We start from the raw sequence: 137951 nt of genomic DNA on the forward strand, positions 1-137951 counted from the left end.
GCTGGAGGCACGGGCAGAGGCCGAGGGCACGGGCTCTGCTCGGCCTGGAGAAGAGGGAGCACAGGGTCTCTCCAGCTCTGCCTGTGGGCACAGGCCTTGCCTGCATCCGTCTTTCTCCCAAGATGGAGCAGGCACAGACGAGCACCGGGGGAAAGTGGTGAGCTTTTATTGGGCTCAGAAAGTGTCCGCGACCGAGCGGTGGCTGGCAGCATCGTGTCCTCAGGGCGGCTGAGTGCCTGGGGTGCCGTCCATGCCCCCATCCCTCGCGAGCCTCCCCGTGCCGCTCCCTCTGGACGCTATGCAGGCTCAGGGCCAGCTGCCTTCTCCGGGGACCCGTCTGGCGCTGCCAGCGGGGCACTACTGCTCTTGCTGTCCCGCCACACAGGCAGAGCGGAACGCCCTGCGCAGAGCCCTGAGCGCCCTCCTGAAGAGGGAGGGCCGTCGCCGTCGAGCTGGGGCGTGCAGGAGGGCGGCCATGCCTGCGGGGAAAGGAAAGGAGAACTGTAGGCGAGAGGCTGGGGAGACTGGGCTGCCGACAGCCCCGTGTGCATAGTGCTGCCCTGGCCGGGGCGGCACTCGACTCGGGAACGTACCCGAGTCATCCTCGGGCACGTCGCTGCGGCCGGAGGATTGCTGCGTGTCGCCTCTGTGCTCGGAGGCCGCCTGCATGGGGAGAGCAAGCACACGGGTGAGGGAGGGAGGAGGTGGCGCTGGGGTGACACGGAGAGCACCAGCCATCTCCCCGCGGCACACAGCCCGGGCACTGCCTCCCGTGCCTTGGGATGCCCGGTGCCGGCCACGCGCGCCTGGCTCACCTGGTGCTGAGGGTCCCGAGCCAAGGGAGAAGAAGCCGCTGCCTCTCCTTCCTCGTCCACTGCTGGGGCAAGGTGGGGCGCGCCAGCATCTGCCAGAGGGTTTGGCGGCGATGAAGAAGCCACTTCGTCCTGCTGCGCTGCCTGGGAGACAACAGTGCTGCTGGCCTCTTCTTGCTGCTCTCCAGACATGGGAGAAGCCGTGTCTTCTCCATCCTCGCATGCTGCTGGCACAAGCGGGGCTGTGACGGCCTCTGCCTGAGGCTCTCGAGCCAAGGGCGACTCGAAGTCCTGAGGTGCTGCGGGTGTTCTCGGTGCCATCACCGCATCCACGCTGTGTGCCCGGTCCCACTGTTCCGCGGGCTGCTGGCTGGGTCGCTGTTTTGCATCCAAAGCCTCCATCAGGACCTCCCTCACAATGCGGTCGGCAATGTTCCACGGAGTCGCGGCGAAGGCTGTGGAGGTGTGCAGGCCCGGTGCCCGGGTCTCCGCCGCCGCTGCTGTGGCTGGTGACTTCGCTTCGTCCTGCACTGCGGGACTGAGAGGCGCGTGGTGCCCCTCTTCCTCAGGAGCACTGGGCAGAGCAGGACCTGATGGCTCAGCATCTGTGAGCCCTGCTGGAGCCGGAGAGGCCCTCTGCAGCTCGCCAGCTGCCTCTGCTGCCGCCTCTCTACCCTTGCTGCTGGGCCCCGTGTGGGGGTCCTGGAAGAGCTCTGGGACCAAGGGGTTGACCCAGATGGTGACGGTGATGGTTGACGCAGGGGTCTCAAGGCTGTCGGTTGCCTGGAGCTCGGGTGCTGTTTCTGTCGCTGCCACATCCGTGCTGCGTGCCTGGTCCCACTGCTCCACCAGCTGCTGGCTGGGTATCTTCAGTGCAGCCAGAGCCTCCATCAGGACTTCCCTCACAACATGGTCGGCAATGTCCTGCGGAGATGCGGCGTAGCCTGTGGAGCTGTGCGGGGCCGGTGCCTGGCTCTCTGCCGCCGCTGCTCTGTCCTGCTCGCCAAAGACAGGAGAAGCTGGTGACTCCTTCGCTTCGTCCTGCACTGCGGGACAGAGAGGCGCGTGGTGCCCCTCTTCCTCATGAGCACTGGGCACAGCAGAACCTGCTGGCCCAGCATCTGTGAGCCCCGCTGGAGCAGGAGATGCGTTCTGCAGCTCGCCAGCTGCCTCTGCTGCTGCCTCTGCACTCTGGCTGATGCTCCCCTCCTGGGGACCACTGTGAGGGTCCTGGAAGACCTCGGGGACCAAGGGGTTGACCCAGATGGTGTTGATGGTGCAGTCTTCCCCTTGGGACAGCTCTTTGTCAGTGTCCTCTCCCCACTCCTCCTCCTCCTCAGCCAAGGCGGGCTGAGCCGTACAGGCCTCGCCGCTGTCGGTTGCCCGGACCTCGTGTGCTGTTTCTGTTGTTGCCACAGCCATGCTGTGTGCCAGGTCCCACTGCTCCATCGGCTGCTGGCTGGGTACCTTCAGTGCAGCCAGAGCCTCAATCAGGACCTCCCTCACAATGCGGTTGGCAATGTCCTGCAGATCCGCAGTGAAGGCCATGGAGCTGTGCGGGGCAGGTGCCTGGCTCTCTGCCACTTCTGCTGTGTCCTGCCCGCCAAAGACAGGAGAAGCTGGTGACTTCGCTTCATCCTGTGCTGCAGGAGCGAGAAGTGCGTGGTGTCCCTCTTCCTCAGGAGCACCATCCAGAGCAGGACCTGCTGGCTCAGCATCCCTGAGCCCCGCTGGAGCAGGAGAGGCACTCTGCAGCTCGCCAGCCGCCTCTGCTGCCGCCTCGGCGCCCTCGCTGCTGGGTCCCTCCTGGGGACCAGTGTGGGGGTCCTGGAAGACCTCCGGGACCAAGGGGTTGACCCAGATGGTCTTGGTGCTGAAGTCTTCCCCTTGGGACAGCTCTTTGTCGCTGTCCTCTTCCCACTCCTCCTCCTCGGCCAAGGCGGGCTGAGCTGTAGGGGCCTCGTCCTCGCCGCTGTCGGTTGCCTGGACCTCATGTGTTGTTTCTGTCATTGCCACAGCCATGCTGTGTGCCCGGTCCTGCTGTTCCACTGGCTGCTGGCTGGGTATCTTCAGTGCAGCCAGAGCCTCCATCAGGACTTCCCTCACAACACGGGCGGCAATGTCCCGCGGAGTTGCGGCGTAGCCTGTGGAGCTGTGCGGGGCAGGTGCCTGGCTCTCTGCCACTTCTGCTGTGTCCTGCTCGCCAGAGACAGAAGCTGGTGACTCATTCGCTTCGTCCTGCACTGCGGGACAGAGAGGCGCGTGGTGCCCCTCTTCCTCACGAGCACTGGGCAGAGCAGAACCTGTTGGCTCAGCATCCGTGAGCCCCGCTGGAGCAGCAGATCTGTTCTGCAGCTCGCCAGCCGCCTCTGCTGCTGCCTCTGCACCCTGGCTGCTGGGTCCCTCCTGGGGACCAGTGTGAGGGTCCTGGAAGAGCTCCAGGACCAAGGGGTTGACCCAGATGGTGTTGATGGTGCAGGCTTCCCCTTGGGACAGCTCTTTGTCACTGTCCTCTCCCCACTCCTCCTCCTCAGCCAAGGCGGGCTGAGCCGTACGGGCCTCGCCGCTGTCGGTTGCCCGGACCTCGTGTGCTGTTTCTGTCGTTGCCACATCCATGCTCTGTGCCAGGTCCCGCTGCTCCACTGGCTGCTGGCTGGGTACCTTCAGTGCAGCCAGAGCCTCCATCAGGACTTCCCTCACAACGTGGTTGGCAATGTCCCGCGGAGTTGCGGCGTAGCCTGTGGAGCTGTGCGGGGCCGGTGCCTGGCTCTCTGCCGCCGCTGCTCTGTCCTGCTCGCCAAAGACAGGAGAAGCTGGTGACTCCTTCGCTTCGTCCTGCACTGCGGGACAGAGAGGCGCGTGGTGCCCCTCTTCCTCCTGAGCAGCGGGCAGAGCAGAACCTGCTGGCTCAGCATCCCTGAGCCCCGCTGGAGCAGGAGAGGCACTCTGCAGCTTGCCAGCCTCCTCTGCTGCCGCCTGTGTGCCCTCGCTGCTGGGCCCTGCGTGGGGACCAGTGTGCGGGTCCTGGAAGAGCTCCAGGACTAAGGGGTTGACCCAGATGGTCTTGGTGGTGAAGTCTTCCCCTTGGGACGGCCCTTTGTCGCTGTCCTCTTCCCACTCCTCCTCTTCGGCCAAGGCGGGCCGAGCTGGAGGGGCCGCGCTGCCGTCGGCTGCCCCAACCTCCTCCGTTCTTGCGGTCGTTGCGACAGCCGTGCCGTGCGCCCCGTCTCGCCGTGCCTCCGGCTGCCGGCTGGGTCTCCGCCCTGCAGCTGCAACCTTGCCCGGGACCTCGCTCCTGAGGCACTGGGCTGTCCCCTTCGCAGCTGCGGCACGGGCTGTGGGGCTGAGCGGGGCAGGCCTCTGGACCTGCACCCTCGCGGCTGTGCCCTGGTCACCGCGGACGCCCCGAGCAGATGGGACGATTCGTCGGTGGCCCCTGGCTGCCGTGCTGGCCTCGGTTTCCCTGCCCCTGGCAGAAGACGTAGCGGGTGCTGCCGGCAGAGGCGGCAGCTTGCAGCGGGTGCTGGCAGCGCCCTGCGGCCGAGCCGCGGGTGCGTGCCTGGCTGCCGCCGCCGGCCTGGGGAGAGGCGTCAAGGCTGGCAGACGGGTTGTCTCCTCCCGCGCCGCCCTGCTGCGGGGCAGTGCCACCCTGCGCGCCAGACTGTCCGTCTGCAAGAGAAGCCAAGGAGAGAGGCTGCGTGCCTGCGGCCCTTGCCCCCTTGCCTCGCCCCCGCGTCCCGGCTGGAAGAGGGGCTCCGCTTGCTCCCGGGGCCGGACCCGCCTGTGCCCTCCCGCACCTCCCGCTCGCCCCTCGGCAGCTCCTGGGGTCGGGAAGACGTTCGGCCCCGTCTCCCTCGGGGCTCCCTACCTGCGTGTGGCGGCTCCCCGTGGCCTGCGAGCTCTCTAGCCGTGGCAGCCTGTCCCCACGGAGGGACGAGGCCTGGCTCCGTCCGCCCTGCGGCGCTGCCTCCGGCTGCTGGCGTCCCACCTGCGGGCAGGAGGAGGAGGAAGATGAGGAACGCGACGGAGGCGGCCGCCTTGGCGCAGCGGTCCCCACGGTGCCGGCAAGCCCGGCACCGAGGCAGCCCCGTGTGGCCCCGTCCCTCACCTGGCTCCTCTTCTGCAGGCTCGGCAGCCCGTCAGCGGGCTGGGAGCGGGCGTTCGCCTCCTCGTCCATGGGCATCTTCGGCGTCCTCTGCCGCAGACCTGCCATGGGCACCCAGGGGAGATGCTGCCTCCTGAAGGAGCTGGTCTCCTGAAGGAGCTGCTCTCCTGGGAGTGGGAGCCCCAGGGCTGTCGCTCCTTATATACCCCCGAGGGGACCCGTGTCACAATGGCCTCTGGGCACGACGAGGTCCCCGCATCACAAAGCCCTGGCGGTCACTGTGCAGGAGACCGGGACCTGGACCTGGACCGGGACCGGGCTCAGCTGTGCCAGCAAGTGTCCGGGCAGCACCGCAGGGAAGGGGTTCCTCTGGGCCCAGGGGAGGCCGTGCCTGGGCACCGGCTGCCCAGGCCCAGGCAGACATGGGCAGCATGGAGCGAGGCCGGTGGGGGCCCCAGCTGGGCGGGGGCTGGAGCACAGGAGGCACGGGCAGAGGCCGAGGGCACGGGCGCTTTTTCTTCTGATGCCTGCAGGTGTCCACAGGACAGGGAGGCTGGGGAGAGGATGGTGCCAGACCCTTGACAAAGGTATCTGTAACATTAAGAAGCAATTTCTGTTAGCATTTAAGGGGAATATCTTCCTCGTGGCAGTGGCTCAAGCACTGCTAGAGGGGCCTAGGCAGGCTGTGTGATCACCATGTTTGCATTTACTCAGACTCTGATTGGAGACATCTGTAAGTCTGGTCAAAGGGTTTTGTTGAACTCCATATGAAACGGGCAGTTTAGATCCCTCTTTCATGTGCCTCCTGATGTGAGAGCCCTGCAGTAAACCCTGTCACATCCTTTCCACCCAGGGCTGACAAGGTTCTCTGCCTTTGCAGCCATGGACCCCAACCTAGGAAGTAGCTGGGCCCATGGGGACCAGGAGGGAAGCCAAGGCTGTGTTTGGCGCATGCTACACTACAGCTTCAGAGAGCTGGTTTCTAGCAAGATTAAGTTGTTCTCCCTTTGCTCCATTTTCACTCATAAGCTTCGCATGCCAGCTGTACACAGGATAGACAGGAGCACAAGGTGATTTCCCATCCCCAAAGACGAATCAAGAGCTCTGTCCATATTCCAGCTCAACTAGATGTTCCAAACCCCAGGCCCACCTCCCTGTCCTTCCTCTGCTGCAGCTCTGGGGACATGAGGCCGTCACTTGGGTCAGCTGTAAGAACCCCAGCGCTCAGTGGCTCGGAGGCTGCAGGATGGGTAGGGGAGCATTAAGCAGCATCACTTACTTTCCACTTCCAATTCTGCTTCTGGAAACTCTTGTCAGCTTCTCACTCGATTCCTCCAGTGCCTACATATATGCAAGAGGAGCAGAAGCATCAGAATCTCTTGCACATGACCACTGCCACTGGGGTCAGTGTTTTCCCCACAACAGGGTATGTTCCTTAAGAGAGATGAGAAATTTTTGTAGCAGCCAGGGGACAGTCAACTCCCTGGCTCCAGGGAGATGGCTCACCTAGTACAGCCCTCAGCAGCCTTTTATACTATAAAGACCATGACCTGCTACAGCACCAGCTGGGCTTTGGCACAGTGCAGCTGGGATTAAGACTGCCACTGAGGCAAGATCCCAGGCTCACCTCCCAACGCATCCAATAGAAGCACACACTCCCACAAGCTCCGAACCTTGATCGCGATTCCTGGGGTCCAAGCTCAGTCGTGATTCTCTAACGGATTCTCCCTCCCTGCAGCAGCAATCCTGGACCCCTTCTCACATTTACACTTGCAGCTCATCCTGAAACAGAGCAAGGCTGGAGGCTGGCGTCCTCTCACGTGTGAATGTCCAGGCCCTGCAAGGACGTGAGCTGGACCTCTTGGTCTGTGGCACTCACCTTCCCTGCAGTTGACATACCAGTTTCTCAGGTTGAGGAACAGCTCCAGCCTAAGCAGAAACAGTCGCAGACCACGGGATGAGCTTTCTGGTAATGCTGGAGCACTCCTAGTGGCAGGGCAAGCAGGGCAGCCTACAAATCCTCAACTGCACACCCTTGCCGTCGCATGCCAAAGGGATCAACCTGTCTCCAAGAGCACAGTGAAATGCTATGTCTCCCTCTGACTCCCACCCTACTGTGAGCATTGTGGCCCGTTCCTGCATCCCTTTTACCTCGCATGGACAGCTGAGAGCTGTGTTAAGAGAAAGCACCCAAATTCCCACATGGTGGCTGTAGACCTGATAACATGCTCCTGACATCATCACACACCCTGGGTCCAGCATCACCAGTGACTGCTTCTCTCTACCCACTTCAGCCTGTACTCTCCAAATCTGCATTAGTGCACCTCCTCCACTGCTCTCATATTTAGTCCCTTATCTCTTGCCTTAGCAACTCTTAAGCCTCTCATTCTTCCTATCCCTTCTATACCCCACCTTATACCAGTCACCAGGCTGGAGCATGCACCTGGCTTCAGATGCAAGATTACACGGGAGCCACTGCATCACATGCTATTTTCATCCCATCTGGATGTACTTTTCCTGCACAGGCAGCACTTGCTGCCAAGAGCACAGCTCTCCATGCAGCTAGCCAGCGGGACTGCAGCTCACCAGCTGGGAGGCGCTGCAAGAAAAGAGGTAGTTCTGCAGGCTTCTCCGTTGTTGATACAAGGGAAAAACTCACAACAGCAGGAAGTGTACTCCCCTTTCAAAACTAGCAACACACAGGCGCAGGAAGAAGGCATTTAACTTAGAACAATCTGATTTTATTGGTGCAAACATTAGAACTCTAGATGACTGGAAATATTCACAAGTACTTAGAGGAAGTTGTCTGAGATGAAGGGATGCAAACAGCCAACAGCCCCCACTGCCTTACTCGCTCCTACTGCAGTGTTCCCATTCTGGAGTTTACTCTTCGTGGATGTTGAAAAGCTTTGCTACTTCATTGAGATCATCATGCTCCTCCCCATCTTTGATGATCTGAAGGAAGGAAGAACGCACGCATTAAAACCTGCACATATTACAAACAACCAGTGCTGCAAGACTGTACATGGTCACCAGCCAATGTGATGAATTTCTTAAATCCTCTCTGCAGCTCTGCTGATGACAACTCACCAATTTAGGCAGTCCACGACATGACAACAGTACTTACTACAGCCAAATTTATATGGGAGTCTCAAATGTAGCATTATCTGCCTACAGGAATGGCTGGAGTTAAAATCAGCCTCCCTGTCCCTGTAGGATTTGTTTCTGACGTCTGGGTTTCCCTTTACAGCTGGGGAGAATGAGTATGTTGAAAAAGTGATTCATCTCAACTCTGAGAAGATGAGCCAGTCTCTCTGCACTGACTTAGAGGAGCCAGTATAAGTGGCTTAAACTTGCAAACGTATCTTTTAGACAATGAGACTAAGAGGCCAAGGATCCTGTACACACTTGGCGCTCTGATTTAGAGGAAGGGTTGCTAAAAGAAGGAAGGAAAGGATCTCTCATGGGGATGGGAGGAGTTACAGGTTTAAACTGCATCATGAAAGTTTCAGATTAGATACCAGGAAACTTCCAACATTAAGAATAGTTCAATTTGGGACAGATCACCTGGGGATAGTGTGGAATCACTTTCATAGTTTAAACTACTGAAATTCTCCAAAGATACTAAAAAATAACCTAAGTATAGCTGATTTACCTTGGAGAATGGAGACAGGCTATGGGGGATGGAGACAGACTAAGCACCTACTCAAGGCTGCTTCTAACCCTGACTTTTTGTGGCTGTGTATCTAGGATGATAGATGTTTAAGACTGTTTTAGATTCTTGTACATTAGACAAAGTAGCACAAAAATAGGACATTTCACTCTGATGCTCAGTCGCATGTGCCTGTATTTATTACAGACCTGAAATTTCAGCCATGCAAAGGCAAGGCTTGAAGCATAAATCTGATTCAAGTTGTTTCTGTAAGAACTTTGAACAAACATGCAAAAAAGCACAAGGACATCTCCCATAATTCACCCAAGACAGGGCTACCATGGGATATTGCACAGTTCTGCTCCAGACAGAACATCTGCATTTATTTATCCTCATTGTAAATTGGTAGATTGATTTTTCCACAAGAAAATCCCCAATCTAAGCAAGCCTCACTGTTCAGCATACTAGTCCTGTACTGACCTTTCGAGCAATAGGCATCCTGTTGAAGATGTTCCATAACACAATTCCTACCACAACTTTATCCCTGAGGTAGAAAATGACACCTTTGCCATAATCTTCTCCTTGCTTTGGAACTTGAGGCATTGGTGAAAAGCTTGGAGAAATGTGAACTTCTGAGGCTTCTGCTTCTGTTTCGCTCTCTGATCGAATACCTGTCCCTAATGCAAAGATATGAGATATCAAACATCCAGTGCAGAAAAAAGCAGCAGCTGTTTTCCGTGATGGTGAAAGCAGACTACACAGCAGGGTTCTGCAAGAGACTGAGGTGTTTTTCTTGAAGTTGCGTCCAGCAAAAGTTAAGTTTCAATAACACGAGAACGAAGCAATCCTAACGTGAAGCACAACACTGACAATTCCCAATTTCCATCACCAAATGCAAAGGACAGAGCAGTCTACTTCTTCCAGGCAGCATATACAAGATACGCTTAGATCCACACAAGCTCTTTTGTGCAAAAACTGATCACTTTATTGCTATGGAGGAAATTAAGCTTCACTGGCAAAAAGTTTTAATTTTGGTAAATGAGTTACATGATGTCTTCTTGGAGGAACGTTATGTTTTAATCACATTTTAATATCAAAACCAGCCTTTAAAGCTTTGTCTAGAAAAAGCAGCAGATTGATGTCTCCCAGTGCTCTACAGTGAGATCAGACTGATTCTGTGGCCACTACACAGAGAGAGACACAAAAACCTTCATGCACAGACAGCTCCCAAGCATGACTACAGCCCTACCTGATTGCTCCGTTGCACTTTTCGGTGTATCTTTTGCTGTTGCTTTAGCAAAGACTCCTACTGTTGGCAAACTACTGTCAACAAGGCCAATGGCTTCATACCCCACATTAGGACCTAGATCGCTCCTAGGAATGAAGTGGGGGGGGGGAAATAATTTGTAGCATTAGTGAGACAAATACAAGACAATTCCATCCAGCCCCAAATCCCTTAATGACAGTGTTGTGTGAGAGAGAGGTCATGGTACGCAGGCTGACTGACACACTTCAGTCTTCTCTGCATATGTTAGGGTGGAACAAGGAGTCAAGACACAGCAAATCTAAGGCCATCCACCTGTTTCAGAAGAAACCAGTTCAATGAACAAAAAATATTTAAGGCCTTCTCCCTTGAAGGAAGCTGGGTGGCTTCCACGAGCTGCACATATCTCAACTCTTTATAAAGTCACACATCTGACCTCAGCATTCAAATGTGAGCATCGGGACGCGCTTAGTAGGTACTTGCAAAAATCTTCTATGTTGCTTGCTCAGTACAAATGTGACTAGGAGACAGAGTTGGGGTAGAAGCAAGTGTTCTGCCAGGTCCTAATAAGACCATTTGACCCAACTTCTGGCAATGCTGAGTTATAAGCACTACACTGTGCAGCACAGACAATTATTTAGTGTGTATTTCAGAGAGAGCATTTAAAGAAGATTAAAGAGAAGAACACACTGCTGTAACACCTCCTTGAACTGGGCACCTGCTGAATTTGAAGTGGGGTGCTTACAGGAGACAAAGCAGCTGGGGTTTGGGGCCCAGTAGTACAATGTGTCAAAAGTGTTCCCAACTATGCTGCAGAAATAGATGCATCACAAAAAACAGTTTGGATATCTCTGTATGTACATCGCTACCTTCCTGTCCAGAATCCTCCAGCATGGACTGGGGTTACTGAAAGGAATACCAACAACATGCCAGTTAACATGAGTAGGCACCCAGCCATGGGTAAGTCAGAGCTCAGGAGGTGACCTGAACACCCTGAAAAAAAATATATGAGGAGTTCCTGACATTTCCCAGCTTTTTAGCACAGGAGAAGGAAGTCTCACTCAGTGAGGGCTGGCAAATCCTCAGAGTTAACAACTGTCAACAAAACACAAGACTGCAACTCACAGTCCCCCAATTGCCTGTGTCTGTGTCATGGCCAGAGTTTCCTGAAGAAATACACACAATTGAAATGGATGCTTCTGTGCCCTTGTTTAAAAGTGAAGTGAGAAACTCTTCTGAGTCCAGAGTCCATGCAGTATAGACCCAGTGTTCAGGGAAATGACAGCAAACCATAAATAGCTATTTTTGAGGGGATTTATCTAACAAAAGTAAAACTCTCTTCCCTGTATTTAAATTCCCACTAACTTTAACTTTCTTATCTTGAGCTAACAGGCTTTGGGATTTTTTTTTGTGGATTGTTTTTTGTCTGTTTGGTTTGTTTTTAAAAGATCATAAAAAAGATACAGCAGAACTGCTCTTTTTCTCAATACCTCTCTCTGGAAAACAACAAACTTTCACATACACTCCTGGATGGAGTGATGCGTTGCTACTGAAGCATCAATTCAGCTGAATTCAGCTGATCAGCAAAGGTGCAACACAACAGAAACCAACAGATTGTGCTGTGGAACTTCAGATAGCAGCAGCTTTTCTGTTACAGTTAAGTTCAACCTGTAAACTAGCCTGCTCTGAGGAAAGGGGCTGGTCTTTATTACTACTTGCTTTGCTGAATGGGACTTATTCAGGGAGAAACTGGGATCTGCAGGAAGGAAAAACATTTCAGAGAGGTCAGGTCAGGGCAGAGCAGCAATTGCTCAAATGCCTTCCCATCACCTGAGCTTCTGGGAACAAGAAACTGTACAAGGTATTTGCTGAAGTAGTTTCACTACATTTGGGAAACAGAAGCCTTTGAGATATATCTTGTCATAGCTCCTGCAACGTGCCACATAAGAAATACCAAAAGAAATCAACGTTACCAGAACATGGACTGATGCCAGTAGGGTTTTGCAGCTCCTGTCATGTTTTCTCCAGCTAGTCTTCCACTCACAACAGCATGATCATGGTGCTCTACACGTCTCCTACCTAGTTTGATATCATAGAAGCAGGCAGCATCCCCTGCCTTAAAAGGAATCATTCAGTGAGGACTGAACATTGACATCAAAAGCTTAAATTAATGCACAAACAAAAAAAGCACTGGGAAGCGAACAAAGTGAAACTATGACCCGAGTTCTTCTGACAAACCCCAAACACCACCACTTCCTCATACCACTCCCCAGGCTACACAAGTGCCAATTTCTTGGCATTTTTTACCAATCTTCAGAAAAATAAGACAGCATCAGGTACGTTTTCCCAGAGGAATCAGTCTCGACTCCCACTAAAGGGACTCTTACACAATAGAGTAATCCGTGCTATCTTTAGGTTACCCCAGCTCCTCTTACACAGCATAAATATTCAAAAACTCGCACAGTTGTTACCACAGCAACAAAGTGTGCTGTGGTGCATGAACAGACTCCATGGCTGCCGACAGGATCTGCACTACGATTGGTCTCATTACTTGCTATTTTTTGCCCCATTCATCTAATGGAGGTACACCAGCCCCCATAACTGTGTATTCTGATTGCATCAGCATAACCAGCAGACAGAACATTCCTCTGCACAGACTCACCACCCAGATATTGGAGCGTGCCTGCAGCTCTGCATTCACCCTGAACCCTCCAAAGTCAGAGTCCACCTCCAGCCCAGCTGACTTTGCTAATTCCACATTAGGCTCCAGCCCTACTGCAGCCACAATATGATCAGTCTCCACCTGTTTGGGAATTCATAATTATTATCTTAATTCTCTCAATGCCCCTGCAAACTTTACCCTCTCCCTGCTTTTAAATTTACCTTTCGGCCATCTTTCAGTTTAATCATCAGCCGATTGCCACAGACAGAGACAGACTTGACCACAGCGTTAGGCATGACATTAACACCCTCTGGAAACAAACATAGGAAACATAACTGCTTGCTCACAGGTAGACAGATTTCAGCTGAAGCAGGCATCTTTGATGCAAACAGATGCAGGCAGAGCAGGGGCCAGGTAAGGAACCGAGGGAGAGACCACCTTAACTTTGCTGCACGTGCCGGTACAGTTTTGAGTGAAGCATGAGGAGAAAGAAACCCCGCTAAAAAAATTTGAAAGAGCTACTGAAATGACAATCAGAAGTACATGTCTTGTATGATGACAAGGTCATATCCAAAAGAACTTCCCAAGACAGGTTTTCAGGCACTAAGGACATTCAATTACCTATTGCTCTGTCACAGCCAGACCCAGAGGTCCACCAAGGCAGCTTCCATAAACAAACTCAGACCTGTGGGTTATCAGGCCCTGCCATCTGCAGCGCCAACTATATCCCTCCTCCCTCTATCCCCACTTCACCAATGCACCGGAATATATTCTGCACTTAATATAGCAAATGGAAAACAGGTATCTTGGATCTTACCAACTTTATCAGCTAAACACTACAGCAGCTGGCCTTACAAAGGTATATGCATAAGGCACAGGGCTACACAACCCTTCTCTCAAAGTGACTCTAGGATGACTGCATTAGGCTGTAAGAAGTAAAATTACTCAAGGCTAGAGCAATTCAGAAGAGAACAGGCAGTTATTGTAAGACAACATTGGTTCCAGATTACAGAGGCCGTTAAAGTAACTCGCAAGTATGGTAGCAGGGATCATTCTGTGCAGGAACAGCCAGAGGGAAAATCTCACAGGCATCAGCATGCATATTTGCTTGGCTTTCCCAGAGGAACTGCTAAGAAGCCACGGCAGCTCTGTGTTACCCAAGCTGCCTGAACTGCAACTTGTTCTGTTCTGCACCTGGGCCACCCTGCAAGGGACCAAGTCTTCCTGAGGCTCCACTGACAAAACAAGGAGAGCGCTGTATTTCACAAGAAAGAGCTACACAACAGCCACTGGCCTCAACACCACAGCTCTGCCACTCGCAGAGGAAGAACAATGAAGTGCAGCCTCACCTCTTCTGACTTTCTCTGTGGTCCAGTTGCTCAGATATTCAGGCAAGACTTTGCCCATATTGCCATTCTCTGGAAACAGCTGAATCACCTCCAGGCCTCTGGTTCGTGCTGAAAGGAAAGCAAAGAGCAGGCTTCTTACAACCCATGGATAAAGAGCAGCAGCACAGACTTTAGGACACAAGCCTATGCTTTACTTTACGCAAGGAGCTTGATAGGAGTTTCCAGAACCAGGAGTTCTGGCTCCCAGGTTTTCCACAGGAGTCGCAAAGTGACTGACCGCTGTTTCACATACACCTGCAAACTCTAGGATAACAGACAGCAGACTTCTAAGTAAAATGCTTAGTATTTTGGAGAAAACTTCCATTATTAGAAAAACTACCATAAAGACACTGTTCAAAAAGCTGCACGCACTTGACAGTAAGAATCCAGTTGTTCACAACCTCTTTGAAATAATAGGTTTAGGGTGGCTTTTAGCATTGAGAGAGCAAATGTAACTTTTTACAGGGTGGAATGACTTTACAACATGCACTGGCCTGCAGAGCTTCCAGGAAGCCCAACTTACAAAAATCTTTGTGGTCAGGGGCTGGTTAACAGCTAGCGAGAAAGAAAATGGAAAACTAGGTCAGGCCGTATAGCCAACAAAGTATACGCACATTAAGGTTATTTCAGGCAAGCCACAAATCTGTGCAAAAACAAAGCCATCAGAGAATGAAAAAGAAGTTTATAATGTCAAGCTGCTTACATTCAATGTCTGTCACTTCTGTCAAGGTGCACACTGAAGACAAGCTGTCTGCAGAAGCACACTTACCTCTTCTTCCCAGAGCACAGGCCAGCTCACTGCCAAGAAAACCACCACCAATAATTGTGATGGACTTGACTTCTCTTGAAATCTTCTCCAGACTTTTGAAGTCCTCAATCTGTAAGAAGATTTATTCTCATCTCAAATAGCCTCAAACAGGAATGGCAGCAGAAGATATTTTTCTCCAGTTTCTCCCTTTGAAATAAGAGCAATTCTCTCCCCAACTTAGAAAGGGAAACAGGTTTCCCCTTCCTCCTGTTTGTCTATTGCACAGAAAAAACTCTCTGGCTTCCTAATGTTTGTGCAAGCTTTTCCCTGTCCAGGCAATCTCGGATTCCTGCACTTTCCCCTAACTTTGAAGAGCAATTACAATAAAGCTTCAAGACACAAATGCACTACAGCACATACAGTACTGTAAGGATGCCACAGCTCACATCATCTGTCTTTCCTCTCCCACAGTTGAGCAGAGCAGACCTTATGGGAAGTCCAGCACAGAGCAGAAAGTTCCCACATGGCTTCTTATTCCTGATTCATTCCCTGAACTAGACTAAGGAGAAGGTTGCATGCCTGTTCTAAATCCCATGTTTTCAAGAAAAGTGGAGCTTGTCAACAAAAACCAGCTCTACAGCAAAAACCAGAAGACCACTGACCAACTTCCATGTCTTTTATTCACTTTGTCCCAAGGCACAGGATGAAGGTGAAGTGCCACAAAGAAGGCATAGATATCAGTTTATTAGTTCATCAGAAGATGATCTAAGCTGACCCAAGAGCTAACAAGAACACTCAACTTCATATACAGCTAAAGTTTCAGAGCATAAGAGCAGTCTCTGTCCTGTCTCGGACCAAAGAGAGACCAAAGGCCAACCTCTCGCCTGTGTGCTGCAGAACTGTGGCACACACTTATTTGAGAGGGGTGTCAGGCTGGAGTACTAAGCTAGCTTCCTGTGTCTACTCATGGTCCTGAAGGCACACACCGCTTACAGTCCAAACTGACTTGCAGAGCTTACATTGCTCGTGTTTTAAAAAGGCCTGGAAGGTGCAGCAAAGTAATACAGGAGGGAAACTAAAAAAAAAAAAAACCCAAGCCAAAAACCCAAAACAAAACAGAAAACACAAACAAACAAAAAACCCAATCAAAAGAAAATTTTAAACCCCACACATTATTACTGCTTTCAGGCCTCAGGCAAGCAGATGAGTGGTCTAGTAGACTCTACCCTGTTTACCTGCCTGGGGAAAAGGAATAAATAGTAAATGCACTCCTGGTTACCAGCTGAGGGAAGTAGCTGCCATGGTAAGGCTGTCCTGGATCCAAACCAGAAGAGTTAAAAAGCTGAAAATAGTGGTAGTGACTCTGTTTTTTTCAGCCTCACTCCAGGACTAGCAGCACTTGGAGATTACCTTTCGGAACAGTGTCAGCCTTTGTTGTACATCTTTTCCTGCTCTTTCAATGGCGGGTAGGTTCCTTGGGGAACCACCTGAGAACAAGGGTGGGGGGAGAGAGAGAGAGAAAGAGACTAATGAGACTGTGGCCACGTCACTGGCTATCCAGACAACGCAAAGCTATCTTTAATCTGGACTGTGCTTTCCAGACTGTTACAGTATGCTCTATTCCCTGTTGCTGTCTGGGTTTTTAACATGAATGACCTCCTGTGTGGGCAGTAGGTGACCTAGCAGTCACCCAGGGGAAGAAGATCTAATGCTATCTATACACCTCGCTCCACTGACTGGAGACAGCCAGTTCCACTTTCACGATAGATGGCTATAGGGTTAGATGCTGGAGCAGTGCTCTGCCCAAGCAAAAGCTGGTTGTTCTGCCTGCTACTGCTACAGGCAGGATTTGAAGAGGCTGGCCTGTACAGAAGTTCCTTTACTGAGCTGCTAGGGCAGTCACCTTTTCCTCCTTCCCTGCTGATTTTCACAGGGCAAAACCTTGAACATCCCAAAGAAGCTGGCTGACACGACGCAAGTGAAAAACCCAATGGCATGGTTGTCTGTATGACTGTCCTTCATGTGACTGCTCTGCCAAGTGTTTGACACATACTGCAGAAACTTTATCAGATAAATGCCACTGAAATAAAAAGCCTGGCACAAGACAAAGAACAAAGAGAAAAAAAATCAACAACATACCAGTGGCAATTAGACATTTGTCATAGGATATCTGGGTACCATCACTGAGTTTCACTATGTTGCCTCTAACATCCATATGCACAACCTGCAAAATTAAACAAGCAGGAGAGCTCAAGTTTCCATGCACTGTAGGCTATTCAAGTTAAACTGCACAGACTATTGATCAGAGAAGCAAACTTGGATGTAACATTCTCCCACCTTCAAGTTTAGGGAGGTGGGAGGGGGGAAGGGAGAAGACTGACAGTAGGAATTGAAACAACTTCTTTGGCAGCCATCATAGATCAGGCTGATCTTCCCAGGATCTGAGTCTAAGAAATGGACTCAGACACCTAGTGTAGCTCAGCAGTAAGAGGAGTCACTGAAATCTTGTTTTAGCAACATATAAAAAAACTGAGGAAGCAAATATATTAGAAGCCTCACCATAAACTTTTCCACCTTCCTGCTGCCTCTCCACAACGCTCTTCCTCACATTATAACCCACTACTCAGATGACTCTACTCTCCTTACCTCACCCTCTGATCAATATATAGCCATTTTGTCACACCCTGTCTCTAAGATCTACATATTCTTGTCCCATGTCCAAACTCTGGGTTTATCCTCCCCTCTTCATCTTCCCTCAGCTCACTACTATTCTTCGTACCTTCTCCTGTTTTCAGACTTCACTCATGCTGTCCTTAAGATTAGCATAGTCCCTGCATCATCGTACACACTTTTCCCAAACTTGTACACATTCTCTGCCTCACCCAACCCTCCACACCACCATCTACAGTTGTTTAGTTTCAGCTTAGAGCACAGGCTTTGCTTGGGAAGAACTGTATGATGCTAGAACAAGAGCTAGTGCTGTACCTACCTTCTTGCCACAGAGAACTGCTACTCCACCATTTTCTACAAAAGGCAGATCACGAACAGGCACATAGAATGACGGTGGCTGGAAATATATACTGAAAAAAGCTCCATTATCAAATGGGTTCCGCTTTCTCTGTGATACCAACTATTCAGCAATTACCAATGATACAAAGACAACTCTATGCATCCATAACAAGCTCCAGAATTCTTATTTATCTATTTTTAAAAATTAGGGTCTTCACACCGTTGAAGTTCAAGGTTTTAGATCAGTAAGGCTTTATCACAAAAGTCACAAGAATCAAATGTGAGCCAGGGTCCTTGAAGCTCTGCTCTAAACTGTGAAGCTACACTCTCACCTTTACTATTAACTTATTTCACAGGATTTCTGCCAGTGGTGGTGTATGTCTAAGAGAATCACAGCGAAATTCAAGAGGTATTAAGTACCGAGCTAACCCTCATGTGTGAAGCAGCACTCCTCTTGATAACTGCCAGCACTGCCACACCTTTCAATCTGCTCCTTAGCACTCCACTGACTTGCTTGTAACATCTCGGCATCTCTGGGAAGCTGCGCTCCATGAGTCTGCAGCCTACATCCTAGAGTCTCGTAGACTCCACAGGGCAGTCAGTCAGCTACTCCAGTGCAAAACAACACACAAGCTCTGCACACAACATGCAATGCTCTGTCCCTTCTTCCATCAGCCTAGTGACAATGCACACAGACACATGCACACCCCAGGACCCTCTTCATAGCAGACACAAATACAGAAATCTACCCAGTGATTTGTCCACACAGCACTCTGGGGTCCTTCAGAGCTCTGCAGTGGCGCTCTCACAAGAACAGTTTAATCACTGTCAGCTTTTCATTAAACACTCTCCTTTGCCCTTGTGTCCTGGTTTCAGCTGCAATAGAGTTAATTGTTTTCCTAGCAGTTGGTATAGTGTTATGGTTTGGGTTCAGTATGAGAAGAATGTTGATAATACACTGATGTTTTCAGTTGTTGCTCAGTAGTGTTTAGACTAAGTCAAGGATTTTTCAGCTCCTCATGCCCAGCCAGCAAGAAGGCTGGAGGGGCACAAGAAGTTGGCAGGGGACACAGCCAGGGCAGCTGACGCAAACTGGCCAAAGGTGTATTCCATACCATGTGATGTCATGCCCAGTATATAAACTGGGGGGAGATGGCCTGGGGGGAGGATCACCATGCGGGAACTAACTGGATATCAGTCAGCAGGTGGTGAGCATTGTGCATCACTAGTATATTCCAATTCTTTTATTATCATTACTGTCATTTTATTATTGTTATCACTATTAGTTTCTTCCCTTCTGTTCTGTTATACTGTTCTTATCTCAACCCACAAGTTTTACTTTTATTTTTTTTCCCCAATTCTCTCCCCCATCCCACTGGGTGTGGGGGGAGCGAGTGAGAGGCTGCGTGGTGCTTAGTTACTGGCTGGGGTTAAACCACGACACCTTGCTACCCGTGAACAACACATACCTCCTCTCCTTGCCATTCCACTGTTTGAATCGCAGAGTCTCTGTCACATTTGGATCATCTGAAAACCATAGTTCTTTGGAAAGAGGTGGACGCATATAGGGCAGGGTAGGATCTTCAGACACAATCAGCACCTTTAATTGGTCATTAAACATATCAGCTGTACCGATGCCAGGCAAATGCCAACACACACTACAGAGGCTCTGAAGCAAGCACAGTATTCAGTCATCCCCACAAGTCTCCTCTAGAACAGGGCATCCCTTACCCGGGCACCAGGGTCACGAGCCCGAATGGATCTGGCAGCAGCAAAAGCAGCAGTTCCTCCACCGATCAGCAGGAAAGGAACATGAGATGGGACCTCAGGGCGAGCTCCCGGAGCTGCAGGTGACAGATTGGACAGCTTATTGCAAACACAGCAGGGAAGATGGCCCAGCCCCAATGAATAGAGTACGTCACCAGATGCCTTTCACATAGAGACTTCCTTTGGCAAACTGCCCTTCAAATACCTTCTCCTCCCCTTCCCTTCCACCCCAATATACTTCCCAAGAACAATGCTGCTGCTTCACTCAAAGCTGGCTCCCTGCATAAATCAAACTGTCAGATTTCAGCAAATTATTTTTTTTAAGATACATCTGCATAGCTGAGCTTAATGGCAACCTTAGAGTTTTGGAATAGGCCAGCAGCACAGCTTTTATCACATGGCTTTAGCTCCTCTATTACAGACCTGCTTTTCTATGGTTTAAGATGTTAAGAACAAGAATGATCTACATAACAAGCTTGAAATACCACTATTTGGACAGGCTGTTAACAGGTTTCAAGCCTTACTCTGAACAGGTGCTACTTGTCCAGTAGACTCTCAAAGAGCTTAATTTTATAAATTGATCTATTTAAGAATGCTGCTTACATTTGCACAGCTGGGTGAAGTGGTTGCGAAGTCAAAGACCCACAAAGTTAATTTCCAGCATTAAATACGCAATTTCAGAAGCTTCATACAAGTTCAGGACATTCTCTGTACAGTAGATTCAGGATGGTGAAAACATGCTTGGCCTCTGCTCTGGCCAAACAACACACTAGAGATCCAACTAGAGATCCAAGTGACAGTCTGCCAAGTTAGCAAGAGGGACATACCCAAAAGATTCAAAACACCAGAAGAGATATGGCCTGGGCATCATTCAAATCAGAAAACAATTTTCAAAATTATTTGGAAAATACGAACAGCAAATTGTTTGATCTAGCTGCACGTCTTCTTTATGAACACAAATCAACTTGTGAACAAGACCAAAACTCTGGACTGGTCATTCAGTGAACAGTTTATAAGAAAAGTAAAGTTCCCTAAAATAGCAAGGCATATTTTTCTGTAATTGTATTCTGAAAGGAGACCAACTTTTGAGTTCCTACCAGAATGTACTTCTTCCCACATGCAGGTCCTGTTTCTAAGCAACATGCAGTTAAACCATATGTAGGAATAAAACAGTCAGTTAAATATTACTATCAAGACTCACCTCCTGTGCCCTGAGAAGCAGCATCTGTATCTGAAAGAGAAGACACCAACTCAATTCAGTGAAGCACAGGCTATCAAGGATACTGCAGTTAGGAAGCTGTTCCGTTCAGGGCTGACTCAAGGAGACCATAGGATTAACAGGCTCTCCACTACAAAGGGACAGAGTCTCCAGAAATGTAGACTTTGTAATACCTCTGTTTTCAGCATTTAGGCTCTCGCTCTCTGTCCTCCAGCCTCAACCCTGATAAATGTGTTTTATCCTCTCCCTCAAAACAAAGCAATCAGTTTTCTGTCCTGTCTGCAGGATATTCTTTCTGTTGGTTTCCTAGTAAAGTGACGCAACACACCCCACCTTCTATGAACTAAAGCCACTGTTATTACAAAATATATCATCCTTTGGCTTAGTAGTTCAGACGCTGCAGTTTGAGGTCTCATAAATTAAGAGAGACCTTCAACGAGCAACCTGTGGTCCACATACAGCCTGCAAGGCATCATCAAGAGCCTCACTAGTTGTCCTGATTTCTCCCTCTACACGTGGCCCAAGCACAATACTTCTCACGTGCCGAGCCCACTACGTACAGGACAGGCACGTGGCACAGCACAGAGGATTCTGTGCTGGCAGACCACATTATGCCTTTGGAATCACGGTGTCTTTGCCAGACTGCATAAGTGTAAAAGCCAAAAGCAGGGCTAACTTTTTTCTCTTTTTATCACAGAAGGCATAAACAGTAGAAAGGAGCCCCGAGAGACAACCTAATTTATCCTCATGATTATCTGTAAAACAGAGCCTTGTTCTGGGTCATGGAAAGCTAGCACCATCTTCTATGCTAGGAAGACATGGGAATTCATAAACAACAGAACGCACTGAGAAGTGACAATGCTGTGAAAGCTCAGCTTATGCTAATCTGTGATTTCAGAAGGGCTCTGTTCCATTTGTTTTAGAGGTCTCAAGTTAGCAGCTTATGAAAAACAGACCCAAACCTAGAACTAGCAGGCTAGTACCCACCAGAAGGAGACAATTCTTTTTCTTGAGATCGCGTAGTTATCGTTGTGACACGGCTGGTGAAACGCTCTTTGTTTTCTTTCAATGTTCTGTATACCTGGAGACAGACAAGGAGGTATTTACCTTGTATATCTTTCAGCATCAAGGCACCATTCTGCTTCTACCCCCTGACAGGCTTTTGTCTATCCTGTTTGCTCAGAAAAGCCATCTGCTTTCAATTAAAGCACACGAATCAAAATATACCTCACTGAAAAAAGTGCCCATAAAGGTATGTATATATAGCTACAAGAGGAATGCACTCAGAAAACGATCTGCTCCACACACGATGTGATGAATCTCAGTTGTCTGGTTGCTTTCCATAAGCAAGCAATCAACCTTTCTGCAGATGTTTGGCCTTTGGGCTGCAGACCTGTTTCAAAAGGAACCAGATACAACAAAGGAAATGTAGTCAAACAGACCCCAAGGCTATCTGCAAGCTAGGCCATGGCACACAGCACAACACAAGACCGCAGAAAAGGAAGACAAATTCAAGGCAAAAAGCAACTCCCAGCTTCAAACGCCAAGAGCAGCTGCACAGAACAAGCCAACAACCTTACTGGCTTTCTTTAGGCCAGATGTTACAGGCACAATGTTAGCAGTGGTAACATCGCTGACGTTAGCAGCGCTCTTCAGACACAAGAGCGTGGCTGTTCTAGGTAACAGCCTTCAGTGGGAAGACGCTCTTGTGTTTGAATGCTGACCTTCTGTTTATTTGTCTGTTAAACTCAGGATACAGTACGAGTATAGCCTGCATGTTCTAGGGATACAATTTAGTGGTACAGACAAAGAGGGAACATCACTTAAGACACCATGTTAACTTCCAAGAAAAACTTGGTAATGTAGAGAAGCAAAAGACAATGAGACTGCTGGAAGCAGGTCACAATATGACATCTGCCCCCACAGTTAACAAATTAGAGGGAAGCAAACAATTTTTTTAAGGCAAAACCTAGCCTTGCTCATAATCCATATCACATGTGCAAGACATTAGCTTTCATTTTGCATTGCTCATAAAAGAGAATAAAAACTATGAAGAGAGTCTGAAACACAACCATCTATCCAATTACTGTATTTTGAATTGTGAAAGAATATTAAAACTGGAACATTTCCAGCAAGAAATAAAAGCCTCCTAAATGTGAAGGCATGACAGCTGCAGCTGATGCCAAACCACTTACTGTTTGTTAGCTAACCAAGTGTTATGACATCCAAACTATGAACAAAAGTTAATTCCTTTGGGGAATTGGAATCTCTTTTACTCCCTAGACATTTTGCATTTTACCAATCTCCACAATTAGGTGTTTTATAACACAGCAAATAGTCTCAAACAAGAACTGAGGAATTTAATGACAGGCAGACAAAAGCATATCCAGGGAACTGAAACAATGTCAAAAATACCAGAAAACAAGAACTTGTCAGTGTTTAAAAGAATTAAGATAAAGATATTTTAAAAGCCTTTTGCTTAAACGTATAAAAGTCAAGATTAACAAAGCTACCTCTGCTTTTGCAAGCAGAACCATGAAGTTTTTAAGCAAGTCTGAAGGGCAGCATACAGCAAATTAAATCTGATCCCTGAGGAGAAAAATTACTATTATATACAAGCAAAATATCAAATCAGGTCTTCAGGATAAATTTTTCCAAAGGGACAATGCCAAGTTCTTTCTAGTCAGAAACATAGCTGTGTACTTTGCCAGCTAACAGAGTGGTATTTCAGTGCTCTTCTCTGAAGAAATCACAAAGGTAGACAAGCTTTCTTTTCTTTCCTCTAGCATACTTATATTTAGTTATTTCCTTTTTTTTGCATGCCAACATTACTGATATCAGAATAGATGCATTAATTAATTTGCGTCTTTCTGATGGTTACAAATCAAAGATGGCCAGTTTTGGGTTTAGATTTATTTAACGTGGGAAAGTTAATACTGAGGCAATTTTCCCCACTAAGAACTATACTGAGAGTATCAAATCTGTAAACTTAAATTATTTGACAATGTCCCTTGAAATTAAATATCTGAGGCCAGGGAGCACAAAGACAGTTTAGTTAAAGTAAATGGCTAACTTGGTATGACACACAGAAAGGTACCCTCCCTCCACCCTCTCACCCAATTAAAACACATTTATTTAAGCATCTTACATAATAAGCTCCTGTCCCAGTGACTGTTCCTCCTACAATTAAGTATAACAATAGGTTGCTGCCAGCTTTGCCAGGAACACCTGAAGACGTCAGTGATCTAGAAGGGCATCTTAGATGATGACATTGCAAAACTGTAGGTGAGGACAGGCAATGAAAGAGAAGAGAGGGAAAGAGCCAAATATTAAGAAGGACTCTTGATTAAACAGATCTTGGGAAGAGCAGAATGTGCTTTGTGATTTCAGTTACCTTGTTTGCCAAAAAAAGTACAGGAGGGCACAGTAAAGAATATTTAAAGGGAATAGGAAATGACTTCTCCTCCGTGCACTGTTTTGAATTTTCTTTATTTCTCGGGAGCCTTCTGCATGTCAAGTTTCATTAGGAGAAAATCAGGACTCGGAACTTTTAAGGACTATGATCCTCTAATAGAAAGAATTTTGAAACAAAACTTCGGACCCATCCACTCCTAGGTAATGCTGCTGGGATTCAGCTGTCTGGGAATGTGATTTACTCTCTAAGTCAGGCTGAAAAGCTTTATCCTTTTGAATCTTTTGAGTAGGAGATAAATGTATGCTCACCAATTTGGGGTTGATCTGGTATACTTACACAAGCTAAACATCGATGTTCTGAATCGAGATTTGGCAAAGAATGGTTTACTTTGGTATTAAAAGCATGTACCACCCAACTGTCCTTGAACTATATGCTACTAACACATACAACACAACAGGCAGAGCTGTGGTTGGTCATAGTATATAAAAAGCAGAGTGCTTTTATAGTAAAAAAACCTAAAAGGTAACTGAAATTACAGTTAAAAAAATAATTATCATAAGTAGTTAATTTCCAGCCAGCTCAGTTAGCTCCCCTTGAAGTTTTCTGAAGGAGGAAATAGCTACAGAGATAAAAAGCTAAGTAAAGTTAGCTGAAATACAGCAAATGGTTGACAGGAGAGACGTATTGCAGCTTCTTTCCGTGAACTACCTTTCTACTTACATAGGCACCTGCTCCTAATGTTGATAAGCCCACAATAAGGACAAAACCAGAACTATCGCCTTTGCCCCCAGGCACACCAGAGCTAGCCACTTGTCTGCTCATCTGCAGTTTTATGGGAACATTCCAGCGCTGCAACAAGTTGCCTGAGGAATACAATTTATTAGAGAAAAACACAAAAAGACTGTCAATACAAAGTTATGGGTTTAAATTTAGAGATCAAGTAATTTCTGAAACCAAGTAAACAAGCTACTTGTTTGAAAAGCCCAGTACCACATCTGAGTGACTGTAGTGAATTATTCTCTGCTACAACAAACAGCGCCAGGCAGTTGTGGATACCGAAACCATCTGTAAGATCAAAGGGTAACTGAACAAATTAATAGCAGGAACATCTACTAGGAAGCTAGAAAGACTATCTTCAGCTGCAGGAGCCTTCAAGCCACATATTGCTGGGAAAGTACATCAGAGATGCACGTGTTTGCTGCATGTTTGCTGTTCTTACGCCCTTCTCCAGGCCTCTCCTGTCCGAGGCAGGCGTCGGTCTACAGATGTGTTTTGCTCCACCACGTGCGAGCAGAGGTTAACGTAACCTCATTAGGACAAGCAGCAGGCATGGTTATACCAGCAAAAAATCCCTTTGCCAACACAGCTTATTCCCCTGAGGCAAACTACCAGCAGAAAGAGGCTTCTGCTGGCAAAAAGGGCATCCCAAATGAAAAGGAGTAGCAAGGCTCACCAATCCAGACGAATGCACCTACCAGTGTGCTACGCAAGCAAGACAAAGAGCCCAGCTAGCTGAACAGCTATATAACATTTTATTTTACTGTAGTTTAACCGCAGACTCCCACCTGTCCCAATTAGGTCTCTAAACGGAGCAACCACAGCAATGGCTCCGAGCACTGTGTGTTTATAACGCAGCCGGCCAGCTGAAGCCTGCAGAAGTGGTTGGGCTTTTCTGCCGAATGGATTCCCCCCTGACGAAGAAAACACCCTCCTCTTCCTCCTCCTCCGCTAAGGCGGCACGCAGGCTGCTATACCCCTTTGATCTCTTTGCCTAAAGGCACGCTGTTGCGATGCAAACCCGCAGCAACATCACACGCATCCAAGTGGATAAAAAATACGCTAAACAGCTCCACCTAACTTAGAGTTTCCCAAAACACACAAGTTTTCCCTCCCGTTCCCGGGAGCCGAGCATCTGCACTTCCACCCCCCAGCACCCCGGTCCGTTCCGCCACCACGCCGTTTTCCACCCCCAAACCTCCTCCGACGGGGCTGCCGGCGGAGCCGAGCACTCCGTCCTGCCGCTGCACCGAGGGCGGACCGCTGCCCGGCGCCGATTTCGCCGCCAAAAGCGGCGTTTTGTCAAATTACCTCCTAATTCGGCAGCGCCCAACGCCGCCGCCGGAACGGCAGTCCGGGTGCCCTCTGCCCGGCTAACGGGAACCGAGAGCCCCCGAGCAAGCTGCAGCTTTAGAAAAACGCGGTTCCCGACCGCGACCGGCTCCCCCGGGCAGTGGCCCAGCGGGGAGGGAGAGAGCACCGGGCCGGGCCGGGCCGCCGCTCCGCGGGAAAGGACGCCCGGACCCGCGTATGGGGAAGAAGCCAGCGGCAGGAACGACGGCCGCCACCCTCACCCAGCCCCGGACCCGCCGCCGCCCCACACGAGACGCCCGGATCCGGGCCTGCCTCACCGGCAGGGGCCCTCCGCTCCGCCCGCCCGCGTACCGGGGGAGACCGGCCCCGGCCCCGGCCCCGGCCCCGGCCCCGGCCCACCTGCGGCGGCGCGTCCCCGCGGCGCGGGGCTGAGGGGTCTCAGGGCTCGCGCCAGGCCCCCCGCGGCGGCGGCGGCGGCCACGCGGCAGCGGAACATGTCGCCGGTCTCTTCACGCCGCTCCCGGCCCCGCCGGCCCGACCCCGCCGACAGCACGGCGCACGCGCCGCCCGCCCGCCCGTTCCCCCCTCCCATTGGCTGCCGCTGCCGCGCCTCCGCCGACCTTTCCGGGCGGTCTTTCTGCCCCGCTGTCTCTGTGGTGGTGCCGCCGCCGCCATGTTGCGGCCGCCCCGCCGCCTTCCCCGGCTGCCCCGCCGCGCCGCTGCTGCCACCGCCACCGGGCCCGGCCGTCGCCTCCTGCTCTCCACGCCCATCTTCTACGCTAACGGGCCGCCGCACATCGGGCACCTCTACTCCGCCCTGCTGGCCGACGCCTTGCACCGCCACCGCGGCCTCCGCGGCGCTGGCCCGGGCCGCCTCTCCACGGGTGAGCGTGGGCCCGCCGCGGCCCCGCGCCTGACACGCACCCTCCGGCTCATCCCCGGGGCTGACCCGCCTCCCCCGGGGGCTGTCCCCTTTCCCCGTGTCCCCAGGCTCGTCCCGAGGCCCCCGAGTCCCCGCGGGGTTGGGGGGGGAGGCCGGTCCCCGCGCCCCCTCCCCACGTCCCCCCGGTCTCTCTGCCGTTTCAGGGACCGACGAGCACGGGCTGAAGATCCAGCAGGCCGCGGCCGCGGCGGGGATGTCACCCCCGGAGCTCTGCCAGCGGGTTTCGGGCCTCTTCCGCCAGGCCTTGACCCAGGCCGCCGTCTCCTTCACTGACTTCACCCGCACCAGCGAGCCCCACCATCAGCGAGCCGTGGTTCATTTTTGGGGTGCCCTCCGGGATGGCGGGTCACTCTACAAAGGGTCTTACGAGGGCTGGTACTGCACTCCCGAGGAGTGCTTCCTGCCTGAGAGCCAGCTCGCAGAGCACAGGGATGCCCAGGGACGCCTGTGCAAGGTGTCGTTGGAGAGCGGCCATCAGGTAACGGTACTGGCCTGGTCAAGGGTGGCCACTCCTGCGGAAGCACTGCACACTCATCTGTGGCTCTGGTCTGGCCGAATTTGGGGGTGTTTAATGCTTCCTGTAGCCGTTTGTAATTCATGTCAGCTGAGACTCGCCTGTGTTTCATAGGACGTCTCTTCTGTGTTTGTAGTGGTGTGTGGCTACGCAAGGGAGAGCAGCCAAAATCCCAACCAGCAGATGCAAATTTCAGCCATATGCCATGGGAAGGATTCAGCTGCTGCTGGGTTCTGCAGGCTGCTGGCCTGGAAACAGTGTTTTAAAGCAGTGATGAAAGAAGTTCGCTGCGCGGAAGGATAAAGGTGTTTGTAACTGAGGTGTTCATTGGGTGTCCAGAGTTTCAGACCTATTTTGTGAGGCAATTCAGTTTGGCCTCTGGATGCTTTTCATCAATCTTGTTACATGGATTTTGGCCCTACGTAGAACGCCGTGATGTCATCTGCCTGTGGTCTAGTCTGATGACTGAATCGCAGTGCAACCAGGAGTGTGGTACCTGACTGAGAGTCTCTCTGCCACTGCGTTTTCTGTAAGGTGTCAGGAGTTACATGATTTAATCCAGCAGTTGCAGATAATCGTGCTTCAGAGCTAAGCAGAGGTTATGTTCTTGTGATATTTGTACGAGGCTGGGGCATAGGAGTGTTGGTTCACACAGAAAGGGGTATGTTAGTAAATAATATCTCATGATAAGGCACCTAATGTAGCTGGGGAAAAGATAAGTTTCCAGGCAAAGAAATCATTCTTTATATCTAGGGTCAGCAGGCTTCAAAGTCAAATATACCCTGAGAACAATTACTTGCCTTAGCTGCCTATCAAACCGTCCAAGAGAAACAGTAGCGTGCATGGTGCAGAGATGATCTTGCAAGGTGGTGGAAAGAGATGGTAGGTGTTTGTCTCCAACCAGAAAGAGACAGTTGGGTAGTTTGTTGGTTGGTTTTGTGAAGGAAAAGGGGGAGTTTACAACATGCCATAAAACCCGTACTTCTGGTGAGTCTCTGATTTTTGGTATCCAGTAGAGCCTGGGGGTGAAAATGTATAGCTCATCTTTGAATGATGATCTTCAGGTCTTCCTTGAACGCTGAGAGATCAGAGTCTGTTCTGTAGCAAATGATCCTCCTTCTTCACTCTGTTCCTGTGCTTTTGTGTCATTTAATGTGCAGAGAAGCTGGACAGGAGCCACCAGAGGCTCCCAGTGTGGTCCGGATATGGAGCACAGGCCTACAGGAGGTAGAGGGAACTGGGCCAGTTTAGTTTGGCAAACAGGATGTGAAGGGACAAGCTAACAGCAGCCTACACCTACTTGCAGGGCAGTTACAAAGAGCACAAAGCCATATGCTTCCCAGGCATGCCGAGTGCTAGACCAAGGGATAATGATGCCACAAGTTGTGCCGTGGCATCAGGCTGGGCATTAGGATAAGCTCTTTCCCCAGGAGGGTGGTGCAATCCTGGGGCAGGTCCCCAGTGAGGTGGGGGAGCCCCATGCTTGGGGTGTTCCAGCCTTGGCCGGGTAAAGCTCCAGTCACACTTGGCTGGTGCCAGCTCTGCACAAATATTTTTGTGTAACTGGTTTATGATTTGTGTAGGGAAGAATATTTCTTTTGGGGTGACCTTATAATCAAATAAGCAAAGGTAGTATTTGCTACTGGCTGCTACTGAAATTAGATAAATTCAACTACATCATAAAGAATTTAGGGTATGTCAGCTTGAGGTGTGGTAGGCTCTTTACTGCTTGTATTGAGAGTGAGGCACTTTCTGGCTCGGTCAGAAGTCGTCAGGTTCAGTGCTAGAAACTGAAACTCTCCTGCATGATGCCAAACCCTATAATTTCTTATCTTGGAGCCTTATTTAGCTGTAAAAGAATTCTTGACCTAGCCATAGATCTCTTGAGTGCCTTTACACAGCTCACTCATAGCGTATCTACCCACAAAGTTTTCATTGATTTAGCTAAATGTGTCATTTAAATGTGTGGGAGAAGTGCCGTCAGTACTTTAACATGATCATAGACTAAGAAAGTTAGCAACTAAGATGCACTAATGGTTAAACCGGGGAAAAAAGAGGAACATAGCACCTAGGAGAAAAGCATAGGCACACATCAGGATTGTTATTAAGGCAGTAATTAACAACCTCATTGTGTCTTTTCATAATTTTCTTCTATTATTGCAAAACTACGTTTTTAAGAAAGTGTATTCTGATCTCCCTAATTATTGCCTGATGACACATCAATCTGGCAGGTAGAAAGGTATTCCTTCCCTGGGGGCATGAACATCTTTAAAAGCAGAGTGTTGAGCCGTCCCAAGTGCCTAAGTCCTTACTTGTTGCCCTGGGGAACCCAGGGAGGTGGTGTCTTAGGAGAGGAGATTCCCACCACTCATAGAAAGATACCAGGGGCTTCACACTCGATGGGGAGCACACCCAAAGGCAGAGGGAGTGTGCGACAAGCTCCATGCTGAGAATGCTGTGTGCAGATTGTCAAACTGATTGCAGAGCGTTTGGGCCGTAATTCTTTTCTCTCCTGCCTTCTCAGGTGCACTGGACCAAAGAGGAGAATTACATGTTCAGGCTCTCGGCGTTCCGGGATCCGTTGCAGAAGTGGCTCCGGGACAACCCACACGCCATTTCCCCTGACCCTTTCTACCAGTGTGTGCTCCGCTGGCTGGAAGAGGACTTGCCAGACTTGTCCGTCTCTCGTGAGAGAAGTCGGCTGCCGTGGGGTATCCCTGTCCCCTGTGACTCAACACAAACTATTTATGTATGGGTAGATGCCTTGGTGAACTATCTGAGCGTGGTGGGCTACCCTGAGACACACGGTGAGTGGTGGCCTGCTGCGCACCATGTTGTGGGCAAGGACATCCTCAAGTTTCATGCTGTCTACTGGCCAGCTCTGCTGATGGCAGCAGGGCTGTCCCCCCCCGAGCGAATCTTTGTGCACTCCCACTGGACTGTCCATGGGCAGAAGATGTCCAAAAGCCTGGGCAATGTGATTGACCCCTTTGCTTGTATTGGACAGTACACATTAGATGGATTTCGGTACTTCCTGCTAAGACAGGGTGTACCTGAGCGGGATTGTGACTATTATGATGAGAAGGTTGTTAAGCTAGTGAATTCAGAACTGGCAGATGCGCTTGGAGGGCTTCTGAATCGGTCGACAGCCCTCAGCATTAACCCCAGCAACACTTACCCTTGTTTCTCAGAGTCTTGTTTTCCAAAGGTCTTGGATTACAGGGGGACAAAAGGCATGGGTAGGGCTTCTGCTGAAGACTATGAGTTTGTGGCATCTGTGGCTTCTCTGCCTCTGCAGGTGGCTAGTTACTTTGAAGGTTTCCAGATCTACAAGGCTTTAGAGTGCATTGCTCTGTGTGTAAGGCAGACCAATGGTTTCTTCCAGAGACACAGGCCTTGGAAACTTGACCGAAAGGACCCCGCAGAGCAGCTCTGGCTTGACACCATCATCCACGTTACGCTGGAATGCCTGCGTGTCTATGGGACTCTCCTGCAGCCCGTGATCCCACACACTGCAGACAAGTTGCTTTCCAGGCTGGCTGTTGAGCCAGAAGAGAGAGGTCTCTCAAGTTTGACCTTTCTGCCACGCTACCATGGGAAGCCATGTCCCTTTGAAGGGAGACAGCTTGGGCCTGACACTGGCATCTTATTTCACAGACTAGAGAAGTCAAGACAGCATCAGATAGAAACGAAGAAGCTCTAGTCTCTGATAAAGAGCTTCTGTAAATAAAAGCCTCCGGGAACTCCCGGAAAATGTCGTCTTTGTTAAAAGCATGTTCCCCCTGTCTCTTGGTGGTGGTATAAAGTGGATGAGTGGAAAACTGGACTGAGCAGGGCTATGCTGTCCTGCCTAGGTGGCTGGCATAGGTCTCTGCCCGATGGAAGCAGACACACTCAGGCAGATTGGTTGCGTGAGCGGGGCCAAGAGCTAGGAAAGCTTCTTGGGTAACACCCTTGAAGGAACACCTAATCAGCTAAGTTGGTAACAGAATGAACTGAAGATAGAGCCTAGGGTTTGAATGTTGCTGCTTTTTTTCCCCTGATGTATTTTATGGGACATAAAAAGCGCCTGAGGCAAATATTTATCCCCTTACAATAGGGAACTCTTCCTATACAGTCTTGGGGCTCCACGAGAGGGCCCTCTTGCCTATGTTGCATATCTTTACTTCCTGGCCCCTTTACCTTTTCTTTTCTGATGTGAGGACTGGGTCAGGTGCTCTGCTGAGGACATTTTAAAGATGAATGTGGCAGCTGATCTGCTCAGGAATCTTTTCCAGAGACATCAACTCCCCAGTTTGCTCACTCCAGGAACCCCTCCTCAGGCTAGCATTCAGGCTCACTCTCCAGGAGGATCGAACTGCGCCTGAGGAAAGAAAGGGTCTTTCCTGGGGCCTTCTCGGTGTTGTCTCTACTCACACAGGGAGAGGGCTGAGCAGCAGTTGTGCAGCTAAGCGTCCTCATCTCGACTTTGCTGCTCAGGTTTTTGGCCAGGCCAGAAGTAGCTGGGGGTAGTCAGAAATGGTTTCCTGGTAACATCTCTGGGATGTAAGTCCAAGTGGGTCTCTTGGGTCCATCACCTGAGCTTCCTTTATGGGCCAAAACCTCAGTTCAGCTGATGTCTATGTGAGCCTTAATGGGGAGGATCTCTTCTGTGTGACTGCTCTTTATAAAGCAGGCAGTCCAGTGAGACGGGATGGTTCAGTGGTCAAATGGGTGGTCTTGCTCAGCTGCATAGACCTGCAGACATCCTTCTAAAGTTGGAAAGGAGGGATGTATCAGCCCCAGTCTCAACTTTATGAGGATTTTCTGCCTGCTGTGTTGTTTATTGCACCTTCTTCATTTCATTTCAGTGTTGCTGGAAGCAGGCAGCTGAGTGCTGATGCCCTGGGCAGTTGTGACCACTTGGGGACCTCTGGTAAATCCTTCCCAGCCTTTGGCTCCTCCAGTTCCCACCAACTGCCTGCGCTGCAGGAGTCTTCTTGTATCGGGGGCCAATCTTAGGAGGCCTTCTGGAGCTGCTGGGCTGTTAGCCGTGAGAAGAAAGCAAGGTCCCCTCAGCCCCCTCCTGTGGCGGTAATCCTCTTCCCCTGTGCAGTTTTGCCTGGTGCCCCTCGCTCCTGCCATCCCTGCGTGCACACTTCGGGCTGCTGCCCTCCATGCCCTCGCGCTGTGAGTGCTGGCTCCTGGCGCAGGCAGAGATGCCTGCTGCCCCACTCCACCCACGAAGGATGGGGGCAAGAGAGACCCCATCCCGTTCCCCATCATCTCTGGTCCTGACAGCGGCCGGTGGGAGTGCCATCGCAGCCCTAGGAAGCCAGGGAGAAGGGCCAGAGGCCTGACTCGTCTCTAGCAGGAGCTGCCGTGTGTCCCCCTGCCGGTGTGGGCAGCTCCATCCACGCCGGAGCATCCGTGTGCTGCCTGCGTGGGGCTCTTCTGCACCTCTCAAACCCGAGGGTGGCAGCCCCTATGGCTGTGGCTACAGGCTTTTTCTGGTATCGCCGGCCGTGGTGGGAGCGAGTGCCTTGGCATCTCTCGGCTTTTGAAGCGTGTGGGGGCTTCTGTCCCCCCGTTCCTGGTCCTGCCCCCACCCTCTTCCCACCACTGGCCTTGTACTGGTCTCCCTCCCTCCCAGGAGGTGACCTGTGTTGCTGCCTGGTGCCCTGCCGGTCCCCCAGCCTGCCCGGGAAGGCAGCCGGTGGGGTTCCCGGGATGCCGAGGCAGTTTGTCCCCGCCTCCGTCGCTTGAGCCCGGCGCCAGTCGCCCTCACCCGCCGAGGGGACGCCGGCCAGGTCCCCGAGCCCAGGCGAGTCCCCGCAGCCTCGGGCCTGGCGGGGACAGCAGGCAGCTCGGTGCCGGTACCGGTGCGTGGGGCGGGGCCGTGCTGTGCCGGTACGCGGGGCCGTGCCGGTGCGTGGGGCGGGGCCGTGCAGTGCCGGTACGCGGGGCGGGGCCGTGCCGTAGCCGGTGCGTGGGGCGGCGCGGCCCCATGAGACGGTGAGGCGGCGGCGGCGGCGCGGGATGGCGGCGGGCGGCGGCGGGCGGCCGCCGGGCCCCGACTCCTCGCTGGAGCCCTACGTGCAGACCCGCATCTTTAAGATCATCGTGATCGGAGACTCTAACGTGGGCAAGACGTGCCTGACCTTCCGCTTCTGCGGGGGCACCTTCCCCGACAAGACCGAGGCCACCATCGGCGTGGACTTTCGCGAGAAGACGGTGGAGATCGAAGGGGAGCGCATCAAGGTGGGCCACGGCGGCACCGGCACCGAGCCCGGGGCTGGCCGGCAGCGGCCCGGGTGGCAAAGGCAGCCCGTCCCTGCCCCAACCCCTGCCCCGGGTCCTTGCCCCCCAAACGCCCCTCGGGGGCTTTTCTGTTCTCGGTCCGACTCGAGGGAGGGGAAGAGGGGGAGGTTTCTCATCCCCGTGTTGCAGAGATGCCTTCTGAAGCCGTCACCGCGCTGCGTTGTCGCTATTGATGCGGTTTGCTTGAGGCTGCAGGCGGTCTGAAACCGTAGCTTGAGCTGAAACGCTGCTGTCCTGCTCTCCCGACACCCAGCGTAACCGGGTCCTCGAAGCGTCAGGGTGGCCCTCGGCTTCAGCAGCTGGACCAAAAGAGAGGCGAAGCTGCGGGGAGCTGGGGGAAGGAGCTGTGTGCAGAAACCGATGCGTTTTCGGGGGAGCAGATGGTTGTAGGCTGGCAGTGGCTGCGCTGGAAGGCCAGGAGCTTGCACGAGCTGGTTGCAGTGGGCTTGGCAGCTGTGCGAGTAATGCTGAGGACTGCTGTCAGCGAGCACTGGGAGGGTGCAATTTCAGCAGAACTAGAATAGGACAGATTTGCTGTACGAAGGCCAGGGTGACACCTGGAAGAAACGTATCAGCCCAAACCTGAAGAGCTCTGGCTGATGTGCCGGAGCAGATCTGTAGATCTACAGCAACTGGTAGGAGACGGACTGGGGAGCACAGCTTGCAGCTGAGCTTGGCCTGCCTGGTTAGGTGGATGAGCACCGACAGCCGTCTGTGTGTAAGACTGACTGCCGGAAGAAGCAAATCTTGCTATTTTGCTGACAGATGGGTGATCAAAAGTTGAGGGACTAATCACAACGAAATCAGAGCTACTATTGTTGGGTAAGAACTTTAGCCATCCTTTTAATGTCCATGAACATTTTTGTCTGTCCTTTAAGAGGAGAGGTGCTCATTTTTCCCCCCACCTTCCCTAGCTCTATCCAACACCACATAGCTGTGCTGTTGTAAGCTGTAGTGCAGGCTGGCATGAAGCCTGTCTTACTGCCACTAGTCAGAAAACATTGCCAGTCTTTCTACCTTTGGATATTATTTGTGCTCCAGCAGGCAGGAGTGGGAGGCAGTGCAGCAAATTGGCCCTTTCCTGGGACCATGCATCCACGAGGGGAGGTGAGAGAACTACCTTCCCTCTTCTGCTCTGCCCAGATGGGAGAGACTGGCAGGGAAATGCATGAGCAGCAGCTCTTCTTTGCCAGCATTTTTCCACTCTGAAAGACTCTGGGGCAGGCACTGTCTCAGTGGGGTACAGGGTGATTTGGATTAACCCCAGACGCTTGTTTGGAAATTGCCAGTTCCAGGCCTCAGGACATTACCTATAACGGCCAGGAGAACTCAGAGAGTCACAGTCTAACAGCAAAGTGTGGGTTGGAAGGGACCTCTGGAAGTCATCTGCTCCAGCTCCCCTGCTGAAGCCAGGCAACCCAGAGCCGATTGCCCAGGACCACGGCCAGATGGCTTTTGAGTATCTCTAAGGATGGAGGCTCCACAACCACCCTGGGCAACCTGTGCCAGTGCTCAGGCTCCCTCATGGTGAAAGGTGTTTTCTGATGTTCAGAGGGAACCTCCTGTGTTTCAGTGTGTGCCCACTGCCTCTGCTCTTGGTGCTGGGCACCAGTGAAAAGAGCTGGGCTCTGTCCTCTTTGTAGTCTCCCTTCAGGTATCTATACACATTGGTAAGATTCCCCCCTGAGCCTTCTCTTCTCCAGGCTAAACAGTCCCGGCTCTCTCAGACTTTCCTCGTAGGAGAAACACTCCAGTCCCTTCAACATCTTTGTGGCCCTTTGCTGGACTCTCAGTCCATGCCTCTCCTCTACTGGGGAGCCCAGAACTGAACACAGCACTCCAGCACGGAATAAAGGGGATGAATCACCTCCTTCAGCCTGCTGGCAATACTTTGTTTAATGCAGCCCAGAATACCATTCACTGCCTTTGCTGCAAGGGCACACTGTTGGCTCATGCCAGCTTGGTGTCCCTCAGGACCCTAAGTCCTGTTCTGTACAGCTGCTTTCCAGCTGAGTGGTCCCCAGCAGGTACTGGTGCCTGGAGTTGTTCCTCCCTAGGGGCAGGAATTGGCACTTCTCTTTTTTGAACTTCATGAAGTTCCTGTTAGTGCATTTCTCCAGCCTGTTGAGGTCCCTCTGGATGGCAGCACAACCATCTCACATCCTAGCCATGCTCTTCCCAGTTTGGTATCATCTGCACACTTGCTGAGGGTGCTGAGGGCAATCTGGATGGTGATGCAGGTCATTAATGAAGATGTTGAACAGGGCTGGGCCCAGTATCGACCCCTGGGGTACACTGCTAGTTACCAGTGTTCAACTAGACTTTGTGTCACTGATCACTACTTTCTAGGCCCAGATGTTCAGCCAGTTTCCAATCCATCTCACTGCTCAACCAGCCCACGAGCTTGTTGGCTTCTGTCACTTGGGCCAGGAAGTTGTCATCAGTGCTGTCCAGGAACCTCCTGGATTGCTCATGCCCTGCTGTGTTTCCTTCCAGCAGCTATTGGGGTGGTTGAAGTCCTCCGTGAGACCAGGGCCTGCCAACATGAGGCTGCTCCTATCTGTCTCTAGAGCGCCTCAGCCTGCTGGTCAGGTGGCCTATAGCAGACACCCCTTACAATGTTGCCTGTGCCAGTCTGCTTTTTAATCCTCACCCACAAGCTCTTGGTTGGCTCCTCACCCATCCCCACGCAGAGTTCCATGCTGTCCTGCTGCTCTGTCACACAAAGGGTGGCTCTCCCTCCTCATTTTCTCCTTGCCCTGACTCCTCTGTACCTACCACCATGTAATTGTTGGGGTTCTCTTTTATGGCATAGGATTAGGTAGACAAATGTCCTGATCTGGTGCGAGAATGTCTGTGAAATGAGAAGTGCTTTGTGTGCTTCGTTCCTGTGGTGGGGATGGTGGTCAAGGTGGCATTGGGAAGAGGTTGAGAAAAAGGGAGCAGTGCTCCCTGAATGAAAGTGTTAATGTGATCTCTCTTATTAGATGAGCTGGGCTTGCCTGGTTGAATTACACAAGCACGTGCGCTGTTGCATGCAGCCTTGGGCACTGTCAGTGTAGGCCCAAAAGCTTGTGTAACTCATCCATCAATCCTGGTTCGTCTAATAAGAGGTTGCCTCTCCCTGCGAGGCTCGCCTGGCCTGCCTCCTGCCTCAGGGCTGTCAAAGATGGACCCACAGGAAGCCCTCCTGCATCTTCCTGCAGGGAGTTCAACGAGCCGGCTGCACCCGAAGCAGCAGGCCTTGGCTCGGGGCAGGCGCTCGACGCTCCTGTAGTCTTCTTTCTTGTCTGCTTTGCTTCCCAGGTGCAAGTGTGGGACACAGCTGGCCAGGAGAGGTTTCGGAAGAGCATGGTAGAGCATTACTACCGCAACGTGCATGCCGTCGTCTTTGTTTACGACGTCACGAAGATGACCTCCTTCACCAACCTCAAGACGTGGATCGAGGAGTGCAACGGGCACGCAGTGCCCCCCCTCGTCCCCAGGGTGCTCGTGGGGAACAAGTGTGACTTGAAAGACCTGATCCAAGTGCCATCCAGCATGGCTCTGAAGTTCGCCGACGCTCACAACATGCTTTTGTTTGAGACCTCGGCCAAGGACCCTAAGGAGAGCCAGAACGTGGACGCCATTTTCATGTGCCTGGCCTGCCGGCTGAAGGCGCAGCGGTCGCTTCTCTGCCGGGACCTGGAGGGGCGGCCGGGCCAGGCTCGCAGGCTGGAGCCGACACACGATGCCAACGGTAAAAACTCCTGCCCGTGCTGAGCACGGCTCCCGCCGCCATCTGTCACGGTCACCCCAATAAAGTCTCTGCGGCTCCAGTCAGCTCTGGGTGTTGCTTTGCGCGGCTCGGCTCCGCTCGGCTCGATTCGGCTCGGTCCGGCTCCGCTCGGCTCGATTCGGCTCGGTCCGCCCCGGCTCGGCTCGGCTCGGGCGGAGGGTGGCGCGCATGCGCGGCGCCGGCAAGGCGCATGCGCAGTGTGCAGCGGCGCTACCATGAAGTAGGTCGGCGGGGCGCGGAGCGGAGGGAGGGAGGGAAGGTCTGGGTCTGCTCCTGGTGCTGACGGTGCCCTCGCCCTCAGCCCCCTGACGAAGGTGAAGCTGATCAACGAGCTGAACGCGCGGGAGGCGGAGCTGGGCGTGCAGGAGGCGGTCTCGTGGCACGCGGAGTACAAGGACAGCGCCTGGATCTTCGTCGGTATGGGCCGGGGACCGGGGAGGGGTGGTGGGCCTGGGCCCGTCCGGGCCTGCGCCGTACCGGTGCCCCCTTCCGTCCTCTCCCTCTCCCCGCAGGCGGGCTGCACTACGAGCTGACGGAGGGGGATGTCATCTGCGTGTTCTCGCAGTAAGTGCCGCAGCCCCCCCCCCCCCCCCCCCCCCCCCTCCGCCCCGGGCCCCCACCGTGCCCCTGCCGCTTCCTGGGGTGCTGAGAGTGTGTTGCAGGTACGGGGAGGTAGTCAATATTAACCTGGTGCGGGACAAGAAGACCGGCAAGTCGAAAGGCTTTTGCTTTCTGTGCTATGAGGACCAGAGGAGCACCATTCTCGCTGTTGACAACTTCAATGGGATCAAGGTGAGTGAAGGAGCCTGGGATGCCATCCTGCCTGCCTGCCGTGGCTCCCAAGGTGCTGCTTCACATCAAACGGGAGCCCTGACAGCACAGGTCACTGGTGACCTGCAGCGCGTGGGGAGCTGGTCTGTGCCCTCGCCAACAGCGTGATTCCTCTCGTAGATCAAAGGAAGGACGATTCGAGTGGACCACGTGGCCAACTATCGGCCCCCCAAAGACTCCGATGACTTAGATGAGGTGACAAAAGCCCTCCATGCAAAGGGTTGTGGAGTTAAAACGCCACCTCATACGTCATCCGATTCCCTGTCGGAAGATGATGATGTGCCCATAAAAAAGCAAAAAGGTGAGGTGTGTTCCTGCCAGTCTTGACCCCAGGTGGGAGTCTCTGCACAGAGACCTCAGACTCGCAAGGGCCCTTTCCTTGGGGGAACACCAAGGACAGGTGTGCTCCTGAAAAGAGCCACAGCCCTAATGTCCAGGCTTTGCGTTGTGATCCCCCGAGGGGTATCAGAGTGCCTGTATTTAGCCCTTATCTGTGAGTGTTCTCCCCCTGCCTCTGAAGAGCTGTATCTTGCAAACAATAACAGTGCTTTTCCTGGAAAAAAGCCTGCCAGGCTGCAGGGTTACTGCATGGGGGAGCAGTGCTGTGGGGGAAAGGGAGAGGGAAGGCTTAGGAAAAGCACCGCTTAATCTTAAAATCTAGGCGCTGCTACTGTAGGACTGGAGTGCTGTAGATGTGTGGAATGACCACTGTGTAGCCTATGCAAGATAACTGGATTGAATAGAACATAAAACCAGCAGATGTAGGTGAGATTCTGTGGCTGGAAACAAGCCAAAGAAAGTAGGGGGGCAGTTGGACTAGGTGACCTTTAAAGGTCCCTTCCAACTCCAACTATTCTATGATTCTATGAAAGTAGACCTAAAAATGCAGTGTAAGTTAAACCATCTGAGTGCTTGTATACCTCCTGTTCTCAGTGGTTGCAGCAGGACTTGTTGTTCTATGTCTTTCAGAAGAAAAGGGAAAGGTGTAAAGTACATCCAAATTGAACTTGAACGAATGTGCCTCATAAAGGACCAGCCTGCGCAACTATACTGATGGATTTTTTAAGCAGCCGTTAGGGTTTTTTCCATCTGTGCGGCAGAGATCTTGAAAAGTTATGCTTGTCAGAGCCAGTGGAGTCCTAGAAGCAGTGACTTGCAGTAGGAGCTGCTTACTGTGGCTTGCCAACCACTTCCAGGCAGCATCCACCCGTGCTGGGTTGTAGCTCCCAGGACAAGCCAATTGGGTGCGGTGGACTGTGGGGTGGGGGTGTCTGTTGTTCTGAAATTGGCTTGGAGCTCACAGCATGGCGTGCAGAGGATCCTTCTCTCCCACAGACGGGCTTTGCCGCCCCCCCATCAAGAGAGGAGCTCAGCGCTGTGTTGCATGGAGGAGGATGCAGGATGGATGGGGCCTAAGCGTGGGGTGGAGGGGCATGTCGGTCAGGCGAGAGTCCTAGTTTGAGAGAAGGCTTGGAGGAAAGAAAATAGGCAACAAAACTAAGGGTGGGGATAAGATGTTGCTCCAGAGTGTTGAGGAGATGTACAAAAGTGAGAGGGGCAAAGGACAGCGAAGAGGGAAAAGAATCATTGGGTGGGGAGAAGAGAATTTCCACAGAGCGGATCACGATGTTCTTATTGCATGGATGTTACTGGGGAAAGAGAATGAAAGGAAGGTGCTTGATACCCCAAGCTGTGTTGAAGTACCTGAGGGCAGCCTTGCTGGGGGGAACACAACGTGGCAAGTGTTAAAGAAGGAAGCAGGATGGCTCAGGCTGGAGGAGAAAAGTGTCAGTGTTGAAAGTGGAATAGGATCTCTCTGAGGGGGGGAAACAGGCTGTGAAGCTTGGGTGGAGGGGGACAGAGCCTAAAACGGGAGGGGAGTTGGAAAGGTGGTAGGCAGAGCCTGGTGAGCTGAGGTGATGCTTGCAGGACCGCCCATCCCAAAAGGTGAACCTTTTATTTCAGAAAAGGAGAAAAGTAGACAGGAGCGGCAAAAGCAGAGCTCGCAGCCTGTGAAGAGGGCAGCAGCCGCAGAGGAGGCACACCCCAGGATCAAGATTAAGAAGGAGAAGGAGGACCCGGCCTATGACCGCTACGCCAGCGGGAGCCAGCAGCCCTGGAAGGGCTCCGAGGGGAAGCCTGTGAGCAGGATGCAGCGAGACGAGGAAGAGCGGAGGCACCAGAGGCCTTTGGAGAGAAGAGGGGAAAAGAGCTGCCAGGACCAGAGGGGAAAAAGCGGTTTGTGGGAAGAGAGGGAGAAGAGAGAGGAGGTTGGCAGGAAGGGTGATGGGCACAGCAGCCGGCGAGAAGAGTGTCCTGAGGGAGGCAGATCCCGGGAGCGCTGGGAGCCCCATCCCAGGCACAGGGAGCGGGGCTCCATGAGAGGCTCCAGCCACTGCTGAGCCCTGGGGCCAGCGCTCAGGAGGACCAAAAGCCTGCCCAAAAACCTGCTCTGAGCCTCCTCGGGGCAGAGCTGGGGGGCACTGTGGCTGGGCTGTTCACCTCCAACAGCTTCCACTTGGTTTCTCATTCCATCCTCGGATGAAGCTCTCCTTGCTGCCCGTGCCGCGGACTGGGATGCAAGGGTTTTTTTGCCTCCTTCAGTCCTTTTTGCGGCGTTGGACTTGCGCTGCCGCGTGAAGATGGTTGCTGGGAGTGGCAGGATGCTCTCCTTCCCAAAATTGCCCAGCGCTGTCAGTCCTGGCAGAGGGTTTCCCCACTCTTGGGCTGCAGGCAGAGCGGTGGGTGTTTTGTCAGCTCCACATGCTGGCTTTGGGCCCTGAGCCCACCCAGCGCTTCTCCGGGCTGCTGGGCTGGATCCCTAGAGCCGTGCTGCTGCCTGGGGGCCACTTACTGTTGAAACGCCTCTGAATAAAAGTTACCTGTGATCCAGAAGGCAGCCCTTGGAGCAGTGTTCCTCTTTCCCAGTGACCGGTGAAGGCGTGTGTTTTTCTGATTTGACCTGAAAATTGCGAGTGAGGGATAAGGAGCAGGTGGGAGGGTGTGGGGTGTGGAGGGGTGTTTTTTGGCCGGATCTCCTTGCTAGGAGAAATAGCGGATCCTGTCGCGGGGGGGGGTGGGGGTGGTTATTACGGTTTGGGATAGTTGTCCAGCTCCGGGAGCAGGGGCATTTTTGCCGCTGCCCCGAGCAGCCGGGACTGGACCCTGGAGGCTGAAAACGGGTCGGCGGGGGCTGTGTGTGCGCTCTGTGCCGGTGTCTGTCCGCTGTCCCCAGGACCCGGGCGCAGCGACCGTCCCGCTGCGGGGCTGGCGGCGATCGGCGCCCGCTTGCGGCGGGTTACCGGGTTGAGGTGGTTCCGGCGGGGCGGGGCCGATAGGGGGCGCTCGTCACCGCCCTACGTTTCCGGTTCCGGGTAGTTGCGCGGCGGCGAGGCAGGTGTCCGGCCCGGTCCGCCGCCGGCCCCGTTCCGCCATGCCATGTCCGCGCTGAACTGGAAACCCTTCGTGTACGGCGGGCTCGCCTCCATCGTGGCCGAGTTCGGTGAGGCGGCGGGAGGGAAGGAGGGAAGAAGGGGCGGAGCGGGGCCGGCGGGGCGCTGACGGCCGCTCTCCCCGCAGGCACCTTCCCCGTGGACCTCACCAAGACGCGCCTGCAGGTGCAGGGCCAGAGCGCCGATGCCCGGTTCCGCGAGGTCCGGTACCGCGGCATGTTCCACGCCCTCTTCCGTATCTGCCGTGAGGAGGGCGGCCGCGCTCTCTACTCGGGGTAAGCACCGGGAGGGACCGACACCCCCCACCCCCTCCGCCTCTGCCCGCCGAACCAGTCCGCCGACCTCCCCCCCGGGAGCCCAGCCGGCCCCCGAGCCGAGCAGGGTGCTGGGGCAGCCGTGCTGCTTTGCAGCCTTGGAGATTCCCGGTTTTCCCGAGGTGGGGAGCGAGGAGTTGCGTGGGTGCCGGCCTCCCGCACTGGAGGGTGCGTGGGGGCGATTCCCAGGTGCTTCTTGGGCGGCCGGGGTTGTTATCGTGGGCGCCTGATAAGAGCTGTGCTTCTCGGCAGCGTCTGAGCCGCGGCAGGAGCATGCCTGGCCCGGGCTCTGCCCCTTGGAGTTTGGGGGCTGCTGGGGAGTGACTGAGAGGAGGACCACCGCGCTGGTGGGGCTCAAGGGGGTTTTTTTGTTCCCCCGCTCAGGATCGCTCCTGCGCTGCTGAGACAGGCATCTTACGGCACTATAAAGATCGGCATTTACCAGAGTTTGAAGCGGCTGTTTGTAGATCGCATGGAAGGTCAGTGTCATTTAACATGTCAGTACGAGCACCTCTCATCTTGCCAGAGGTGAGGTGCAAAATCTTGTGCTCTCTGTGCTGTGCGGTTTTGCTCCTTCCTTTCCCTGTCCTTCCCGGCTATAGATTCCCACAGAAATGGAGTTCTTGTTACTTTGCGCTGTGGTTTTGTTTGTGCAGTAACAGCAAAGATGGGTTTCAACACAGATGTGACTCTCACTGTGCCTGGCGCTGCCCACAGTCCCTAGCCAGACACCTCCCTCCAGCCAGGCCTTTCCTTTCCCCAGCCTTTATCTCTGTCTGACTTAGAGATGGGATACCGCGAATGTTTTTGACCTCTGCGCTCTGGTAATGAGGGCCTCTGCAGCTTCTGCCTAGAGAGCTGAGCAGCAGAAGTCTGGTACGTGTTCGCTGAAGGAGCACCAAGATCTGCGAGAGCGGTTTTAAACCCGGGTGTGACATGAGTGTATATTGTAATGCCAGTGCTAGCTGGGAAAGTGAGATGGGCAGTGTGGGCTGGTCAGCAGGCCAGCAAGAGGACCAGGAAGCACAGCGCGCTAGAGCTTCTTTCCAGGGGCTGCTCTGTTCTCCAGTAACACCTCTCCCTGCGTGTGGTTCTATGCGAGTACACTGGGCCGCACGTCTCTCCTCGCTTGCTGTTTGCAGCATTTCCAGTTGTGAGTACCGTTGTCTGAATGTTTGTCTCCCTACAGGCCTGGGGCAGCCAGTGGCCTGGTCTCCTCTGGGAAGTGCTGTGGTCAGTACCAGCAAAGGGCTGTGCCTTTTCCCAACATAACCATTACCCTAATACTGGGCCTGGAAGTCTTGGATTATTCCACCCCCCCGGAACTAATTGCATCTAACTTTCTCTGCCTGGGTTGCCTATTCTCTGTTTTCTCAAGGTGGCTGCCTATTCTGAGTGTGGCCAGCTGGGGCTCCAGATCAAAACAAATTGGTATCAGGTTGCCTTGAGAAGTGTTGCCTTGTCCCTCTCTGTCTCCCTCTGTCTCCATCAAGAGAAGTGCATCACTGGACACTGAAATCTCAGATAATTGTTCAAAACTTTCACGTATCACAGTCTTTTCCTTGTCTGATCAGCTAGACTCATCAGTAAGACCCGCTTCTCTCTGAGAGCGTGTTTGCTGAGTGTTTCAGCTGCTGCTTTCTGTCTCTGGCAGGTGTGGGGACAGATCTGCCATGAGCTGATGGTAGCTGGCCAGCCTCTGTGCTCGTGCACCTTCACCATGTGATTTGCAAAATGAGCTTCCCTGCTCTTCCCAGAGCTTCTCGCTTGTTCAGTACAACCTCTGCACCTTCTCTTTTGATCTTTAGGATCTGACTTTCTCTTCTTGATTGCAGATGAAACGTTGCTAATCAATGTAATCTGCGGAGTGGTTTCAGGAGTGATCTCCTCTGCAATTGCCAATCCGACAGATGTGCTGAAGGTAAGAAGTGTGTGTGGCCAGAGAGAGCTCCTGACTGGCTGTGGTTTGACATGTAGAAGCTGCTGCTTTCCAGTGAAGATGCATCTCTCCCAGCTGGAGTGAGGTGCTCTCTGAGCCACTGCTGGCATTGGTTCTGCTAATCTGGGTTTTTAATAAATGGGAACAGAAGCCCGGAGCAATAAACAGATTTATTTTTTTTTTTCAAAGTGCAGCTCTTAAAGATCATGAAATCTGTTATGGCAAGGGGTGGAGGCTGTGTTATCTTAAGTGGGTGAGTGGGGTGGTAGCCAGCTATTTATCAGACCTTCTCAGCTCCTTTCCCTGTGGTCACTGTGCTGTGCTATGCTGATGGTGCCACAAAGTCCTGCCTGTTACGTGGAGTGACCAGAGTCCAGTGGGGACTGACTGGTCCCCTCCATTCCCTACTGTGGGGTTACTGGCGTCAAGGTAGCTCTGCTCTGAGCAAAGAGAGCCTTGGGAACTTTCCCACGCTTCTCCCTGTGTAGATCAACCTTTCTCGGACTGCTTTCAGAGTGGGAAGGCCTTCCCCACCACTTCTCTGTCTCATCTGAGTTGCACTGTGCTTCCACCCTGTTGCTGTCCCTGCTCCTTGCCTGCCGTCATCGTTTCCTGCGTGGTTTGCAGGGAGAGGGCATGTGGATAGCAGTGTCTGCTCCAAGTTGCTCTTGTCCTTTCTACCAGGAGGTCCACTGAGCTGGTATCTCTGCCCTCCTGGGCAGGCGCTGATGGCATTCCACTGACTCTTGCATTTCCTTCAGATTCGAATGCAGGCTCAAGGCAGTTTATTCCAGGGTGGCATGATTGGCAGCTTCATCGACATCTACCAGCAGGAAGGTACCAGAGGCCTCTGGAGGGTAAGCACCAGCTGTTGGAACTTGCCTGACTAGCCGCAGAGCTAACAGCTTCCTCAACTTATTTGCTACACCCAGGTGCAACCCTTGAAGAGAACTGTGAACGAAGGGTAGTAGCAAAGTTCTGGTTTTAGTTACTGGACAAACAGAAGCATGTCTGTGGTGGAGATTGGGTCTGTGCTATGGCAGCATCAGTGCTGGGCCAGGCAGACCTGGCTTCCAGGACTGAAGCTGCTGAGCATAAAGTTTCAGGTACATGAGTGTCCCTTGCACAGACAAGCATTTGGGGCTGGATCCTCTCCAGGGTCTGCCTTAGGAAGGATGTGCAGCCTGGTGTATCTTGGAGTCAGTGGGAAGTAACCCTGCACGCAGTGAGCAGGGCAATTTACCTGCCTCTGGATATGAGCAGCTCAGCACCTCCTCATGTAGAGGAAGAGGAATTCTTCCAAGTAACCTGAGAGGCACTAATGACATATGGTAACTTTCTCAAGTTCCAAAGGGATAAATCTGCCCCGTGTCCCCGCCTACCCAGTCTTAGACCCCTTGAAACTTGCCCTCTGAGCATGCAAAGAGTAGGAGAGAGTGGTGGCTTTTGGGGAAGCTGGTGATGTAAGGCTCTTGGCCTTGAAGACAGATGAGAGTTACCAGTGCTCAAGCTCTACTGCTTGGATTTTAGCAGTGGTTCTTTGGCTTTTGTTAGAGAACCTCACTTTGTCCTCTATTACAAGTCTTCCATATGCTCAGTTATCCAGCAGTCTGCCAAGTCACGAAGTCAGGTATGGTAACTACAAAATCGCAATGCCTTTTTCCAGGCAACAGTCCGCTTTCTCACTGTGATGGTCACTGAAGCCTTTTACAGAAAGATAGCTGTTGCAGTGTCCTGTGTGGGAAGGGGAGGAGGAGTCAATCAGCTGCCAGTGTTGACACAATATTTACTTTGAGATTATTTCTGCTCTCTGGAAAAAGACACACAAGAGACTGAAGAGAGACTAGAAAAGAAATTAAGCCCTCTGTGTTGCTGATGTGTGCTGCAAAGAGAGATCAGTCTCGAGGTGGATTCCAGTGATCAAGCTAGTCTTGCTGCTCTCTGGTCTGGGACAACCACTGTCTCCTCCCTCCAGTCTTCCCTCACATTGAGGCAAAGATGTTTGTGCTTACCAGTCTCACCAGTTCTGGAATTCATCTTGTGGGGATTTGAGCTGACCGTGCCAGGACTGGATTAGGCAGGAACCCAAGAGGAGACTGTCAGGCGCTGCATTAGCGCAGCAGGGTGGGGACAGCAGGAACCATAAACCTGAAAAGTACTTCTACTTCTCAGAATTGCTTTGCTTTTGTGTGGTGAGAAAGCTGGCTGTCCTGATGGTCTGGCTCATAATGTGGCCACACTGAAGAGTTGCTCCCAGTCCTGGTGATTGGGGGCTCTCTCATGACACCGTGGGTCTCCCTGAATTACTTGGATGGCGTTACAGTTCCTGTGAAATGGCCCAACTCCGCATTGCTGCCAAGTTCTCCTTGTTCTGCAAGCCAATAGAAATTTGCATGTATTTTTATCTGGTTCCTGATGAGGAGTTTGCTGGGATATTTCTCAGACAGAAGGTAGCTGGTTCCTCTTACCTAAGCTCATAGTTTTTCCAGTAATTGTCTTGCTGGTTCCCAGATCAATGTTCTGTCAGCAGCAACTCTTGTAATACATGAAAATCTCCAAAGTCAAAAAACCTTAACAAAGCAGACTCTCACTGCTGTTATGTAGCAAGGAGGACCTGGAGCCCCACCTGGCTCCTTAAGCAGCTGCTTTTCTTGTGGTACAAAATCTTTTCTGGTGTTGAAATTGGTGGGTACTGTTTAGTGAGGGAAGATGAATGGATTATAGCCCAATTCCTGCACGCTAGTGGCTGGGAGGAGGCAAGCAGCATGTGGTTAATCTAGCTGGAGTAACGCTGCCAGGGTGGAGGAATCCTCCTTAGCTTTGGCGTAAAGTTGGAAGATGGTGAGCTAGTCTGCTTGAAGATATACAGCTGCAAGATATGGCAAGGAAGATACAAGGTAGATTGTCAGCAAAAGGCCCCTGAGAGGAAGCTGGGGGGAGATGTAATACTAGCTGCAGTCCCCAGACAGCAGTTTGCACTTGTGACTGATGTTTGTGCTCTGCAGGGTGTTGTGCCGACAGCTCAGAGAGCTGCCATTGTGGTTGGGGTGGAACTGCCAGTCTACGACATCACCAAGAAGCACTTAATTCTGTCAGGCCTGATGGGTGACACCATCTTTGCCCACTTTGTGTGAGTATTTGCTGCAGCTGCTGCACTCTCCAGGCTTGGCAGGGGGGTGTGAAGCAGAGGAGTAAGGTGGGATGTGGGGTGAGACCTCTTTATAGAGCAAGTGCTCTGGAGCTGCAGAGAACAGGTTTGGTACTCCTGAGGGATCTGCTATGTCGACTGGAGCAGCTCAGAATGATCACGTATACCCAGAGACACCTCCCTGGAGAAGGAGCCAGGCAGAAATCCTTTGGTGATGTGAAATGTCAGCTTGATTTCAGCTCGCTGATGACCAGAAATGCTGTTGCTCCATGTCTGTGCCCTGGTATGAACAAGGCAGGACTTCAGTTGTGTGACTACCTGTAGCAATCAGTTGAAAGAGCTGCTCCAGTCCTAGGTCCTCATCTGTACAGGCATTGTCAGCTTGCAGCCATTGCTGTAAGAGCTTTGTGAGATGAACAGAGACTTGCAAAGCTGACAAGACCCTGAGCAATCTGACCAAGTTTTGAAGTCAGCCTGCTCTGAGCAGGGGGTGGGTTAGAGACCTCCCAAAGTCTTTTTTCACCTACATTTTCCTATTCTTCTGGCAGACACTTTAGCTGGAGGTGCTGCAGTGCTTCTGTTGGGTTTGCCTGCTGGGGGCTGAAGGTGACAAGCACTAGACCATACGTGGAGGGAGGAGACTAGCAGCTGCATGCTCCCTCTTGCTGCCTTTGGTCTTCCTCCCTCCTTCCCTGCCCCGAAGAAATGTTTGCTCTGGTGAGAAGGATGTGCGCTTCCAAGAGGCTGCCTTCAGGTCTGTGTCACCTTGACAGCACCCAGAGACCCTTGCTGGACTGCAGGCTGCCCCTGTGGAGACCCAGCAGTGGGCTCTGACAAGGGTCTTGATTAGACAAAGCTGAGCGTTTCCCTTCCCCTAGCTCTCTGGGGTCCTGAGGTGGTATGGTTCCTGCCTCTGCCTGTTTGCTGGGTGGGGACAGGTAGTGCAGCTAATGTTTATGGCTAAATGCCTTTCATAAAATCCAGTGAACGATATTCTCTTGTGCTTATGTCAAGGCCTGTCTGAGCCGGAATGGCCGTGTTCAGAGCTGTTCTTCTCTCCTGTTTTGGTGTGTGTATAGTTCCAGCTTTACATGTGGGCTGGCTGGGGCCATTGCCTCCAACCCTGTGGATGTGGTGCGGACACGGATGATGAACCAGCGGGCAATAGTGGGCAGCACAGAGCTCTATAAGGGCACTCTGGATGGCCTTGTGAAGGTAAGGAGGTTAGAGAGGTGGGCAAATCCCTGTCTTTAGGAAGCTGGCTGGAGTCCAGCACTGCACGCCACTGATATGAGCAGTTAAATTTTACAGCAACAGGATGTGCTTGTCAGTGAGTGTTTCAGACAAACCAGAGAAGGGCCTAGAGTCACTTTCCTGAGGTCACCATCAGCTTGAGCACCCTCCCAACCTCCTGGGACAAAGCTTTGTCAGTGATGCAGTTCGATTAGGTTCATGTACTGTAAGTGACACTTCACACAACTTAACTGCATCTCCACTGGCCTGTCCACTTACTGCAGCAGCTGTAAAGGTCCATTATATCACACATGTTACTAGGGAGATGGGCATGGGCCTGGTGTGTCTCATAATTGATCTGTGTCTTCTCTCCTCCCAGACATGGAAGAGCGAGGGCTTCTTTGCACTCTATAAAGGTTTCTGGCCCAATTGGCTTCGGCTCGGTCCCTGGAACATCATCGTATCCTTCACTGTGCTGCTGGGAGGTCATGGGTATGGACAGGCAGGGGAGAACCAAGCTGTAAAGGGAAGCACAGAGTAGACACCTTGATGGGACACCTCTTTGTCTTCCCTGTGGCAGCCCAAAGCTGACTCCCTGTCCTACTTGGACAGACATAAAGCTGTGATGTGGCTGCTGCTGGTTTAAGTGCCAAAAAATGCCACTGGTTGTGACTGCTCCTTCTAACAGCTCTGTAGGTGGCCAGTGCAGGGACTTCCAGTGCAGCAGCACAGGTGGTTTTCTGTAGAGTGAGTGCTCAAGTGCTTGGTGTGAGACTTTCCCTTTGGCCTGAGCTCCTAGAGGTGCTGCGGTTTCTGGATCGGCTCCTGTTTTGTGAGGGAAGCCTGGGGAATGTTCTGCTGCTCTGTGATGGGTGCTGACCTACTCTGCAGAACCAGTGCTGCTGTGTTGCTGGGCTAGAGCCCTCTTGCCCTCTGAAATTGTGCGCATAACTTCTTTAAAATAAGTCCCATTCTGGGGTTAGAGCCACCTCTCTTTCTCAATGGTCTAGGCAAGCCTGGGTCACTTTGCTTCTGGGTCAATCTTTTCCCTCTCCTGGTAGCTCTTGTCCCACAGCTCTGTCTTCTGCCTGTGCAGATCTGTTTATGCTGCCTGGAAGAGGGTCTTCAGCTGTACTGTGCTGTTGCTGTACCTGCCTTGCCTTGCCAGGCATGGCCTCATCCTGCCGGGAGGCCAGGTGCAGCTGCCTTATGTATTTGGCCCAATTCCTTGACGTTCCCTTCAGTTTTTTATCACATACGAGCAGTTGAAGCGACTTCCATTCTGACAGCCGGCTTCATTTCACGAGAGTCATCTTCAAGACTTGCAGCAGAGAGCTTTGCTGCAGCCTTCCTCTTCATTACGCCATCTCCATGTTTTGATGTTTTGGTACATGTGGGTGTGGGCTTTCCTCCTCCCCCAAATGCATGGTCCCTGGAGCATGATCTGGCTGAAGTGTAACTGGAAGGCTGATGGCAGGTGCTGCATGTTTTTTCACACGGAGGCAAGTATTAATGGTGTATAAGTGTCTGGGCCTGAAGCAATATCTTCTGTGAAGATCTGTGCATTCCAGTGGCCTTTTGGTGCAGCTGTGGTTTGTTGTTTGGCTTTGTGTGCATTATTCTGCCATGCCTGGGGGGTGAGGCTGGAGGCTGGGAAGGGGTGCTGTCATGTTTTCTTGCAGAACTGTAACCTCATTAAATTATTTATTGACTGGATGGCTTGAGTTTGTGTTTGTGCAGATTTACTGAAAGTATATTGCAGAGCAGATGGTGTGTCTGCCCGCAGAGAGAACAGAAGCTATTTTTTCAGCACACTATACATATCTTTTTTTTCCCCAGACTTATATATAGATATAAAACAATCCTTAGGATTCATTACAATAGAAACGTTTCTAAAACAAAGTTTGTTAGTGTCAGAGAATTATGGTGTTGCATAGCTCATAGCTCAGTTTTGCAAAACCTCATTCTCTTCACCTTATTGCTTGTATTATTTTTGCTTATATAATTTTTAAAGCAAGGTAATGTGATTTAAAGCTGAACTCGGATGTCTCACTACTTTGAAATGGTGGCTCTAACATTGCTAGTGCTAAGCAGAACATCAAGCAAGATATTTTGGTCATCCTCTTCTGTTTTGTTTTTTTTTTTTTCTTTAATGTTTATGGCTACAAAAACAAACAACTCTTACGTTCCTACTCCCTTTCCTCTTTATGGGGTGACTTTAGTTTGAATGAAGGTCCCTTGTGACAGCCTGTCTGGGAGCATCGGAAGTTGAAATTCTCTGTCTGTGCAAATTGCACAAGGGACGTTCAGCCAAATCCAACCCGGACCAATGAGAGAGAATTGTTTGCTGTGGTTTTGCAAAGGCATAGCTGCCTTGTACTAGCTGCGTAGATAAGGAAGGTGACTCCAATAATCTCTTGGACTTAAATCATGCCTTGAACAGAGGCCGCAGCTCAGTAGTCTGGGAGGATCGTTTTCAGAGTTAAACTACACTTACAAGCTACCAGAAACGGGGAGCGGTGGATTGAAAGTGGACAAGGTTGGTATGCCTCACCTGGCTTTACTCTTGAAGAGGATTTCTAAATACTACAAAGTAAATAAATACTTATGTAGTCTATGAATACAAGTCTATTTGAGAGATGTATTTTAACTGCAGTTCATTACATTCTTTTGGTTTTCTTCAGTGTTTCTGTAAGTTCAGTTCTGGAGCCATTTCTTCTGTGCAGCTCCATGGAATGTTGCTGCTGCTGTTGATTTTTGGACTGATCCTCTGACAGTTCTTTGGTATTTGCAGTTGCTGTCCTGCCCATGTTCTTCAGGCTGCTACAAGGAGCTCCTCAGCAATGCCAGAAGAGTGTCCCCATGGCTACTTTGCTGTTTGCGTTTCTCAGCTGTAAGGTGCTGGCGAGAGGCTCTTCTTTCCCCTCTTCCTCCCATTGGATCAGCTCCCCTGGATGGCTTTGGAGATACTCCTTCTAGTTTGCCTGTCCCCAGCCCCTGGAGGTGTCCCTTATCTGAGCTCTGATTGCACCAGCTGTCGTAAATGTGCGACATGTCACTCTGCCTCACTTTGTCAATAGTAACTGCAGGTAAACGTACGGCAGTGGCGATCTCTGCGAATGTGACGGTGAGGTGGTGGCTGGTTGTGAGCACACCTCAGCACCATGCCAGGTGTTTCCTGAAGGTGGTCATAAAGCCCTTTGTCCCTAAAGTATCTTGCCTTTGCAGCCAACAGGGAGGAAAAGCTGAGTTGCTTCAGGTTTCTCGGTAGATTAGTATTTTGCTAGGTGTTTTGAAAACAAAAATCCCAACCCATAAATGGTATTGTAACCACTTGTGCAAGGGGGTAGTGCTGCTGGAGACCTGGCACTTTCTAAGGTTCATTGCCTCAGGATGTCCTTCCTAGAAGCACTCCCTAAACATCTGGTTGTCTTATGTGCTCAAGCTTATGTGTTTCTCTTTCTAACCTTTTCTGTGGCATGCCAAGTAACGTGCGAGAGTGTAGCTGAGCAGTCTGTGTACCTACTTATGTCAAGCACATGTTGATTCAGATCCTGCTACCACCCAGGAGGCAGCAGTACCTGAGCTTCTGCAGCCAGTGCTGTCCCACAGTCAGTGGTGTGGGCTGTGTTTGTGCCCTGAAGCCCTTAACATCTTCCTACCTTCAGTGGCTGAAGAATGATTGCAAGCACTGTGAAGACAGTGTAGGCATTAGTGTTAGTCTGCAGTACATAGGGCATGTGTATATATATCCCAGCAAAGATGGATGCTGGAAGGGACCTTCCCCATGCACCCACAGAAAGGTCCAGGTGGTTTAACTCTGACATGGAGGTGGTATTCAAGGCACCCTGGAAAGCAAAATCCTACCCAAATGTGGAAAGTAGAAATATTGCATGGTCCCTGCTATGTTAAATATAAAAATGGCAGTAAACCTGGTCAAAACCAAAAGAGGGACCCATAGGCATCCACTTACCAAGGTAAAACCCCAAATCTGAGGGCGTTTCCTCTTTCAGATAGAAGGCAGAAGCATTTCAGGGAGTCCCTGGGGCTCGTGGGCAATTGAGGAATGAAAGGACCACTCAAAAAAGCAAAGACTAGTAGACAAGCTGAAGGTTGTCTGGTTTTACTTGGAGGAGCTTAAAGGGATTTCTCTGTTGGAGACTTCTGATGGGGAAGCTTGGGGGTAGGTCTCAAGCTGAAACGTTGGCAGAGGAGGTGATAGGACAGGGTGTTCAGTGAACGTGAGCAGGGGGCTGGGCCCGCACCCCAAATTGTCAGGGTATCTGGAGGATAAAAAGGCTCTCATTTAAAGTTCTCACATTAGGGAAGTGTCAAAAGCGTGGATGGGGTTCGAAAGAAGTTTTGTTTTCAGAGAACTACCAGCCAGTGACTACGATGTCTTTGCCACACTGGTAGAAACTCTAATGAAGACTTACAACATAAATGACCAGGGTGTGCTGGCAGTGCCAAGGGCTGGTGGATGAGGAAGAGGAGGAATCCAGACCTCAAATCTGCTGGGAGGTTTCTGAAGGAGTCAGCAAGTGTGTGGACCAGGACACTGGAGTTAATCTGGTCTGTCTGGGTTTCCAAAAGGCTTTTGATTAAGTCCTTTATGAAAGCCATCAAAGCAGCTAGACTGATGCAGGATGAAAGGGAAATGCCTGTTGGGGTCTAATATAGGTCACGATTTGAAGTATTCAGGGTTGTAACTGGGAAAGCAGGCAGTGTTGAGCTGCAGAGGAGCATGGTGAACTAGAAATACAAAGCGGCATGGCGGAGAGGAGGAATCGCTGACAGTGATGGCTGCTGAACCAGCTGCAGTCTCACAACTTGGACATCCTTGCTGCTGAGTGACGGTCCTGTGAAAATACCTGTTCTGTCCTGGTGAGGTGGGATGGAGGAGCCCCTGCAGAGCAGGACTGTCCTGTCACGGTGAGCTACCGCAGTGCTACGTATGGACAGGGCAAGGATGTGCTCACGGGGAGGCAACGGCTCCAGTTTGTATTTGTGTTTTCTCCCCAGCTGTCCTGCCACTTCTCCTCTGTCTGTCTAACCTCCCCTCCACCTTGATTTCATGCTGTGGGGTTTGGACCCTCTCCCCCATCAGGGCTAAGGATCCCCAAATGTCTCCCTGGGCAAACAAAAGAGGAGGAGGTGTGAGGGTATAAGGACACCAGAGCCCTTCCTGCGGCCACCTGTGGTGCAGACCCAGGGTGTTCCCAAGGGGCTTCCCTGCTCCACAGCTCCATCCATAGTGGCCATAATTCGTACACCTGCTGCATCTTTCCTCCCCACCACAGCACCCATGTCCTGCCCCTTGGCCACGTCCTGCCCCGGACCCCGCTCTCAGCCTCTCCCTGTCCGCCTGCGCTCCTCAGGTTACTGTTTGACAGAGGAAGGCTTGAACCTGCCCTGTTTCCTGGCAGCTCGGATTTTTTCCAGTTCATGAGGCAGGAGAGGTGGCTTGTGGCACTTTGTTTAAAGGGATGGAGCAGTCCTGGTCACAGCCTGTGAGGGTTACCTACCCAGCGGGAGTGTAAAGGATGTGACAGTGGGTTCGTAGGATTCAGTAATACAGAAGGACGCAGAGGCTTTGTTTCTGTTTCTGAATTTCTTTGTTACAAGTTACTCTTAGTAAGGTAAATACACTTATGATAAGTAAAGCAAGTGTGTGTATGTATGATTTTTTTCTTTTTATTAGTAGCAAGTATATTTAATTCAAATTATTATGGTACAGTTAATTAAGCTGCTCCCAGGAGTGATGCCAATCAATGATGGATGAAGTCTCTCTCTGGAGATGATCTGTGTCATAGAGCCTGTAGTCAGCCAGGCATCCCCGGTGGGTCTGAAGGGTCACGCAGAGGGAGGTCTCAGAGAGAAAGGGGCTCATTTTTGGTAGGTAGCCAGTTACTTTTATGTGGATCCGTAAGTGGGCAGAGGACACCAGCTCCTGGAAGAGCTGTTGCTGACTTCTGCTTGCTTAGAAGGCCCCTTTGTAGGTTATGGCAGTTTCTTTACCCTGCCGGTTATTGCAGTTTGTTTTGGGCTTATCAAGGATGCCCTGGGCTCCTAGTTGCACTTATCGAGGGTGTTGCAATCTTGCACCTGCCCAAGGATGCGCCAGGTTCCCAGGCTGGCAGACATTTTCTCCACCTGTATTTTAGCAGACATCTCTTGTCAGTACTTTTCCCCATTATAACCAGGTTGCCTTTATGGTTGCTGCTCCGACAAGGGATCAATATTGTTCCCTTGGTCCCTGCAGGAAGAGGCTGCCCTGGGTCTGGCAGTGACCCCGCAGGAGCCCCACAAGCTGTGCCACCTACACGTACCAGTGGGGCTGGGCGCTGGGAACTTGCTTTGCTTGTTCCCTGTTACCAGCACCCGTGTCAAAGCAGGGCACTCACTCTGGTCCTTGATGCTTGGCTGGGGGACGTCCACCATCCCATGTGTCATCGCGGCAGCTTTCTGCCCAGGCGCTTGCTGCTCACTGCCCTGCTCCAGGGTTGTCTGGAAACGTGGCTGGAGGGGAGGGACCTCCGTGGGCACAGCGGGTGCTCTGAGTGCACCAGTTCCTTCCGCCAGGCAGCTGCTCGGCAGAGCTCTGCTTCCCAGCCTGAGTGACGCCACTACAGCCAGGGCTTTCGCTGCACCACCTGGAGAGCGAGGGGCTGCACCCGCTGCTGCCTGACTGCTGAGCTGTACGTACCGAGAAGCCTCAGGTGAGGGATGCCCTAGAATCGTGCTGGGGACGTGCTGTCCTTGGGCTGTGCCCCACAGGGGACAGCCATGGCTAGCTCAGCCCTGGGAGCCATCCTTGCTGTGCTGGCCTCACTCATCATCACTGCCAATGTGCTGGTGGCCATCGCTCTCCTTCGCCTCATCCAGAAGAGCAGCTCCAAGGGGCTCTATTTTGTCCTTAATCTCGCTGTTGCGGATGCCATGGTTGGCTTCACGGTCATGGGTCTGGTCATGGATGAGTTTTCCCAGCCCTTTTATCCTCCCCAGATCTTCTGTGTTTTGAGAATGGCTTTTGTGACCTCCTCTTCTGCTGCCTCTATCCTATCCCTGATTATGGTTGCCTGTGACCGGCACCTGGCGATCAGGAAGCCTTTCCACTATTTCCAGCTGGTGACAGGCTTGCGGGTTGGGGTGCGCTTGGTGGGGCTCTGGCTGGTCGCTGCCATCATCGGCTTCCTCCCAGTCCTCAGTCCGAGCTTTCAAAAGATCTCCACCCATGAGAAGTGCTCCTTCTTCGGGGTCTTCCACCCTGCCTACATGCTCACCGTCTTCTGCGTCGGCTTCTTCCCAGCGCTCTTTCTCTTCATTTATCTCTACTGTGACATGCTGAAAATTGCCTCTGTGCATGTGCAGCATATCCAGAAAGTGGAGCACGCAGGGCTGGCGGGGGGCTGCCCCCCATCCCGCACCACCAGCGACATGAAGGCCATGCGCACTGTCGCCATGCTCATCGGGTGCTTCACGCTGTCCTGGCTGCCATTTTTCATCGCCAGCATCGTGCAAACTGTCTGTCTTGAGTGCTTGCCCTACAGAGTCATTGAGAACTACCTCTGGCTTCTGGGACTGTGCAACTCCCTCCTGAACCCCCTGCTCTACTCCTACTGGCAGAAGGATGTGCGGCTGCAGCTCTCCCAGCTGGCTGCAGATGTGAAGAGGAGAGTCCTCCTCCACCTGGGGAACAGCCGCCATTTCTCTGGTAGAGGCACCAAGTCTCTCCCCACTGTGTCCTGTCTGCGGCTCCAGGACTGACACGGTAAGGAGCGGCTGTCACCAGCTTTCCAGCTCATCTCCTGCATCTTGACCAGGAACCTGGGCCCCGCCAGCTGTGGAGGAGATCACAGATGGGGTGGGACCAATCTGGATGCTAATTCCCAGACATCAGCATGGCCAAATTCCAGCCTGCCCACAGAGCCACATCTCGGCCTGCTTTGCACCAGCCCCAGGCACCCCAAATTGCAGGTGCATGGCACACATTAGATTTTGCCTGGAGAGCCTCAGCAAGAGCAGTCTTGTGTTTCCAGGGACCAAGCCCTCAGCATTCGCTCCGCAGGCTAAGATCCTTCACCCATTGCTGCCCAGCTTCCCCTGCCCAGACCTGGGATCCACCTGCCCTCCCCTCTGCCTGCAGCGCCAGCTCTCTGGGCAGCGAGCCCCAGGCACTCGGGGCAGGGCTGCTCACACAGTGGTGGCTCTGTCGCCTTTGGCTCTTGGCCCAGGCAGCAGAGGCTGGGAGGTGTGCGTTTGTCCTAAATCTGTCCTGGACCGCAAGCACTCCCAGTCGCTGCCCTTCCTAAACCGAACTTGTGATCCTACAGCTGCAGCCTGGGCAGTCCCCCAAACTTGTCCCCTGCTGCAATCAAACCTGCAGCCAGAGAGGTGGCAGGGTCAGCCCCGCTCCGGGCTGTGCCCACCCGAGGAAGAGGTGAGGGGTATGGGTCTGGGCTCCCGGCTGTGGCACTGGGGACACAGAGAGGGCTCCCACTGTTCCTCAGCAGCAGCTGTTATCTGCAGGGGAGCTAGCATGGCGAGCAAGGAGCAGCCCCAGGCGATGCATGCCTGGCAGAGGTGCAGGGAAGCATGGGCTGTGCCGTTGCTGTTTGGCTTGGGCTGTAAAGTGAGTTAATGAGTAACTGGCTGAACACTGAGCTGTGGCAAGGGAGTGGGAGCAACGGCTGCCTTGGAGCCAGGGAAAACCCCATACAGGCAGGCTACTTCATCCCACCAGGGCTGTAGGGCTGGATTTGGGACTGCAAGTGTCCCTGTATGCTGACTCATCCCATGGGAGCACTGCTGCATGCCCTGCCACACTGCAGTGGTGGCCAGACTGCTGACCCTGCCAGAGCCTATGATGATATTTAATTGCTTCTTATAAAATCATGTCCATTAAACCATTTCTTAGCTAAGAATGTACCCTGATCTGAAAATGAGGGTGCTATGCATAAAATAGCAGTTGTTTCCACCTCTGTTGTTTGCTCTACCCATTGACATGAAGGCTCAAGGCCATATCCAGAACCTGCCTTGGTCCTGCGGCCTTCCCCATCCTAGAGTAAGAGGCAAAAATAGAAGTGCCTTTAAAGAAACCCAGACCACCAGGCCTTCTGTGGCATTCACCTCTGCCTGGGAAAGGCCTGAGACCAAATATCAGACAGCAGATGCTGTTCCTAGCTGTACAACATGGCATGAGCCTGAGAGAAGGCCTCTGTAGAGCAGTCCTGGCTCTGTGGGTGGACTGATGCCTCGTAGGTGGATCTAGTAGGTGGATCCAGTCTGATTCAGTTCTGGGGATTAACACATCATCTGTCTGTACGACGTGTTTGAAGCCTGAGCTCCACCGGCTGTTGCTTTGCAAAGCTGACCCATCCTCGCTGAGCCTCCAGTAATGCCGAAGCCATCCTCTGCCTCCCTCCAACGTGCTTCCTGCAGCGAGCATCATGGGTGGATACCCAGTGTGAACGGAGACACTTTGCACGTGGGCCTGTGTTGCTGACTGCTGCCTCTGCTGTTTTGCTGCCCACAGCCCTGCAGCGGGGCCAGCCATCGGCAGTGTTTGGCCTGGGCACAGAACCAGATGAGACTGCAGATCTGGAACAGCATGAGCAACCGGAGCAGGAGCCCTGGCTGTGCAGGACTGTTGTGATCACAGTGTCCCCATTCACAGCAGGGATCGTGGCTCAGGCAGCCTCCTTTGTGCCACAGAGATGCAGGGCTGTGGCTCGGATGGGAGAGGAGATGCTTTTGCCAAGCTCTTGTGCAGGTAGAGGACACAGTGCAGCTGGAGACTGAGCACCTCCCTGCAGTGGAGGATGCCTTGCTGAGCATCTGCACTCTGGCGCTGACCTGCGTCTTCTCTCTCTCTAAGCCTTGTGCCGGAGGGGTTGCTCACAGGCTGGAGTAGCTGGGGCTCTATTCCTGGCAGACACCTCCAGATCCTGCTGGGACAGCACGGACTGGCAGCCGTTCCTCGTGAGGCCGTGCCTGCTTTCATCTCTTGTCCCGGAGAGCATCTGCCCCCCCGCTCCACCGCTGCTGCCCCAGCCATGCCGTGACCCTGCGGGCACCCAGTGCTGCCCATTGCCCAGCTGCTCTGGGGAGGCTGCCAGAGCATGGCGCGGCTCGACAAGGGTGGGTGCACCTGAGGCCGTGGGGTGAGGAGGGATGGATAAATCCTGCCCCAAGGGAAAAAAAAAAAAAAAAAAAGAGGGAAAGGCGAAGAGAGCTTCCCCTGCTTGGTGACCTTCAGCTGAATAAACCGCGTTTCTGCCAGCCTGCTCTCTGTTCCTAGTAACCGGGGGAGGTCGGGGCTGCTTCTCTGGGGTGGGCGGCCAGCGCCCGGCTCTGCCTGCGGCCGGTGAAGCCGGGGAGCAGCAGCACCGCTGCCAGACCCCTCACCGGTCCGCACCAGCCCCTCTGCTTCGGGGCTCGGGGCTCTTCATCCCGCCGCTCACTCCTCGTCCGCCCGGCGACGCGGGGGTGCAGAGCCGTGCCCGGGGCGAGGGGCAGGCGGGCCCCAGCTCGCCGGGAGACGACGACGGCGGGGGCCGGTGGTGTCCCGGGAGCGCTGGGGGCTGCGGGGGTGGGAAAAACGGGGATGCGGGGGAGCGACCCGAGGCCGGGGGACGGCCGGTACCCGCCGCCCTGACACACCGGAGCCCTTCGCCTCAGCGGCGGCAGAGACCGCCACCGTCCCGGCGTGCTGTGCGCGCAGCGCCCCGCCCCCTCAGCGTAGCGGCAGCCAATAGGCGGCCGCGGCGGGGCGAGCGGGGTGGGCGGCCGCGGCGCGGCGGGGCCGGGCCGGGCCGGGCGGTGAGGGGAGGTGAGTGAGCGCGGAGCGCGTTCCGGGCCTCGCTGGGTCCGGGCGGGATGGTCCGGTCCCGTCCCGGGAGAGCTCTCGGTGGGAGCGAGCAGGGCCCGGCTCGGCCTGCTCGCTGCGCCCGCGGCCGGGGCTGGCCGCCGGGTGAGGCCGTGGGTCTTGACGGGTTGGGCCTTGGAGTGCTTCAGCGGGCCGGCGCGGCGGTGGCGGGGCCGGCGTGCCGCTCCGTGCGTGCGGGTCTCTCCTGCCAGGTTCCCCCCCCCGCCCCCGTTTGTGAGGAGGAGGGTCGGCCGCGGGTCCCGGCCTCCGCCTGGGGCTTCCTCCTGCCGCCTGTGGGGCCGCAGCGTCGTCCGGATCGCCGGCCGGCCGGCCGCGGGCCTCGCTGGGCCGAACCAGGTTTCCCTGGTGGCCGCGCAGGGGCTGGGGGGGCCCCGGTGTCCAGAGACGGCGGTTGAGGAGTTGGCCTCCTGCTCGGTCGGGTCGTCGTAGCGCATCTAAGAGCGACCGTATGGGAATCTTCAGAACATCAGGAGAGCTGGTGCTGGTGGTGACATCGCGAGTGCTGCGGTGGCCGTTTGGGTGGCGGGGAAGCTGTTCTGTGAGGTCTGTGCTGGGTGGGAAGTCTCCAGACTGCCTTTTGGGTTCAACGGTAATTAAAATGTCACAAGGTAGCACAAGAGGGAGGGAGAAATGACTTGCGCTTAAGGAAATTATTGAACTGCCTGACTGTTATGCAGGCTGCTTCTGATGCTCCAGGAGTGGTTGGTTTGCAAAGGGGGGGTGTGCGTGTGTGAAGGTGGCAGCAGCTTCTCACCTGCTGGGTGTAACTGGTTGGGTGTCACTCTCGTGTTCTCTATCTTCTGAACGCTGGGCGGGCTCAGCCGTGCCCAGCTGTGTAACTCAGCTTGCTCTGGATCCGTTCTGCTGCAGCCAGACTGTATGTAGGAAGCACTGTGAGGTTCGGACATGCTCATACCAGTAACCACAGCTACCAGTAGGCTGTAACTCTCCCACAGCCGCACTCCATAAAGATCCTTCGGCTATGATTCATACGCATGTTCATGCACACATTTATTTGGTTCCTTAAGCACAATACTTAAGCTTCTTTATGTGTTTCTTGCTGTTGTAATTATTTTGCTCATATTTTGGTCGTGTGTGTGTTAACAACAGTGTATATTCAGATCATGCTGCATAGAAATGCTTTTGTTCTTTAGTGCCACACACACTTAACATGTTACACAAACATGTTAGTCCTTGGATAGGTTACTCGTTAGTCCACACGCTTTCTAGCTCCCCTGTACTTCACTTGCACAGCTACAATAATTAGACACCATATCTTTCCGGCCTGCAGAACATCGCAGCAGAGCCGTGAGACGATGGATAAAATGCTAAGGCAACCTTGGGTAGGAGTTTGTCCAGCAAACTTGCATTCCTACTCCAGCCTTTCACATGTCTCCTGCTCTGGAAGCTGACGGGTTGGTTTTTTTGTTCCTTAATGTTTTGTTTGAGGGATTTTGTAAGATCTAATTAAAAAGACCTCTGCGTTAAGTTGTTGAAAGCTCTGTCTGAGCTACTGTAAGGTCAGGTTTCTTAATTTAAGGTCATGTTTTTGGTATGGGTGACTTGAGCTCTTAGAAGGGGTGAAGTTCAATCGCCTCCAAGTAATTTCAAAGATAAGGTGTTGCTAGAGAGGCATTCTGTGCACCTTCCAAAGATGGTGTGAGATTTCTTCCCTAATCCCCAACTTTTCTGCTGGCATTCTTCCAGTGCCAACGTGTCCATCCCAGAGCGCTGCCTTCCCACGGCATCCAGCTGCTCTGCTCTTGGCCAAGATGAAGCTGTTCAGGTCCATGTGCTGGTGCTGCCCCTCTGTGAGTCTCGCATCTGGGGAGCAGCACTCGTCCCTCGGTCCAGTTTTTTGCAGTAGGATGTTCCGATGATACCAATTGCTGGCTCTGCCAGAGTTTTCTTTGGGACTTCCCTCATTTTTTTCCTCTTTTTTTCTTCTTCCTTTTTTTTTTTTCCCCAGTAGGTCTGTGCAGTTAGCCTGATAGGTTTCTTCTCCTAGCCTTTCAAAAACACATTTCTGAAAATGTAAGCTTTTCAGCATTTGTTACAAAGCAGCAGGTATTGCTCTCTGGGCGTGCTGTGAGTGAGGTTGGCAGGATGGGGAGGGATGTGACTGATGAGCTGCCTGGGGTCAGGCATGTCCCCTCTGAGCCTGGAGCCGCCTGCTCTGCACCCCAGGCGATGGAGGATGAGCTGCTCGCTCCCTGTAAATCCCAGTGTTAGTGCAAAACGATTTCTAGACGTTGTGTCGAGAGGAAAGGTGATTTGACAGAGCCATGCCGGGATCCTAAGAACTCTGTGGAATATTTAGTAATTTGGCGTGGTGGCTGGAGTGGTTGGTAAGGACTGCTGAGGATTGCCCATAAGCAACAAGGGTGGAGTGTCTGGGTCTGTGCCAGTGTACACACGTATGTGCATGCACACACTGGTAAGGAATTTTTTTCCTTTGTTTGTTTTGGGTTACAACAGTAAGCAAATGGCATAGCTCATATGTGACTTGATCAAGTCTCTGTGTTTTTGCTGCTGTGGATATGTATTTGTGAAAACATGCCATTCTCTTGAAAACACTGTAGATAGCCTTTTGGTATTACTGAATGCTGTGTTTTCGGTCAAATTACAAAGGGACTCATTGTATCTGTTTTTCTTTCTTTATTTATTTTTTTTGACAGTGCCCTGCTAGAGTAATTAGCTTGTCTGAAGTTAATATTTCTTTTGAGTACAAGCTTCCAGAATCAAGGAAAGTGAGCAGTGTGTCTCTTACCATCAAGGATTACCAGGACTTAATCTTTCTGTGCAAAGGCCAGTAATCTCAGGCATGCAAACAGGGTTTATTTAACTGCACGCCAGCGCTTAAAAGCATTGATGTATGAAATCCCTTGCAAATTCAGATGTACTTGCTGCTAATCACTTGTCCACCTGCTCGTCCACCTCCGTCCCCTGCATCCCAGAATCCGCCTATCGGCGTCAGTCACTGGAGACTGATGGTGACACATGCAGCTGCTGTTTGCCAGCTCCAGTCCCAGCCTGTGCTTTCAATGCCTGGGTTGTCGCTGCCTGCCCGTGGGGGAGTGCGGTAGTAGTTTTACTGTCATTAGGACCCAACTTGCCTTTTGAGCTCGGAGGCTTGCGTGGAGCTGCGCTGAGCGTGGGAGCTCAACCCTGGACTCTCTTTTAAACAAATAAACAAGCTGGGATCAGCAGGAGAACTGGCTGAAATACTGAAATATGATCAGCACCTTGCCATGTTTCTCGTGCAGTACGCGGGTAAAGTATGTGTTTTGTGTGCTTTTCTTGAAAGTGCGCTTCTCTGATAATGTCTCATTAGTGTTGTTAGCATATAGGATTATGTGGAATTGACAGAAGTTAACTATCAAAAGTCTGCTGGTCTCATCAGCGTGCCTAGCCAGCTTCTGATCAAACTGATGATTATAAAGCTCTAACCATGACACTTAAGCTGGGAGTACAGTAGAAAAGAGTGCACAAGCCCAACAGTAGTTTTTGAACCTGGGAACTAGTCTTGGAAAGCAAATGGTTGATATCAAAATGTAACTTTAAAGTCTTGGTGTATTCTCTCCTTTCCCTTCCTTGCTGTTTTCTTTTCTCTGTGTTTTCTAATTGATTACCGCAGATGCTATGTACTTCAGTTTCTTCTAAAGTGCATTCCTTTAGAGCTTAAGACACGTACTATGTAATCAGATGGCAGATTGTATCCTGAAATCCAGTTTATATCTAAATTGCATTTCTAAACATGCAAAAAAGAAAAGGGACCCCTGTTCAGGCTGAGCAATACTTATTTCATATATCTGCCAATGTTGGCAAAAGGTAAATCCATATTTATAGTAAAGCCTGTGTCAGCCCATTTCTTAAGTTCCTCTTGATGCTGGCTGAGAAAAGTTTGATGAGTGGGCATAAACTACATGGGCTTTTTAAGTGTATCATTAAAATGCTTTTAGGTATGTGAAAGTCTCAGAGTACCCCTTACGAGGTTTTTTTGTCTTTGAGTTACAGGGCAGAGATTTGTGTACCTGCTTCTTATTAACTAGTTGGACGTCAAGAAAACTGTTTGAGTATCTGACCGGCAGCAGTGCGAGGTTGCTGTCAAACTGTGTAGTTCCCTTGTCTGGCTCCGGGTGAGCTCGTTTGCGTGCCTCTAAAGTGGTGCTAGGCTTGTGGTCGGAGCTCCTGTTGTCATTTGATTGCACATTAGTAAACCCAGCAGGGAAGATTTTGCAAAAATCTTGAAATGGAAGCCCTGTTGAGGTGCTGTGTTCCTATACAGTCATAGGAGCCTTGCACAATGAACTGCACAAACCCGCGTTTTGGGGAGAAGTGCTGTCAGCACGTTCAACTCTCGGTAATAGGAATGATCTGTAAAACAGTGCTTTTCAGTTCACGTTGTTGACCATTTCTAATTTTCTTTTTTTTTTTTTTTTTTTTTTTCTGGTCATTAAGGCAAATGGCCAAGCTCTGTTAGCAGGAACTAGTGGTTGGAAAATGAAGTCCTGTCCAGGGTCTGGCATGGGACCCGGTGAGAGTAGATACTTCCCTTGATTTATGCCTGGAACATTGAGATCTTTCCTGTCTCTATCCAGGCCCTTTCTAAACGTGTGCTGTGAAAGCTACAGCCATATATAGCATCAGCACAGACCCGAATCAATACCTACCCAAAGGGATAGGCGGGGCTGTGCATTGCGAATGCTATTTGGGACAGCAGGAAACTGCTGCGTCTTCTCCCATGAGACACAACTCAGCATCTATTTCCAGCAGTGAAGACCACCTACAGCAACCTGCTGCTGCTGTGTGAGAGGACTTGCTGATAGTAATTTTTGCTCATCTTTAAACATATTCACTTTTTTTCCCCAATCCATTTTTCTTGTGAGGAATCTTCTAGTCCAAGTTGATTTTTTTAAATTATTTCTTATTTTTTAATTTTTAGTCACTGCACTATGGCAGATCCTGATATCTTCCTTGTAAAAATTCACTTGTCTGAAAATCCCTGGAGGTATTATACTGCCTGTGCTTGGAGGTAAAGGGCACGCTAATGCCTGTGCCACGTATGGCTCTTTAGAAATGCTGATACTGGTTTGACACTCACTGAAAACCCTAAGTTTTCTCCTTCTCCCCCACTTACCTTTTGCATAGCACTTCATTGCAAATGCAGAAATTTGCTCATTTTTGCCTTTTCTGGCTACCTTGCTACAGAGCCTCAGTAAAACTGAGTAAAACCCTGAGGCTTGCTCCTGTGCTGTTGGTCCCTTCCTTCCTGAGCAGGCCTACTCAAAATAGCCAAGGATGCTTCATTAAGGTTGTCGCAAAGGAAAAGTGCTTGGGCTTGTGCCTCACAGTCGTACTGTCTGATTCTGTCAGATTTTACCCTGCTCTGTGTCCAGGAGAGAAGTTCTTCTGCAGCTTCAGCTTTCTTCTGTGCATGTTCTTTGTATTTGGTGGGATGCGGTTGGAGCTCAAGCTGAACAGCAGTTCGCTGAAACAGTAGGAGAGAATCAGTTTTGAAGGTGGCTGTTGTCCATGGCATTTACCAATTGTAGGGTGGAAAATCTGACATAATGAGGGCTTTCCTACTCTAAAGTACATTGGAAGTCTTATGTCTGGCTTGGTTTAATTCTTGGAGCAAACTCCATGCTGCAAGAGACCAGCAAGCAAGTTGCCTGCTTTTTTTGCTGCTTCCATTGCCCACTTTTCAATACTCCCCTTTTCTTTCATGGGTCATTTACTTTTTCTCCATCCTGGGGAAGTGAGAACAAAGCTTTCCCAAGATGTTTTGCTTCTCCATCTTGAATGTGCCATAACGTGCCTGTGTATGATACCTTGCCCTGTCTTGGGGGGCCCTGGAGACCTGCAGGCAAGGACAAGGCTGCCTGCTCCAAGTTGCATGGGTGCTTCTACCCAGAGCCTTCCAGCTGGTGGCTGCCAAGTACCTTGTTATTGGCTGTAGGCAGGCTCTTGGGACAAGCAGCTGTGCACAGGGACGTTTACTGCTCACCATAACCACCCTTGCAGAGGTCCGGACCTGTGTTATTAAGTAAATGATAGTTTGTATAGATGAAGGTGACTCAGCGACCATCAGCAGTAGCTCCTGGCTTTCTCTGCTCACAGAGCCTGGAGCAAAACAGGGCAAAGTGCCTGTGGAAGTAGGTCTTGGGATCCTGGAAGTCCTTGTTGGAGGAGCTACCAGGATCTCTTGTGTGAGTGGGACTAAGAGTAACTGCATTCTTTCTAGTGCTGTTTCTAGACAACACTACCCAGAAAATGCATTCATTTTTGCTTATGGCTTGTGAAAGAGCTGCTCAGTTTCCAGCCTGTGCCTGCAAAGAAAAACATGTTGCAGTTCGTGATCTCATCAACTTCCATTTTTTGTAACTTCTGAATATTTCTGGAATTTGTGGAATTCTAGTCTGAGGCTGTATAAGGACAGTAGCGGGCTTCTCTTCCAGAGCACTTCCATGTGCTCTGCATGCTGTAATGAAGTTGTAAATGCAGAGGGTTAGCTTTAAAACCAAAGAAGCCCTATTTCTACCTTTTGAAGAGGTTTAGGCACTATTGAGGAGCGTATCAAATGAGAAGAGTAGCTCTAAACCAGTTCTTGTGTTGAGAAGTAGTTGGCTTGGAAGAAAAAAGCTGTAAATTGGAATGGAAGTTTCACAGCAAGGGTGCAAACTTTCGTCCTTTCCTCATGCAGTAATGGTAATGTTTTTATACACGAAGCTTGATTTGAAGCAATTGCATTTTAGCTCTTTAAATCTTGCATCCCAATGCAGGGAATCACAGGAAGGAATCCTTGCTGCCTCAGCACTGCCTCAAAGTGCATCATTGGCCTGTGAGGTATCAGTTGGAAAAAAGGCTATAGGAAAGTCAATTGCTTATTCTGGAAATGTGAGAGCAATATAGTGGTTTTTGGTTTCGTTCATACTCTTGTCCCCTCATTGTGTTGGTGTGGCTGTTTTAGGATTGCTCTGTAAGACACAACTGTTGTTACATGGCTTGAGATTGAAAACAAACCCAAATCCTCCAGTGGGAACAAAATGAGGGTTTTAACTCTGACCTCTTTGCTGATCTTGGTGTAGCCTCTCAAATAGGATGACCAAAGCCCTGTCTTGATGAGACAGTGAACCTGGATCTGGATTCCTGGTACTGGTGCCTTAATCACACCCTGTGTGGTCACCTTTGAGGATTAATCTGACACCATGAATTTGTACCAGCACAAGAAATGTTGCTGCATTTACGTCTAGGGATCGTGTGTTGCATCTGTTAGAGAGCATATCTGATTACATTTAATGGAGAGCCCATAAATAATAAATTTTTTGGAAGTAGGATATCCATAAAGTGGCTGGAGCAAGCCCACAGTCCGTTCTCCCAGAAGTGTCTCTGGTTGTCTTTATGATGCTTTTGCTGGGTTTTGCCCACATCTCTCACAGGTAGTGAATGCATGTTGGTAGTTAGAAATGTATTTGCTGAAGTAATGCTGAGCTGAATGCATCCTTGTCCTTTAGGTAGTCATTGATCTCAGACTGGACTTCACCTGACTTCCCCCAAAAGACACTCCACTGAAATTTAACTTGTATTACTGTCACCCTAGGTAGTTCTGATAACGAGAGTCCCCCACGTTGGGGAGGAATGACCCCATGCACCAGTACATGCTGGGGACAAACTGCTGGAAAGCAGCTTTGTGGAAAAGGTCTTGAGTGTTCTGGTTGACATCGAGTTGAACATGAACCAAACAATGTAACCTTGTGGCAAAGGAGGTCAGCAGCATCCTGGGCTGCATTAAGTGGAGCATTGGCAGCAGGTTGAGGGATCCTTCCCTTCAACGCTGGTGGGGTCACACCTAAGTGCTGTGTCAAGTTCTGGGCTCCCCAGTAAAAGAGAGTTGTGGACGTTCTGGAGTAAGCCCAATGAAGGGTAATTAATGTGGTGAAGGGATTGGAGTATCTGTTAGCGAGGAGAGTCTGAACGAACTGGGATTGTTTAACTGGGAGAAGAGAAGGCTTGGGGTGGGGGCAGAGGGAGTCTTATCTCTTAAAGATGAGGTCAGAGTCTTCTCAGTGGTGCCCAGTGAAATGTCAAAAGGCACACATCAAAATACAGGAAAATTAAACTAAATGTGAGAAATCTTTGCTTGCTGTGAGGGTGGTCAAGCACTGGAATGGGTTGCCATCACTGCCTCTCTCCACTCCTTTTTGCGTGTGCAGGTGAGCTTTTATCACATAACCTAACAGTTTTAACTCTGCAATAGGCCTTTTCTTGTTGACAGGGAAGATTGGCTTTGAATTAAGTGACTTCAGATTAAAAACCTGTGGGAATGCTTTGATATATACAGGTCTCAATGAAGATCTAGCTCTTGTTTCACTGCAGCCTTTTCTGCTGTGACTCTTCCTTTAAAAACGTCAACTTTGTGGGTGAGCACCTAGTGATTCCTGGCCTGCTGCTCAGCCCAGGACGTTGGCAGGTAACATGAGGTGAACTAAAGTCTCCATGTTCCTTGTCGGGTCGCCACTCATATCCACCTCATCCTCTTATATGTGATGAACTTCATCCTGCTGGTCTTTGGGCAGCACAGCAGCTCCTGTCTGCATTTGGTGTGCTTCTAGAGGTTGGTGCCAGCAGTGCAAACTCATCCCTGTGCTGCAGAGCAGATTTTACAGGTTCTTAGGGCAGCAGTGAAACTTAAGGTGAGTATCAGCCAAGAAGGGCGAGGTTGAGGGGCTGATTTGAGATTTCCTTACTCCAGCTCTTCTTAATGACATATAATGCCTGGAAGAAACTGTGCTGCAGGCTTAGCCTGCTGCTGCTAATCACCCTACTTTGGGAACGACCCTGGGAGCTTCGGGACAATGTCTGTCCGGTCACAAAGTCAGCAGTCACGTTCCTGTGCCTGTTCAAGAGTGTTTTGCTAGCAGTTGCACCAGCGTCCCCTTCACCTTTGCTCCTTGCCAGCTGTTTCAACAAGCTGTCATGAACAGGTTGACCTTTTGGTGCAGGAGATAACTGGGAGGAGAATTCCCCAGGAATGCTTTTAATGACTTGTTGTGGTTTAACCCCAGCCAGCAACTAAGCACCATGCAGCCGCTCACTCACTTCCCCCCTCGCCTCAGTGGGATGGTGGAGAGAATTGGGGGGGGGGGGGGGGGGGGGAGTAAAACTCGTGGGTTGAGATAAAGACAGTTTAATAGGACAGAAAGGAAGAAAATAATAATAATAGAATTGGAATATACAAAACAAGTGATGCACAATGCTCATCACTTGCTGACCAATGCCCAGTTAGTTCCTGAACAGCGATCCACCCTCTCCCCAGCCAACTCCTCCCAGTTTATATACTGGGCATGACATCACATGGTATGGAATACCCCTTTGGCCAGTTTGGGCCAGCTGCCCTGGCTGTGTCCCCACTCAAACTCTTGTGCCCCTCCAGCCTTCTTGCTGGCTGGGCATGGGAAACTGAAAAATCCTTGACTTAGTATAAACACTACTCAGCAACAACTGAAAACATCAGTGTGTTATCAACATTCTTCTCATACTGAATCCAAAACATAACACTATACCAGATGCTAGAAAGAAAATTAACTCTATCCCAGCCAAAACCAGGACAATGACTGATCTGCCCTCCTGGACTTTCCACAGGGCTTGATGAATACCAGGAACATACCTTTCTTTTCTTTTTTAATTACTCTTGAGGTGGCTGCCTTTGAGGCAGTGTTTAGTGCCAGCACTTGAGGTCTGGATGTTTTTGGGTAGAAATTATTTAAGACAAGAAGAGAAATGCTTGCTAATTACTGTTCAGTTCTCATCACCATGGTCTCTTCTCCTCTTATAGGTCTTCTTTTGTTAATCTGCATGCTGAAAGCAGGAGAGACATTGCTGGCTCACAGCTGGTCTGTAGCAAGTTGCCTGCTGGTTTGCACCTATGCAGTGCTTCATTCACAATGGTGAGGCAGTGGATAGTCAGGGTCATGGGACCTGATGCTGAAGACTTAAGAGCATTTTTAGGTCTGTTTCTGCTCCTTCCTATATATGTCAGGTTAGGGTTGGAGCCTTCTGTGAGCAATTTAGATATACTAATCCTAGCAGAACATTATCCATTTCCCAGGAGCTGCATTAATTTCTGCCTGGGGTGTGAGGGGAATTGGGTCATGGGAGTTCTCCAGGGCTGGTGTGGGTGCATGGGGTGCATTGGGCAGCTGGGAGCAGGGTTGCCTCCCTTCTGGTCTGGCATGAGCTGTTCACTTGGTTCAGGCACTTTTTTACATCTTGACTCATGACCTAACTGGCAGGGGTGCTGGCTGTATAGCTGTGAGAACTTCCTTTGCTTCCTGTAGACCCCAGTGTTTGTCCTGTAGCTAAGGAATCTGTTGTTTTTTTCTAAAATATGTTAATAAAAATTTTTTTGCAAAGAACACAAGTAGTTTTTCACTCCTTGTTAGCTCACCTCTGCTGGAGATGGCTGCATCCCTCCCCAGCACAGTCATCAGAGCAGATGCAGCATCGGAATGCTGCTTCTATACCACAGAGCATAATCAAGCATCCTAGCTCAAACTGATGATGGAAATAATTGGAGTAAGTAGCTGCCTTTGCTCTTCAGTGGGTTAGAAAGTAATTGCCCAAGTGGTGTGCATTAACATTCAGGTGTTGGTTGATGCTGAGTGTATGGCATGTCGTCTTCAGCCAGGGCAGGGCACCTGTCCATTTCAGGCCTGGAGGCACAGGTGTCCCGCTGGATCGCTGCTTGTCCGCATCCTTCCCTATGCCCAAGCATGGGAAAACATGCTTTCAAGTTTAATGTTGCCTTTTCCATCAGCTGGATAATAATAGAGGTAAACCTTACAATTGCTCCTTTTCTGTTGTCCCTGTTTCTTTGCTGCACACAGCCTCTCCCTATTTTTAACCTGCTGCATTCGAGATTTGTTTTCCTGAGGCCTCATGACCTCAGTGATATTTTGACTTCGGGGTATTTAAGAAGCAGCATTGTAGGCATCTTGCATAGTCGGGCGTGACTATTGTTGTTGCCAGCCAAATAGTACTTATTTTTTTGGCTGCTTCTTACATTCTCACCTTTCAGTAGCTAAGAGATGAGCCCCTTCAAGCTCTCTGTATCCACTCTCTTGTCTATTTACAGCTGTACACAGCAACCGTGTTTATTAACAAGTTCTTGGAAGTGGAATCCTCTAGAATAGAAATCATGACACTGCAGTGTGTCTAGAGAAAGATTTGGTACAAATGCCTTAGCCTGTCAGTGCATTGAGATGGCATAATTGTAATCTTTGGTAGTTCTGTAGTTCTCCTGATTCCCCCACCCTCCAGGAACATAGGCATATGTTATCAGAAATGTAGCTATTTTTATCACTTGATATGGGTCCACAAAAAGGATTTGTTTGGTTGGTTTTGCATTGACTGTTCAGAGTGAGTTTGCTGCGACAAAGATAAATCAAACTGGATGTTTTAATGTCCCTTTAGTCTTGCATCCTTGCAAGTGCTGAATATAACAGAAGGTGGAATAATGAACTCAGTACTCAATTAAGGGCAGTATACCTCTCTAAAACTTGCTGTGGTTAATTGCATACTTGAAGCTTTATGTTTGAAGCCTCTGGTAATTTGGAATTGTTTACAAAGTACTTTTTTCTTGTTACCTGTAGTTTTCAGAAACAGACCATTTTACAGAGCCAGGAATGGTGGGGACTGCGTTCTGCTGGCACATAAATGCGATTGATTGACCATCACCTGCAATTTGTCCGCTACGGATCTGTGGAGGGTGATCATCTAAAAGACGGTTTCGCACAGAGTTACTCTGAAATGTCTGTAATACCTTGAATTAGGAAATATACTGGAAGCTGCAAAACAGTTTTTCTTCAGTCGTCTTTGATTCAAACCTGCATAATTAGCTTTTCTTACTTTATATAGTGGTTGATTGTTTAAGGAGCTGTTTGCCTTTTTACTCTGTTTCATGGTATCCCCTAGAGACCTCCCATCTTGCCCAGTTTTGTCAATTGTCCATTAAAGCCTTTTGACCCCCATGTGACTGAATGGGAGATGACCTGACACTGTTATGGTTGCTTCCCTCTGCTCCTTCAACTCAGGTGCAGTGGACAGGTTTTGCCTTTTTTTTGTTGAGCCATACGGTTGGGTTTCTGTAATACCAGTTTTATTTTATTTCTCCTTAGAAATCCTCTCTTGTGGTCTTAGAAAAAGCTCCAAACAGTATTTCCTCAAATGTGTCTTTTTTAAAAACCCAAACTGTCCATTCCTTTAAAGCTGGCTCATTCAAATGCCTCTTGTGTCAAAAAACCTTATTCCTTTCCCCACTTCCACTGTATCAACTACTACATCAGCAAGCTCTGTTCCTCTGCAATTTTTTTTTTCCTCCATATGTGAGGTTTTTTCCTATAAATCTTTTTACTTTCATTACAGGGCAACTAGGCTCATCTAGGGAGATCCTGTAACCATTTAAAGATCTAGTTGGCTGTAGTAGGATGATGCTGAAAAACAACATTGGGCTTCAAAGCTTTTATAGACGCCCGAGACTGTACTCATGATGCTCACAGGAAAGAATATGGGAGCAGAGACCAAAATCCAGGTTTACTGCTCCCTGTAGTAGCTGTTCTGGTTCCCTTCTGAGCTTCTGCCCTGGTGCCATGCCTTGACAGGAGTGGGTATTTGGCCCACATTAATTAGCCTTGCCTCTTAGGAAGTAGAAGGTGGGGCTACAGACACCTTCTTAGGGATGTTGAAGAGGCCACTGAAGATAGTTGCAATTTGGTCAGCCAGGTGGGGCAACATTGGAAATTACACTCCAAAGAAGCTATTTCAGGAGAAGAAACCATCTGATGACTACAGTCATCCAGGTTGTAGGAGTCTGGCAGGACTGTATGCTGTCAGCATTACAACTGGATGTTCTTCCTTGTGCTTGGTCCTTCACTTTATGGGTTTTCTGAAACTTCCTTTTTTTGACATGTCCATTAGGCAATTTCTTTCCTCCCTGCAACTTTTTTCTGACTGACAGCCTAACTAGTTATAGGAGTCTTTTGTACTAAACCTTTTGTACCAAGACAGCGAGATGTTACAGCGCATCTGTCTGCCTTCTCTTGATTTGCTTCTGAAGGTTGTGACCTATCAAAACACAAATATTAGCAATGAGGCTTCAGAGGCTTGCGGGCTGATGCTGGATCCTGGCAGTGGGGATCAGGGAGCCCTGAGATGTGCAGCCTTTGCGTGGTGCAGTGGATGCTCTTCAAATGCAGCCAGCTCCAACACCGCTGCTCACCTCTCCTGGCTGTGTGAGCACGAGTATCCAGGCTTCAGCTACCTGTTGCTTAAGTGTTTGGACATTTAGGGGGCAGAGAAAAAGCCATCACACCATCCAGCATTTACCACCGGCAGCTTTTGTTCTGCTTCGTCATAATTCTCCTTACTTGTACTTCTTAACTGTTGCTTTTTCTTTACTTGCATGTAAACACGCGCTTGGCTATTTCTTGTGAAACTTGGACTCAACACTGAAGTAACTTGTCCTGTGTGTAGGGATAGGAATGTTTGTGAATGAGGAAAAACTCAAAACTTCCAGGAAACACAAAAAAACTTCATCCGAGTGATCAGCTAAGCAATTTTTGAGTAATATTCAGACTATTGGTTACTTGATATTTCAGATTGTGCTTTATAGTTAGTGAATTTTTAAAAAGTTGCACTATTTTTGAAACCTAATTCTGGTCTTCATGGGTCTGTATGGGCCTTGGTGTCTCCATCAGGATCCTTCCTGGAAAACCTGAGTTATGTTGGTGTTCTCCAAGATCTTGGAGCTCATAAGGTGGATGATGGCTGTTAAAATGGACAGCTGTGTCTAAAACCAACATACAATGTGCTTATCAGCAAAAGGGTGTCTCGGTGGTAGATATCATCTTAACTGTTCTGGTTTTATATCTTTAGATATACTTAATTTATATGGGTCAATCTAAGCTTGTTCTTGAGTAAACCTAACTTGGTGGTAGATCTGCTCTATTAATAACAAACTCTGAGCAACAGGACTCGAGGCACTCTGTCTTTGAGTGCTGTGGTTCTTAAAAGGAGTGTGTGGAGGCACTGCTAGCATCTCCTGTGGCACTTGTCAGCCTGCACCCAGCACACAGAGTGGAAGGTAATGGTGTGGCTGAGGACTGATGGAGTGGGAATCAGGGATAAGTGGGTGCCTGCAAAGGAAAACCTGTTCCTGTGCTGCAGGGTAGGGGAGAGGGAACTTGAGCCCTGAGGCTGAAGAAGTTTGTCTGGACCCTGATAGTGGAACCATCACTTGGCTGAGGAGGAGTTTGGCCCAGTTGGCTGGGTCTGTGAACTCCCCTCTTCGGGGATACGTGTTGTGGAGCACCCTTCCTCAGCTACGAAGCGGGACAACTGCTTGCCAGACTCCTTGAATAAAAATTGCAATAGCGCCTTATGTTTTTGAAGCTCATCTAAGATGGGCCTTGTTTTTTGCTAGTAAATAACTGCAGGTGAATTCACAACTGGTGACAAATTGGGTAAAACTTAAGTAATTATTAAAAATGTATTCCTGGATTAGAAGAAATAGAAAAAAATTCTGGCCTCTGAGTTTCCAAACATGAAAGACTGTACAACACAGGGGAGAGGCACCCCTGGTTTACAGTATCAAATGGTTTGATTTGTGTGGGTGTTGGGATTAATGTTTGTGCGTAATGTTTTAAAGTGGTATCAGCGTAACATTAAGATCAGGTGTAGCTGGGGACAGTAAACAGGAGGCATAGTTCCTCCAGGAACCTGAAGGGCTGCTTGTACCTGGTACTGGGCATTTCTCTTAGTACTGTGATCCTGAAGCATCGCAAACCAATTTAAAGAAAATGTCTGAGTGTATTCTTCTTTTTTAGGCTTAAACCATCTGTCCTTTGATCCTGCCAGCAACAACAAATCTCTGCAGTTCGGCAGCACTGCTGGCCCACAGGTATCGGAAAGCCCAGCCGAGAATGGAAGCGATCCAGGCAAGAAGAGGAAGAGAGCAAATGTTACTGCAGGTGAGCCGAGTAGCAGCTTGGTGGCTGGCGATAGAGAAGACATCCACTTAAGTGTATATTGAAAACAGCTGCTATACTAAGATATTAATGCAGAAGGTGGACAGATGGAAATGAAGTTGTGGTCTGGTACTGCTTGCAGCCAGACCACTGTTCGTGGTTCCATGCCTGCATGGCCTTGGGCGAGTGCTCGTTGCTGTTTCTGTGCAAAGCAAAAGCAATTTTTGTATTACTGGTTGGTTTGGGTTTTTTTTTTATAAGCATTGTGTAATCTCTATATCTGTCCCAATAGATTTATCCTTTTTTTCGAACTGGACAATATCTCAATATTCAAATCATGACCATAATAAAAAGTGTAATAAGGCAGATCAGCCTGAATGACTGGAGACATTAATGTTTAAGATAATTTAATAAAAGCAAATTATTAAACGGACCATAATAGCTTATGATGTTATAACATCAGATCTAGGAGTCTTACTGAAGCTGGTATCTAAGAAATTTTCCTTGTATTTCTCACAGAGTGGTTGGGAAAAAAAGAGAATAATGTATTTGCAGATTATATTGTGGTTGAAAACTGCAATCCCACCAGTGTGACGGGGGAAATGTGGCATCTGCTTGTGCCATGAAGATGAGGTGTTACATACATCATGTAAATAGTGTCTGTGGGACTTAGTTGTGTAACGTTTCTGTAGAGAGATGCTAGGTGCAGGAGGGGAAGGACTAGGCTGGACTGGAGGCAGAGGTGCCATTTTGCAGCAGAAGGCCATCTCGCTGTGGGAAGGTGATGTGCAAAGCATACAGTTGCAGAAAGAGAAGTTGAAATGTAATTGTGTAGAGAGAAAGTCCAACTTTTGTTTCCCTGAAGAGAAAAATCCTTTAAAGGAAATTTGAGGAAAAATCTGGAACTTTACAGGTAATAGTCCAGCACTGTTCAGGGATGGTTTTGAGATGCTGATAGTGAGAGCACAGGAGAGTTCCACTGGGAGTGTGGAGCTTAGCCTCTTGACCGAGGGCTTATCCTGTCCTTCTAATGCGTCTCCTTCTCCCTCCCTCTCCTTCTTCTTCTCATTTGTGTTGGAGCAAACTCTCTCCTTTATAATCCCTTGAGAAAATGCTCTTTTTTGCAGCTGCTCTCTATTTTTCTCTCTAGATTATCTCTGATAAGCCCTTTTTGGTTACAAATGTCTGCTGTGTTCACCCTTCTACATCCTCATTTCTTGATTCAACTAATCAACTACGGTGAATTTCCCTAAGATATCTGCTTGCAGCCAAAGCAGGACTCCTTTTCCTTTTCTGAGATCCTGTTGTCTCTGTGATGCAGTCAGCAAGGAGATAGCGCTCTCATCTCTATAGAGATTTTGTCCAACTGTGGAACAAGACGTAACTGTGACTTCAGTTTTGCAATGTGTAATGTAATGAGCTACAAAGTTGTGATCTCCCTGTTCTGTACCAAGAGCTATTGAACGTCAGGGGTCGCTTAGAGGCATGACAGCCTGAGTGTTTCTTTTTGGGTAATTAGAGATTTGTACAAGTATGAAAGGAATAAATGTTAGTGTTCTTATGCTGAGGTAAAATGGATGTTCTTGTGCATGTTTTTCCCACTTAAAAAGCAGTGGGTGAGCATGTTGTCATAATAAAATGCAAGTTAGTGTGATCAGTTGAGTTTGCAATAGTGTTACTGCCTCTAATTGGTGATCAAATACTGTAATTAAGTACCTATTTCCTTCACTCACAGGCTGTGATGTACTGTAGAGCCTGCCTGTCCTGTTGCCATCTAACTATATTGCAACACATTGCTACAAACCTAGAATAGTCAGTCTTATTCCAAAACCCATGCTTGAAATTGTTTCATCATTGACAGCTAGAGCGCTGAATTTTCCTTTTTTGGGGGTGGAGTGTGTTGTTCTATTGATGCTACTTTAATTAATATTCAACTTGACTAAGTCTGCTGACTATTGAACATCAGGTCTGAGTTATTTCAAAGGATGTCCTGTTTTCCACCAATCAATAATATCTGCTAGATAAGGAAGAAATAGAGGCGTGCAGGTGGTATTTTGTACATATGTTAACTCCACTGTAGGCATTTGGCTAGTGCTTAGAGCTTGGCTAATGTAAAAAGTGAAATGGGTGATTTGTTTGTACTGCAAAGGGTGGTGGGACTGGCAGTGACAGAAAGGAAAGACGAGGCCAAGGCTAGGTGTTCAACCTTGGCAGTGCTTCGTTTAAGTTGAGCGTAGGAGATGAGGATTTTGGAGATGGCCCAAGTGATACATGGGTTGGGTGGTTACCAGAAGATGGGTGGCCATTGCAGAGGGAGACTTCTCACCAGGGGCATAGAGGTGGCATTTCAGGGAGGTGAACTGATCTCTTGTCCCCTCTCTGAAGCCAAGAAGGGAGTGGTTGAATGGGGTGGGAAATGGAAATTCTGAATCATTAAATCACAGGGTGAGATAAATGGTCAATAAATTTCCTCCTGCTGGTGTGTTCTGGAGAGCTTTGGGCGTCTGTGCACTGGGTTGTATAAGATGGGGGAATATCAACTCTGCTGAGTTTCAGGTTAGAGCTGGGAAGTTTTTCATATAGCTTCTGTCAGTAACACTGTTGATATTCTCCCCTCCCCAGTTGTTGAAGCCAGATTTTTTTCAAACAAGCATTCATTTTATGAAAGCTTCATCAGGGAGATGGCATGTGAGACTAATCTGACTGCAGATGGCCAGGTTTGGTGTTCCTGCTCTGATTTGGGCAATTATCTCAAGCTCTACCTTTTCTTCCCAGCAGAGAAATGCCCTGGGCACTGGTTTGGTTGGTTTTTGTTTGTTTGTTTGGGTTTTTTATTATTATTTATTTTTCCCCCTGTGCAGAGTTAACCTTGGGCTAAGCATTTTTTTTTTTTTTTTCCTTTTTGAAATCAGATATTTTTGCATTTGGGCACCTCTAGTTAAAACCTGTGCAAACAAAAAGAACAAGCATATATCTTAGTGGTACATGAAAGTAAGCAGCTAAAGGCATGGTTGACCCAGCTAAATCGCAGAAGAAGATTTGAATGCTTAATTAAGCCATATGTTGGTATAATGTTAATGGTTCTACCTGGATTACCAGATAACTTTGCTAGACCTTGAGTAAGTAACACTGGTACTGCTGCTGTCAGCAGCATGACATTGTTCTTTGCTTCATTTCCCCTTTTAGCATGGAAGAGAAATGTCTTCAGATGGCAGTGGAAGTACTCTCTGCTGGAACAGACTGGCCATCTCTGTTATATTCAGTGCAATTATGACAACTTATACCTGCTGAATGTTTGTCCTTTGTTCATAAGTCTCTTGGGAGGAATCAAAGTGTAGCCCTTACCTTTAATCAGTGTTCCTTTAAGGCCCCTTGGAGCTATTGATTGTAGCGGATAAACCATAATTTAGATGCTCTTGGAAGGCAGTGTTTTCATAGACCTTGCTTCTATAAAATGTCTGCTCGAGAGGGACAGCACTGTTGGTTTGTTTGGGGTTTTTTTGTTGTTGTTTTTTTTTTTTCCATTTGGCTCTTTCCTATGTGTTAGGTTCAAATCTGTTTTTGGATGCTGACACTGCAGAGCCTTGCTGGGCAGCGTATGCCCTGCAGAAAAGTTAAGATATGCACTAAGCTGTTAATCACTTTTTTTCATCTCAGCAGATGGTGGCAGAAAACTAAGCCTCGACTCCATTCCGATGGGCTTGCCAATGTCAGACCCAACTGCCTGGGCCACTGCAATGAACAATCTAGGGATGGCTCCCATGGGGATGACAGGACAGCCCCTCCTGCCTGGTACGTGAGCTTATCCAGACTGTGCCCACCTTTGCTTTCAAACATGTCTTTGGGAAGAACCTATTTCAGTTGAGGTAGATAAATGCCTACCACGAACAAAAAACATTAATAAGCTGTGTTTGAAATGCATTAATGTCTGCAAGTGATTTATTTAGAGACCACTGTTTTAAAACCGATTTCAGAGGAAATGAGAATACATGGGTTTTGATGCAAACAATGGTTATTGTGGGGTACCTCTAGATAGTCCGCAGCAGACCAGCAGGAGGAGGGTCCCGCAGAGAGGTCAGGAAACCAGTGATATCAAGTAACACATTATTCTAAGAAGAACGGGAACTGTTTAAGAGAAAGGATAGGAGGGAGATGAAGAGGAAAGCAATAGGGCAGCAAAATGGATGTGGCAGAAATTAATGGAGGGTTCTGCTCCAGAAATTACCACCTTGTAGTCCAGAGTACAAGTGCATGGGTCAGTCCAGGATTTGTTAAAGAGCTCCTGTGGGAACAGAGCTGTGCTGTACCTGGTTTCTCAGCAGTGCAGGATGCCTGTGCATCAAAATCCTGACATGAAATTACTGTTTCAGTGCTTTACTACATTAAGCACTTGAGAAGGATGCTGTCTCCTACCTGAATAATTGCCTACTCACCTGGGGAGGGAATATCTGTGTTGGCACCACTCTACAATCCTATTTCTGCTCTTGTGGCCTAGAGCAGGTAGTTTGCTGTGCAGCTGATACTATATTTAACTAACAGCATCACTTAACTTGCCATAAGTTTTGCATGCAGTCTGTACTCTTCTGTCCCCTAGGCCTTGTTTCACTTTTGTCTTTGCTGTAGGGGTGGTGTTTTCATGTCATTTTCCTGCTCACATGCTTCTGTCAAGTAAAAATCAATAGAAGTCTGTTCTAGGAGAGCACACAAGTTTGAAGCCAGTCTCCCATTCCCTGTTGTAAGAACAGGGGAAGCTTGCTTTCTTTATCACAGTTTTCACCAAAAAGTATGTGCCAGGTCTGATGTTTCTGAACTCTTTTGAGTCCTTGAGGACTTTTTTCTTTTTTTTTCCTGTTAAAAATGGAGACTGGCTCTTCTGAATCTGCTTCTTAAGCCTCTCGGATGTTGTCCTGTAGCCATGGGCTCAGCTTCTTAACAGAAGCAGCAGATCTCTATACAAGGTGGCAAGTTGTCTTGCACATTGCTTGTTGAGCAATAAACAGTGGGGCTTACCACAAATCCAAAGACCACTGTTTGCCCTTGCATATACACTTTCTACCTTTCATTATACTGTGATAGTTCATTACCCTGCCAGTTCTTTTGCTTCTGGTACTTGTATCCATTCACGCTTTTAAAAAGCTGTAAGTCTTGCTTTGTCAGAGAAACACCCATCTTGGCTTTCTCCTCCCTTGGATTCCTCAAGCTCTGTCCTGCATTAAGGATTTTCTCTAATTGGTATCCATACCTATTGCTGTCAGCTAACCTTGAGGCAGTAACAAATTACCAGGACAAAGTGAGACTGCTTTCATTGGCATGAAGAATTATAAAATGTGAAGGGACTGAATTTAGAGCCTTGCAAAAGTTGTAGCAGGGGGTTCACTTGCCTGTCCTTGACATGTGGCAGGTAGCCCAGCATGACCCCTGGCACCTCTGGCTGTAGGGCTGGGAAGAACAGCCACCACCCTGCCAAGGGTGGTGGGGAGGTGGCTGAAACACACCTTGTTTTGCCCCTTTTGCTGCCAGCACTAATGTCATACTCTAGATCTCGTGGGTTTACCTACATCAAGTTGTGCTGGGAAGACAAATGGGATCTTGGACTCTAACACATGAATATTTTGAATGGTCTCTGCATTTTCCAGACTAAGTCCTGCAATTTTTCTCCAGCTGCCTTGCATCTTCAGTGAGTTTTGTCACTGAAGATCACAGCCATCCACAAGGTGACCTTCATTGCAAACTTCAATTTAGCAATATGTGAATTTAAACTGCAGAGGTCTGGGATGGTGTAGCCTCTCCCCACCCTCCCTTCCCTGGTCCAAGCCTGTGATCCAAGCCCCAGCTCAAAGACCTTTGTGCCCTGAGGTAGCAGTTGTACAGGTATAGCCTTGATCATTCAGGCCAACCCTTGTCGTTCCTTACAGCCCATTTCCTCTGGAAACGTGTATGCAGTGTGTTTCAGCATCAGCTATCTGGCCATGGATAAGGATACAATTCACATGTATCCCTACATCCATATTTCACAGTTAGCCACAAGAAGATTTCTTGTGCCTTCCTCTGAAATGCCTGTTTCGTGGCAGAGGATTTGCCTTAGATCTGTGTTTTTACTGTGACTGTTCATGTGTGATGTAAGATGAACAGCAACACTTACACCAAGTACAAGGAAATCCAAATTGGGCAAGCCAAACAACATACATAAATTTTGTAGGAATGTAGCCCCAGGTAAAGTATTTCAAAATGCAAAGGAAAACAAAATTCAGCTACCAAAATCAAACATGCAATCTGGACACTAAAAGTTGTCTTGCATCTGGATTACTGTAAGTAGTGGTTGTGAAGAGAGGAATACAAAAATGTTTGCCTGCCTTAGGGAAATGAATAGCATCTGAAATGATGCCAGCCTAGGATCAAAGGAAAATGCTGCTTGTGCACCACTGAGTTCTGCCTATTTGTAACTTTTGTCTGTGCCCTGGAAAATTAATTTTATCCATCTACATCTCAAACAGGCAGCCAGATTCAAAGGCTCTGTAGTGCTCGGGATTGCATATTCTGTGGTAGTGCCCTGTGGTTTTTTTGGGATTGTCTGTGTCTTCAGAGCTTCTGCTGCAAAGAGAGTAGTGGTGGTAGAGGGTAGAGAAAATGTCATGCACTTGCAGGAGGGAGTTCTTCCTGAGATCTCACCCTGATAGTACCATCTGGCCCTGCTGGTACTGGTTGTCCTTACAGCTTAGCTGCTGACATTCTCAGACTCATGAGTCTTCTCCATAAGGCATCCAGGTGTACTGTTTCCATTTTGGCTGCCTATAGGTATTGCTTCCCCAGGGTTCGCAACTTCTGAACAGATAAAATACATCTCCTTTGACAGCTCTGTTCAGTTTTATTTGGTGTTGGAGGCAAATCTAAGAGCAAAATCAAAGTAAAATGCTACTTAGATATAGTCAGAGTGCTAGCCAAAGCCTAGAAACAACTTAAGCAGGGTAAGACATGCAGTAAGGTATTTCCTTAAATGCTTGTGTGTGTTTTACCCAGAATTATTCTGGCATGTTCTTAGCTGCTGAAATTGGTACACTTGTCTAGTTTGCAAGGTGATGCCCTAAGCCCTGGGTCACAAGCTGTCTGCACTGCTAAACTACTTAGTGAAACTGGACTGGGTTAGGTTTTACACTGTTTCCATATGTCATCTCTATATGGATAATATAATACTTACTGGGGAAGGTTTTGACACTAGATGGGAGATGGTGTCTACAGAGTGGAAAAAGATGTAGTTTATTTGAACAGAGAATATCTGTTTGGCTGAGGCAATCAACAACGAAACAGTTTTTAAGAAGTTGGTTTAAGGGCACAAATCTAAAATCCTGGTGCATTGTGTTACAGTGTTCCCTCTCTATTGCTGTTTATTCAGCTAATTTTCACTGGCACATGTGGGGAGAGTACTCCATTTGCTGTTGGAATAAACAGTTACTGTATATGTCCAAAACACTACCTGAGTCCCTTATTCTCTCCCTCATTTAGATTTTGATCCTGCTCTTGGGATGATGACTGGAATCCCTCCGATCAACCCCATGATGCCAGGCTTGGGGATAGTCCCACCTCCCATCCCTCCGGACATGCCTGCTGTGAAGGAGATCATTCACTGCAAAAGCTGCACTCTCTTCCCACCTAATCCACGTAACTGTCTATGTTTTGTCCTGTTTCTGTCTATATAAGAATACCTCTGTGTGTGTGTATATATATATATATATTAAAAAAAATATATATATGAAAGAAGAAACATTACATTGCCTGGACATAGCAGCTCTGGGGTGAGCTCAAGCAGGTGATGGAGCAATAGGAAAAGCCTGTTCATGTCACTGAATGTTTACCATTTCTGTAAATAACCTTTTCCATTGCTGGATTGATAAGGACTGGGGAAGAAAACATTCCAGTCTCTGGATATTTGAACTCTAATTTTCATGGCATGATTCTTGCATGTATTATCTAAGGTTTCAAAGACAGCGAGCTCTTGGAGGTAAGGGGATTGGATCAGCCAGCGTGATCCATACTGAGAGACGAGAGTGCTCTGGGTTTTGCAGAATGTGGTGGAAGGAGAGCAGAGGCAGTTGGAAATAAGACAGAAGACTTTAAGAAACAGGCAGTCAGGGCTTATCGGGCTATAGCAAGAAACAAGGATCCCCTTCAAACTAGCTGACTGACCCTTTCCCCTCACTTTTATTGTAAGAAACAGAGCGGGGGCGGGGGAAACATCGTTACCTGTCAGTTGGCTGGGTTTGTGCAGGGAAAGATGAAGGAGATGAAATAACCAACAAAATGTAGATGTGATGGAGATAAGTAGGAGATCTCACTTCTTGGCTTTGGAGGATATCTTTAGCCATTGCTGTTAGAACAGAGAGACATCGGTTACTTATTTAGCATCCAGTCTGTTCCATTTCTTTGTTTTAGAGTTTGGAGTTTTTCTGGCTGAGGGACTTCTTGGTACTTGTATTAATTTCCATTAAAAGATTCTAGATTGTCTTGATTACTTTTTTTTTTTTGGTCAAATCTTACTTTGCCCTCACTCTCTCTGCTTCAAACTTGTACATATCTATGGTAATCAATTCCTTTCCTGTTTCTTGCAGACTCTGTTTGTGTATTTCTGAAGTCTGTTTTGGAGTGGTTACTGATCCAGTTAGGCTTGCAGGGAAAGGATTTTTTTTTTTTCTTTCTTTCTTTCTTTGACATACAGGTTCCAGTTTATTTATTGGAAGCTTTGATTACATTCAAGTCCTTAGAATTTTTCAGACCAGTTCCTTTAATTTCTTAAAATTGCTGCTATGAAATAAAAGCCTCTTCAGTTACAAAACATGCAGTAAAAACATTGCTTTTTTAGCTTTTCATTTCAATTAAAGTGGATCAGCTTGTGGTTGCTCCATCAAGATTATTTGTTTTAGCGCTAGCTGTTCTGTAACATCCTTAATACTTATAAATTACTGCCCCGTGGATTTCAAGTGTCACTTATTGGCTCAAGAACTACCTGATGAAATGTATTGACTTGTCATTTTCAATATCATTATCAATACATCTGTTATTCAGCTTTTACCTGAGAAACTTGGTGTCATAGTCACAGAGTTCTTCACAGAATATTAATTATAGAATATTCTATCAATCATAGAATATAAATTTTTTAGAATATTAAAAAATATTTTAAATTTTCTAGTGTTATGCAAATCTTCTCCATAAGCACTCTGTGGTCCAAGTAATTTCTGATTTTATCCATGGTATTCTTTTTTTGCTACCTCACAACTGAACCACAAAGCTGTACCACTAATTTCAGTCCTTCCTGCAGGTACCCTTGCTTCACTTCATTTGGAGCTTGCCCATTTTTCTTCCAACAATGATTTTGTTTCATGTCTTACTTTAACAGGTTTAAGTACTCTCATTTAGGATTCTAACTGAAGCAAGTGCAGTTGTTTCTCTGTTTTTCTCCTCTTGCACAGCTTGGCATTTTCTGAATTTCTCACCTCCCTAATCCTGGCCAGACACAGCGCTGAACTTCTCTTGAGGTCAAGTCTGCCTTTGTGGAAAAGCTGAGGTCAAGGTTGCCATGTAAAAACCATCTTAAATTTGGTCAGTTACTTTCAAAAAATGGTTGCTTCTTGTCTACAGGTTGCTTGTTCTTGGCAAGCTGCTAAAACCTCTGTTTTAGAGGGCAGTGCTTTGCCTTCTGACTCATTGCCCTGCTCCAGCTGCAGCCCTGGAGGTGGTAGGCTGTCCAGGCGGAGAGTGCTTAGGAATCTCTTACCATTGTTCATTCTATGAAAGGGGGCAAGAAAATCAGTATTAAATATTGCCTTTTCAAGGGCAACCCCCAAGGAAAGCAGCTGGGACTGGAAGGGTTCAGTCTCTCTCTCTCTCTCTCCTCTCAGAGCACTAATACATTTGGCCCACAGTGGCAACTGCAGAAATAAACAGTAGTGGTTCATCAGTGCCAGCCCTGATGGTAATACCTCCTGAGTGCTTGGTGAAACCTTGGCCTTATCCCATTGTCACAGTCCCATATGCCTCTGGGAGGGTGTTGGAACGACACTAGTTTTGTTCTGCCGTGTTCTGGTATGTGTGTATTAGTGTGAAGACCTGTTTATGACCTCTGTCTTTCCAACCTGAGAGTCCGGATAACAGGTGATGGCAGACCTCAGTGACTGTCTCAGGAAGCTAGAGGAATATTTCCTTATTTTCCAGAGATCAAAAAGAAGGAAGCATAAATGCTAATGCTAGTTTTGCTGTTAAGGATTTTAACTGTGCAGCCCGTTTGGACAAGAAGCCTTATCCCTCAGCATCAGTTCAGCTTCTCATCCCTAGTTAATCATTCTTCATCCTTTTGACTCTTCAAGCATCCCGTGTTGACACTCAACTGCTTGTGTTTTCTCCCGAGTGACATACTTGCATGGCAGAAATGATTTTGCCCATACCAAATTTGTCATTACTTTTGTCAGGATAATCCTGACAAATTTTACTGCCAGGAATGGCCGCTCAGAAGGAACTTGAGACGGTCCAGGTGAACCTACTCTTACCTTTATTTTTAGGCTGTCCTCACCATGGACCTTTCTATGTAGAGCCTGCAGCCCCTTTGGCATCACTGGAGAGCAACTGGTGGAGTTTGGGGCAGTTTGTATAAGCAAATGTTTTTGTCTGCTTTTGAGGAAGATGAATGTCCCCAGGCTCTGCTGCCCAGCTTTCCCATGGAAAGGGGAGCACAGAGTGACTCGCTTGTGGGGAAACCTATGTTGAAGGTATCTAAAATTAGCTGAAGTGTGTTCCACATCAGCATAAATGTTTACTACCTGGATTAATCTTCTAGACTCTCTTTACAGTTGAAGGAGTAAGGTCGGTATTTGGTTACAATTCATCTAGTCTAGACATCTACCTACAAGATAAAGCAGTGCTTCTGAAGGAGCCCATTTTCATCCCTTGGCCATAAAAGAAACCTAGACAATTATCTCGGGTATAGTCTAAATTACATAGATATCTATGTGGACATGTCTTTCACAGGTAGTATGGATCTGTGTGAGCGGGTGTAGCTTGAGCAGGTAAGTCTAAAGTGTGTGCAGCTGCAGTACAGAGTTTAGTTGATATGCTAAATGATGGCGTGAAGCTGGTTCCTGGTCTGGTAATTAGTAACAAACTGTTGTGGCCATGAGACAATCTGCTTCACCTTAAGGCTGATCAATATTTTTATTCCAGCAGCCAGCCAGGCTGTAGCCTTGAACTTGTCAGTATTTTACCAAATATCACTGATGATGAGACCTGATGCTGCTTTGGGGAGAGTGGGCTTACAGCCTTTGCTAGAAAGCAACTTCAGAGCACACCTTTTTGTAAAAATGAAGTGCAGTTCTGTCTCTTACCATGTATTCTAGTGACCTATCTCTGTGTGGCCCAGGATGCAATCCCTTATGCTCAGCAGTTTTTCCTGTTAAGTCAGATATTGCATGAGGGAGGATATCATAACGCAATAGACCACTTTCTTCCTGCTTCTTCAAGCTTTCTTAATTAACATTTCTCTTGTTTAGCTTGCTTTCCTACTTGTAGACTTTAAGATGCTTTCCTCTGCTGTACATATCATGAAGAATATGAACTATGCAAGCTGCTCTCAGAGTGGATGATATGCAGCTTGCCACGAGTTGGGTATTGGGTCCACACCATACCTGGGCAACGCTGCCAGGGCTGACCAGCCAGGCTTCCCTGGGTCTTTGTGCTTTACAGATTTAGGAGGGACCTTCAGTATCCTGTTATACATAGGGCAAGGTTTGCTGTGTTTCATGTTGTCCACCTGGGAGGCTGGCTGGACAAGGCTGTGCTTGTGAAGGGCACATTGGGCAAATCTGTGCGTTAACCCAGTAATTGTATTAATTGCAGCAGTGATCAGGTCTGCCTCCCCAGTGGGAAGGACATATGAACTCCATGGGGATAGTTTATTTTGATGTGATCTCCAGACTAGCTGGGGCCTTGCTTGCCCCTTGTTACACAGCTGTTTGCAGTATGGTAAGTAACTGTGTTTGACTTGGAAAACCAAGGGGCCTGTGACCCAACATGTTACCCTTAGAGCAGAGTGTTGGGCTGTGGCACTGTAGTGCTGTATACTACTCTGAGCAGGCCAGTGGCAGTGGGAGGCTGTTGAAGGTTAAGAAAGGACATAATTCTTGGCAAAATCAAGATTTAGTAGTTTACAGGCTTGCAGGAGCCCATATGTGCTGTCGGCAAAGCTCATGTCTGCAAAATTGATGTCCTCAAGCTGCAGGGACTGGTTTCATAGCCAACTTAGTGGGAACAGAGGCTGTAGCTCTAGTACAGTGTTATCACTGTATCAGTGTTATCAGTATCAGTGTGATGTGGGCTCATCTCACTTTATTCATCACTCCCCTAGACTGACTGATTTGAGAAGGAGGAGGTGCTGGTACTGGGGGAGAGGGCAAGTGTCTCAGTTTTCTGTATGAAGAAAATGAGATACTCAACACCGACTAACACATCTGCCTCACTGTGCTTGTCATGAGACTGGATTTCTCAGTACAAGATGCTTACTTGCAAGGAGGCTTGGGAAATGAATTAACAGCTCTTAATGGCCTGTTTGTCCCCTGGAGAATGGAGCAGGGCACCCCTGACTTGGTTCACACTTACTGTGGTCAACAGGAGCTGCACAGAGTCATGGTCCCCTCTTCTGCGCTCTGCAGTGGGTACCAGGCCATGGCAGAGCCTGGCAGCAGCAGGTTAATGCATGCAGCTTGGCAGTAAGTGCTCCCCTGGTTTTGGTGTTTCTGAGACTACTCTGCACTACTCTTCCTGCAAACTTTGCTTTTTATCTTCAGAGAAGAAGTAGTCGTCAGATTCTATGAGCTGTGTTTACTGCCAGATGAGGAGCATTCCACCCTGTAAAGCATTAATGATGAATTCTCCAGTATAAAATTGACAGAAATTACAAACTGGGGAAGGTAGGAGCGTAAGTGCAGTCTCAGGCATGTTTCTCCCTGCAGCGCCTGCACAGCCCAGCCATACCATTGGGGCCCTGCAGAAGTCTGTGGGTCTGTGTCAGCACGGTACAGATCTTGAAATTACTGATGGAAAAACAAGGACTTAATTTTTTCAGAAGCAGTGCTCTTCACTGGAAATAAGATGCTTTCATTATCCAGAGAAGTTGCAGGAGATGTTTGTGACTGCGTGTCTATATATAATTCATAAGAAGGTACCAGCAGATGGCACCCGAGCCTGATGGGCTCCCAGCAGTGGGAGTCTGTGGTGCTCCTGTGCCCAGCATTTTAAATAAAACTGTTGCAAAGCCCAGTCTGATGATTTATCTTTTAGTTCACCATCCCCAGAAGAAAACCTATCTTGCTGTCCTGGAAACACTTTTGGATTGGATTGGATTGGGTTTTTTGTGTGTGTCTGGTTTTGGTTTTTTTTTTTTATTGTGGTTTTTTTTTTACATTAAATACTTGTTGACAAGCCAGTTCAAGAATTTTGAACACTGTGATAGAAGGAAGATGCACTGTTAATCCCTTTCTGGCCTCTGAACATGTAACAAAATAGTGTACTCTCTTCATGCTGGCAAACAAGTAACCATCACGGAAACACTCAGACACTGCTTTTGAGGTACATGTTCCTCCCAGATTTCTTCTACCCACACTCACAGTGGTTTTTCAACCTAAGGTCTGCATACATGGTGTAGACTGAACTCCCACCGGGGTGCTCCTGCATGCATGTCTCCTCCTGCTCCCCTTCTCCTGTGTTTGTATTCTCCATACTCTCCCATTCTCATCCATCAGGACTGCTAGCATTTCTTGGTGCTGCAGATTGCTTACAGTGATGGTTTATCTGCTTTGAAGATCTTTCCCTCCCCTTCTTGTAACAAACTGGCTCTTGGCTTCATCCAGAGCCATACATTTCTGTTCTTGGCTATGTGGGACTTCTGTCCTCTTCTGGTTCTCCTGCTGCTTCAATCCCTCCTTTAGTGTGGCCTTGTGGATGGATGCAGTCTGAAATGTTAATTCCTGGCAAATATCTGTCAGGGATATTTTCCCAGAGCCGGGGGGGAATTTCTCTTCCTCTGAGACAGTCTAGCAGAAAATTTTAAAAGAACTCCGATTCCCATTATTTTGCTAAAGACTTATAGAATCATAGAATCATTTAGGTTGGAAAAGACCTTCCAGATCATCGAGTCCAACCATCAGCCATGCCCATTAAACCATGTCCTGAAGTACCCTGTCTACCATGTCCCCAAGCACCACATCTACATGTCTTTTTAAATACTTCCAGGGATGATGATTCAACCACTTCCCTGGGCAGCCTCTTCCAGTGCTTGACAAGCCTTTAACTTAAAAACTTTTTTTTTTTTTCCAAAATGCAGGTGGTATAGGTTCAGCACCCTCCATTACAGCTATTATCTTATGTTTCATGTATTTTATGACAGACCTAACGTACATCTTTCCATCTGAGATATGGTCCGTGCAAAACTGTGTTCATTACAAATGTTAGACTGTGGAGATTGCTGTTGAAATGTGATCAGGGCTGGTAATTTAGGAAGTTTCCAAGAAAAGTTGATATTGATAGCAAAGTAGATGGAGGGAATGTTTAATAAGGTTATGAAGGTGTACTGTAAAGAGGATTAAACTTGGATTTCAGGTTTTCAGGGAAAACCTAGCAGTTGTGGTCAGTGTTGTCCTGAGAGGGGAACCTCAGCATCTTGTAAAGCTTATGAGTCCTTCCTGGAGGCCCTTGCTACAAGCTGGTACTGGACTGCACAAGCTCCTGGCTGGCACTGCCTTGCAGCTTCTGTTCTTGTGAAGTAAGAGTAGGACATTAAAAGGAACTGTTGGAGCAGAAGGACTGAGGTTTACAGAAAAGGTTAAGGATGTTGTTTCATAAGGCTGTGGCAAGTCAGTGGTCAGGCTCAATGTGGAACCCTAAAGGAGCCACTGCCAAACAAAAAGAAAATAATCCTAATAATTGTTTTTGGAAGAACTTTGCTGAAAATATGCCAAAGAATTAAAAGAATGTAATACAACTATTTTGATAAATAAATATGTAAGTAGTGTAATTCTGTGAGCTTAACCAGGGTGATGGATCTCAGCACTGAAATTCATTTAGGATTTTCCAGATGTTAAGAAACACCAGGTAACAAGTGCATAATCCTTCTCAGCCTTCACGTGCTGAGTTGGGAGGGTCTTACTGCACTTGCCAGGTGGACACTTGAGTGTGGAGAAGAGTTAGGTGCTGGAGAAACACTTCTCCAAGTCACAGCAATTTCACATAGTCTCTTTTGTGTGCTGCAGTGTTACAGGTGGATAAACGAGCATACTCAGCAACCTGCTTCTGGCAAATTAGACTTAACTTTCAGCCTGCTTTTATGTTCTGTTGTTCATTTTAGCCGTACAGGTAAAAAAACCCCCATTAATTCCTTCTACACCTCTTGGCTATACCCATTTCCTTCATTTCTTCCTTCTGTAATATCTTTTTAGTCTAAATTTGGTTCATGATCTTCCCTTAACATTAATACTCTTGTACCCTTTACAGACTGCTGTATAGGTTTTTGCCCTTTAGGATCCTCTGTACATGTTTTCTACGTATTCTTTACATAAGGACAGTCCTTTAAGCTGTGCTTGTATAGCACCTCCCATGATAAAGTTTTGAGGTCCTGGTGCTGCTCATGTTCTATGACAGGAACTCAGTGAGCCTTTGCTTGTGCTAGGGAGAGTGTTTGGAGAGCTTCAGGCTGAGATCTTTTGTTTGGAAACAGGCTGGTAAATGTGCTTATTCTCATATAGCACTTTAGCAGTGCTATAGATCTACTGCTTGGTGAAGTCAAATGCAGCATAGCTAGGTGTAGGTTTGGAGGAAGCCAGGAAGGTAAGGTCATCTCTTGGGAGAGGTGGGTAGATGAAAGGAACGTGTGCTGACAAACCAAAAACTAACCTGGTCTGCTTTTTCTCTCTTGCTCTCTTCAGATCTTCCCCCTCCAGCAACAAGAGAGAGGCCCCCAGGGTGTAAGACGGTGTTTGTTGGAGGACTGCCGGAAAACGGAACTGAGCAGATCATTATGGAAGTATTTGAACAGTGTGGGGAAGTCATAGCTATTCGAAAGAGTAAGAAGAATTTCTGTCATATCCGCTTTGCTGAGGAGTTCATGGTGGACAAGGCGCTTTATCTTTCCGGTAGGTTTATTTCTGTCTCAGATGGCAGCTTAAAATTCTGGGACAGAGATGTAATGGCTTTTTTATAGTTATAAAGATAGGCTTTGTTGCCATTGGAAGATTTTGCTAATGTTGTGTCAGTTTGCCTCTTCTGCTGCTGCTACTGCATTTCTGCTTAAATACATGAAAGCAAGTCCTGATAGTAAAGATAGCAATGCTTTGTTACCTTGGGTACTGCAAACCTCTACAAAATATTGGGATGAGATACAATCAGAGTCTATCCTCATCTTACCTGGATAAATGTCCAGCTAATTCTGTAGATAATGCTTAAGGGTCCTACAAAAATTTGCAGTTGCTCTCAATTGCTTGTTAATTGGATGGTGTGCTTGACTTTCATCAGTACTTTTTTCACTGTTAGTCATTAGAGCTGAAACACCTGAGCCAAGGGAGCCCCTGTTCTGCATCCGTAGGGTTTTAAGAGGTTTGTTTCACGGAGGACAGAGAACTCGGAGTTGGTGTTCACAGACTCTTGTGTGGCTGGCAGAGTGTGTGTTTCCAGTCAAGCTGGCATTTGCTGTGCTGGTTACATCTGCCCTGGGCAGTCTAGGCTCTCCACCTGACACTCTACCATTCTAGAAAAATACAGTAATACTTTTTATTTCTGTGCTAAAATCCCTTCCAAATTCATTCTGTCATAGAGTCATAGAATCATTTAGGTTGGAAAAGACCTTCAGGATCAAGTCCAGCCATCATCCATGCCCACTAAACCATGTTCTGGAGTACCCTGTCTACTCGCTTTTTGAATACCTCCAGGGATGGCGACTCAACCACTTCCCTGGGTAGCCTATCAGTACATTAACAAACCAGTGTACTGCCTCCAAAGTCCATATTCTCTCCAGAAAGATGAGATTGTCAAGATAAGTGAGGGAAATGTTCTTTGCTGTTTAAAATAATGGAAACTTTTCTGTAGTCTGTTTTGACTGATTGTAAGCATTGTGTCTCATTCTGGAGACTGTTGAATTGAGTTAGACTTGCAATGCCCCATTAGTAAGAGCTGTATCTCTTTGCGGTTACCCCTTCTTCATAGCTAATACAGCCTCTTTAGCTGCAGACATTCTCTACTTATAGTTCCTTCTGCCCAAAGCCATGGTCATGTGCACAGTCATCAGTGTCCTCCACATGCAAGCATTTCTGGCTTTGTTCTTTGTACAGAGTCTCTCTGTAGTTCAGATTTTCTTCCATACATCCCACCCGTGCTTTTCTTAATCACATAGGAGAGCCTTCTAGCATGTTTGATGTGAAACTCCAGAAAAGGAGTCCTGCAAACCACGTTGGTGAGAAGAGTTCCCACACAGTGGATGTGCACGATTGCTGACCTTATTCCCGCTCCCACCAGATGATGGGGCTGTTCCAAAGATTACTGCTATCTGCTGTCCTCTCTGCCGTGCCTCACCTCTCATTCCCCCCTTCCCATCCCCAAGTTCTGGAGTTTTTGACAGTGCGGAAGAATCCAAGGCAGTTCTGCCTTCCCCATGTGAACAGCTGGCCTTAGTCTCACAGCCTGAGAGATTACGTGCAATTAAACAGTTCCTATTTGAGACCCGGTGCCTGCTAGTGTTTAAGAGGAGGAACAGCCTGTGTAAGATCTTGCCTAGCATGTGCAAAACACCCGCAGATAGCAGCAAACCCCCTAACAATGTTTCCTTTTCCAGCATCACTCTCTGTGCACTAAACTCTTCTGTTCAGGGACTTTCTGGCTCTGTAGGAATGAGAGACTGGTGGGTGGTTGGAGCCTAGAGTAAGTCACCTGTCTGCCCACTGTTGTCATCACTGCCAGGCTATCGCATCAGACTGGGCTCCAGCACTGACAAGAAGGATACTGGGCGCCTGCATGTGGATTTTGCTCAGGCTCGGGATGATCTATACGAGTGGGAATGTAAGCAGCGGATGCTGGCGAGAGAGGAGCGCCATCGCAGGAGGCTGGAAGAGGAGCGCTTCCGCCCGCCCTCCCCACCTCCCGTCGTCCATTACTCCGACCATGAGTGCAGCGTTGTTGCTGAGAAACTGAAAGGTAAGTGGTTCTGTGGGCCACAGCCACCCTTCTGTGCAAATGCTGGGACAGAGATTTGTATTCTCCTGTGGTCGTGTTGCTGAACTGAAATGATGTTGCCAGGTAGACCTTGCAGAGCCCGTTCCAACTGAGCCCTCAGCCTGCACACAGCAGCAACCGTAGCCATGTCTTTTTCAGAATTGTTTGTCTTTTCATAAAAATAAACCCATACTTGAGTATGACAGTTTCTTCCAAACCATTTTTGTTCATGTTAAAAGGACTAGTATAAGTCCTAAGACCTTCTTTGAAGCCTAAGACCCATGTGTGGCCTGATTATTTTGGAGCTGGACGATATTTTCTCTCATGAAAGAGTACCTCTGAATAAGCATATGAAGCTTTCCGGTAGGTTTCTAGCGGTTGGTCATCTTGTTGCTCCTCAACAGATGTTTTGCTCTATCAGCTTGATGTTAGACTTGCCTTCCTTTGCCTTGTATTCAGGTAATACTGTGCTTTCAAGAATTGCGATTAGCTGCCTGAAGTAAGTTGACCTTTGAAAAATCGCAATTCAGCAGTGCCAGGGAAAGAATCTAAAAGCTGTGCAGGCGACCTTGTACTTCTGTGATGTAAAGGTGTCCTTTCTTGCTGCAGATGACACAAAGTTCTTGGAAGCCATTCAGACCTTGCTGACCTGGATAGAGCGTGGAGAAGTGAACAGGAGGACTGCCAACAACTTCTACTCCATGATCCAGTCAGCCAACAGCCACATTCGCAGACTAGTGAATGAGAAAGCGGCTCATGAGAAAGAGATGGAAGAAGCTAAAGAGAAATTCAAACTTGCTCTCTCAGGGATTCTGGTTCAGTGTGAGTAGTGTTTCCGTGTTGAATGTTGGTTGTCTGTTGTAGGGAAGATGCTTAATTTCTAGAGTCTGGAGAGGCCACACTAAAAGGGCTCCAGGAAAAGAAGTGGCAATTACTTCTGTGCAGCTACAGTTAATTTATAAGCATATATCATTAACTTGGCAAAAGTTTCTTGTGGTACATTTTACTGGAGCAAGAGTCCACATCTGGGGGGAGGAAAGAATGAATTCTTAATTTTTTTCCTCTTTTAATTGTAGTCTATTAGTAGTTCTGTCATCTTTTCAACTCCACTTCTGTGCACAGACAAGGTAAGTTCCTGGTAATCTGGTGCCTCAGTGAAGTGTACAGGATTTATTCGCCAAAGGTAGGATGCAGCAGAGTGTTCCTAATGCTCTGTTCTCAGTCACAACTGAAAACCTGTTTCAGAACAGCATTTCAAACCTGCGTCTTTCAAATCCCAGTCCTTTATTAAACCGTTAAATCAAGGAAGAGGCATGGGCTATACTAGTTCCAAAATGTGATTTGTAAGAGTTCCTCAAACCATTCATTGCCTCTTGCACATCCTTTCTTTAGTAAGTCTGAATGGGGGTTTTTGGGGGGTTTTTTTGTGGTTTTTTTTTTTAAGGGTACCTTTCAGAGTACTTTCTCTACAGTTGTACTAAGCTTTCTTGAGCCCCTTGGCTAGGTTGTGAACATTCTTAACTTATAATTTTGGCTTTTACTTGTTTGACCCTTCATTTTAAAAATTAAAAAAAAAAAAATCCTGTTCATGGTAAAAAATATGGGCACACGCTCCAGAGGGAAATACAGTAAGCACTGCAGAGTAAGTAGTAATAGACAGTAGTATGCAACTCCGCTCTATAAAACACCCACTGATATCTCAGCCACTCTTAGGTTATCTAAGTAGCAGAATGCTGATTTTTGTTTTGTAAGAATTATACCTACTACAACATCACAGGCATAAAAAAAAAATAAAAAAAAAATCAGGAGATGTGCTTTCTGCTCTTGGGTAAGCTCTCATCCAAGGAGAGGCACTTTGCATTTTCAAAAACTTCTGCAAATTTTCTAGAGAAATAGAAGGAATAAATCTCCAGAACAAAAAAAGTTGATGTCTGATGCCAGAATCCTTTTTCTGTAGTACGCATGGGCGGGATGCAGTTGTGCTTAGGCTGTGGCACTGTTCTTTGGGACTGTACCCACTGGGCAGAAGAACATCCAAAATGCCAGCTTTCACAATTTTACTTCATCATCCCATTTTAGAGAGCGAGCGCTACCTGTGTGTACTTGTTACACTCATATGCAGTGTTGCATAGCATATTTGAGTATCTTTCAGCTCAACGTGTGCCTTCCTTTTTTCCAGTTGAGAGCAGATGCTGTTTTCCCAGTTGATCATTACTCTGTGAGCATTTGACACTGGCCTGGTGAAGTCCACACTTTCCTTTCCAGGCACAGAGTCCCCTTCCTCAGCATAGCTTCAGCACAGTACAGTGTTATAAGAAAAGGTTAGCCAAACCACCTGCCTGATTCCACTTTTTTACTCCTTTACTCCTCTTGTTCGCCCTCTCTGGATGATATTCTGGCCTGATTTGACTGCTGATTTGATACTACAGTCGAGCAGATAGTGGCCGTGTACCATTCTGCCTCCAAACAAAAGGCTTGGGACCATTTCACGAAAGCTCAGCGTAAGAACATCAGCGTGTGGTGCAAACAAGCAGAGGTTGGTAATTTTTTATTGTGTTAGATCCTCCAGCACAGTGTCTTTCTTGTCAGGATATTGATATTAAGTTTGCACAATGCTCGCATGGATAACTCCTTAATTCACAGTGTAAGATGGGAATTACTCAGTCGTCTCTTGTGTTACAGGTAATAAATTTTCTCTTGGTATTTGTGTTACTAGTAACAATACATTGAGATCTGTATGCTGATTGAAGTTGTGCACAATAATAATAATAATTATTGATCTGTTTTCTGCTGGTTTTAATGTTAAAGCAAGAGGGATTTCTAGAGAGATGTTAAAAAACCCCACCAACCTACCAACCCTAAGCATCATCAGAGATCTGTTTTATCACATTTTTGACAGACTTGAGAGGTGGAAATAATTGTGTTCTGGAAAACTTGAGGGAGGATGTTCTCATATTTATGTATTTATTCCATACAGTGACATTGCTAGTGAAATACATGATTTAAAGGCGGTGACAAGGATGGGGTTGATGGAGGAAGACATGTCACTCAAACTGCTCTTCCTGCAAGAGGAAGAATAGTTCTTAGTCCCTTATCTGATCTCATCAAATCTTATTGGAATTGGACACAATGTCAGAAAAAATAAAGCTAAAGTAAAGAAAGGCTGTCTCTCGGGAAAGTGATGGTTTTGGGACATGTTTGTCCTGGAGTCTGTGATGAAATACATGCTGCCTTCTGTCATCTGCAGACACTACAAGTGTTCCTATGACAGATGTGTAAACAGCCAAGAGGGTGTTGTCTGCACGCACTGCTGATTAGTCAGGTTTGGGTGACAAATCCCACTCTGCCTGATAGCTTTGGATTTTCATTTTTCATTGTTTCAGTTCACTTGCTTGAAAAATAAAGGTTGCTGACTGCAACTGGACCTCATTGTGTGGCTTTCCAGAGCCCTGTGCAGCCAGTAATGAATGTACCCTCTTGAGATGGGGAAAGGGGAGGCACCAACTGAAGAAGTGTTTGCCTAATGTTGCCCAGTAATTCTCTGGAAGACCAGTTTTTTGGCTGCCAGTTGTGGATTGCACTCAGTACTTCTAGCACGCAACTATCCTGCAGAAGCCTGCCTGTGTCTGTGTAGATTAGGTAGAGTTGAAAGTCTGGAGGTACTTCATGACACCCACCCAGGTGAAGCTGGTGGGTAAAAAACAAGTGTGTTCTGAAGTGCTTGTTTATCTCTAGGAAAAAGGACTCTAATATGCAAGCTGTAGAGTAGCAAATAAAGAGCAAGGTTAGCTTTCAACTACAGCATCTTGTTCAGTTACTCTTTCAGTATGATGCTGAAATCCTGTTCAGCTACTCCTCAGACCTCTCTTCTGCAATATACAGGTGTCTGTCTCAAAAGTAGAGCCCCAAGCCAGAGAGCACATATATTCTACCCAAATCCTTGAAGTGTGCCAGGCCATCAGGCAGGTACACTGATTTCTATTCGGGATTTGAAGGCTAGGCTATACTAAAGTTGCCTGTGCAGCACATCAGTGCCATGTGGGGTATTCTGACACATCTGGAAGTAATGAATTCAGTCATCACTTCTTTCCTGACAATGCTCAGAACAGAGAAGAAGTGGCATGCAAATATTTTAAAATACTCCATTTCCAATACATTGGTATTGGAAAATGACAATGTTAAATGAGTTTAGTGATTTCATTAGGTAGCTACAACTCTGCAAGAACACCAAGCTCACAGAACATCACTTGTGAGAGCTCCAGAGGTGTTTTGTAAGTTGTCACCATTTCCTCATGCAGTGCTAGGCACCATGTCCCAGACCCACATGGATCTTCCTGGTCTTGTCTCAGTGTGAAACAAAACAGGTTTGCTTAAACCACCTCTGAAAACATTAGTCTGGGTTGTTAGTCTCAACTGTGTTAAAATTCCATCTTTTTTTAACTGAGCCTGTAATAATGAGTGTCTAAAAAGAAACCTGTTACTCTCTGAGGGGTGTTAGTTTCTGTGAAAGACATGGGATTGTCTCAGCCAGGGCATGGAAATGAAAGAAGCAGATCACTATGTACTTTCATGTAGGAGGGATCTTAGAGGGTTGCTTTTGGTGAAACAGTAATTAATCTAGCACTCGTGGATGTTAGTGCAAAATGTTTGTGATGTACATGATCCTTATTTTCTAGTGTATGTGAACATTGATCTTTAATGACATGGTGACACATTGATATGTGTAACATTAACAAACAGAAAAAAGTGCATCAAGTGGCTGATTAAGCCTCTCTCCATAGATCTCATCTGCAAAGACATAAATGACAGATTTGAGATAAGAATATGATTTATAGACAGGAGAAATTGCTTTTCTGGAAGGAATTTGTACATGTATTATTCTTGTTTCTGTAGAGAAAGAGGTGGCATATAAAAGCTATATGGGCTTTGCTTTCTTAACCTTCATGATATAGTAATAAAGAACATTGAACTTTGTCTGCAAAGCAGTAACATGGTAAAGTTTTCTGTTTGGTTCTTTTAGGTTATTTCTGTTAAGAACTTCCATACGGCTTCTTACAAGATTTGTCTTCCAGACTGGTTATGCATAGAACCACAGAATCACAGAACAGTTTGGGTTGGAAGGGACCTTCAAACACCATCTAGTCCAACCTTCCTGCCATGGGCAGGATCATCTTTCACTAGATGACCTTGTGCAAGGCCCCATCCAACCTGACCTTGAACATTTCCAGGGACGGGGCATCCACGGTTTCTCTGGGCAACCTGGTCCTGTGTCTCACCACCCTCATCATGAAACATTTCTTTATATCTAACCTAAACCTACCCTCTTTTAGTTTAAAGCAGTTGCCCCTTGTCCTGTCACTTCCTGTGGTTCTGTGTTTTTCTCGAGTATTGAGTTCTTTGTTACAAACTTGGAAAATAAGTCTATCCCAGCAAAGCCAGAAGTTCTTTCACCTTTAAGATTATTTAACATCAAAAGTAAATCTGGGCAAAGTTGACAGGCTGGTGATCCCTGATCACCACTAGGTTGCATATATGCAGGCCACCTTCCCGTAGAGCTGCGACCTGACAAAAATCTGTAGAGTCAGATAATACCCAGCCAGTGGCCTTCTGGTAAAAAGCAGATGATCGATCCTCCACAATGTTGGAAAGCTCTAAATGTCTGTTTTCCTGAGAAGTTGCCAACTGTGGTCTGCTCATGAGACTGCACTTCTGGGACTTTAGTTCCAAATCCTACTGAGTCAAACCTTTCACAGTAGCTAAAGGAGGAGCTAATGTTTCGTTTTATACCTGATAAGCCAGGTGGAGACTCTGATTCAGATTATGCCTCTACATTGAGCCCTAGTGTTCCTGTTCTTTCCTGCTTACTGAGATTGCTTACTATGACTGGGGTGGGAGCACTCTCTCCATTTGGAGCTGTCTTTTTATTCCAAGGTAAGTTCTCCCAGTGGGAAGAGGCTGTGAGACCACTGGTGAGGCCTCTTCCAGGAGTACCTGCTGCTGGGCTCAGCCTGCTGGTCTCCCCCAGCTTAGGGTCTTCTCTTAAAGGAAGGTGGACCCACAAGACACATCTTGGTACAGCTTTTGGCAGAATTTAGTCCTGTGGATCACCGCATCGGAGGAAAGCCTGGCAGGCAGCTCAGGGAATAGGTATGTTTTGGGGAGTCATTAGGCTAGGCCAGGGTTTTATTTTTATCAATGGTGACTTAAGGTGGTTTTCCCAGGCAGTGCCGGCAAGTCCTGTAGCTGCAGGCAGCAATTTAAGAAGCCATGGAAGCTTGAGAGCTGGTGAATGACCATGCTATGGTAGCTACCAGCCAGCATATTCCTCTGCTTAGGAAGGGTCTCACTCCAGTATTTGGCTTTTCTGATGCTCTTTCCTCTCCCATCCAGGGCTCCCCCTTGGGTGCAGTCAGGGCACTGGTGAGCCACGGCACCGCCTGCTGTGCAGCCCAGCCAGGCCTGGCCTTGCTGCATGCTGTGCTCTGCGCAGCCTTCTCCAGCTTTGAGGCTGCTTTAGGCTTTCAGCTGTTGAGCAGAGTTAGTTAAAGATGATGGGAAGATTTACCTCTGATCTTCAACCCTGCTGCCCTTTTATGGGTGGTCTCTGCGGCAGGCAGCAGTTGCTTTGGAAGTGTAGCCAGCACTGCCCATTGTGCTTTGATCTGCCTTGTCTTGCCCTTTCCTTGTTGCTGTCTCCAAGGTGTCCATTCATCCAAGCTGAAAGCGTGGTCATTTCCCCTGTTGGCTGGTCTTGGTGGATGTGTGCTCAGTGCTGGCAAGCAGAGTTTTTGAAAGTTTCAGGCCATTAGAGTAAAATCTACAAAGAGCTGGACATTAATTTTGTTTCATAAGAAAATCTTCTCTATTTTTTCCTATGGCTGTTTCTGGGGTATGTAATCCAAGTGAAGTTGTGGTAAATTGACACTGGGTAGGGACACTTGGCCGCCTGTGGTAGCCTCTAGTAAGTATTGACATCTCCACCTCCTTGAATAACTGCCTGTTGTTTTCTGGATGTTGCTTGTCCTGCTCTGCAGAGGGGATGGAGAGGCTGAGCTAGGTGTTTCCTTGCCTTGCAAATGGGCTGATGTGTATCTGTGCAGAGCTCGCCCTCTGCCCAGTGTGAGCTGGCTGGAGCAGAGGATGGAGTAGGGGATCTTGTCTGGAGGAGCAGATAGGTTTGGCCAGCTCTGCCTGGACAAGGTGAATGGAGCAGAAAGGACACACACAAGCAGGAGCTAGGGTGGCTCAGGGACCAGTGTAGGAGGTAGTATCTCTGTTCCTTTCTGATCCCTAATGTGGACCAAGGTTGTGGCAGAGAGCAGAGAGGATTCTGACAGCTGGAGGGAGAGTCACTGTGGTGCAGGCTGAGCACTGGTGGTTGGCACAGTGGGGGGGAGGCTTCAAAGTGCACCAGCATTGATAAGGGTCAGGAGGTGGCTGGGCAGTCTCTGGCCTCTATCTGTGTACTTGCAATTCCCACTTCTAACTGGCATGACCTCTGTCTCAGGTAGGTTTTGTTTGTAGCTGTGCAGCTGCATGGAGGAGGCATGGAACAGGGAGGAATGGAGTGGGCAGCATGGAGCAAGAGAGGTGCATGGTGGGCACCATCTAGGCCAGTGCTTGGGAGGTGCAGGATATGTTGTATGGCAGGAGAAAGAAATGCCAGGGAGATGTGTCAGCTAGCAGCCGGGCTACATGTGTCAGGAGGGGACATCACTGGTGGAGGTGCTGTCACAGGTGAATTATTAAGAGAAGTCATTGTTGTGGGGTTAACTAAAGGGGTTTTATTGATGATTAAATGATGATCAAATGACAATTAATCAATGACTGAATGATAATTAAATGGTAATCAAAGGGTGATTAAGCAATAATTGAATGGTAATTAAATGGTGATTTAACAGTGGTCAAACACTACTACTTACTACACTTCTAACAATTAAGCTATAGCTGGAGATACATATATATATATAAAAAAAATGTTGAGAGCATATATTATACTTTTAAGTGTAATGTGAAATGCTGCTTACCTCGTTACAGATATCAGATGCTGGGTAAAGGGTCTCTCAGCCTTGAGGGGTAACCTTGAGAGGTGTCCCTGCTCAAGGGAGATCACTGCCATGCAGTCTGCTGCCATACAGGAGAGCTCAGTGGGCTCAGGAGGGCTACAGTTTATTTGTAGTGTCAAGTGATGGACTCGTATTCAAACCCCCCTTTGGAGTATGTGCAGGTGTGCAGCTGTAGTGGTTTTAGTTTTGTCTAGTCCCAGCTCAGGCTGGTGCTGTTAGCTCCCGAGAAGATATGGCCTAGCCCAATTTGTCACAGTTTGCAAAGCAGGGCTGACTTCAGGGATACTTGCTGGTGATGGCTGAAAAAAAGCACTGCTCACTCAGTCAGAGTGGAGGCATCTGTCACAAGTGCTGGGCAGGAGAGCATGGGGTAGGAGCCCAGCTGGGAAGAGGCAGCGCAGAATGGCATCAGGGAAGGGTAAGAGCGGTACAACCTTTAGGTGTGCAGGGCACAAGGCAGCACTGACAGAAGTTTGTGGCAGCAGGGAGTTACTGATCTAGATGTGTGCTGTGAGCAAGAAGACATGAGGTAGTGATCCGGTGGAGGTTATGAGGTTGGGCAGTGCAGAGTGTAGGAGAGACGTGTGGATGTCAAGCAGGGCAGATGAGGGGAGAGGGTTCATCGAGAAACTACACTGTGGGCAAGGCTAGGTGCCTGCTCTGGGGCAAAGAGGAGAAGGGAGATGAAAGAGCCAGTAATACCAGTAGCATTGACAGATCGACTTATGCTAGATATTGCCCTTATATAATAGTCTGTGCCAGATTTTTTTTATCATTTCCCCTTTTTTTGTACCATGGACTTGCATTTTGCAGACTTAGATTTCAGCATCTTTTTATCCAACCAATCTGTTCCTCGTAATCTGTATTTAAGAAAACCCTCTATTTTCTGAACCTTAGGAAATTCGTAACATTCATAATGATGAACTAATGGGTATACGAAGAGAGGAAGAAATGGAAATGTCTGATGAAGAAATAGAAGATCCATCAGAGATGAAAGAAACAGAAGAATCAGGTAAAATCACTTATTACAGCTCATAAAGTATTTGTCCCTTCAGTGGTTTCTTTCAGAAGCCTCATTCTGACTGTTTTGTACCCCAAAATTGTCACAAGCAGAACAAAATCAACTGCAGTTATCTGGAGGTGTTTTCCTTTTGATGCCTAGTTCCATAGCCAGTGTTTGTCACTCCTCCCTGTGATGGTCAGGGTAACCTAAAGCTGTGTCTGAACCGCAGTCCCTAGTGAGATGTGTGGGGTTCACGGTGGAGCTGTAAGCACCCTGACATGTGTGCAGGTAATGGCGGTGTGCGGCAGAGGTCATCTGCACAGCTATTCTGTGCAGAGCACTGTGCTTTTGCAGCTACACCGCTGTTGACCTGAGCTGTCCCATTTCAGTATGCCAGTGATGTCTGCCCAGCACTGGAAACACATTTACACAGCAGCGGATCCCCATCCCAAGGTGCTGGGTTTCAGTGGTACTCTGAGCAGCAGCTGGGCCAACAGCAGCGCTTGGAGAGGGAGTGGCAAGGGAGTGCAGTGATAGATGCGGCTGTCGTCTTAGCACAGAGCTATACAGTCAGCTGAGTGCTCCTGTGTTGTACAGCTTGAAATGCCCTTGGCTGGGACTAACACGGGAACTGCACTGTCCAAATACCCCTTCTCCCTTTGTCTGCAGGAAGTGAAAGATGAATAGTCCAGAAATGTGCTGAAGGACTTTCCTGGATATTGAGGTTACAAAGTCAAACATTCAGTCTAGGAAATGCCATCATGAAGGTTGTGTGGGAAATCTTACGTTCCGGTGCTGTAACAACAACATAGCAAATCTCAATGCCAACTTGTTATGCAAGGGGAGAAACGAAAGTGGAGCCATACGGATTTATACCTTCCTTTTGAAACATGTAGCTGTGCGGAGTGGGGTCCAACACATATTCACTGGCTGGGAGAATGAGTGGGGGCAATTAGATAAAACCCGCCCAAAACCCACACTCTTCCCATGCAGCATGCCTTGTCTGTCTTCCCTGTCTTCCGAGTACAGCGTGTGAGTCCCAGGCAAACGTACCTCCACGTGATCTGGCCGTTGGCTGAAGGACCAGAGGTTAATAGCAAGGCCATGGGATGTCAGGCTATGCCCTTCACATCATGGGCATGTTTTGAAACCTGCTGAAGCTGTCTTTGCAGCCATAATGTTGTATAATCCCATTCCTGAATTTATCAAGCCCTATGTGGATGCCAGACTGATAACGGTATTTCATCCCATGACTTGATGGAGACGTTCTTCTAGCTGAAGATGCCAGTGGACCCTGTCCCAGGGTCTTTCAGCTTTGCTGGTTAGGAAACCTGCTTCCTTGCCAGCATGGTCATTTCACCCCTAAATGTTCTTTTGCTTCTTTTTTTATTCTTCCAACTTAAATACTGCATTCATTACTGAGAGGTGCTATTTGTCCAGAGGAGCTTGTTTTCTAAAGAGACTTCACAAATAGTGATTGGGAGAAATTTGTTTTGGTACTCTAGATTTGTAACTGGGTGCTGGGGGAGAGCACCCAGGGACTTGCCCCCAGTTCTTTGACCTTTGATCTCTGCCTGCCTTGTTCTCCAGCACTGGTGTCACAAGTGGAAGCACTGAAAGAAGAAAATGACAGTCTGCGCTGGCAGCTGGATGCCTACCGGAACGAGGTGGAACTGCTAAAGCAGGAGCAAGGCAAAGCAAGCAGGGATGAAGACACAACCAAGGAGCAGCAGATGAAGCTTCTCCAGCAGGCTCTGCAAGGGATGCAGAAGGTGGGCCCAGACTTTTCTATAGCCGTGGCCTTACTACAAAGGCAGAGGGGCTGGGATGTGCAGCAGAAACACAAGCAAAGGCATTTTGTTTTTCAGTGGGATCGAAACTGGAAAATGGGAGCAACTTTCTGTCATTTCCAGTGTTGCCAGAAAACCCCCAGACAACCAAACATTCAAAATGGTGATTTCTTATGCACTGATAAGTCACATGGAAACAATCCATAGCTTATGGATTCTTTGTACACTCTTTGCTTCACTACACTGTGACTTTTGAAGTATTGAGTGTGTGCTTACCCACTCCGTAACCATGTGAGATCCTGGTTACCAGCATAAGCAAGAAAGTGGGAAATTCCAAGCTTGCTTTGACACCTTTTCTGAACTTTACTGGGCTTTCATTCTCACAGAAATGTGGAGAGCATGCCATGTTCTTTGGGATTTCCCTGGGCTGAATATCAAGTGGTTTGGGTCCTTGTAACCCTTAACAGTAGCCGTTGGGATATTAAGCCAGACTGATAACCAAACATATAGAGCATATAGTAGTTCAGGTAATACTTTGTTAAAATAAGAACCTGCAGCAATGCTGTGAAGGCTGTGGTCATTCGCTGGATGAACCTGACAGATTAACTTACAGCACTGGTGTTTGTGACGTTGGAGCAGGCAGGAAAAGCCTTCTGTAGTCAACATCAGCTTTCAGTGCAGGAGGAAATGACAGGCATTGCAGGACATAACAGATTTCCCATTTCACAGGTGTCAGGCAGGTCAAGTTTCTCTTTACACCGCTACCAGGGTGAATGGTGCTGGGAGAATACTCTGGAGGAGCTGCCTTGATGAAAAAAGATGCTGTTTGTTTGTAACTATTAAAGAATAGGATTATGAATCTTTTTTCTTTTTTTTGGTCTTTTAGGTGAGGGAGAAAAATATTAAACAACTGATTTGGGGTGTTTTAAGCATGGAAGAAAGCATTCACTGAAATATATATATATATATTTATGTATCCTGGTTTGACTTAGGAAAGCTGCTAGGCTAGTGCCTAGTCATTAAGGTTTTCTCCCTCTGGTGACCTGATCTTGCTCCCTTCTGGGAGGCCCAGTGCTTTTAGCAGTTTGCTGAGCACTGTTTTCTTCTGGCTCTAATAGGAGATCAATCGCACTTTTCCTCTGTCGCCTGTGTTGGTTTGTTGTACTCATCTGCTTTCCTTATGGACACATTCAAGAGTACAAATTTGCTCTGAAAGCAGACTGTTATGTCCACAACCACAACTTGGTTCTCCTTGATAGACACCAGGTTGAGCTTGAGAATTTCATTCTGCTCACCTCTGAGATGTGGGTTGTGATTCACTACCCAACCTTTCTCCTGAGCTTTGCTAGTCAGGGGAGTCCACAGCTTGTCGTGGTGTTTGTTGCAAGCACCCTGCACCGCTGGGCTGATGCCCAGGGTGTGGAGCAGTCATCGCATTTTTCTGCAGTGTGGAATTGTGCAAATAATAGTGCAAATCTAGTAGCTGTTTCAGAGTATTTTCTTAAATTGCAAGACAGCTCTGTTAATGTGGGGCTAGAGATCTAGGAAGACTAAAATGGCTTCCCCAGGTCACTTGTTTCTGTGCTGCTCTTTCCCACATGCTGACTGTACAGGCATAGCATAAACCAGACTGGTGGAGAGGAAGACTTAGCTTTAACATGGGTCACACCCACAGTCTAGTGCACATGCTTTATTTCAGGGACAGTGAAGGCTTGTTGATGGAATTACTGCCCCGTGTTTACAAAGGCATGGGTTTTTTGTATGCTAATAGGCAAAGACATTTCTAAGGTATGTTGTAGAAAAGATTTCTTCTTTGTTGTATGCTTAACCTTTTAATTGTTCTGAATATGATCTGTCTGGTCTTCATGGAAAAGCCCTTACTCGTTTTATATTCTTTAAATAGTAGGAGGTGAAAGGCAGGTTAAGAACTGAGTTTATCTTTTCTCTTCCAGCATCTTTTGAAAGTACAAGATGAATACAAAAAGAGAGAAGCTGAGTTAGAAAAAGTGAGAGAAGACAAACTAAAAATAGAAACATTATTAGAAAACCTGAAGGAGCAGGTATGTGCCATCCCAGTGCTTTCTTATTCTCAGTAGTAAATGCAGTCCTTGGATTTCATGGTCCGTTGTGAGCACACTGACTGCTGTCCTTCTACACTCTTGTAGAAGATGCCTAGCCCTGGCTTAGGAGCAGTTGTCTCTGGAAAGCTACTAAAAATGACCTGCCAAGTTGGAGGATGTACATCAATAATGACGTTGCTGATTGCTTCATGTGCCAGTGAGACAATCTACATAAGCAACTGTATAAATAAAAGATTAACTTTCATTTTATAGTGTACAGCGGTATTGCAGCTGAAATGTCTTTTTCTAAAACCTGAGCTTTAAAAGGATAAGAAAAAAGGATCTCAATTATCAAACACTGATTTTTAGATTTGCATTTCGGGGACATGTTTTGATCTGACCTCCATAAAACACTATTGAATTGAAAGTTTTTGTCAGTGTTATAATACTCTGGATTTATTCTAAACAAATATGTACTGTTTCTTGTCAGGTGTGATCCACTCTGTCTTTCGATTGCAGACCCATGCACGAATCTATACTTGCTTGGTCCTCTCCTCTATAGCACTGACATAATTATACAGGGTAGACAAGAAACATTACGCAGCACTTCTCAGTGAGGACCATAAAGCCAAATCCTAGGTCTTGTCTCAGATTTTCAATCTTTAGCCCCACCTTTTTGTGCCACAAGCTAGGGAAGATAATAAATGTCTTTCTAGAAACTAAAAATGGCTTTGTATCCCAGTAATCTTCAGTGCAGGAACTTCAGTGCCTGGTATCAAAGAACAGAAATAACAGACTATCATCAGTAATTTTTCCTTTTCTTTTCCTATAATATAGCAAAGCATAGCGGACGAAGAGGACAAGGAGAGAGATGCAACTGATTGTCAAGGGAATGTAAGTCTAAGAGTTTCTCTTCTGCTACTTAGTCAGAATATCTTATTGAGAGAAGTAATGACACCTCATTGTAAAATGAGCAATTTTTTTAAGTTTGGTTTGTTGTCATGTGTATAAGCATGGTACGTATAGACTGTCTTTATGTACAAATTAATATCATCAAGTTATCCATTACTAGCAGCTTCTGGCTGGAAGAACAGTAGGTATTTGCAACACTATGGTGTAGAAATGGGTTTTGGCGTGCAAGGTAATTTGTTGCACTGTTATTTCAACTAGCCTTCAAAAATATCAGTTGGATCTCCAAGAGAAAGCAGGCAGTGCCTTTCCAGTATAACACTGCTGGCTGAACTACACTACAGGCAGTCCCTCTGTCAGCCTGAAGCTAGCTCCGTTTCCACTGTGCAGACCTTTACTTTCTCCTGCAGAGGCAAATTATAACCTGCTTAGGCCGGGACTGCTCATTTTCAGTTGTGTGTAGTTGAGAATTGCATATGAGTAAAAAGCTAAGCAAACCCAAGGGATCGTTTAATTCTATCTTTGTTATTGGCCCAAGTCCAGTCCATTTCATTAGTGACTGGAGGCTGTTTCCAATTATAGCTGTCTGTAGCTCTCAGACCACTGGAATTCCGCATAAAACTTAGGAATAAAAGAAAGTCCTGCTTTTAGTGCACCCACGAAGTCTTTGCATCACTGGCAGTCTTGTGTTTATTTGGGGCATAATAAATTAGGCAAAAATTCTTTTAATTCAGTATCACAAACTCAAGTCAAGGACAATCTGATCCTAAACCTTTGCAGCCATTAGGCACTTTATTAATAATATTGCCTCAGTTTAAGCATCTGAAGAATAAACATCTGTAGCTGAATTAGTCACTGCAAGGCTTTCTTTCTAGACTGTTTTTTCTTTTATTATTTAAAATAAGGCCCTTCTAGAGCAGACGTCATACCAGTGAACAGGACTGATAAAGTGTGTGTTCTGGCGTCTTGCTTAACTTCATGGGCTTTTAATCTAATTTGATAATTCAGACAAAGCAGCATGAACATAGCCATGCTTTGTTGAAAGTATTTTGCAAAATAAACACTGGATACAGCAATGTGATGAATGCAATGACTCACAGAAACAGGAAAACAGAAATGCAGACTCTGTCAAGCCTGACCAGCTGCTGCTTGATGTGTAAGAGTGCCTGCTGTGCTGCTGGTGTGTGGAACGGGCCCTGCGTTTTTTTTTTGCAGGAGAGCAGTACATCCAGAGTTTGTGCATGCAGCCAGGAGAAGGAATGTCCGGTTGAGAAGACATTGAGCAATAGTCCTGTGAAATCTGAACGAGAAGTTCTATTAGTCGGTAAGTTCTTTTGATGGGCTTGATGATGATTCCGGAGACCTGAACTGAGTGGCATTTACTTCAAGGTGGCCTCACAGCTCCCACTGGCCCTGTCTTGTTCCTTTGGTTATGCCAATGGAGGTGGGAGTCCTGGAAGGAAGGAAAGCCTCAAGCTTTGGTGGGGTCAAGGTTTCACCTTGTGCATCAGTCATGTGGATATCTTGTGCTGTGCATCTTTCAGTCAAAACCACACACACGTAAAGTGGGTTTGTGTGTAGTGACAGTCCAGGTCAGCATGTACTGGAGTGCAAGCTGGTCTTCTGGGAGGCATCACTGAAGGTAGTAAGTTACAGAGGGAGGGTCTGTCTTCATTCAGTTAGAGCCTAATCAACCTTACAGGATCCTAAGCAGTGTTGCAGGCTCTAAGACTTTAATCAGCTTGAACATTGCAGCACCTCACAGTGTGGATGACGTTTATGGACCCACACAGCATTAAGACACACTGTTAGGTCAGGTATGGTGTGCCATGGACCCCGAGCAGATAAGCTCCTTTAGCTTTAGAAGCTGTAGCCAGAGAAGAAGGAAGGGTGGCAAATGGCAGCAGGGAGAGAAAGCTGGGCTCAATGGGATGAGAAATATTGTCAGTGTTTTCAACCGATGTTCACAAAGGGATTGGTGACCTCTGATGTACAGCACAGGTGTATCTGCTACCTGTTTTATTTCCTTTCCCCTTGCCTATTCCTAGTAATACTGAAAAATAACCTAACATGGCATGCTTTGACTTTTCAGCACAAAGCACTGGGTAGTTGGGGATTTTCTGGAGCATTGAAAAGGAGGAACAGAAGTCCTTGTCTTGATGGAACAAGGCATTTTCTTTACCTCATTGTCACTCAGCCAAGTTCTCCTTAGCCATCCCTCTACATCTGATTTGAGAATAACAATAAATCATTTATTGTTATTCAGATGGATCTGTTTGTGCCAGATTGTGGGCTGGTTTCTGCATTGAGAGGGAAAGGACTTTGGGGGAAAACCAAAGGCACAACCTTTTTCTGCAGGTGATGGTTGGAAACGAAAATCAGTCTTTTTGATATACAGTCCTGGCCATGAGCTGGAAAGGAGCCTCTTCATGACAGGGTGCAAACTTGGGTTGCTCTATTTAACTGAGTGCTGCAAAAGCCACTGCTGCTCTTCCCATTTGCCTTCTGTCTTTTCCTGCTCCTTGACCTTTGAAGATACAGCTGGAGGAGAGGTCTGCTTTCCCTCTCCTTGGGCCTTGCATCCCCACATGTGTGATAATCTCAGTGTGGTTCATCACTGGGCGCGTTACCTGTACTCGGCAAGGAGTGAGAGTGGTGAGGTCTGTTTTAAGTGCTAACCAGCTGCATTGGTTAGCTGTTGTTTCCATTGTAGTCTGAGACAAAGCTTACTGTACTTAAAACCAAAAATGCCCCATTAGTTCCCTTTGTACTGTGCCAGTAGTAACAGAGAGCTGGTGTTCTCAGCTGGCTCTTGTCTCATGAGAATGTCTGTGGTGTTCCTTTCCCCAGGAATAATTTCAACGTTTCTTCATGTACACCCATTTGGAGCAAGCATAGAGTACATCTGTTCCTACCTGCAGCGTCTGGACAGCAAAGTAGGTGTACCACCACTTCAAGTTCCCTGAGCCAGCCTGGGCAGTATGTTTGTGCCCCAAGTGTGTTTGGTCTGTGTGGCTGGTAAAGAGCTTCACTCCCTAGGAATGGTGGGGGGACAGTAAGAACTGGTGTGTATTAACTGGAATAATTTGCTGGAATTGGACAAGGGAAGGGATGGACTTTCTTAGAATCACAGAATGGTTTGGGTTGGGAGGGACCTTTTAAAGGTCATCTAGTCCACCCCTATGCTGTGGGCAGGGACCTCTTTCACTAGGTCAGGTTGCTCAAAGCAGCCCAGCTTCTAGCTTAGCCCTTGTACAGCATAACGTTAACAAAAATACAGAGTTGAAGATGATGTTCTTACTGTAGATGTTCATGTGTAATCCTGCTCATAATTCAAGAAAACCCTTTGACGGTAGCTGTATTTTGCAGCAGTGAATTCTGTCTTTAAAAATCTCCATCTAAAATGTGTTTTTGTTTATTCTGTTTAAGTTTGCTGTCTTTGTTTCCCTTATCCTTGTGACCTCTAAGGAAAAGAGCAAACAACCCGCCTTTTGCATACTGTTTATTATCTTGTAACATCTGCCATGCCGCTGTTTGTATATATTCTCTCTAAAGTGAATAGTCGTATTTGGTTTATGTCTCTGTTTTTCCATATTTCTGATTTTGTAGCCCTTCACTGAGCCTTTTCTGTCTCTGTTTTGATATTGTCAGTGAAGTAATTTTTAGGAGGGTGCTGTGCAAGGGCCTTGTACTACAAAAGCATAAACACTGAATCACAGTCACTGCTAACAGGGGTCTGTGCTCAGTGGAGGGATCAAGTCCTGGGTGCAGGGGTCAAAGCCAGCAATAACAAGAGCAGTGCTCACGCATTTTCCTTAGTACAACAATAAGCTGCTATTTCCTGCAGTATTTCTGTGTATCGCTGGCTTCTGACACCTTTTCAGAGTAAACGGGGAGGGACTTTGCAAAGGCTTTTGAAGATTCAAGGAAATTACACCTTACTCTTCTACTGTACCGTTGTCTTCCTTAAAGTGCCCCAGGAACAGGAGAGTTACCAGCATGGGAATCATCTCTTGCGATTGGAACTTCCTCAGCTGCTTTTGTTTTAACTTACTGTTAAATTTTCCTCATTCTAAGAAAGCATATGTCACAGGCCTGTGTTTCCCAGGCTCACTCCAGCCCTTAAAGACATATCTAATAATTTATCTTCTCATTCTAGTTCTGAATTTGTGTATGAGGTGAACAACTGCCTTTATTTTTCTTTGGAGCTCCTAAAGAAATGCTATCATATTGTTCATCTGAATTCTGGCACTTCCTCTTTGGAATCTACAGTGTAGAAAAGGGCTACTGGAAGTGTCTACAATAAGCTTAGCAGAAAAGCCCTGTGAAAAGTGCATCCTTTAACCTCTGCAATGACATTGCTGTTTTTTTATTGTCTGCTGACACTCAGGTAAACGCATTAACCTGCTGACTTGCACAGGTCTTTTGTGCCTGGTCTCTTGAAAGGAGGTCTTACCATTTGTTCTTCAGGTTACGTCTTTTGTCTCCCTCTTGGTTAATGCAGGAGCTAGGTATTAGTTGGGTATTAGCATTTAACATCTAGCAGATCTTTAGGCTTGAGGTGGGGTAGGAGTGGGGGGCAGCACTTGAGAGCAGAGTCTGCTTTCTTGAAGCTGCGGACAGGAAAGGAAGAGGAATATCTTTCCCCTGTTCCCTGCCTATCAGTCTCACCAAGAAGGCCAGCAGGTCAGCAGACAGTGCAGAAATTAAGATCGAGGGTGGTTTGAAGCCACGAAACAGTCCCTACAGGAACTCTGTAGCACTGTGAGCATCGCAGGGGCTGGGCAGCGTAGATGATGCTCCTTCTGGGGTGTCCACACTCTGTTTCATCTCTTAGGTTGGACCTCTCTCTGCCTTACCAAACCCATTGCCAGCCTGAGCTTGGGCTCTCCCCCCTCCTTCCCCCCCTCCCCGGACTGTTGTCTGCCTGGTTGCAGAGCAGCATGATGACAAAAGCACATCCACCAAGTGCAAATCCATCTTGCAAAGCAGGCACTCTTGATCTTTATCACGTTGGGCATGTTTTGAAAACTGTGGGCCTGCAATTACTGCCAAAGGGCTTTCAGAGGAATATACTTGCGCACTAATGAAGGCGTAAAAGTGAACATACTTCTTGTGTACATTGTCTTCCCAGTGATAAATGGTACCCTGCACTCGTGGAAGTAAAAACCTTCTCCCTAGCTAAGTGCTAGCTGAAAACTGTAATTCATGCTGGCATACACAGAAGGTAAGTGAATTAAAAGAAAAAATGTAATGCCTCCTTGAGAAGGTCAGAGTCAAACATGAATTTGGAAGCATGGTAGGGGAAGTGACTCAAGATTATCTCCTGGAAAATCCAGTTATGCATTGTATTGCAGACCATGAAGTGTGGGATCAGGCTTGACATTACAGAACAGTCAAACCGAATCCAGTGTGGCAGGGGTGAAAATGAAACGTCCGCAGGAGGAAGTGCCGCTGAGGTGCATGGTTGATACGCACCTGGCTTAAAGCACAGCCCCTGGAAACTCCCAGTGCTGCAGCTACAGAGCTACAAACTCTGCAGACTGTGAAGGGAGTTAAAAATAGAGACAGGGACTGGTAGATTAACAGAACATGTGCAAAGGATGTTACATTGTGCCGCATTGTTGGAAAATATCCATGTTTTTGTCCAAAAATACATCCTAATGTTCTACCTAACCAGCAGGTGGATGAGTTTATTGTGCAGAGATAGCTCTGAACGTGTGTCAAAGCAGTCCCAAATACACAGCAGAAGCAATCTTGAGTTCTTGTGAATATAAGAAATAAGGTCTTAATTTTTCTGCTGCCATAAGAAAACCATTGCAGGCAATTGAATGTAGGGTGGACACAGCCTTTGTACTCTTTATATGTCCTGAAACTGTTAATTTGCTTAAATAAAACTTAAAACTTTTTCACTTGCTGAACTTCAGTTGTATCTAGTAAATGCCTGAGCAGTCAAATTTATGGGCCTGCCCCTCTATGCGTGATTGACTTTTGATGCAGATTGGACAGCTGGTGTGTGACTGCGTAAAGATGCTGGCAGGTACGTGCCCTGCTTCAACCCCATGAAAACACTACAGAGGCTTTAGTTTCAGCTCTTACAGGGCATGGTGTTGAGAAAACACATAACTTTGCCAGTGTTTTTAGAAGTAAGATTCAGCTGTATGAGAAAACCATGTAACACGTTATGCTTCCTACCACTCGCCATGTTAGGAAAGCTTAAAAAGCTACTGCAGAGAGTGCTTCCCAAAGAAAGGTGCCACCAGTCATCTTGAAAGGCGGCAGGGTGATGTCCCTGGGGCTGTGCCAGCGCTCTGGTCTGGTTAGGGCCGGGAACTGGGTGGATCATTCTCCACTATAGGTCACTACCTGAAACACGAGTCTGGCTTGACAAGCCTTTGGTCGGAGCTGCTCTAGCAAATCTGTCCACCTTAAATGTTGAGGTTTCTTTTCTGCAGTGGTGTAACCTCCAGATCTTGTATCTTAGCTCTATTTGTATCTTAGCTACTCCTGTGTGGTTAGGGACATGGTAGATGAATGCTTGTGACTGTTCAGAATGTGAATATAAACTCCCCATGTCCCTGATTTCTATACCCAGTAACAGAGAGCTCTATTCTTGCAGTGGTAATAAAAGTAGTCACTGTTCAGTTACTTAAATGCTTGGGAGGTTTTAATCCATTATCTTGCATTTCACAGTGGAAAAAACTAGGACAGTCCTTTTACCCTTATTTCTATTGTTTGTTGTATCTGCAGCCATCTCACCCCAAAGTGTGACAGTAGCACAACTCCTGTTGTCCCAAGATTATTTTCATGAGTATTTGGACAGGGATAGCTTATGTGTACTTTAGCAATTAAAAGTGTTAGAGCTTGAATATCACCAGTCATTACAGGGCTTCCCTAACCAAAAGTGTCTTCATTTTTAGTGACATTTTCTTTGTTTTCACAGATTTGCACCGCGGAAGTGGAGGTTCTCATGACTCGACTCCAGAACACATTCAGGCAGGAGCTGAGTGGAGTTGGGGCCAGCCTAGAGAAAAGGTGGAAGTTTTGTGGCTTTGATGGACTGAAAATGACTTGAGCTTTGACTTAATGCTGGAAACAACAGCAGGATGTGTACGCCAAGAAAAGCTGGGATGCCTCTTACCTCTGTTCATGATGATTATCTTGCACGCATCACGGACTTGGGTGGGATAATATGTAAGTGAAACTATAAGTCCTGAGCAGCACTGGAAGAAACTTCAAGTTCTGTAGCTTCTTTGATCAGTTATTTGTTAACTGGCAAGTGCGGTTCAATATATTTTGTGAAAAAAGTTCACGTCTGATATTTTTAAGCACAGCGTGTTGACTATATGTTTTGCCAATGTTGTATGTGATTTGTGTGCCCAGATCTCTCATCCTGTACCTTCTTTTTACTGGTAGGAACAGCCATAGACTATCCTCTGAAGCAACAACAAAGAGGCATTTTCAGGTTTCTAGAACCACCAAAAGGGGATGGGAGGCAGCTTTTTTTTTTAGACATTTCTATGATTAAAAACTGAGGTATGTTTAAACAGAAGAAGATTTAGATGGCTCAGAGTTCTCAGAGCCAAACAATTGGTTCTTTTTCATGCTATTTTCTCTACTACTGGTTTAACAGTTAAGCTAAGATGAAGGCAGTGTCTCTAGGAGCTGAGTGTGATTCTGGCAGTGCCACTGGTAGTCTGTGCATTGCAGAGTTGGTCTGTAAATAATTTTTTACATGGGAAGGGTATTTAATTTTCTATTGATCTGAGTGGAGCAGAGAGCCTACATCAGACTTCTGTTTTAGTAATCGCTTACCGCCAAATTTCTCCACCCACTTTGCTTTGGAGACTGAGCTTCTGGAAGTGCTACAGGCAGCAGAGACTTTTCTCCTCCTGAATCTTCCCAAAGGCGGTTCTTTGTGTTCTCAGTAAATGCCAGGCTCCTCCCCAGCCGTCTGCAGAAGGTTAGCAAGATGTAGGGTAAAATGCCTTGGCCCATTGATCCAGCCTGTCCAGATCCCTCTGTAGAGCCTTTCTATCCTCAAGCAGATCAACACTTCTGCCCAGCTTGGTGTCCTTCGCAAACTTACTAAGGGTGTACTCGATAACCTCATCCAGATCATTGGTAAAGATATTAAACAGAACCGACCCCAATACCGAGCCCTGGGGAACACTACTTGTGACCAGCCACCAACTGCATCATCAAGCTCTAAGGCGGTCAAAACTCTCCATAACATACAGGGCTACCCCACTGCCTCTCCTTCCTTGCCTATCCCTTCTGAAGAGTTTAGAGCCATCCGTTGCAGCACTCCAGTTGTGTGAGTCAGCCCACCAGGTCTCTGTGATTACAAATGTATCATAGTTTTCCTGCTGCACAGCGGCTTCCAGCTCCTGTTTGTTGCCTGTGCTGCGTGCATTGATGTTGATGCCCTTCAGCTGGACTATTGATCCTGCTACCTTTTTTGGGGGGACAAGCCCTAATTCCTATGTGACTGTTCTCAGGCGCTTCTGTGGTTTCTAACACATCAATAACCCTTGCATCTTTGCTGTCACGTGGATCTCCATCCTCTGTCCTCGCTGAGATGGCTAAGGTGCTGTGCACATTAGTACAGGGACATTTCAAATGTGCTTCAGTGTACTCGGCACGTTGTGGAGCAGACAGAAGGACCTCGCTAGCACACTGTCCCTCAAATATTGGAGTGCTGCCCCAGGCTTATCTCTAGCAAGCCTGGTTTTATCCCTTTCCCCTTTGAAATCTAGTTTAAAGCTCTTTTAAAGAGCCCTGCTAACTCCTGCACAAAGATCCTTTTCCCCCTTTGAGACAGGCATACCCCATCTGTCGCCAGCCGGCCTGTTAGACCTGCATAGACCAACCCATGATCAAAACCAGCCAAATTCTGCCAGTGACACCAGGCTTGGAGGTAGGTATTGATCTGCTGGCTCTTCCTGTTTATCCCCTCATCATTCCCTGTAACTGGAAGGATAGAGAACACTATCTGTGCTCCTGATCCCTTAACCAGTCGTCTCAAGGCTCTGAGGTCTCTTTTGATTGCCCTCAGACTTCTTGTTCCAGCTTCACTGCTGCCTACCTGAAAAATCAATAATGGATAATGATCTGAGGGCCTTTCCAGGGCAGGAAGCTTCCTCTTCCCATCTTTAACCCGGGCACCAGGGAGGCAGCAGACTTCCCTAAGAAGTGGGTCCAGTCTGCATACTGGGCCTTCTGTTCCCCTCTGAAAAGGAGTCTCCTATGACAATGACCTGTCTTTTCTACTTTATGGAAGCAGTTTTGACACCGGGTGTAAGTTGACTTAACCTTGGTGGCTCTTCCAACCTAGATGAACCATCATCCTCATTTTTGTTCGGTTCCACTTGCAGAGCCTCGTACCTATTATGCAAGGGCACCTGGGAAGGTGGGTGGTCATGGAGAGAAACATCAGCTTCTCCAGGCAGGAACTTGTCGCCATTCCCCCCTATCCCTTAAGTCACCATGTTCAGCCAGGTGGAGAGAGGACAGGGTAGCCTGTTCAGCAGAGACCTCTCTGGAAAATGAGGAAAGAAACTTGAGAAAGCTGGACTATTTCAGAGCCCAGAAGGCAGACATGGTCAGAGCACACAGGAGTCAGGAAAGGCATGTCCTTGACTCTGCATCCAGAGGAGATCAGCTGGATGAGCAGGGCGTGGTGGCTGGATTTAACCGAAAACGTGGGAGCTAATGCAGCAGATGGACTCATTAGGCTCTAGCCCTCCAGAGTGTTGGCTGCAGGGTGTGGGGTGGGAGTTGTGATTTGGACAGGCCATCTTGGCCAGCAAGAGACCCATCTTGTGGGAGCTGGTGTGGCGGGGGGGAACTCCTCTGCAGCGTGGCCGAGGCTGTCTTCTGCAGTCTCCTGGTGGACCAGGCAGGTTGTTCCGTGGGGCAGCGGGAGGGAGTAGAGCTGGGACCTACAGAGTGATGGCTCTGTGCTGTAAAAGCAAGTAAGGGCCAGATGAGTCCTGGGTCCTGCTTCTTCCCCTCTCCAGGCTTTCTTTACCAAGGCCCTTCCAGAGGGACTGAGGTTTCCCTGAAACCTTGTGTGCTCTTGCCACCAGGAGAAATCCGTTCTGCAGATGGGCTCCCTGGACAGTGAGGAGGCAAGTGGGATGCCACTGCAAGTACCAATCCCTCCCTGTCTCCAGAGAGAGCTCTGGGAGTGGGTCCCTCCTGAAGCTGGAGCGGCGGGTGAAGACCCTGTGCGCAGCTTGCTTGGGTGCAGACAGCAGGAATGGGTGAAAGGAACCTTTCTGTCGGGACCAGGCTGCCCGCAGGTGGGGCTGCCTGCTCTTCTTGCTTCTGATGCTGAAGGCTTACTACACTGGAAGCAGATGAAAACCCTTCTAAAGAAATGTTCTGAATAGTTGTGTCACTGCAGATGAACGTTGTATTTTTAAGGAATAAACATTTTTTATGGGCAAATCGTGGCCCTGCTGCTTTCTTTTTCTCACCTACCGTACGTTGCTGGTACAGGAAAGGAGGTGCTCCATCCTAAGTCCTCTGCCAACGTGGGGCTTTACTGTCCTTGTAGTAAATTTCAAGAGCATTCATAAATAGTGGGCCAGCAAGTGATTAGCCACAAACAGCTATGAAATGCTCCCTGCTTCCTCTCCAGCCTCTTCTGATGTTTTACTCAACAGGCAGTGAATTCAAGGTCCGTGACCTCCTTCTTCCTTCTTCAAAGCAGATGGAGTTTGTTGATTATGGCAGCGTTTGGGGTGGATGTCTGGTGCAGCACAGCAACACCAGTTTCTGCTTGGTGACAAAGATGGGCAATGAGGTGATGCACAGAGAAAACAGGAACTCGGCAGCCTCCACAAAGGTGTGACAGCCTGCAAAGGGGCTTCTCATGCAATGGCTGCATGTTTTGGAGGAAGCTGCAAGCCTGTCTGTGGCCTCTCAAAATGCAACTGCCACAGGGAGGGAAGCAAGTTGGCTGGAGGCAGCCGGTGCCTGCTAGGTCAGGAGATGCAGAGGTGCCTCGGGCAGCAGGCAGTGGCAGAGTCGGGTCCCAAGTGAAGGGGAGCTGTCTAGTTTAAAAGGAAGCCTGCGGATAACCCAGACCTTCCTGGAGTAAGATGTTCTGGAGGTATGAGAGCTGGGCCTGGGGTGGGATGTGTCATGGTGAGGGCATCCGAGTGCTAGCAGAACATGGTGAGGGACTGCAATGTCCTGGAGGGCTGGAGCCAGGAATCGCCTCGCACTCACAGGTGATGCTACGTGGAAGCTCATGCTAGCAATCCTACTGGGGACGGGAGGGCCAGCAGTGAGTGGACATTTCATTCAGGACTCTGCCTGGCACCAGACAGCAGCTCCAGCTGTTGAGGACATCTGAGTCCTTGGTGGGGCTGGGGCACCCTTTGCTAAGAGGAAAGCTCTTAGCATCAGCAGCAGTGAGACAAGTCCTAGATGAGGCTTGTCACCCCAGTGCCGTGACCTGGTGTGCATCTCGGTGGGCAAGCCTGGAGCACAGGCAGGGGCTGCAGATGTTTCCCTTCTCTTTGGGCGTGGGAGCAGAGATGGTCCTTCATTAAACCTCACGCTGGCAGTCACTCTCTTCTGAGCTGCATGCATCCCCTTGGAGCAGCCACTGGATGACTTCCCGGGGCTCTGCAACCATGTCCTCAGCTCAGCTTCTCCCCAGCTGTGGCCAAGGGAACGTGCTGCTGCACCCCTATCATCACCATGTCATGGAACAAGAGCCGGGCTGCAGTCCCTGAGGTGCTCATGGGCATGTTGATGTGCAGCGAGGTGCCAATTTTGGGTGTTAACACGCCTGTCTTGTGGGTTGCTGTAGGTTTGTAAGGCTCTCGGGGTGGGTCTGCAACCCCCCATGTATGACACCTTGTATAAGATGCTAGCTGTACATCTACCCCATCAGGTCCGTGAGCTCTTCAACGGCAGAGCTTCACAGGGGACCCCTGCGGTACCTCAGACCCATTTTGGGTGCGGAGGGCAGCCATGTGTGTGGCCCAGCCTGCCTGTGCCTGCCTGCACTGGAGACTTGGTCGTTGTGAAGTTGCTGTGATGGAGCAGCTGAGAGGTCTGGATGGAGAGCCAAGGTGAAAACCATCCACTGGCCCTCATCGACCAGCACCCAGGCAGCAAATTTCTCTTTCAGGTTTCATCTGCCGGAACAGCTGATGCTTTGGTAGGTGCCCTAGTTACTGATAGGTAAAAGTGGGGAAAGTATGGGGGTAGAGGAGATAGATTGATTGAGCAATGATTGATCCCCTGCCAAGCCACAAACGCTGTCAGGCGTGGGAAGTGCTGTTCCTTCCCATGTAACCCTGCCCTCTCTCTCCACACGACAATGTTTCTGGCTCTCATTTCTTTTGGCAGAAAATTCACATTCTCATCACCCCTCTCCTCCCCTCGGCCATGTTCAGCTGCAGTGTCTCCTCTCCATCACTTCTCCACTTCTCCTCCCGGCAGCAGGCAGGGAAGGCTCTCCCGTCTGCTCTACGGGGCCGCACGAGACACAGTGGAGACACTACTTTGAAAACCATCATCTCGAAGGAAGAGAAGGGAGCCCAGGCTACCTGTGGTTGTGCTGCGAGAAGGAAACGAGGAAGGTAAATGTCAGCCCTTTGTTGCAGCTGGGGAGAGAGTAACTTTGCTGCTGAAAATGGAGGAGCAATTGCAGCTCCCCAGGAATTGAAGGGGCAGCTGAGCTGAACTTTTCCCATGAGATTTCCTTAAATAAGCCCTAGTGCTAAAAATAAGCAGGGAAAGTCATTGCAGAGAGGAATTGCCCTGTTAATGCTCCCAGCGAAAGGCATTTTATTTCTGTTTTTTAATAAGATTTTTTTTCTATGACATCCTCCTCTGAAGGAGGATTTGCGGTACTCTGGCTTTTGCCCCTGCTGCGTGTTGACGTTTTCCTCCTTGTGGGGAGCACCGGTGCCTGCCCAGGCTGGAGCGAGCTCTCCTGCCGACTCCTGCCCACCCCGCTGCCATACGGGGCTCTGCAGGGCATCACCCACTTCAGGGCAGGGACCTCAGGGAGTTTGAAGTTGTGGGTGGTGATCCCCATCTAGCTTCCTCCCATGAGTGTGAATACATGCGTATTGCAAGAATTAAGGCCAGGTTTTTGGGGTTAACAGTCGGAGCAGGAGTTTGTCAGAAAGCTGGCGATGGTGGCATTTTATTGGGCTATTCTCCTAGCGCTTACAGTAGGGCCAGATAAGCAGCAGCTTGCCCTGACTTCTCCTTCCTGCTTTCCCTCTGCTCTGCACCCTCTCCTAATCAGGTTTCCTCCTCCTTGCCCCAAGGCAGCTGCATCCTCCGTGACTCTGCTCCGACCATTCCTCTGGCTTGGGCAGGGGCTGTGAATGTGGGCTCTGCCCAGAGCTGTGAGCTTCGCCCGCAGAAAAGTAATTTCTTTCAGTGTGTCTGTCTCAGGGGCTTGTCTGTCCATCCGCAGCATCTGCTGGCAGCAGAGTTTCTCCCGTCCTGCTTGGGAGGCTTCTGCTCAGGCACTGCTTCTGCTCGTCCCTCATTTCTGGCGTGGCAGAAACACCTGAGCTATTGCTGGCAAGTGGACAAGTTCTTGCCTGTCAAAGCCAACATTTTATCTGTGCCCCCTTCTCCCACCCAGGCTATCCCAGGGGAGCTCATGTCCCAGGATCTCTGTTTGCAAAGCTTGGTAGGACTAGTTAGTTATTTTAGTTTAAGACTGACCTCTTACATGCAGCCCTGTTGAGACATAAATAAAATACATTCCTAAAGGGCTCCTCCTCCCTTCCACAGATGTGTTTTTCTGCAGGATGAAGGTTATAAAAAGCCATGTATTGCATTCAAGGCCGATTGCTGAGCTTGGGAGGGAGCACATGGAGGGGCAGAAAGCTGAGGGGCGGCCAAAGCAAGCTGCAGAGCCTAAAGAACAGTTTCTGATGATGTTTAGTAATCTAATAATGAAAAAGCCCCTTTTCAAGCAAAGCATGAATGCCTCCATGGGCTGTGCCTCACCTAAAATTTAACCGGGTATTGTGACTTTCTGGCTCCTTTGCTAATGCATCCCCTGAGCTCCAAACTCCAGGTGGGTGTCAGTGCTACATCTGGCTGTCTGCAGGATTAGCTGCTGTGTAAGTAGGATTGCACCAGCTTTTCCTGGGTGATTTACGCCCGAGTCCAGTGTATGAGACAGTCATGGGCACCCAGGTGCCCCAGTTTTAATTGCCCCAAGGTGCTGAGCTGACCCAGGCGGCTTAGCTATGCTGCATCTCACGTTTGTTACCACGACCCTGCTGAGGCACGTAGCTTTTGTAATAAATGTCAAATGTTTCAAGAATACCTTTGTCTTTAGCTGAATTCCCTTTTGGTGTGCCCTTCTGGGGAGTTCATAACAACTCTTTTATGTAATTTTTTTTTGTTACTTTTATGTAACTTTCTAAATATCTTTAGAAATTAAAAACCTGGCCAAAATAAACATTGCCCCAGACAACAGCCTTCCCCGGGCACAGGGGATGGAGGTGGGCAGCCAGCGCTGTGCTGAGGCTGATCCGAGAGCCTGCGCCGACTGCTTCATCACGCTCCTGAGTGTTCTCACCCTTATCACTGGCTCTAGGGGATTTCCAGGCATTTGTTTTTCATTATTGCCTTAAAGCTGTCTTTGGGAAGGCTCCTTTCGGAGCCTGTACTCTGACCACATCTTTTCTGTGCACATGCTGATAACCTCGGTCCTTTCTTCCGCTTACTGCTGCTTTTTGCTCTTTGGACTGTGGGTTCGCTGGGTGCCGGAGAGGCTTCGCGGGGTGCGGGACTGCGGCAGGCTGGGGACGCCCAGGTTAGTGCAGGGCGAGGAGCTGGGAGCCGGTGTGGATCCCTGCGTGGCCTCTCCAGGAGGCTGCAAAAAACAGGGAGAGCTCCCCAAAGATGTGGGAGAGGGGAAGGGGTGTTTGGTGTTTGGCCGTGACCTGCGTGGGGCTGTGGGCTGCAGGTCCAGCCAGTGCTGGGGGTAAAGGCGTCGGTGAGGCTTCGGCGGTGCTGGAAGTGTCGAATTTACAAGAGTTGAAGCTCAGCATTAAGTATTAAATTATGAAATAAGCCAGTTTAAAATGGGGGGAAAAGGCCGGGAAGAAGAGCTTGTGAATAAAAGGTGGCTGTAAGCCTAATTTAGTGGGATGTGTGACGCTTTTTAGGTTTCAGAAGTTTTTTATGACTTAAAAAAAACCAAAACCCCAAAGCTGTCTTCACTCACCCTGGAGGGAAACTGCTATGCCCACCTTTCTGCAGAGTGGAAAGCATCTGTCCAGCCTCTCCCTGCCTGATGGAGCAACGCTGGAGGAGGAGAGAGGGAGCAGCAGCGTCTGTGCAGCCCCGGTGTCCCCAGGCTGAACAGCCACCATAAACCAGCCCGAGTCTGAGCCATTCCAGGCCCTCTCAGGAGGTCACCGCTCCTCGGTTATTCCTTAAACCTTGGCACTGAGCGTGTGGTGGGGTGTGGGTGAAGGAGAGGAGGGGTGTATATCTGCACATCGTCCTCCAAAGAGCAGTTTGAGGCTGGTATCTTCTCCCAAGCCCTTTCCACCTGGAGCCCATGGTTTTGCTTGTGTTGAGCTGCAGTCAGGGGCTGGCTGGGAGCAGCTGCTTTGCACGAAGATGGGCTGCTGGGGCCTGTTAACATAATGCCAAAAGGTTCGGGTCCCCCTGATCTGGTGGAGATTGTTGGAGGGCAGGGGCAAAGCAAGGCGGGTGTCTGGAGGGAGCTGCGAAATGCTCAGGCTGCTGCAGCAGCCAGGAGGAGCTTTTTGTTAGGTGCCACTTCTTAGTGGGGCAGGAGGGCGAAGACGGTCCGCATCTGAATGTATCCAGAGTCGATCCCAACGTGGCTGCTAATACCTGCAGCTGAGGGTTAGGTCTGTGGGCACGACATGAGGACACGCTGGGATGGACCCCCTCGCTCCGCGTGTTTGTTGTTTGCTGAGCAGCTCCCTGGTGGGAAGGGAGAAGCGTGTTAGATAAGGGGTCAGACCAAGCAGGCCGAAGGGCTGCTTACTGCCGTTTCCTCGCATGAGTTTTTGTTGCGCTTTGGAACACGTTGTGCCTTCTAGGTTTGGTAAGGAGATGGTTGCACTTGCCTCCATCCTGACTCCGCTCACGTGGAGCGTGGTCTCGAGGCTGATGTCAGCCAGGAACTATATTCCCATGGTGAAGAATGGCCAAGTCCCAGCATCACGACCACGGTCCCTACTCTGGCTGGCCAGGATGTGCCCCGTCTTGTGTACGTGAGCCTCGTGGTGTTGGGCTTCATGTGAAAACAGATGGCAGCTAGAATTGGCTACTCTGCCAAGCAGTGAGGTGCCTCAGGGAGCCCGTAGGGTCTTGGGAGCCAGGGCTGGGTTCCCTCACGTATTCCCTGATGCCTCCAAGGCCTTTGGAAGGTCAAAGTGAGATGGTGTGGCTGGGCCACCTACAGATCAGCTGGCTCTTTGGAGAGGTGAAAGAGGGCCAAGTGACTCCTGCACTTGCAAAGACACCCTGTGGCATTTTCATCAGCTTCTCTCCTAAAGCAGGCATCTCCGCAATGTGCTCCTGACTCTTCTATTTTTATATATACCTATGTTTTTCAGAGGACCTTTTGTCCCAGCTCTTCTGCCAGGACAAAGCACCAAAATGCAGCCTGTGGCCCTGCACAGCCTTTCGGAGTTGGAAAGAGCCAGTCTGCGAGAGATTGCTCTCTACCAGCTGCAGAAGAAGCCGCTTGTTGGAGATCTCAGCCTGGCTAAAGGTAGAGGATGGGAGAGGACGGCCCCTGCTGAGGGAGGGCAGAGGTCTGAGCCGTCATTGCTACTCATCCCCACGCCCACACTTCATAACGTGGGATGATGTTTATGGAAAGACATTTGTGACACATTTTGGTCCATTTTATTAGTTGTTCCCTGTTTTGGTCTGAGCCTCGAAGGCCTAATCAGCCTTTTGAGGAGGGTTTGTGTGTCCATAGGAGTGTGAGAATATGACCTTGCCTGTTGTCTGCCTCTGATCCCCCTAATCCAAACCAGATGCAATATGACTTGGCAAGGTCTTCTACTGGGGCTATCTTAATGCCATTGGGATGGAACAGGCTTTTGGTTTTGGATTAACGTCCAGCACAAAGTCCTGATGCTGGGATGGGGCTTATGCAAGGTTACAAGAAGTGCTGCTGAAATTAATGGGCAGATAAATATAGGAGCTCCACAGGGACTGAGCTCCTCTGTCCTGGCCTACATAGACATACAGGCATTGTCTGGGTTCCCATAGCTGCCTGCGTCCCCCGATGTCTACACACTGAACCAAGGAAGCACAGCGAGTTGGGCATCAGCTGACTCCTTCCCCAATTTACTCGTTACTCAAGAGTGGACAGACTAGCTTGCAATGCCTCCTCTGCCCTGGGCCTTATTTTGGCATCCCAGTAAGGAAGGAGATGCCTACAGCTCACCAGCCCTAGTGTTGTGTGGTACCAGCAGTGGGGGTGCAAAGGGAGCCCGGGGGTCTCCAGCCCCACCAGCTGCTGGCAGCAGGGCTGTCACCAGCACCAGCCCAGGCAGCTGGGGCTGGGACCTCCCAAGGATGGAGCCCCCCACGTCTCTGGGGACCTGTCTCAGGGAAGGAACATTTCCTAACGCCCAACCTCATACTGGACAGCAAGTACTTACTCGGGGTGACATCTGAGTTTGGTTTCCTGTCTTAATTAATGTTTGGAAGATTTCATGCAATGAAATCGCTTCAAGGAGATTAAAAGAAAGAAAGCTCCCCTCTCATTCCCAGAACTCCCATTGCCCCAGGGCTGCAGCACCAGCCACCCCAGACAAACATCCTGGTTCCTTTTTTTTATTTTTTTTTTTTTATTTTGAGCTGTTGTGACCCCATTTTCAGTGACACCCTGCAGCAGTAGCTTCTCTAGGGAACAGTGCAGTGCAAAAAAAAAAAAAAGTCTTTCCTTCCTTGCTGTTAAACATGCTGCATTTCATCTGATGGGCTCCTCCCTTGCTGCGGGATAAGTGCAGGTGACTGCAAAGTCCTCATCTCATCCTTGTGTGTATTTTGGACGTCACTCTCATGATCACCTGCGTTTTGAAGGAAGCAGTTGCTGTCAGGGAATCTCTCCTTCCTTTTGTCTATCTTTGTATCCTTTAGATTTCTACCTGCTAGTTGCTCTTTTTGCAGTTAGTTTGCTGGGAGTCAATGCAAGATGCTGAGGATTAGCTATGAAACTATTGCACCTGCAACGTCATTTTCCTGTCCCAGCATTTTAAAGGGAAGTTCATAATGTTTGGAAATGCCTGAATTGGGGCTGCATGTTCTCCATTTGGGTCCATCCACCTGTCTGTACTTGCTCCCCAACATCTACCCAATGTGAAATTCCCGCTTTCTTTAATAAACAGCCATTGCACAGTTGTTACTATTTTCCTCAAGGAAAAAGTGTTCAGCACCTCTTTTAATCCCCGTATCTCCAGATACCTTGACGATGCGGATCACGGAGTGTGCATCCCTTTGTGACCCATCCTTTGGTGCAACCTTCAGCTTTGATACCCTCTGGGCTGCTCTTTTCCTTCCAACAGTCCCTTACCTCATTCAATCCCAACAAACTTCTGCAGCATCTCAGACCTTACAGCAAACAGCCTCCCTCAGGATGATCCTCCTGAGCAACAGAGCAAACGCGTCATGGGGACTAAATCTCTTTTTGGCCAAGTCTGCAGGAACAAGTCTGTGGTTTGGACAGGAGATGACCAAGAAAGATTAAATCTCTGAAGGATCCACAGCATCAAGCTTGCTGCGATGCATCTCAGTGAAAAGAAGTTGTCCTCATCTCCTAGCTTTGTAGTGGATTGCACGTGTTACTCTGTCATGGAGATACCAGCTCAGGCTTTCTGGGCAGGGGAATCCTGATGGTTTCTTTACTATCTGCTGCCTCATGGTTTGTTTAGGAGTGGAGACTTATGCTGATGCTCAGGCTCAGCACATTGTGTCACCCCTCTTAACTCTATGCTGAAACTGGAGTTCTGCTGGCCTTTTGTTTCCTTGGCTTGGTGTTTTTTTGTCTTCAGGCTGTTCTTCATCTTCCTGCTATCTGGTCATTTGAATGAAACAACACACATTGTGCTGCAGAATAATTAATGTAGGCTACTCTTTTATGCACATGTTGTTCACACCAACTTTCATAGCTTTCTTCTAAATGTTACAAAATAACCCAAACAATTATATAAGCTATCTCTAGGAAGAGAATTCCTCAGGAATAAGGAGCACAAGCCAGAATAGGGTGATGTGTCCTGGAAGGATTTAGGGTGGGCATTGAGTGAGTTTTCAGTTCATTGCTGCTGACTGCCGTTCCCGGATGTGCAACGTGGGGAATACTTAGGAGCAGGGCTTGCCTTTCCAGGACCAGTACGGGATTTCTGGCGGTATGTGTATTGTCTAACTTTATTTGTCTATGCCCTGTAAAACAGTCATAAAAGCTTTTCTGGGGCTGTATTCCTTTTTCCAGTGTTGAGACCAGACCTCTGAGGATGATTTAGGGTAGCTTTCTGAGTCATTAAGTGAGTGTTAGGACATCATCATTAATACAGAGTCCTGTTTAACATAGGCACAGAATTTAAAGGTAGCCAGAACAGTTTTAAGCTACAGCCTTTGGACAGCTGAAGTTTTTCCACTGCCCTGTCATGTGTGAGAACCCATTTGCTGGTGGCTGGTCTTGGCCACTCACTGCAGTCTCCCAGCGCATCCCATGCACAGACCTCATCTGGTAGCTGTTGCAGCATCAGGCATTTCCTCTGGCAGGGCACAGCAAGCTCAGACGCCACCAGAAAGATCAGCTGTGGTTCATTTTGACTCTGTTCTGGAAGGGCAGTTACTTTGCTGGCTGCCTGATGGTTCATATGCTCTGGCCTGTAGCTTTGTGCACTGCTGGATTGCACATCTGGATAGTAAGGCATCAGTAAACCCTGATGGAGAGAGGTTTGTAGGGCTGTGGTCTGAGCCAGGTGGGGTGAATTCCACAGCTGGGGTGCTTTTAACCCACGACTATGGTTTGGTGCCATGGGGTCCAGCTGCCTAGGTGTGGAGGGGTCGCTTCCTCCACTTTGGGAGGATGGTGGCCACCTCTGGGGCTGTTGTGCCCAGGTAGCCGATGCCCACCGTGCCATCCCACGTGCCCTCATGCATCCTCTCTGGGCCACGGCCACGTCAGAACCACAGCATCCCTCTGCCCGTGGGAGGTGCCTGTGGCCGTGCTCTGCCTGCGAGGGTGCAGAAAGGCAAACGTCTTTAAGGGGAGACTGTACTAAACCAGGCTAATGATGCAGAACCTTTGCTTTCTTTTCTCTTTGTAGTTGGACCTAAGGGCAGTAAATCTATCCGCCAGAAACTGGAGAGCTTTTCAAAGGAGAAGAAAGGTGAGCAGCCTCCCTTTTACCCAGGTTTTGGTCCCTGCTCTCAAACAGAATCGGTGATTTTTGATGGGGCTGAGCTGGGAGGTGCCCAAATTCAGCAAGGTGCTTTGTCCCATGTCATTTTGCTGTTCTCCAGAGTGGGGTGTAACAATACGTGCACAAGCATGAGAGGGTCTAGAAGGAATGCATATGTGTGTGGATGAAATATGTGTGGGCATGACTGTGCATTTGTAAATATGTACACATATGGATATTTCTATCTGCCCATTTTACCCCTGGTCCTGCTGCTTCGAGTTCTGTTTTATTGTCCCTTGAAGGACGTCGGCCACAAACCTGGGGAAACCAGAACTGTAGAGCACAGCCAACTGGGAATGAGCACCTATTAATTTTCTTCACACCAGTACAAAGTCAGCTCAAGGAAATTATTGAGCAGCAGTCTGATATTTTACTAAATGGATTTGTGGCTTGTACTCCAGTTGCAAAAACCCTTGGCCCAGGGTGGTGTGGAGGCTGGAAGTAAGGAGAACTCTCCTTGTATCTGCAAGGAGGTATGGAGGGGGAAATTTATTTGGGGGAAATGCCATTAATACCAAGACTGTTCTTGAACAGACACAGCTGATGCAAATCCTGTAGAAATCTGGAGGTTATAATTTGGTAAGAATCTTTTGTATCAAATATTTCTGGTGATTTATGAAGTCTCTACTTCATAGATGCTAAGGCATCTTCATGGGTCTGTAAACAGTAAAAGGAAGGAAGGTTCAGGAAAAACTGGGACAGGCTGCAACAAGCACATTGATGGAGGCCAGTTTTCCTGGCATCCTCCCAGCTCCCCTGCATCTCCTTCCTTCTCCTCCAGCATGCCATCTCCCATGCCATGCCCTCCCCGCTCCGCTCCCTGACTGCCCAGCACCCTGAGTCCCACCACGCAATGCCCCAGGGCTTTCTGGGGCAGCAGCTCCCCTCTGGGTTTGCCCAGGGTCATTGCAGATGCTCTTCCCACCCACCCCAGGCATTCCAGGCTCCTGGGGAGCCGGAGGAGGAGCAGGGAGCAGGAGGGGACAGGGCATGCAAGGGCACTGATAGTTACAGGACTGCCATCCAGGATTCAAGCTACAGATCTCCTTGTCATGTATGGAATTGGTTTTGTACATTGTCCTCTTTACTCTTCTGCTGGTGATTACCTTTACTGGTATTCCCTTCTGTCGGTTAATTATTTTATCCAGGCATGCACGTGTGTCCCTGGCAGCTGGGCTGTGCCAGTGCAGCTCCCTCTCCTTTTTTTCCTGCTAGCGATACTTCTCCATTTCTCCCATGTTTTTTCCTAGACTGCTCTCCTCAGACTTTTGGGATCCCACTCTTCCAAGTCATTGCCAATGATCGCGCTTACAAGCAACTGCAGGAAGAAGTGAAAAAGAGCCGCCGGCTCTGCCTGGAGGTTGAAGCGACAGTGACAAGATTTCGGGCTCAGAGGCAGAAGAGATCCCCGACGGGCAGGACCTGTGGCCTGGTACCCTGTGGGGTCTTCCTGGAGGAGCCGTTTTCCCCAACTTTTCTCAACAACAGCTCCTGGAGCCAGCGAAGGGTACGATTGCAAAACTGGGCTGCACTGTGATGGTGCTGAAGGTTGGGGGAGGCTCTGACTTCAGCAATAAATATGGTTTCCCAGGGTCTTTTTTTAATGAATGTGAGTTATTCGTGCTGCATGCTGGGTTGGTCCCAGTCTGTCCTTAGGGAAATGGGATGTCCCTACTTCCCCCAAGAGATGGACTGTGAGGGGTGGGACACTAGCTCAGCTCTTACGGAGCCAAGGTTACCAGAAGGAAATCCCAGGCAGCCAAAGGTAGATAGGGATAGGAAGTGATTCGTCATCAGTCACGTGGATTTTTCTTCTCCTCCATTGTGTCGCATCTTGGAGACTGGGCCTCGCGCTTGTGAAATTCCCACCAGAAGTTGTGGCCGTCGATGGTGGGTCGTGTTGGCTCCCTCGCTGAGCTGGTCTGCTTGCAGTATTGACTACCCTTGTGTCCAAGGGCAAGGAAGATGGGGCGGCCTGTCAGCCTTGGCCACTTTCTTGGCTTTAGTCTTGTTTCCTGCGAGGGGAGGTGGGTAACAGGCTGGGTTTGGTTTGCCTCATCTCTTTGGAGTAGACCCACGCCTGCCTCTTGCTAAGTGCCTGTAACCACGTGTGTAAAGCGGCTCCAATACAGGTAACTAAATCCAGTATATTGCGCAGTGAAAGGTGAAAGATTTGGGGATGTTTCCTCTTTCCCCATGTCTGTGTGGGGTGTAGGGTCTGCCCCAGTAGGAAGGCTGTATTTAGAAACACCTGACACTAGGAGCAGTGCACATAAACGAATGCATGGGAGATGAAAAGTCTCTCTGTGGTTCTCTTGCAACCCCAGCCAGGCTCTGTAGACCTCTGTGTTCCTTTGGAGGTGATGCCTCCCTTTCCTGCAAACTTCTGAGGTCATGGCAATGATGGTGTATGGGGATCTTGTGGGGTAGTTCCTGCCACCCTGTGAATCACCTCTGCTCCATCTCAGGGGGCAATGTCCGTGGATTCCATCACTGACCTGAGTGACAACACTTCCAAGCTGCTGGAGGCACTGCAGTTGTCGCACCCCCACGAGCTGGATCCACGGAGAAGCCTGGGCAAGAAAAAGATGTTGAGCCTCAACCCCATCACCTGGCAAGTCCCGCGGATTGTGGACAGATGTTGCAAACACATTGAAACGCACGGTAAGTACATGTCTCTCCAGCCAGCTGGCCTGTCCCACAGTAGGTTGGTAAAACCCATCCTGGGTGGTGGGCTGGGACATTCTGGCCTGGCTGTTCCCCGAGATGTGAGGAGGCAGCTGATTCCTGGGGCAGGGCATGCTCCCAAAAAGCCACCCGGGGAGAGCCCTCTGAGCTGGGTGTAGTGTCTGCACTGAGAAGTGAATGTCACTGTGTGTATCAGTGACCCATCTCCTGGTGCACTCTGACCTTAACTCCCCCTGCAAATCCAGCATCCAGCTCAGAGTGACTGTACAGATGATATCTCCTCCCTGACGCACAGACAACCCCAGAAAATCTTACGGCTCCAAAACCCTTTCTTTCTACCCCCTCTGCCAGCAGCGGGGAAGGATGCACTGCCTCGCGTGCAGTGCAAGAGAACCACTTCCATGGTGTTGAGGTGCTCCAAGGACTAGTCGGGTGGCAGGGGGCTGTGGGAATGCAGAGCACTAACCTGTCTGTCTCCCAGGTCTCCAAACGGTGGGCATCTTCCGTGTTGGGAGCTCCAAGAAAAGAGTTCAGCAGGTAAAGTGAGACATTTACTGCATCCTTTGTAGCAGTACCGCATCCAAAGGACAGATGCTTGTGTGGGTGGGGAATGAATAAAGCAGACATTGACATGGAGAGGTCTAAAATATCTCAGGCACATGCTGGATCACAGACAACCTGTAACCTGCTGCTGGGTCCTTCTCCCAGCCATGGAGAGCAGGCTTCATGTCTCCAAGCTGCCTTTAGCAGATGAGCCTTCATCCCCTGGTTGGCACTTCAGAGCCCCTCCCCCCCCGGGCTCCCTTCACCAGCCAGGAATTCCTTCTGGTCCTGTGTTCCATCCTCTGGGCAGCAGCAGGCTCTTGGTCTCTGGCATGCCTTTTTTGGGGGGTGCCCTGTATCAGGGGGACATTGGGAGAAGCCAACCCTCCTGTCCTGCTGTTGCAGTAGCTCTGTACAAGGACAGATCCTGACAGCATGACTTGTATAAAGAGGAAGAACTGACTGTTGCTTTTATTCTTCTCCTTTCTTCCACTTTTAAGCTGAGGGAAGAATTTGATCAAGGACTGGATGTTTTCTTAGATGAGCATCAAAGTGTTCACGATGTGGCTGCTCTGCTCAAAGAGTTTCTTCGGGACATGCCGGATTCACTGATTCCCAGAGAGCTCTATGCAGCCTTCCTCAGCACAGCCTGTGAGTACCTGGGGTGTGTTTTTCTCACTCTACACAGTCCACCCACCGCGTTTGGTTTTGTAAGGAAAAAAAGGGAATTTTCTTCTCATGCAATTACCTGGCTCAGTACCGGGTCCCAGCACAAGTCAGCGTGCTGCGCAGGAGCTCAGCCCAGCAGTTTGCACTGCCTGTAAGGGTGTCTTTGCAAATCCTCTGCCCAGGTCCCCCTGCCCTCTGTATTTCAGGTGACTGAGTTTTTAGGCAGTCTCCACAGCTTCCAGCATCAATCTTTCTTGGTCTCCTTCACCATCTCGTTGCTTCCCTTTTGCCATCCTTCTCTCCTTAGATTAGATTCTCCAAATCCAAATCCTTGAATCTCTGCTTCCACATCAACAAAGAAGAATAAATGATGCACCTTTGTCATATAAGGACTTTTAGGGCACAGTGTAAAGCAAATGCTTAGGAACTGTCAGAGGAACTACCTTCTCTATGCCTTCTCCAGTGGAAACTGGTGTTACTTTGGCTAAAACATAGGTTTCTCATTTTTATTTCTGGGAGATGAGAAAGTTAATAAAGATTGCCTTTGCCATTTTCCCAAAAAGCCAAGCAGAACTGCAAAATATTCACAATGCTGAAATATATATTTTTTTTGATGCATACAGGCTACGGCCATGTCTTCCAGGCTTGACACATTGGTGGGCACATGTTGCTAGAGCAAAGCTATCCCATTTCCAGGAGCAACCAGGGTCTCTTACTTGGAAGAATGTGTACAGTGTTGTTTTCTCCAATATTCCACCTTCCAGTGGTCTCCAAGAAACCGGAGCCTGAAGTCTTGTTAACATTTTACAGCCATTAGTAGATTTCTATTCCAGCTGCTTGCCCAGCAACTTTTTGAGCCCATCCAGCTGTGTGGTGGACATGACTTTCAGCAGGTTGCAGGGCTGCAGTTTAGTTACATACTCCCCTGTACGCTACTGTCATTGCCCATTTTCTTCTCACTGCTAGGGTGTGCGATCTGAGCGGATCTTCACACCGGGTTTGTGATCCTCACACCTGAACCAGAAGATCTTGCCAATTCTCCCTATAGAAGCGATCTAAGGAGCCTCCCCTCGCATCCAGCACCAGAGCAGGATATGGGACTACGCAGTCCCTCATCCATGGCTCTTTCCTGACTTGCCGTCCATCACACAGAGCTTTGAATGTCCCTCTTGCATCATACCCTCCTTTTTCTTTTTTAGGCACTCTCTTGAGCCTTGGCTGGCTGAGTGTTTGCTGTCTCCCCGTCCTCCCTTGTCAGCTCAGCATCACTATTGCTGCAGTGAGGTGACTTTCTTTTCCCTTGCTGACACTGTTAATAAAAAAGGCCAAATGGCCCTGAACTGCATGTGCACTGTAGGGTGAATCCATGAAAATTCACGTTACAGCATGTACAATTTTTCAAACGTTTGGCTCCTAGATCCTTCCTTACCACTCTTTGCCAAAACTTCTTGACAGCAGTGGGATTAGCAATGTGCTGCCTGGCACTGCCAAGTGCAGTTGCTGTAGTCTGTGGTGTGGTTTTTTGTTGTTGGTTTTTTGGGTTTTTTTGTGTGCGTGATATCTGGATTATAATCCCTCTGGTCAAGGACAGTCTTTGACTATGGGACTATAAAATACCAAATGCAATCATGTTGCAGCCCGAGTGCTTATCCTCGCATGGACAGGATGAAGGGTAAGACGCTAGTCTGGCTCCCTCAGAGCTCGTTCCCATGGATGTAAAAGAGGGCTGTCCAGCTGGAAGTGCCTAGTGGGCTGGGAACCACACTAATTAACGGGCTGCTCTCTGCCTAGCCATGGAGGGTCCGTCGCAGCTGGCTGCTCTTCAGCTGCTGCTCTTCCTGCTGCCCCCCTGCCACAGCGACACGCTGCACCGGCTCCTGCAGTTCCTCAGCGAGGTGGCCCGGCACGCCGAGAGCTCCTGGGGCCCTGATGGCCAGGAGGTAAGGCTGGCCCAAACGGGTCAAGTGCACGAAGAAGGGATTGCTCAGAGTTCGTTGGTTAAAATCAAGCAGAGCTTCTTGCAAGCCTGTGTGAATCCTTTGGCAAAACCAAATTGTTGATGCATCCCCTTGTCTGTGGCCCTGGGTTTCTCTCAGTCCAGCTAAGTGATTTTCTGGGTTGCAGTAACCCCAGAGAGACCTGGCTGTGTGTCTGTAGGCAGAGCAAGGGGCATTTTTTGTGGATTAATTCTGGTTTTCCACCTCCAGCTTTCATGAAGGACTTATCATCATGCATTGAGGTTGATAGTAGTTTCTGTGGACAATTCAAGCTCTAAGTCTCTCCGTGATTCAGAGAGACTGGTTTTGTCCCATATTGTAAGATGACATAGAAGTATTGGTTGTTACCTTCTGGTAGGTGTTGTGTAAGTGAGGTAGATGGGAATTGAGGCCCTGATGCAAAGAGGGGATGAGCGTGTGCTCCAACACCACAAACCCGTCATGCTGGCCCTGCCACCAGCTTGGAGAAGACCAAGCTGGATCTAAATCAACACCCCAGCCTCACTCAGCAGCTCGTCCTGGGGTGGGTGAGGCTATCCTGGGACATCTCATGCCAGTGCATCTATAATCTGCAATTTCCCTTTGTGCTTGCTTGCTAGATTCCTGGGAATAAAATGACAGTTTCAAACTTGGCCACAATCTTTGGTCCCAACATCCTTCAGAAAGAGAAGCCTGGAGAAAAAGAGGCTGGTGCCATGAACTTTGAAGATAGTGCTGCCATCATACTGGTGCTCCAGAGATTGATTGAGCACTACCAGACCTTGTTCACGGTAGGTGAGGCTTTCTCAGGGCAGCTTCTCTAGACTTTTCCTTCCCCTCTGAACTCTTCTAATGGCAGCAGAAGGAAGGATGTGTTCACAGCCCCACTTAGCAGCAGGTGACTCGAGTCAGCTTGTGAAAATGTGATTCATTCCTCATGGCAGGTGTAAATATTAATTTGGTTAATGATTTGTTACTGGCATATGGCAGAGCTGAGGGTCATGCCATGAACTGGTCCCATCTTCTCTGTCGCTTTCCACCCTGGTGACATCTGACCGAGCTTGTTTTGGATGAGAAACAACTGGCCAACAGCAACTGCAGGAGTGGCACCTCAGTACTGTTTCTGCCCTAAAGTTCCAGTGAAGGGGGGAAAGAAGAGGGAAAAATGGAAGACCTTAGAAGAGGGAAGGAGCTGGAAGGTGATGGCGTGGGGTGGAGATGCCACAGCCTCAGGCAGATGTGGGGAGGCTGTAACAGTGGGGAGAGCTGATGATGGCAGTGAAGAATGGGATCACTTCAGATCTGGTCTTCACTGGATGATTTGGACCATCAGTGTGAGGCAAGGAGTGCTCATCCTGTCCTAGGTGACACATCGACCTGGGGTTCCCAAAAGTGTCTTTTAGACTCATGTAAAGGTTCGTATGGGACAAGAGCTCTGGGGCCTCCAGACCAACCAGGTGAGGGCTCACTTCAAAGCTAGATCAGGGCTGCACCCAGCTGGCGTTTACATACTTCCAGGGATGGAGACCTCTGACCTCTCTGGGTCCTGTCCCAGAGCTGCACCACCCCCAGGGCAAGAATTCTCTCCTTGTCAGAATTGCCCCTGCTGCAGCTTATCCCTGCTGCACCCCGGTCTGTGCCCAGACACCTCTAGGAAGAGTCTGGCTCCATCCTCTCTCCACCCTTCCCTGGAGGGCACCTGCAGGCAGCAGTAAGAGCCTCTTGCATCTTCTCCTGGCCAAATCCTGCTCTGCGTGATTGTCCAGGTGGACCTCAAGCCTTGGCTGTTGCTCTCTCCACTCTGCCCTGCCACAGCGCGAGTGCCAGGGAGGCATGACAGACTGGGGACCCCTCTCCAGGCTCCATGCTTCCCTTTGCCAGCGTGGGAAGTGCTGGTGGAGAAGGAGAGTGGTGCAACGCGGTACCCAAGCACAGGCAGGGTTGCTCAGAGGCGAGTACGGTGGTTGAGTGGGAGAGCCCCTGAGGACGTGCAGCAAGGCACTGGCTCGAGCACCACGGGTGCTTCGTGTGGTCTCAGGACTCTGAAGCAGTCCCCAGGGGACACGATGCAGGTGGGTGCCAGGCGGTCACATAGCTGAAGTGGCTGTTCTCCTTCGGGACAACCCAGTGGAGGTTGTGCAACTGTTTTGAAACCCCGGCAGAAATCCCCTGGATTGATAAGAGCATACACTGAGCAGTCCTCCTGGCCCTGGCTTCAGGAGCGGACCTGGGAAATTCCCGAGAAATACCAGAAACGTCCATTTCCTACAGGTCTATGGGAATGTGACGTTTCAGGTCCCCAAAAAGCCTTGTAGCAATTGCCAGGTCTGCAGGGAGCCAAAGGACCTGTGTTAGCACAGGAAAAGCAGGGGCTGAGATCCTGCTCAGGCCCGCGGGAGGTGTGTGGACATGACACCAACACGGTGGGTCTGTGAGCACGTATTGACCCGGAGTCCTTTTGCTGTCCTTGGCTGCCTCTGCTTGTCCTCCTCCAGAGAGGAGGAGATGCCATGAGCGAGTGTGTCTGTGTATCCCTCCCAGGTCTCTCCAGAAATGCAATGTGACATCCTAAGGAGGCTATTTCAGACAGACCCCGATGTCATCGACTACCTTTTGCGCAGGAAGTTCAACGCCGTGCCGTAAGTCCCCGCAAGGCGCAGTGCTGCTGGAGGGCACCTCGCTGCACCGGGGCAAAGCCCTCCTGCGGCAACACTCACCGCGCTGCGGGCAAGTGACGGACAGATCCTGCTGATCTTCCTGCCCATCTTTCCTGTTGCTTCCACCACTTCCAGTCATGAACTCCCCAGCTAAAATCCTTCACTTCCTGCGTTAATGCCTTCCACCAGCTGAAACATCCCAGCTTTTCTGTGCCTTGGAGCTCCCTGTTCTCCTTTTTTCCTCCCCAGCCTGTGCCATGCTCTCTCCTTTAACCAAATCTGCCCTGCATCAGAACTCCTCCATCGCACACATCTTTCTGTGTGCACACCTACACAGCTCTTGTCCTGCTGCTCCAGCCTCTCAGGATCACACACGGATGCCTGCTCCATTTTCAGCTCCATCACTAGCCTCCTCCAAATTTTATTCACCTTTGGTGTTGTCTGCATTTCTGTGCATTTTTTGCCTGTCCCATGTGCGCATGTGTCTGTCTGTGTGACTGCCAGCTGTGTCTGTACATCTGCTTTTTGGCTGCGAGATAGGATAGTCCCATAGAGGCTCAGAATTTGAGCTCGTGCCCTTCCCTGTGATTAAAGAATGGGGGCAAAAGGGCCTTGAGTCCCATGATGTGGGCCCACGATCATGGCACATAATGCAGGAGGTATTTTTCTCCCCTGAGGTCTGAAGCAGGGCATGCTCGGCAGCCTTCGGACTTCTTGTAGAGCTGGTGACTCCTTCAGCAAACATGGACTGTCCTGTGGGAAATGGGTTTTCTGCGGTCATCTCCACTACCGTTCCTTGTCTGTCTTCACATTCCTTTCGGGACTGTTCAAAGAGATGGCAAATCTTCGGGGTCACTGCTAGAGGCCATTTGGGCGCGAAGCGGGTGATAGCAGCAGTTTGCAAATAGCATCTCTCTTTTTTTTTTTTTACTTTCTTAGAAGCCCAGAGAGTGAGGATTCAACAGAGGAGCATGCTCCAATCCCACTGCCTGGTCGGACCCGCACCCTGGAGAGCAGCTCGGTCTCGTCAGAGTTGTACAGCAGCGTCTCATTCCTAAACCTGGATGTTGGCATCTAGCAAGCCTGGGCCAGGCCCTCTGCACTGCCTTCTGTGGACAAAACTGGCCAACTTTTCCCCAGCCAAAATGAGTCCTCTGTCCCGCTTTGGAGGAGCGGAGAAGCGAAAGGAGTATGAATGCCTGCGGGAGCATCTTTGCTACCAGTAGACATGCCCAACTGTCCTGGTGTAGGCAGACCCACAGCAGGAGATGCGTTTGCAGGTTGCCAGCAGAAGGGCTTTCCACACGTGGGTTTGTTGCTAGACGGCAACCAAGAAACCTGCCTGCTCGTGCGGTGGCTGTACATGCACGCTTGTGTAGGCGGCGGTGTGCGAAGGGGAGCATGCTCCGGTCCGAGCTGGAAAGCCGCTGGCGTGTGCCGTAGCCTGCTTTCTTCCCGGGGGTTTGAGGCTTGAGATTTCTGTCCCCGGAGCTGTGCGTGAGCTCAGGGCTCAGGGTTAGCAGCACTCTGGGTGGCAGTGCAGGCGGGGACTGCCCGGTGGCTTCGTGACGTCCCTGCCCGGGGAGGACAACCTCTCCCCTCGAAACGACCACCAGCCCTGTGCACTGGGACAGCGAACTGGTGCAGACTGGGGAGCAGCGGGCAGGTGCCTGGCAGCTCGTGCCATCCTGGGCGGATGGGACTCGGAGGTCCAAAGTAGACCCTGTCTGGTGTACCTCCAGGCATTTTCTGGGTGCTGGTGGGGGTCTGCGGGGCTGCTTATGGGGATGGGGGGAGCAGTAGCCTGGGGCTGAGACCCCCTGCGCAGACAGGGAGGAGAGCGGCCTGAGACAGAAGTGGATGGGGACCGTTAGCAGGGCGGTGAGGATGGAAACTGCAGTTCAACTTTGTGCAGTAGGTGCTTTGGGATCCCATTTACCCTGTCTTGTTGTTTCCCAGGCTTGTGCGGAGGCAAAGGTCTCGTGGACCTAAAGCAACAGAAGCATCGTTGCGAGGACACCCTGGCCTGCCATGTTTAGAATGAATCACAGCTTTCTTCTTTGTCTGAACCCAGGTTTCAAACTGTTCATTTTATAGACAGAAAACACTGTATCGACCCCAAAATGTATGGCTGGTGTAGTAAGAGGGAACAATATACTATGAGGATTATAAACTTTAATTTTCCTTGAGCTAATATTCAGTCAGTAGACCTTCTAATGTATTTTACAGATGATGGTGTCTTTTCATGATCTTTGGCTGAGAAATGTCTGCTTTGGTTTGCTCCTACTGCTCAGGCATTGGATGTCACTGCTAGTTACATGCAAATGTACACTTCTAGCTGATCTGGCAGAATGACAGTTATCAGCAAATATTTTCTGTTAATT

General features: G+C 48.9%; 8 protein-coding genes across 18 annotated transcripts in view; 7 read left to right on the forward strand and 1 right to left on the reverse strand.

Moving 5' to 3' along the window:
- Positions 1-7636: 7636 nt before the first annotated feature.
- On the reverse strand, positions 7637-27016 carry AIFM1 (apoptosis inducing factor mitochondria associated 1). Its single transcript, XM_049828254.1, is given in 18 exon segments — positions 7637-7872; positions 9050-9246; positions 9819-9943; positions 11807-11949; positions 12496-12636; positions 12717-12805; positions 13845-13952; positions 14653-14761; positions 16042-16118; positions 16771-16855; positions 17621-17711; positions 19110-19240; positions 19372-19484; positions 20609-20638; positions 21614-21707; positions 24762-24904; positions 26532-26720; positions 26723-27016. Coding segments are annotated over 18 exon segments (2118 nt in total). The 5' UTR covers positions 26904-27016; the 3' UTR covers positions 7637-7800.
- Positions 27017-27024: 8 nt separating this feature from the next.
- On the forward strand, positions 27025-31347 carry MARS2 (methionyl-tRNA synthetase 2, mitochondrial). The gene is made up of 2 exons (XM_049828270.1): positions 27025-27553; positions 30114-31347. The coding sequence occupies exons 1-2, from the start codon at positions 27269-27271 to the stop codon at positions 31290-31292; spliced, it is 1464 nt and encodes a 487-aa protein (XP_049684227.1). The 5' UTR covers positions 27025-27268; the 3' UTR covers positions 31293-31347.
- A 2180-nt stretch (positions 31348-33527) lies between these two features.
- RAB33A (RAB33A, member RAS oncogene family) lies at positions 33528-37740 on the forward strand. The gene is made up of 2 exons (XM_049828279.1): positions 33528-33829; positions 37196-37740. Exons 1-2 carry the CDS (start codon positions 33608-33610, stop codon positions 37649-37651), a joined length of 678 nt encoding a protein of 225 aa, XP_049684236.1. The 5' UTR covers positions 33528-33607; the 3' UTR covers positions 37652-37740.
- Positions 37741-37807: 67 nt separating this feature from the next.
- RBMX2 (RNA binding motif protein X-linked 2) lies at positions 37808-41397 on the forward strand. Its single transcript, XM_049828276.1, has 6 exons — positions 37808-37887; positions 37969-38084; positions 38180-38231; positions 38330-38459; positions 38619-38799; positions 40464-41397. Exons 1-6 carry the CDS (start codon positions 37883-37885, stop codon positions 40898-40900), a joined length of 921 nt encoding a protein of 306 aa, XP_049684233.1. The 5' UTR covers positions 37808-37882; the 3' UTR covers positions 40901-41397.
- A 189-nt stretch (positions 41398-41586) lies between these two features.
- On the forward strand, positions 41587-54753 carry SLC25A14 (solute carrier family 25 member 14). Of its 3 annotated transcripts, XR_007509536.1 has the most exons (10): positions 41597-42000; positions 42078-42225; positions 42649-42743; positions 44100-44185; positions 44965-45060; positions 47209-47333; positions 48431-48566; positions 48964-49044; positions 49829-51477; positions 52957-54752. XR_007509536.1 is itself a non-coding variant. In XM_049828278.1 (9 exons), exons 1-9 carry the CDS (start codon positions 41937-41939, stop codon positions 49868-49870), a joined length of 873 nt encoding a protein of 290 aa, XP_049684235.1. In that variant the 5' UTR covers positions 41597-41936; the 3' UTR covers positions 49871-54753. The 3 variants fall into 3 exon arrangements, 1 of the variants encoding a protein (XP_049684235.1); XM_049828278.1 differs by having other exon boundaries at positions 49829-54753; XR_007509537.1 differs by lacking the exons at positions 48964-49044; positions 49829-51477; positions 52957-54752 and adding an exon at positions 47900-48105 and having other exon boundaries at positions 41587-42000; positions 48431-48529.
- A 567-nt stretch (positions 54754-55320) lies between these two features.
- GPR119 (G protein-coupled receptor 119) lies at positions 55321-56396 on the forward strand. The gene has a single exon (XM_049828275.1). It carries the CDS (start codon positions 55371-55373, stop codon positions 56349-56351), a length of 981 nt encoding a protein of 326 aa, XP_049684232.1. The 5' UTR covers positions 55321-55370; the 3' UTR covers positions 56352-56396.
- Positions 56397-59379: 2983 nt separating this feature from the next.
- ENOX2 (ecto-NOX disulfide-thiol exchanger 2) lies at positions 59380-117003 on the forward strand. Of its 4 annotated transcripts, none has more exons than XM_049828262.1 (15): positions 59380-59415; positions 74358-74501; positions 78156-78290; positions 81999-82154; positions 90455-90661; positions 92478-92711; positions 93339-93551; positions 95159-95265; positions 101693-101807; positions 103389-103570; positions 105541-105648; positions 106486-106542; positions 107773-107881; positions 109408-109493; positions 113501-117003. In XM_049828262.1, the coding sequence occupies exons 3-15, from the start codon at positions 78194-78196 to the stop codon at positions 113630-113632; spliced, it is 1803 nt and encodes a 600-aa protein (XP_049684219.1). In that variant the 5' UTR covers positions 59380-59415; positions 74358-74501; positions 78156-78193; the 3' UTR covers positions 113633-117003. The 4 variants fall into 4 exon arrangements, 3 of the variants coding, with proteins under 3 accessions (XP_049684219.1, XP_049684218.1, XP_049684217.1); XM_049828261.1 differs by lacking the exon at positions 59380-59415 and adding an exon at positions 59905-60015 and having other exon boundaries at positions 78159-78290; XR_007509535.1 differs by lacking the exon at positions 59380-59415 and having other exon boundaries at positions 113501-113751; positions 116649-117003.
- A 1940-nt stretch (positions 117004-118943) lies between these two features.
- The window catches only part of ARHGAP36 (Rho GTPase activating protein 36), a 21239-nt gene continuing 2231 nt past the window's right edge, over positions 118944-137951 (forward strand). Inside the window, exons 1-13 of one of the 6 annotated variants that reach the window (XM_049828268.1) lie at positions 121295-121378; positions 121828-121981; positions 122646-122815; positions 123165-123322; positions 126900-126962; positions 128285-128541; positions 129503-129698; positions 130204-130259; positions 130766-130916; positions 132726-132874; positions 133531-133701; positions 135452-135549; positions 136507-137951. The exon at positions 136507-137951 is cut by the window's right edge and continues 2231 nt beyond it. In XM_049828268.1, the coding sequence (XP_049684225.1) occupies positions 123208-123322; positions 126900-126962; positions 128285-128541; positions 129503-129698; positions 130204-130259; positions 130766-130916; positions 132726-132874; positions 133531-133701; positions 135452-135549; positions 136507-136645 (1395 nt within the window). In that variant the 5' untranslated portion in view covers positions 121295-121378; positions 121828-121981; positions 122646-122815; positions 123165-123207 and the 3' untranslated portion in view covers positions 136646-137951. The other 5 variants (XM_049828267.1, XM_049828263.1, XM_049828264.1 and 2 more) reach the window with 5 other exon arrangements.

This window comes from Accipiter gentilis, chromosome 24 (assembly GCF_929443795.1).
Source record: "Accipiter gentilis chromosome 24, bAccGen1.1, whole genome shotgun sequence".
Taxonomy (NCBI): domain Eukaryota; kingdom Metazoa; phylum Chordata; class Aves; order Accipitriformes; family Accipitridae; genus Astur; species Astur gentilis.

Bases quoted from the DNA above. Each gene is read 5' to 3' on its own strand.
- MARS2 (XM_049828270.1), top strand. From the start codon at position 27,269: ATGTCACCCCCGGAGCTCTGCCAGCGGGTTTCGGGCCTCTTCCGCCAG. The intron at 27,554-30,113 runs GTAACGGTACTG...CTGCCTTCTCAG, and splicing joins CGTTGGAGAGCGGCCATCAG to GTGCACTGGACCAAAGAGGA.
- RAB33A (XM_049828279.1), top strand. From the start codon at position 33,608: ATGGCGGCGGGCGGCGGCGGGCGGCCGCCGGGCCCCGACTCCTCGCTG. The intron at 33,830-37,195 runs GTGGGCCACGGC...TTTGCTTCCCAG, and splicing joins TCGAAGGGGAGCGCATCAAG to GTGCAAGTGTGGGACACAGC.
- RBMX2 (XM_049828276.1), top strand. The intron at 38,232-38,329 runs GTAAGTGCCGCA...AGTGTGTTGCAG, and splicing joins GTCATCTGCGTGTTCTCGCA to GTACGGGGAGGTAGTCAATA. The intron at 38,460-38,618 runs GTGAGTGAAGGA...TTCCTCTCGTAG, and splicing joins ACAACTTCAATGGGATCAAG to ATCAAAGGAAGGACGATTCG.
- SLC25A14 (XM_049828278.1), top strand. From the start codon at position 41,937: ATGTCCGCGCTGAACTGGAAACCCTTCGTGTACGGCGGGCTCGCCTCC. The intron at 45,061-47,208 runs GTAAGCACCAGC...TGTGCTCTGCAG, and splicing joins GTACCAGAGGCCTCTGGAGG to GGTGTTGTGCCGACAGCTCA. The intron at 47,334-48,430 runs GTGAGTATTTGC...GTGTGTGTATAG, and splicing joins ACCATCTTTGCCCACTTTGT to TTCCAGCTTTACATGTGGGC.
- GPR119 (XM_049828275.1), top strand. From the start codon at position 55,371: ATGGCTAGCTCAGCCCTGGGAGCCATCCTTGCTGTGCTGGCCTCACTC.
- ENOX2 (XM_049828262.1), top strand. From the start codon at position 78,194: ATGGGCTTGCCAATGTCAGACCCAACTGCCTGGGCCACTGCAATGAAC. The intron at 92,712-93,338 runs GTAAGTGGTTCT...TTCTTGCTGCAG, and splicing joins TGTTGCTGAGAAACTGAAAG to ATGACACAAAGTTCTTGGAA. The intron at 106,543-107,772 runs GTAAGTCTAAGA...TTTTTTTTGCAG, and splicing joins CAACTGATTGTCAAGGGAAT to GAGAGCAGTACATCCAGAGT.